This window comes from Globicephala melas, chromosome 4 (assembly GCF_963455315.2).
Source record: "Globicephala melas chromosome 4, mGloMel1.2, whole genome shotgun sequence".
Classification (NCBI taxonomy): Eukaryota; Metazoa; Chordata; class Mammalia; order Artiodactyla; family Delphinidae; genus Globicephala; species Globicephala melas.
In genome coordinates, this window is record NC_083317.1 from 119,671,024 (window position 1) to 119,815,202 (window position 144,179).

At 37.4% G+C, this 144,179-nt stretch overlaps 1 protein-coding gene across 2 annotated transcripts; it reads left to right on the forward strand.

The window, feature by feature from the left end:
* Positions 1 to 4,352: 4,352 nt before the first annotated feature.
* On the forward strand, positions 4,353 to 120,574 carry PLOD2 (procollagen-lysine,2-oxoglutarate 5-dioxygenase 2). Of its 2 annotated transcripts, XM_030873288.3 has the most exons (20): positions 4,353 to 4,781; positions 45,459 to 45,550; positions 48,431 to 48,567; positions 60,172 to 60,335; positions 63,659 to 63,771; positions 65,300 to 65,363; positions 66,598 to 66,695; positions 96,768 to 96,869; positions 100,726 to 100,851; positions 102,534 to 102,655; positions 105,947 to 106,051; positions 108,465 to 108,590; positions 110,782 to 110,923; positions 112,079 to 112,141; positions 113,143 to 113,256; positions 115,813 to 115,878; positions 116,962 to 117,066; positions 118,238 to 118,384; positions 118,494 to 118,619; positions 118,779 to 120,574. In XM_030873288.3, the coding sequence occupies exons 1-20, from the start codon at positions 4,667 to 4,669 to the stop codon at positions 118,932 to 118,934; spliced, it is 2,283 nt and encodes a 760-aa protein (XP_030729148.1). In that variant the 5' UTR covers positions 4,353 to 4,666; the 3' UTR covers positions 118,935 to 120,574. The 2 variants fall into 2 exon arrangements, with proteins under 2 accessions (XP_030729148.1, XP_030729149.1); XM_030873289.3 differs by lacking the exon at positions 112,079 to 112,141 and having other exon boundaries at positions 4,356 to 4,781; positions 118,779 to 120,573.
* Positions 120,575 to 144,179: the final 23,605 nt, after the last annotated feature.

Genomic DNA, 144,179 nt, shown 5'->3' on the forward strand with positions numbered 1-144,179 from the left:
ATCACGTCACTGCTCAGCTTGCAACCATCCAAATGGTGCTCTCTCTCTTTTCCAATTGCAGTAAGAACACTAAACATGAAATCTACCCTCTTAACAGATTTTTAAAGTGTACAATAGAGTAGTGTTATCTACAGAGACAATGCTGTGCAGCAGATCTTTGGAACTTATTCATTTTGAGAAACTGAAATTTCACCCCTGTTGGTTAGTAGTTCCGCTTCCCCCCTCCCCCTAGCCCCTGGCAACCACCATTCTATTCTTTGCTTCTAAGAAGTTGATTACTTTAGATATAAGTGGAATCATGCAGTATTTGTCCTTCTGTGAGTGGCTTCTTTCACTTAGCATAATGTCCTCAGGTCAAAGTTGATATCAGGCTCCACACAATCACACTGTGATTATCTGTTTACCTTTCCCATCCCTTGCTTGTTACCACCCAGGCTTCATAGCCTACTAAGCTTACGGTCACTGAACTCCTTTCCAACACTTCAGACTTGTTCTGGCCCCAGGGTCTTCGCACTTCCTGTTTTTCTTCCTGGACATAATTCCCCCATAGAGAATGACTACCTCTCTCCCTCACCACTTTCAGGTCTTTGCTCAAGGATCATCTTCTCAGTGACGGCTTCTCAGGACAGCCCATTTCAAAATTTCAGTATACCCTCTCCTTCTTAGTTAGCTTTCCTAATTTATTTTCTCTCTACAACTTATCACCATTGTGTGTTCATTATCTTTCTTTACGCAAGAGTAAAAGCTACATAAGGGAGGGACTTTGTTTTTTTCACTGATATATCTGTCTTACCAGCAACTAGAACAGTGCCTAGACGTAGTAGGCACACAGTGGGTGCATTTTGAATGAACAACTGAATGAATGAATACACGCTATTATGTGCCAGTACTGAGTATAATGATGAAGAAAAATTGGATCCTGCCCTTGATAAACAAACTGTCTAGTAAAAGACTGTCAAAAATGAAAGAGTTTTGTTTAAACTTAAAAGTTAGAAAGCATGGAGCAGGGATACTTAATCTATCTGGAGATAGGATGAGGTACTCAAGTTGGGCTTCCTGTAGGAGGTGGCACCTGAGCCTGACAGAAGTTGGCCCAATGAAAGGAAGAGGAGAGATTTGGAGAAGAGTTTTTTTTCCTTGAGAACATTTACCTTTAATTCTTTTTGTTAATTAATTTTTATTGGAGTATAGTTGCTTTACAATGTTGTGTTAGTTTGTGCTGCACAGCAAAGTGAATCAGTTATAGATATACAGATATCTACTCCTTTTTAGATTCTTTTCCCATATAGGTCATTACAGAGTATTGAGTAGAGTTTCCTGTGCTATACAGTAGGTCCTTATTAGATATCTATTTTAGAAGAGCTTTTAAAATAGAGAGATAACATGAACAAAGGCATGGTGGCTAAGAAGATGCTGTTACTGCTTTTCTCATTTCTCCTCAAATCTCCTTACCATTTCTGAGCATGCCAACCTCACTTCTCATGGCTAAGACGTGCATCATTCTTGGGGAGCTACTATGCCTGTGAGCATAGCAGGCTGGGAATGTCTGAGAATGAATGAGTGCCCCCAGCCCTTAATCCATGACTGATGAGTGTTGGCATATATATATATATATATATATATATATTCCTATTCTCCTGCCCCTTGGCTAGGATATTTCTGTGGGGCGTACTTTACATCAATTCTGTGGGATTGTGGTTACCTACTGTGGTAGATTTAATAATGTACCCATTATTGGCCAATTCCCTTTTCTGTGTCACTTCACCCTCAGCTACCTCTTTTCCTTGAAACTCCCAACAAACTGCTGGCGCTTGAAACTTGGCTCTGGGTTGGCCTCTGTAAGAACAAAGGGGAAGATGGTGATTACTTTCCAAACTTTAGAGAATAAAAATTACAGTCTTTGGTCTGCTTTGGGAGGTAATAAAGCAAACCAGATCGGCTATAGGGAGAGGTGAAGTGAAGGAACTTGAAATCTAGGTTAAGAGATCTGGTTTGCTTCCAAATTTTTTCTGAAATCTTTGAGTTTGGGGATAAAGTAACTGAAAGGTTATTTGAGTATGATGAATCTAGCTGTGGTACGTGGGGTCAGGGAGGGTGTACACAGAGGGTGATCAGTTAGGACACAGTTCAAACAGCACATTAGTGAGGTGGCAGTGAGAATGGAAAGGAATAGAGGAGAGGCAAAGTGAGGGGGAAAAAATGACAGGATTTGGAGTCTAGCTCTGTGTTGTGGGGAGGGAGGTAGTGGGAGGAGAGAAGTAGAAAATGCCTGAGGCTCTGTGAGCTAAAGAGCAGCAGTATCATTAACAGAGATGAGGAAGCCATGAGTGGGATCTGGATTTCATGAGTTAAAGACATTTGGAGTTTGTGCCAGTGGAATGTCCAAGTAGAAATGTCCAGCAGACAGCTGGAAATATAAGAAGGGAGGAAGGATTTGGTTTCAGAATTGGGGATCTTTCAGGCAGCGATAAATATGGCTGGCTATTTTGAAAAGCCCAAAGAAACACTTAACTTTTTTTTTTAATAGATCTTTATTGGAGTATAATTACTTCACAATACCGTGTTAGTTTCTGTTGCACAACAAATCCAATCACTTAACTTTATACAAGTCTTATAGTCCTGAACTTGTGACTCTCAGTAGAGAAGGAGGAATGTCATAGTAACCTGCAATTATTGGTGGACTTTGCAGCTGAAACACACACACCCTTGTGATGTGGAGAGGCTGTAAGTATGCATGTGGGCAAGTGGGGGATTGGAAGGGCAGAAAGCTAGGCTCTAACCATGCAAGTTCTTGAAGATACTGGACAACCAGGGAAGTGAGAAGTCAAGTTCAAGGACTTTGGCAGGATTCAGGCACAGCAGACAGATTTGGAATTCTGGAGACTGAGATTTGGCCAAAAAGACTAGCCAATCCCAGCAGAGACCTCAGATTTAGAAGACTGATGCTCTTTGTTTTCTGCCTAGTTTCATGGAGTGGCACTGGCCAGACACAGAAGGATGTTATTAAGGAATCCCTTCCTTAGCCTTTTCTTCTTCAGGCTAAACAACCCTTATTTCATTCTCACGTGTCATACTTTCCATTTCTTTATTTGTTGCTCTTCTCTGAACTTTCTCCAATATCCCTCTTAAAATACGGAGACCAAACCTTACACACACCATGACAACTGGCTTAGGGCTGGGCACAGGAAATTATTCTTTTTCTAAAGTGTCACACACAGGCAACATTTCTTTACAGGTTTTCCACCTGTTTTTAACGTGACCATTTAGTACTCATCTAGACATCATGCTAATTTCAGACAAAATGTGATCATAATGGAACGTCTTTTCCAATAATTTTCTGTTTTAACTTCAAAGGCTCAGAGTTGGAAAGGGTATTGGCTCAAATCAGCTCCACTCCCCTCCCCCGCCCCTGCATTTTAGGAAGATAGAGGTAGAACATTATCGAATATTGCCATACTAACAATATGATTTTTTTTCTCCCATAGGATAGCTCGTGTCATGAAATATACGAGGCAGATTGTCAGGCTTTGGCCTTAATTTGTGCTTTTGCCCCTGCTCATCCCAACAGATTAAACACTGGGCTAGCTAAAATGTGCTGAGAAGTAATACATTAAAAGGAATTTTCTCAGACATGAGTCAAAACTGGAAGCAGGGGAGGACGCGCCAGGGAGCTGAGAGATCGCTCGCTCTGACAGCATCTCTGGGAGTAATTTTCCATGTAGACTGAAGGAAGATCTTGTAAGGCAAAGCACCGGGTTACACATGCTGGACTCCGATTCCGCAGGATTTACAAGCCATTACTGGAGAGAGTCTAAGGCTCTCCTGGCACAGGCAGAGGAGGAAGAAATGTTCAATGGACAATAAAAACTTTCTGTTTATAGAGTAAACTAAAAACAGGGTCTTCCTTTTACAGGGTTTAGAAATTTGCCCCTGAGTTAACGGGGGTGCGGGATGTGTCTACATTTCCATCGTTCATTGTCGGGCGAGGTCCCATTCAACCAGGATTGCTGTGAATTTGACGTCGCTTCTGCTCTGGGGTAGCATCTAAATGTAGAGAAGAGCAGATTCGCACCCTTAGAGGCTACCGGGAAGCTCAGGGCGCTGGGGAAGCCGAGAGGAGGGAGCGGGGAGCGCCGCCCGTCAGCCAGACTCCCAGCGTCTCCTCCCCCTGTCTCGGGCCCACTCCCAAACTTAACTGCACGCTTCCGGGTTCCAGCCAGAAGCCCTGCGTGAGCCTCCACACGTAGCGGCAGACGGCTCCTTAAATAGGTCGGAGTTGAGCAAACAATCCCAGACGTGGGGCTGGGACAGGCGCGCAGGCAGGCGAGCGCAGGCAACCGCACGGTGCACTCAGCAGCGCGGCGGGTCAGCCGGCGGCCAATAGCCGGGGCGCGGCCCGCCCCGTCACCTCCCCCTCGGGGAGCCTATAAGTCGCCCGCGGCGCCGCAGGCGCCCGCCGCTCTGCGCCTTCCAGACCACCTGACTCCCGCCCCTCTCCACGCCGCTTGACCTGCCGGCTGCGGTTACCCTGCGCCCACTCTGCCCGGCCGCCTCCGCCCGCCTTCGTCGGCCCGGGGCGGATCAGGGGTCCCCACTCTCGCGAGAAGTGGGCCGCTGCAGGGTGTCAGGGGCGCCGGAGCCCGCGCGGGCCCTCGACGGGCCGAAGATGGGGCGGTGCGCGGTGCAGCCGCGGCTGCTGCTGCTGCTGCTGGCGCTCGTCCTCCAGCCCTGGGATCCCTGCCTGGGTGCAGACTCGGGGAAGTCCTCCAGCATCCCCACAGGTGAGCACTCCCGCGGGCCGCCCTGTCCCGCGAGGCTCGGCCGGATGGGCAGTTCATTCATCCACCGGTCCTTCGCGTGGGGTCGGCCGGGTGAGTTGGTGGAGGGAGGCGCCCGTCCCTCCGAGGTCCACAGAGGTGATTTGGTGGGAGCCTGTCCTTCCGCAGGACCACCGAGGTGAGTGGGGGTGGGCTGTCCATCCTCCTCAGAACCGCCCAGGTCTTCCCCAGAACTGCGCTCGGGCTGTGCTGATCCCCGGGGGAATGTGGGCGCATCCGCCCTCGTGGGCTCTCGGAGTTCTCCGTAACCCGAGAGCGCACGAAGTTTTCTTCAGCACGAGTTGGGGTTTCCTTTTGGTCTTGCAGGTCGGTGGGCACCAACACCTTTCCTGCAACTTTGCTTTCTCCTCCTTTGCTGGAGTTGGCATGATTTATCTGTTTTGGACGAAGCAGTACTCCCTCTGTGACCTAAACACTGGGCTAGTGTACTTTCTGATTGATGGTGACACATTCCTTCCAGCGCCCCAGGAAGTAGCTGGTAACACCTACCTCCTGCCAGAAACAACGCTCAAAACCGTGGTTGTTTTCAGTAAGGCTGCTTGGCTACCCAATACCTCCAGGAGGTAGCTTTCCTCTTTGGGGATTATGGAGGGGAAGCTGTCCACAGCTTTTCCGCTTAGCCACCCTGTTCGTAAGCCTGGTGCCCTTCCTTGTTTTCAGAAGCTGGAACTGCAGCAAATAGTCAAGTTCATGTAAAATAAAACTTTTTACATTTAGCAAGATTAAAGGGAGCCTCACCACATGTTTGTCGAAACATACTTTGCTGCCATTTGCTGCACATGCGATATCCTTCGAGTGTTCCACTTTTGTGCTCTAACTCTGTGTTCTCTGAGATTAGATCTTGCATTTAAATGTCCTTCTGCTGTACCACTTTTGTTTAAAAATTAAAATCATTCTGTCATTTTTTTTTGGGGGGGGGAGAAAATAGGGCACTTTTCTTTTTGAACTTTACTTAAGCACAAGGACAGAAACTTCTATTTTAAGTTTACATCCAGAAGTTGACATTTGCTGTAGAACCCAGTCAAATCCATGTAAGCAATACTTTTGTTTTCATCTGAAACAAACCTTTCCTAGGGTTTGTTTCCTAGGGTTTGTTTCAGAAAACTTCAGTGGACTAAGTTGCCCATCTTTCTACATTCCTGCCAAACAGTACTTGCTTTGTTAGTTTGAGAAACTTCAGCATTTGGATAGATTTTTGTCAGTTACAGTATACTTTTCTTTATCTCAGATATATGTGATGGCTTCAAATTGAGTTTCTCAACCCTTTGTGGTTTCTTTAAATTTGAACTGAATTTTTTTCATTATTTTAAAATTATCTTTTACTGTAACATCTAGAAAATAGACAAGAAAATGCCTTCAGCAAACCTGGAAAAGGAGACATTAAAAAAAAATTCCCAGAAAAATGACTTTCTTTGTTGAAACACCCAAGGAAACTTACTGGGAAATAAAATAACCTCTAAGGACTTTGCCACTTTTAGAGGGACCTCTTCAGCCTTTGTATATTTTATTTCACTTCATTATCAACACCCCTTATAGAAGACATCTCTTTGTGGCTGCGTTTAGGTTTACATTCAAAATTATCTTTCTTTCCTAATCTGACTTTTAAGTTTCATGGAGCTGGACAGTAAAGTTTTAATGGATTGTAACATCAGAGAAGGGAATTTCAGATATAAATGCTTTTCTCAGAAAATGACACGTAAAACCCACTGCTGACAACTGAGGACTGATTTTGGTGGTTGGGCATGGGGAATTCAGATATCATTTAAATGCAGAAAAATATTGATTTGTCATAGATGGAGCCAGCAGTAGTCAGTTTGATTATGAACTGTGTATAGGTAGATGTGATAAGCTATTAAATATAGATGGTACAGTGCTTGATAACATGGGGAGAATCATGGAATATGTTCCATTTTCTCTCTAAACTACTACAACTGAAAATTGCTAAATTGGAAACTTATCTATGTAAATATCAAGCAAACTTTAGAACTCTAAGTTGTTCCTTGCTTAATAGGAGGTCTTTAAGAAGAGTGCTTATCATCTCTAACCCGCTATTTTTGTCACCATGTCCCAGCTAAACATGAAGAAATAGATTAGACCAGGGTTTTGTGGCTGTATTTACATTTTGAGCTAGATAATTATTTATTGTGGGAGACTATCCAGTGCATTTTACGATGTTTAGCAGCATCCTTGGCCTCTACCCACTAGAAGCCAGGAGGACCCTCCTCCAGGAGTGAAAATGAAATATGTCTCAAAATTAAAAATGGCCATATGTCTCCTGAGGGACAAAATTACCCAGGGTTGGAAATCACTGGATTAGACAAATCTATGTGTATTTGAGGCAATGTGGCGTTATAGTGTACTGGAATGATAATGGCTACTCTTTTTTCGAAACAAATATTTATAGTGATTTTTCCATTTTTCCACTGTAGTAGGGAATGTGTTGTTTGAATCACATTACATTAATCAATTTTTGAAATATAGTTTTTCCTAGCTTTGATGCTGTGCATTAACCAGAGTTGAGAACACTGCTTTTTGTTTTCTTTGCTGAGAGTTCTACTGTGTACTGCATTCATTCCTTTTCGGTTGCCACTTTATTCTCAGCATGGAAAGACTCTAAATAAGAATTTGGTTAAAAACAATCATTTTCTCCTAGAATCATTTATAGGAATTTTGCCTTAAACTTTTATCTCCATGGGAGCTTTCGAGGCAAAACCCTCCTAACAAGCATCAACAAATCAAGTTCATACCCTGATTTATGTTTCCTCCACTTTTTCCCTTCTCAATGAGAGAAGGTGTATTCCTGCCAAGAATTTGTAACTAAGTCTCCAGACCTAGATCAACATTTGGTGTGTTTTCTAAGGTACCTTGCCTATTCCATGATCTAAATTGGGCAGAAACCAAGTTTTGCACAAAAATGGAGGAAATGGTTTCAGATGTTTCTGTCAAGACCAGTATTTTTCAACCATGTTCATTTATAAACTCTTTAATTTACCCTGGCACATTCAAGGAGGAAAGGAAAGGTCTATCCCTATCTGCTGATGCAAACTGACAATTTACGGGGTGGAGAGGAAAAAACCAAGGTCCTGGAAAAACCTCGAGAAGAAGAGAGGGAGGCTTGTGCTTTGTGTACTTTGTGTGTCCTGGGCTGCAGCCACACAGAATGACCAGTCTCTGCCTTTTGTTCGTGTAAAAATAGACATACAAAACAATTCTAGAGAATGTGAGGACCAGAAATGAAAATTAAATTGAGATACCCTTTTCTACCCATCACATTGACTAAAGCATTAAAAAAATAAACTCTGATCATACCAACTGTTGTGAGGGTGAGAAGTCTCAGGAAGCACACCACCTTTGGAGAACAATTTAGTAATGTCTAGTGGAATGGAGAATCCGCATACCCTGCCATCCTAGATACACATGTACAGGTCTCTCAAATTTCTACTTCTGTCTGTTCTCCTTGAAATTATATTCTTTGTTTATATCTAGCTCCTAAGAAATTCTTCTCCATCCTGCCTTTTGTTTGGCTCTCTTTCTAACTGCTTAATGCAGTTGGTTTATACGATCATGTCTGCTTTGTATGATAGATGTTCATGTTTAATAAATTATAAATTTTTTGGAGTAAAGGACTGAGTGTTATTCATTTTTGTGCCCCTCACAGTACCTTCCCTGTTCTTTTAACACAAAGAAGATTCTCAGTTTATGTTTGTTGAGTTTCTGGCTGCCTCGGAGAATTATGAAAAGTGGCATGCAGTCAATGAGATTTCTAGCTGCTCCTTTTCCTAGTGTTTTAACTAAGTTCACTGAGTTTCCTTTCTCTACCAGGGTACCCATGCACTACCATGATCAAGGAACTTACCCATGAAACATCAGGCAAGGCTTTGTTTCTGAACAAGTTGTTGGCAACTCTTTTTTTTTTTTTTTTCCCCTTGGCTATGTTGGGTCTTCGTTTCTGCGTGAGGACTTCCTCTTGTCGTGGTGAGCGGGGGTTACTGTTCGCTGCGTGCGCAGGCTTCTCATTGCAGTGGCTTCTCTTGTTGCAGAGCACGGGCTCCAGGTGCGTGGGCTTTAGTAGTTGCAGCGTGTGGGCTCAGTAGTTGTGGCTCGCGGGCTCTAGAGCGCAGGCTCAGTAGTTGTGCACGGCCTTAGTTGCTCCACGGCATGTGGGATCTTCCTGGTCTAGGGATCGAACCTGCGTCCCCTGCATTGGCAGGCATATTCTCAACCACTGCGCCACCAGGGAAGTCCAGTTGTTGGCAGTTCTTCTCCAGAAGTTATATTTTCTGCTCTACCTAGCTTTCTCAATATAAAATCATACCTTCAGAAATACTTTCACGTGGTTGGATACCATGATCCTTTTTTTATAGATGGTGAAATGGACATTTAGATGGTTTGTTACTTGAAGATCAGATAGCTGAAAGCAACACAAGAGGGACTTGTGCCCTTTCTTCAGGCCATGCTCTGTGTCTTCCCTGACCCCTTTATGCTTTTGGACTTTCAGTACCGATGGGAAAGAAATAGAGACTGGGCATCAGAGATCTAAAGAAGCAAAAGGGCTGCTTTGCTAAAGAGCACTAATTTTGTAGGTTTATATAAATGGAGGGGAAAGGGATAGGCAGGGGCTGAAGGAAAGCTTGGCCCCTGGTCAGGGATGACAAGCTACAGCCCATGGGCCAAATCCGGCAGACTATAAACAGCTACCTGTTTTTGTACAGCCAGTGAGCTAATGATGAGTTTTACATTTTTAAATGACTGAAAACTATAAATATATATATATATGTCTCGTGACATATGAAAGTTATATGAAATCCAGTATTCAGGGTCCGTAAAGTTTTATTGGCTCACAACCACAATCGTTCGTTAACATATCATCTGTGGCTGCTTTGGTGCTACAAGGCAGAGTCGATTAGTTGTCACAGAGGCTATATGTCCTGCAAAGTCTAAATTATTTGCTCTCTGGCCCTGTACAGAAACCCTTTGCCGACTTTGGCCTTAGGAGATGGTATTCCCTCTTAAGCCATGTCTCCTGCAGATCTGCTGCTCTCTTGGAAGGAGACACATTCTGGACAGTAGCAGCTGGCTCTGGGCACTTGAGAGAGCTGTTTTTCATTTTAGCCTTTGCCAGTGATTCCTGTGGCATTTTGAATTCAAACATAGAGCTTCTCTGTTACATCTTTTTAAACCTGGTGCTTGATGCTAACTAGACATGTACTTTGGTGTAAATAGTGTGCTTAGGATAAAAAATGGATTTATATATACTACCAAATGTAAAGTAGATCGCTAGTGGGAAGCAGCCGCATAGCACAGGGAGATCAGCTCGGTGCTTTGTGACCGCCTAGAGGGGTGGGATAGGGAGGGTGGGAGGGAGGGAGACGCAAGAGGGAAGAGATATGGGGACATATGTATATGTATAACTGATTCACTTTGTTATAAAGCAGAAACTAACACACCATTGTAAAGCAATTATACTCCAATAAAGATGTTAAAAAACAAAAAGAATAAAACACCCTGGTGGCCGATTGTAAACGAGATGCATATTTCTTTTTCAGAGCTTGTGTGTGTTCTAGAAATTTGGTCTAGAAACTCGACTGTGAATCTGTGGCTTGATTCCTGGGAGGAAATGATTAGCACATTTATCAATGACTATTTTTATTCTTCTTCAACCTTTGCTGTAAAACTTAAGCTGAACTGAGAAATTGGTGCTTTTAAAATGACAGATCTTTTTCTTTACATTTTACCCCTTTGCATTTGCTGCGATATGTTTGCCTCACTAAACTTAAATAACAACTCATTTTCAGAACTATTGAGGTTTTAATTAGCCAAGAAATAGTTATCCAGAGTAGTAGAATTATAAACAGTGCATTATGATTTGTTGTCCTTATGCTACCTACTACTATCTTTTTAAAATTGAAATACACTTGATTTGCTACTTACTGTCTTACGGCGTATTATGTTGCAACTTTGTTTGGTAATGGTGCTACTGAATTTATCACTACGCTATTAACTGTGTCACAAGAAAGCTCCGTCAAAAAATGTTGTTTATAATTAAAAAATACAGAAACTTTAAATACGTTTTAATGTTTCCCATTCAGGATAACTTTATTTAAAACAAAATTTAAAGAGTGAAGATATGTTATTTTTATACCCAGAGGAAAGATTTCCATTACATATTTTCTTTTGTGTGTTAAAAGAGGCACATCAACTTCTGTTAATGATTTTGATTTAGTTTTTAAATATAAATCTCTTTATTAAAAAAATAAACTAATTCAGGTTAGTGCATTTACGTACTTAGTTACTAGATTGATTCATAAGTATTTTTCAGGCCTTGGTTGTATTAGTAGCATACTGTAGCAGTTATGGGAAAATAACAATCATTTTTTATTCCAATTGAAATGTGGGTATATCTCCCCCCTTAAATTTATTTCTTAAAAAAAGATGTGATTATATGAGAAAATGCTTGATTTGCTAGTGTGGACATATACTTCGTTTACTGTTTATATTCTGCTGTAAAAATTTTGGTTTAAAGTTTAGTTTGTATAGGGTTGGACTTGCATTTTATGTAGTTAGGGAGAAAACTTTGAATAGTGAGTAGACTATCTTTGCTTTATAATGAAAATCTTCATTAGAAATGGAAAAAAAACTTTAATTTCATACAATTGGAGGAACATGCTTGTTGCTATTAATATATTCTGTGAAATTTTTAATACAAAAAGAGTTTTTGAGGACATACAGCTAAAATGAGGGGGCTAAATGGTCAGGGAAAGTGCTTCTAAAAAACATGGTTGAGTTTCCAAAATGGGCTAGGGTTATAATTAAATCTCATTTGTTATATTGATTTTAACATTGCTTTTATTACTTTGGATGTATAAGACATCCTGGTGTTATTACATTAACTGATCATCTGCTCATTTACTTTAGGGTTACATACTAAAATTTTTAAAAGGAATTCTATTTATTTTTCTAGTTACTGCTAATCTGTTTCAACATTTCTTCCAAAGAGAAAGAGAGAGGGGATTTTCCTCTGATTAAAATGCTGTGGTTCTGTTCTTCTAACGCTGTGGACATCACATGGTAAAGATTCTTATGGCAGGAAGGAACTTGCAAGCACATGTAATTTTTATCGCTCTCATCACCAGCCCTAGTCAGACCCAGACATTCAGAGGTACTGAGGAGACACTGAATATGCATCATGCCACCCAGCTTCACTGTCTGCAGGCACAGAAGCAAGTGGAAGAAGGACGTGAGGTCCAGGCAGTCTTGAGTTCCTCATTCTTGGACACTGTCCAGGAAAAGCCCCAGAAACTCTGCATCTCAGTTCCAGTGACCACAGAGCCCCAACACAGAGCCAGTGTCCCATCAGCAAGGCTCTTTCATTGACTAGTCTGTTTCACTGGTTTGAAGCTACAACTTTTATTGGGCCTTAGGGTGCTAATTACTTTTAGGTGCTACACACCTGGCTAGGAAGGGAGCCAGTTACTTTTGGATTTTTAAAATTCATTCTCAAAACTGGTTCTTTAAATATTTGATCCTTTTCTTCCTGGGTCTAGCAGTATACTAACACGAGCAGCTTTTAGCATGCCAAACAACAACAACAACAACAACAAAGCAAATGTAGAATTAAAATTTTTTTTTTTTTGGAGGAAACTGGCTAACAGTTTGTAGGCAGATTAAAATGACCTCCCTAATTCAATTGCCTAGGGAAGTCTTACAGAGCCATCATGCAGAGGGCAAACTGGCTCTCTGATGGGATTTTCCAGTCTTGCCCAAGCCAGCTCCGAGGCCCCTTGTCTTCCGAGGGCTCCTTGCTCTCCTGCGCTAACCTTGCAGACCTCTCCTGGCCTCCAGCTGGCATCACAACTGTGACCAGGGTGCCTTGGTCATCCAGAGCCTCTGAAATTCCTGTCGGCCACGTCTAGAGAGGGACAATTCTCCTTTTCTTCTTAGTTGAGTTTAAACAGGGGTGGAATTTTTTAAACAGTGACTTTACTGGGTAACCAAGGGCAAAACAAAACAAAACCCCAAACTGGAAAAGCACCAAAGCAAAGCAATGAACAGACTTACAAATTAGAGACTCAGAGTTCTTACTCTACTGTGACTTTACTTAAAGACCTGCCTACCTGCACATCCTCGGGGATTCATAGGTTCTGTGTCTGTGTGCAGCTTTTCTTTCTCCTCTCTTCCGTCCTACTTCTCTTCACCAGCTTCTTTTACACAGACAGCTCTTTCTTCTCCAGCATTGGAGTCCATGAAGTTCATAGATAGATAAGTGTTACTAGGTTGTGAAATAATAAAAAATATGTTTATTTTGATCTCAACAGCCGCCCCCCTCGCCCCATTCCTGCTAATATTTGGCCTTTGAGCCTTGCTCCTGACACAGAGCTCCTAAAACCCTTGTAATTTCCTGAGTGATAGGAGTGTCTGACACAGAGCTCCTCTATCCCTTGGAATTTCCTAGGTGATAGGAGCATCTTTTGTTCTAATGAGACAACTCTTGGTGGGCTCTTGGACGGAGTCTGGTCACTAGAAAGACCAAGCCGTGATTAGAAACTTGGAGCTTTCAGCCCTACCCCCGTATTCCACGGAGGGAGAGGGATTTGAAACTAAGTTAATAATCGACCACGCCTATGTGATGAAGCCTCTACAGAGATCCCTAAAGTTCAGGTTTTGGAGAGCTTCTGAGTCTTGGAATGCATCTACAAGCCAGGAAGGTAGTACACCCCAACTCCAGAGGGGACAGAAACTCCTGCCCTGGGGACCCTTCTAGACCTTGACCTATGTATCTCTTCATCTTGCTGTTCATTTGTATCCTTTAAAATATTTTTGTAATAAATTGGCAATAGTAAGTCAGCTGTTTTCCGTGGTTCTGTCGGCCACTCTAGAAAATTATTGAACCTGAGAAGGGGGGGTCTTGAGAACTTCTGATTTGTAGCCAAGTCACACAGAAGTTGTGGGTAACCTGGGGACCTACTACTTGCGACGGGCATCTGAAGTGGGGGCAGCCTTATGGGACTGAGCCCTTAACCTGTCGGGTCTGTGGTAATTCTGGTTAAATTGAACTGAATTGCAGAACACCCAGCTGATGTGGGAGAAAGGGTCTGTGTGGGGAAAAACCCACACATGGGTGTCAGAAGTATTGTGTGTGTATATAGTAGAGGAGAACACCATAGTGTTTTCTCTAGACATCGGTGGACGAGATATTTTTATAGTTTCGTAGGGACCTATCAGCCTAACCCTAGTCATTTATTTTCTTCAGTGGGTAAGTTTTGAATGCATTTTTGCTCACAGCTCTTCTGATAGTGCTTTTTTCTTGGTTTTGAGTAGTAATTTACATTGGCTTATATGAATCTACACTCTTCAATAAATCTACACTTATTTAAATAACTTTAAAAATTCTCCCAGAATACACTTTTTCTAGAGGTAATTAGCAGTTTTGTAACTTCTTAGATACAAATGCACGCTAAGAACAATTCCTACTGTGTAATATTCTGAAGTGTCACAATTAATATTTCAAAATTTAATTCTATGAGTATTTATTGAATGGCTAGTCTGTGTTCCAAGTTGCCTTATGTGGAGGAAAAAGAGAAAAAACATGACAAACCAAAAATGTGTTAGGCTCAGTTCCTGTTCCACATTGAAATTCTAAGATTCTTACATAGAAAATAGTGCATATATAAAACTGAACAAATCGAAAGAGCGCTTATGATGAAGCCTGGCCTGTGGGGAAGACGATAGACATCTGGGCGTCGGGAAACTTACATCTAAGTTTTAACCCTTCCACTCACTAACCTTGAGTCAATTACCTTGCCTCACCCGACTTCTTTGTAATTTATGATCTCTCTAGCTTTGTTATTTGATGTTCCTTGAATTCTAAATGTCAGGATGTGTAGTGGAGACAAAGTGCTGCAGGAATCAGAAATGAGGTCTCAAGGAAATTTACTACTGATGATTTTGTTAGGCCAAAGAAAGCATAGATACAAAGTTGTTTTGTATTTTAATATTCTAGTTATTCTATCAGAAGCTGGACTTAGGCTTTGATTTTTTTTTTTCCTAATTAACTTTTGATTTAGAGGTAAGAAAATAGGGCCAAGAATAATTAAATTTACATTTAAAAATATTTCAAGTGTTTTAATGTGAGAGGAGAAAACAATCTGGTGTTTATATGAAGCTATTTTCCATCTCCTGAGAGGAATCATATACTCTTCAGTACATTTAAATATTGTAAGGTTTTTTTTTGTAAGCTGTTTTTAAAAATAACTGTATATTCCTCTGTTTCCACCCTGTTTAAGGCCTGTTGGTTAACAAAAATTATGCTGATAACTCTTTCGAAGTTAAAGAATTTTTTTAATGAAATGTGCTGTTTAAAAATTGGAAGCCCTCCTCCAGCTTGTTCTGAAACACTTATCAAATCACCCAGATCTACTTTTTAGAGTCATTAAATATTTGTAAAATATGATTGCATTTAGTAAACTAGAAACATGGTAAAGAAAAAGAAAATCAGCTCATGGGAGAAAAGTGTTTGTGTGCATTGTGTGTGTGTATGCATAGTGTTTGCTACCCACAGAGATAACTGTTAAGCCTTGAGAGTGGAGTAGAAATTTGGGATGCCTTTCGATCTGGACTTTTCTTGGATATATTTTTCATTCATTGTCACAGTAACATTTATTCTGCATGTGTTTGCACCCCTGGAGTGAAACATATCTAGTAAATGGTATAGTCTTAGACCCAGGCCTTGGAAGAGGTGGTGGTGCTTTTCTCTTCGGACTATTTTTCCTACTGCTGCAGATGGATTTTATGTAAATTGAAGGAAGCAGTTCAAAGAAAACAATGGGATGGGAAAGAGGGTGGCTTAGTTTTGAAAACATACAGTTGTTAACTTTTTCCAGTATAAGATTATAAAGAAATCACAGAACCATTTAGTCTGGGTGTTGTTTTTGGAGATTAACTGTGATTTATTGAATAAGCAAGTAAACATTAGCAGATGTTTCTCCTGTAGCGTCGGTAAGGTTGAAGAAAAATCTGTTTCAATAAAATAATTACTTTTGTATTACTATAAAATAGTTGATACGTTTATGTCCCTCAAGTGTAAGCATGGGTTGTTTTCATAGGGTATATAATCCTAAATAGTCAAGCTCCTCTTCTCCATAGCAAGTCGCTGAATGGCTCTGTTACACGAGTGACAGCAGCATCACGGGTTGCAGTTACAGCGGGGTTACAGTTTATGGCAGAGTGGGATTTTTTTAGGTTGAGGTAAGAGATAAACTAAGAAGCTTATTTTAAATCGTACACGTAAACTTAAGAAATGTCCACACTTGACAGTTCTAGCTCCTTTTCTAAAACTGGATTTAAATTCTTCGTTGATGTAAGGTATGACTTTTTCTTAATAAGTGTCAGAATAGCCCACATTTGAATGAGTTTAAAGCATATCTGAATTGTAGAAGATTCTTTTGAAAAACGAGTCTTACTCAGTGTGAAGAGGTGATGGGAGGTAGAGGTGAAGTGGAGGAGAGGAGCAGAAATTGCTTGCAAGCCTGTTAGAAAATTATACAATATGTGATTCGAATGGGTTCAGGCAATTAATTCAGAAATACCTGAAAGTGCCACTGCCTCAAATGCTGGCAGAGAGCAAGTTTGCTTATGTAAAACTAGACACTCCCTAAGCAGAAATTTGGTTTGAATAGTTTCACATGAGGAATTTCTTTCCCTGGTTTGTGCTAACTGATAGTGTAGCATTTTGTTTTAACCATAATAAACTGTACGTCCCAGCCATTCTTGCCATGCAGTGACTCCCAGGCTGCAGGCCCGGGTGCATGGATCCTGGTGGGACATGCACGCTGAGACAGTATGCAGTACTGGATTTGCTTTTCGTTTGGTTATGGGGAATTAGCCGGTTGCTGTGGTAATCAGCAGAGGTTCAGAAACCTAGACACTGTGACTCTATGATGCCAACCATGGATGTGTTCCATGGTGGAAGAGGTCACGTCACATTTCTTGGTGTTTCTGATAAATTAAGGTGCAAGTCCGTTGTGCTTTGAATTATCTGGAAAGCTGTATTGTTCCTGCTTTCATCCTGAATACATTATTAAGAATTTGAGCAGGATGCTACTTTGCTCTTGACACATTAGGGCAACTGCAAAGGCAGTACAGAAGGGGATGCTTGCTTTCTAGATATAGCCAGAGAGGGTTCACCATACAGGAAGGGGGCTAGACCCCTCTAAGTGCGAATTAAAGGTATGTATTGTATGAGCTTGCCTGTCTTACTGTGATACATGATTTATTTTAAGGCCAGATGTTCATAAACTGCTTGTGTGCTAATTATGAAAGATGCCCCGTGGAAGACAGTATAGGATAATGCTAAGGAGATGGGATTATGGAATCAGACAGCCTGCATTTAAATCCCATCTCTGCCACTTATTTGCTGATTGTCCTGGGAACAAGTTAGTTAACCTCTTTGAATCATAGTTTCTTTATAACAGTAATTGCCTCCTGGGTTTGACTTGAGGATTAAATATGATAATGCCAGTAAAAGGCTTAGCACAGAGTCTGCAAACAGAAATTGCTCAATAAGTGCTACTAACTAAATTTGTCATTTAGTTAGAGTATAATTTTAAAGAGTAGAATTCCAGTTAGCATTATTCTAAAGTGGAGCATATAAGGTATGGAATTAATTCTTGTGTTCTGATTGATAATGGAGAGGAAAGTGTGGGCTGTCAATGAATTCTAGAAAATAAGTTTTGACAAGTTAAGATATAAAGACAACTTTTTCCAGGGGAACCCAAAGGAAATAATAAGTTTAGTAGTGCAGGCTCTTCGGTGATGCTCTTTGATTGCTTATTCGAATTCAAAATTTTGAAGTCACTTTTCCTCATTCCTCTTATTTACTCTTAATATTCAGATATGTTGAGTTTTCCCATTATTTTTTCTCTCTCCCTGTTTTTTGTTTCATCTATAGTGGAAAGCATATATATATATATATATATATATATATATATATATGATTACATACCACAAACAGATAAGGCCTGTCTTTTTTTAAACATAGTCTTAAGACTGTTATCACACTCAATAGTAATTCCTTCATATCATCTAATACTTATTCAAGTTCACTTTTGCCCCCTGTTCTCAAAACTGACTTTTAACAGTTAGTTTATTGGATCAAGATCCATCAGTTTCTCCTAAACACCCCTTCAAGCTGTCATCACCGTAGTCTACGCTACTGATCTCTGGCAGCTTGAGGGTCAAATTCAGCCTGCTTATTGTTTTTCAGAAAACTTGAACTAAGTCCTGTGTTGTTGTTTTTTTTTTTTTTTTGCAGTACGCGGGCCTCTCACCGCTGTGGCCTCTCCCGTTGTGGAGCACAGGCTCTGGACACGCAGGCTCAGCGGCCATGGCTCACAGGCCCGCCGCTCCGCGGCGTGTGTGATCTTCCCGGACCAGGGCACGAACCCGTGTCCCCTGCATCGGCAGGCGGGCTCTCAACCACTGCGCCACCAGGGAAAGCCCCTGTGTTTTTAAAATTAGGAAAATTTACTGAAGAGTCTGGCATTTATTTCTCTTGGGGTGGGGTGGGGTGGGGAGGAGGCCTGGAGACCCTGGATTTGCCCTCCCACGTGGCAGCCACAGCTGGCTGTTGCTGAGTGGTGTTCCCCCTGTAGGTGGTACTTGTGTACTCCTGTTCGCCATACTCTCCCCGCACCGCCCCACCTCTTCACTGTTTATTGTGTGTTACAACTCCTGGTCTGGGCACACATCACAGAATAAGACAGTTATACTTGCTTCTTAAATTGTTAAATTATCTTGCCTCATCTTTCCATACTAATGTTTCTCGAGTCTAGTGGCTTTTAACTGGGAGTGGTTTTTTGCCCTCCATGGCATGTTTGGTAACATCTGGAGACCTTTTTGATTGTCGTGAGTGGTGGGTGCTCCTGGCATTCTATGGGTAGAGACCAGGGATGCTGCTAAAACATCTGACAATGCACAGCACAAGAATTATTTGGTCCCAAACGTCAGTAGAGCTAAGATTGAGAAACTCTGCTCTTGTCTGATGGCACATTTCCAATTTCACTGCCCTGTTTAGAAACTTTCTGTGCCTTCCCTATTTTCAAATGTATTTATCACTGTTTCCCAATTTTCACTTGATAATGCATACTGGACTCCTTATCCAGCCAAGATACCACAATTTTATCTTTTTTTTAGTAATATCTGTTTTTCCAGTTTCTTCTCACTGTCAAAATCCTACTTAACATTTTTTTTAAAAAAAATTTAATTTTTTGGTCTCGCGGCGTGGCATGCAGGATCTTAGTTCCCCAACCAGGGATCGAGCCCGTGCTCCCTACAGTGGAAGCATGAAGTCTTAACCACTGGACCACCGGGGAGGTCCCCCCTACTTAACATTTTTAAGTCCTCTGTTTTGCCCGTTCATGAAACTTTTTTTTATGACACTTTTCCACATTATTCTCTAAAAATCATCTTAGTAGAACTGGAAACTTTCTTAAAGATGATCTTTAAACTTTCTTAAAGATGATCTTTCCCTCAATACTGTTTCTGCTTCTCCAAACCAAGAAACTGCATCTGGAGGTATTACATGGTATATGCAAGGTATCTCCTAGTTCTTTGTTTTTCCCCTCCATGCTGGACTCCTGCAACATTATTTGCTAGCTTATAATCTGTTACTTAATTAGGGATTTAGTATGTTATTTTCAGACTTTTCATGTGAATTAACTTCATATTCTCTGCTGGATTTTAAACCGCAATAGGACAGAGACAGTATCTCTTACTGTTGGTACCAAGTCTGTGATTTGCCGTGCCTCAGACCTTTCTTTGCCTGTAGGCCCTACAGAGGGGTAGTCAGATAACCCATGTCACCCCAGTCACAACTAACAAGGTGAGTGGGCACCTGTGTTTCTCCATTCCATTCAGGAAAGAGAGACCATTCTAGATATCTTGAGCAGAAGGGGATTATTTAACAAAAGTAATTATGGGTTTATGAAATTGTTGGAAAGGCTGGAAGAGGAGGCTTTAGGCTGAGCCTCCAGCATTGATTCCTAGAACAGCGGAGAGAGCTAACCAGGCTCGGAGGTTACGACCTCAGTCCCAACTGGGGGGAATCAGGAGGCCTCCATTAGAACTACAGCCACACGAGTATATGATGCTGTAAATGTAATTCCGGGATCAGGAAGCTTTCTCCATTGACTTCTTCTGCACCGGAAGCTGGTGACTGGACTCTAGAAAGCAGAATTCAACCACTGCCTCTGCTGCATATCTGTCTGTGTGTCTCCCTCCTGACCTCCATCCCTCCCTCCACAAAGTGGAAGACTGGAACACTGAGGTGCCTTCCTGACCGTATTTACCAATGGAATCGGCCAGCAGTGTGGGAAGACCACCTGTCTTCCAAATTTCATAGGAATGCATCTGAAAAGGAGGGGCATGATTTTCATCGAGAAGCTTAGCTCCAAAGGAGTTGGGGAAATGTAGCTTTAATATTTATTTTTCCCATGACTTTCTTCAGTAATTGTTCTCCTTGCAGCTTGATAAATCATTCAATAATTTTGGACATTTATAAGTCTTTTTGACAGTAGGAATGCAAGTATGGGCTCAGCATTACGTGAAACACGTGCTCTGAATGTTAACATGGACTGTGTTATAAAGTTTAAAGATTATTGAATACTTGCCCAAATTTCAACAATTACTGAAGACAGTCATGGAAAAATGAAATAAAACCATAAAATAGAGGAATTTACCTCGCCTTGCCCTCCAGTATGTAGTGCAGCTTATCTCTAATTACCATTTTGTAGTGTTTGTTTGACTTTCAGCTATTTTTTTTCTTTTTTTTTTCAGCTATTTTAAAATTTTATTTTCTAGTCCTTTCATCTTATACAACACCCTATTAATTTCAGTAAGTACTTAGCTGGCTAAAGCGACTTTTCTGAGATGAAATGACTGGGGCTTACCCAAGGCTTCTGGAATTTGAGAAGGTCAAGAGATAATGGAAAAATTCTGGCTCATTTAGGAAGGAAGGATTTTATTTGACTCCACTTCTTAAGTATTCATGGAAGCAAAAGTACAAAACAAAACAAAACTCAAAACCTTTGTGGATCACCATAACTACACTTCATAATTATACATTTATTTTTAGTGATTTTTATTTGAAAGCTTGGTTTTCAGGTAACACTTTTTTTACCTTTGTAGTTTCTCTGCTCATAGCAGAAACTATAAATAAGCTTGTGGCTGAAACTTCTGCTGAGCAAATCTACAGAAGATTATCTTGCATTAGACTTTGAATGTTGGTTTTCCTTAAAATTTCTTAGAGTTGGGACATGCAAATGTGTTTCATTTTATTTGACTTTTCTAGGTTCTTCCCAACTACACATTTATTTATTTTTAAATTACATTTGTTTTGCTTATTGTTTGTGATAATTCCAGGTGATAAATACATGCACCTCGATGTTAAAATGAATAAGCAGACAGAACTAGTTTGGAAATGGATGGATTTGGTTAATAATTACCTATATAGGTTTAATATGCTACCATGGGAATTTTAGCTTTTTGGTTTTGTGTGTGTGTGTGTTTAAATGAAACACCTCCAAAATTTTCACTTTTGTTTTGATGAAGATAAAAATAAACCTTTGGCGAATCTGGATTTATTTTGATGACATGTGCCCAATACTGTAACATGTGCCCAGTATGCAGTCAGTTTAACCTTCTCTCATAATGTTTTTATTATAAATCATTCTGAAAGCTTTAGTAAGAAATGACAGATCTTTTGTAAGAAATGGTGAAACACCAGTAGGAATCCCTAAGAACTAGGATATAACAAACTTCATGAAAATGGGATAACTTCACTTAAAAGTTTGCATTTTTGGTTACAATGAAAATAAGTGCTTATAACTGAAAATAAAGACACTTAAGGAGATTAAATTTGTTCTTGATCTCACTATCATTAGCAAACAATGTAAAATATTGTGATAGTATTTTTTTCCTGTTCATATGTCCTCATATATTTTCTTTATGAAATCAGGATACATACACATATTGACAAACATAAAGAGCTAATTTTTTATTCTATGTTATTCACAAAACACTATATTCTAAGTATTTTCCCATGGCTTTGAATAATCTTCAAGTCATGAATTTTAAGTAACATTTTGGTAACTGTCATGAGATTATACCATAATTTTTAGAGCCACTATCCTGTTATTAGGTACATAACAATATTCAATATGTAACAATATTGGATATATAGTTTGCAATTTTGTGCTAACAGAAGTAATATTGTAGGGATGTTCTCAAAAATGAGTTTTGGTTTCTGTTTTTACAGGATAGGTCCAAGAAACAAGACACTGAAATTAAAGGATATGAACTCTTATATCTCTCTTATATATCCTTGAGTCACTTTCCAGAAGGTTGTACGGATTGGCATCTCCCCTAACGGTACCAGATGGTCTGCAGTATGAAATTCTCAGCAGCATTACTTTTTAAAGAATCTCTTCTAATTTTTAGGGAAAAATAAGTTTTGCTTCTCTTTATCCTCCTTTTTAAATTTCTTAAATTTATGGTGACTTCTTTCTTTCCTTGCCAAACTAGAAGCTTTCATTCATTATTTTAGTCACTGCTGTTTCTTCTATGAGCCGCATATTCATATCAACGGAGTGTACATCTTAGTGGAACGAGAAGGGACAATAAATAGATGTATCTAGTGGATTCAAGTACTAAGAAGAAAAGTAAAATGAGATTAGGGGCAAGAATGCTGAGGTCAGAAATGCCATTTTAGGTGCTGCTTTCAGGGAAGACTTTTCATACTGGTTACATTTGAGCACGGACCTGATGGGAGGGGATTTTGCTAGGAGAAGAGCGAGACTTACAGGCAGCAGGGATCACAAGGGCAAATGCCTTGAGTGTAGAATGTGCTTGATGTGTTCCTGGAACAGCACATTTTCCCACGTGCCTGCAGTGCGACAGGAAGGGGCTGGTGCTCCAAGAGGAGATCAGAATGATAGGACCAGATTGCTTAGGGACTTGGGGACTATGGTGTGGAGTTTGGATTTTATGGAGAACAAGAAGGAAACTGTTGAACTATTTTGAGTCAAAAAGACACAAGATCTGTGTGAATTAGAATAAGTTACCACCTGTGAATGGAGTGGGGCTGGATTTCAGCCCCATCTCCCCTTTGACTTCTCTGTTGGGTGGCTGGGTGCAGTGCAACTGCACAGCTGTACACTGCGGCCCTCAAGGGACAGAATTGTAGATGTGTTGTCTTGGTTGGTGGCCATGTAGAGAAGATTGAAGTGGGCATGGGTGAATGAGGGGAGATCCCTTAGGAGGCCATTTCATTGTCCAGGGAGGAGATGATGGTGCCCAGTCCCAGAGGCTGGTCACAGAAAAGGTGGGTATGTGAGGCTGGATTCTCTCCCGCTGGTAGAACTTGCAGATTGATTGATTGGATGGGGAATGTGAGAGGAACAGAGGAGTTAACACTTTACATGTTAAAAGTTTAAATTTGGGAATTCCCTGGTAGTCCAGTGGTTAAGACTACTCACTTCCACTGCAGGGGGCATGGGTTCGATCCCTGGTCGGGGAGCTAAGATCCCTGCAAGCTGCGCGGCACGGCCAAAAAGAAAAAAAAAAAGTTTAAATTTGCTGAAGCCTGCATCAATTAGGAATAACTCTACCAGCCATGCTTTATATTCTCCCTCTTGGATTAAAACTTCCTTGTGAAGGATTTTGGTGACTATTTTAGAGTTATCTTAATAATCACTGTTATTAAATTTATAGTCTTTTTTGTGCCTCTGCTGTTGGTACCGAGGTGTTTATTCAGTAGAGTGTGAGTGCTGAGAAACAGGCCACCACAACAGAGACTTTGCAAGGGAAGAGTCCGAATGTTAAGCTCTAGGAAGAAGGCCAAAACAGCTGCTGTGATTCACTGAGCTGTGAGTTTGGAAACCAGCACTCTGCAAAACGGTCAAGTGCTGAAAAATTACAGAGCAGCTTGAAGCAGAATTTTAAGTTTACAGGAATTGTCATGTAACCAAAGCAAGTAAGATGGGAACAAATAGTGTGGGGGGAATGTAGCTTCATGACTATAGGCTTAATACTGCTGCAGTGCACCCCCGAGTCAGCTGTGGTTTGTACCAAGGCATCGGTGCATTTGATTTGGCAGGAGAGCAGAATGTGTTGACCATGGCCTTCTCTTATACTTTGATGCAGTCTATTAACCAAAAAGCTTTATTGTGAATTTAGTGTTTGTTGTTATTTTTTTATGCTTAAATTATGTTTAAAGACAAGCACTGGGAGATATATGTGACCGGAAAGTCCTCCCCTCTCCCTCTGCTGTCCTTTTAGTTCGGTGGGAAAATTAATCTTGTGAGATGAGAGGTTTGGGTTTTGTTGGCTTTTCACTGATTATACTTTGCATAAAAATGCAGCTACCCTGTACTTGGAAAAATGGTCCCTAGAGATTCTGATATGTGCCACTCTTAGTTTTCAGAAGCAGATGGAGGAAGAAACACAGGAAAAAGAGACTGAAAATGAATAGGCAAAGGGAGGATACTTAGGTTGCTTCCACGTCCTGGCTATTGTACATAGAGCTGCAGTGAACATCGTGGTACATGACTCTTTTTGAATTATGGTTTTCTCAGGGTATATGCCCAGTACTGGGATTGCTGGGTCGTATGGTAGTTCTATTTGTAGTTTTTTAAGGAACCTCCATACTGTTCTCCATAGTGGCTGTATCAATTTGCATTCCCACCAACAGTGCAAGAGTGTTCCCTTTTCTCCATACCCTCTCCAGCATTTATTGTTTCTAGATTTTTTGATGATGGCCATTCTGACCGGTGTGAGATGATAACTCATTGTAGTTTTGATTTGCATTTCTCTAATGATTAGTGATGTTGAGCATTCTTTCATGTGTTTGTTGGCAATCTGTATATCTTTGGAGAAATGTCTCTTTAGGTCTTCTGCCCATTTTTGGATTGGGTTGTTTGTTTTTTTGTTATTGAGCTGCATGAGCTGCTTGTAAATTTTGGAGATTAATCCTTTGTCAGTTGCTTCATTTGCAAATATTTTCTCCCATTCTGAGGGTTGTCTTTTGGTCTTGTTCATGGTTTCCTTTGCTATGCAAAAGCTTTTAAGTTTCATTAGGTCCCATTTGTTTATTTTTGTTTTTATTTACATTTCTCTAGGAGGTGGGTCAAATGAATGGGTAAAGAAGATGTGGTACGTATATACAATGGAGTATTACTCAGCCATGAAAAGAAACGAAATTGAGTTATTTATAGTGAGGTGGATGGACCTAGAGTCTGTCATACAGAGTGAAGTAAGTCAGAAAGAGAAAAACAAATACTGTATGCTAACACATATATATGGAATCTAAGAAAAAAAAAAAAAGGTCATGAAGAACCTAGGGATAAGCTGGGAATAAAGACACAGACCTACTAGAGAATGGACTTGAGGACATGGGGAGGGGGAAGGGTAAGCTGTGACAAAGTGAGAGAGTGGCATGGACATATATACACTACTAAACGTAAAATACATAGCTAGTGGGAAGCAGCCGCATAGCACAGGGAGATCAGCTTGGTGGTTTGTGACCATCTAGAGGGGTGGGGTAGGGAGGGTGGGAGGGAGGCTCAAGAGGGAGAGGATGTGGCGATATATGTATGCATAGAGCTGATTCACTTTGTTGTACAACAGAAACTAACACAGTATTGTGAAGCCATTGTACTCCATTAAAGATGTTAAAAAATAAAAAAAGGAAACAAAAAAGGGAGGAAAAAAATAGTAGAGGGAAGCATCAGGAGGGTGGTTTGGTACAGCTGCACAGTGAATTTGGCACTAAACCTTTTGGCTAATTGAATCAAACACGGAAACTTGTTGGATTATATAATTGTCTACTTAGTGGAAAAAGAAAACACTGTACACATATTGGTTTAGGTGACAAAAATCTGTTTAGAAAAAAATGGTTTCTTTTAATGAAGAACGTTAAATAACAGTAGATGGTAGCTTCAGTTGTGGTTAATTTACAGTTACTTTCAAAGGAATAAATATTTTCTTCCTCTTTTTGAAAAGTAGGGAAGGAATGGTGTTACATCGTAACTCGGTAATTGCTTTTCTGACAGGAACATTTGGTCAGTGACACAGTAAGGGACATTGTTACCAATCCTGTAACTCTCTAGGGGCAGTAGTAAGAGAACCCAGAATAGATGACAAAGAGGGGGCCTCTGAAATGTCGATATTGCTGGATAATATTGAATTCCACCCTCATATTCAAATAGCACATTTCTTCACCTGGAGTCATCTTTCCTTCAGGTCTCAGCTTTAATCTAGCTCCTCAGAGTTCTTCCCTAACCTTCCAATTTAAAACAACTTCCTCTGTTAAAATCTCTCACCTCATTCCTGTTTGAATTCATTTTTAACATTTACCACAATTTCCACTTGTACTTATTTATGCAGTTATTTACTTACTATCTGCCACCCCAGCCCTACCCCCCACTATATTGTAAGATCCACGAAGACGGTGATCGATTCTTCCAAAGCTATTTATTGAGTGCCTGCTACGCGTCAACTAGGAGTTGGGGATACATCTGCTCCTGAAGTTTAGATTATCCTCAATTCTAGTGTCTTTTTTTTTTTACGATCATATCTCTAACATTTAGTACAGTGAGTGGTTCACAGAGAATGGTTAGTAACTAGTTGTTGAAAGAATGAAGGTAGAAGTTGTTGAGGATTATTTGCAGAGCTCAGAGGTAGAGTGGAGTCAAGGCTTAGATCTGTAGTTCGGGAATATAAACTTCTTCTGAGGCTGGGGGCTCCTTTTTCCTACCACAGGCTGAAATTTCCAGCTCCCCCTGCCTCTGTGGTGCTCCTTGGATGTGCAAGAGTTTCTCTCTGACCACGGTGATCTCCCTCTCTGAAAGGGGAAATAAGAAGAACCCAGAGATTATGAATGATGAATTGGTCTGAGATGAGTTCTGGGCTCTTTAGGTGACTGTATTACACATGCAGGGTCCAAAATTACATCTTCTAAAGCATGAAGAGTATGGAGTTTTTGTCTAGAGGGTTCTCTTCTCATCAAATACTACTTGTTTTATTTTGGCAGATGAATTTGTAGGTAGGGTGTGTGCATGTTTGTGTGTGTATTTTCTTCCCCCGAAGGAGTTTTGAATTTTTTCCGTACCACTCGAATAAATAGCAAAGCAACACAAATTTTCAGCAAATACCATGGAAGCCTGAGATATTTTTCACTACTTCAGCTTGAGAATGTTTTAGGGCAGCCTGACTTTTCTTTCAATATAAAGTAGGAGCCCCTTAGTGTTAGAACTTATTCTGTAAACTGCATCTGGGGAGTATATATAGTTTAAGCAGGCTGCAAGATAAATCTTTGAAGACTTCGTGTGGTAGTGATCATTTTATTATTGGTGGACACTTATAAAATACAGCAATTTTAATTTTAATATAGTTTGTACTTTTCTTTTTCTGGCCATGATTAATCTAAACCTCCAGCTGTTTCTTTATATTACTTATAATTAAAGATGGGAAAGCCATCTTTAATTTATTTAATATACAGTATGAACAAATGAGTTTTCTACTTCTGTGTACATAATATAGTATAAAAATTATAAGGGGGAGGTAACTGGAGAAACGTGCTGTGTTACTGGTGGAAGCAGGCATTCTGACACTCAGACATCAAAATGGAGACCAAGAAATTAAAGATCTGAAACAGCATGTGAAAAATAATGTCTGAGCCCCCTCATTATGGGGATAAATGGCTGTGGAGAATGAGATGCATTTTGGGGAATTACTGTATCACTGGAAGGTGCAGTAAGAAATGAACATGAAGCATCAGGAAGAGGTTATATTTGTTTGGAATTCTTTGCTTAATTATAGTATTTTATACAATGATTTCTATTAAAAAGTATTTAGAGAAAGATTAGACTACTGGGCATATACCCTGAGAAAACCATAACTCAAAAAGAGTCATGTACCACAATGTTCATTGCAGCACTATTTACCATAGCCAGGACATGGAAGCAACCTAAGCGTCCATTGATAGATGAATGGATAAAAAAGATGTGGTACGTATATACAATGGAATATTACTCAGCCATAAAAAGAAACGAAATTGAGTTATTTGTAGTGAGGTGGATGGACCTACAGTCTGTCATACAGAGTGAAGTAAGTCAGAAAGAGAAAAACAAGTACCGTATGCTAACACATATATATATGGAATAAAAAAAAATTGATTCTGAAGAACCTAGGGTCAGGACAGGAATAAAGACAGACTCAGACCTAGAGAATGGACTTGAGGACACAGGGAGGGGGAAGGGTAAGCTGGGATGAAGTGAGAGAGTGGCATGGACATATATACACTACCAAATGTAAAATAGATAGCTAGTGGGAAGCAGCCGCATAGCACAGGGAGATCAGCTCAGTGCTTTGTGACCACCTAGAGGGGTGGGGTAGGGAGGGTGGGAGGGAGATGCAAGAGGGAGGGGATATGGGGATATATGTGTACGTATAGCTGACTCACTTTGTTATACAGCAGAAACTAACACACCATTGTAATTAAACTCTAATAAAGATGTTAAAAAAGAAAAAAAGATAGAGACTCCACAGCTTAAATAAGTGGAATTCTCAATGACTAAAAATGCTAACAGAGAGTAATTTGTGAATTTGAGAAGTCTTCTCTATTCTGGTTTTAAGCTATGTTGTTTATTTCTGAAAAAATACACAGTGTCATTTAATCCAGATTCTTTGAGGCATATGAATATTTAACAGTATACCAGTTAATGACATTATTGTGAGTTTTCTTCTACTTTGAGAAATTTTGGAATTAAGAGGGAGTGAGGAATGTTGGAGAGGTACCCCTATGCTAAGAAATACTGAATGCTTATCCCTGTTCATCAGAGCAGCTCTCTGATGAGTCGTGCTAGGACCCCTTCAGCAGTGGGAATGTCTTTGGTTCTGGTGTGTAGAGGTTTCTTGAGAGCTTGGACTTTTGAGGAGTCTTTGCAGCAACTGGCCCCATGTGACACTGGCCAAGCTTTCCAACTAGGGGATCTTCGTCCCTGATACACAGGGTCCCTGATTGAGCTGCTGACTCATTCAGATACACCCTGACCCAGTATACAGGAGCATCTCCCCCCAGCTGGATTTATACTGCTGAGATTAGATTGCATTCAAAAGGCAGCTATTTTATAAACATCTGCTTTAAATATGTATGTTGTTTATGACTACTTCATGACTTGCTGTGTTTTTGTTCTTCTTTTTGAGGAACCAGTGGGTGAGGTATTAATTGACTATGATTGTTCAGGAGATGGGGAAAGAGAGAGGGAGGGATCAACGTTTTCACAGTGACCTTCCTCTAACAGTGCTCTTTGCCAGCAGCTATCTCTTTCCCCAGTTGCTTTTCTACGTACATGTTCTAATCCCCTACGTACATGTTCTAATCGAATCTGACACTTCTTACTAATGACTTAAAGTGATGGCATTTATACAGGAATGTGCAAGCATGCCTTGCTTATTCTACAAAAATAGATTTTAAAAAAAGAGAAAACCTCTGCATTTTGATTTCTGCCTAAAACTAGTGAAAATCTAAATAACTATTATGAAGTACAGAAAAGCTTTACATTTTAGGGTGAGCTCAGCCATGATCCTATTTTATGTATTAAAATAAACTACTTATTTTATGTTTAGGTTTTCAATAGTTGGGGTCCATAACTGCTCCAGGAGCAAACAAGTAACAAAAGAGGAGTTATAAGGACTGTATCTCCTTCAGGACAGGGAGTGTGGCATTTAGCTTTTTTATCATCTTGAAGGTCACAGTAACCGCCTTTGATTTAAACATTTTCTTACCATTTTACCCATGCAGCAGACTAATCTTTTAAGGTTAGTCTTCTTAAATAAATCTGGAGTCCTTCACACCTTTCTTTCAAATCCCACATTTAATGTCAGTCAGTCTTGTTTAATCTATCAAAACATATCCAGACGGATCACTTTTTACCTTCTTTCCTGCTACTCCTTGGTGCATGTCCCCGTGGCCTAGATTATTTATTTGGTTGCGCCGGGTCCCAGTTGCAGCAAGTGGGCTCCTTATTTGCGGCATGTGGGCTTCTTAGTTGTGGCATGTGAACTCTCAGTTGCGGCAGGCATGCGGGATCCAGCTCCACGAGCAGGGATGGAACCTGGCCCCCTTGCATTGGATGTGCCAAGTCTCAACCGCTGTGCCACCAGGGAAATGCCATGGCCTAGACTATTGTTGTAAATTTCCTCCCAGTCAGGCTTCCTAATTTTACCCTTGACCTCTTTCAGGCATAGCAACCAGAATGAATAAACTTTATTCAGATTTTGTCAGATTTAAACTTTAGTCAGATTTTGGAATGCAGTACTGTATTGCAGTTATGGGCACAGACTCTGGAGCCAGGCTGTCTGGGTTCTTATCTAGGTCCTGACATTTATGGTGTGTTTAATCTTGAGCAACATATTTAAATATAAAATTGGAATAGCTGTAGTGTATGGATTAAAAGAGTTAATAGTAACTACATGGTAGACACTATTATTAGTATTAGTATCAGTAGCAGCAACAGTGGTAGTTGTAATAGTAATAGTATTAGTATTTGAACAACTAGTATGGCATCCTTTGACTCAAAATCCTCTAAGAGCTTCCCATTGCATTCGGAGAAGAAGCCAAAATCTTTGCAATGACCTCCTAGGCCCTGCACAATCTAGTCACTCTGATTTCTGGATGCATCTCATTTTCTCCCTTGCTTAGCCTCCTCTGTATTCTGGTGCCTGTAGTGTACTCCCCTCTCTCCACCAAGCACGTATGAGTCCTGAAACTGGCTCATTCAGATTCTTTGTATTTGTTCTTTCCACTTACGGGAAAGCATCCCCTCAGATACCTGCAGAGCTAACTCACTTCCTTCACTTCACATCACCCTGTACGTGAAACTTGATTATGCTATCCCAAATGCCAAACAATTCAAGACTCCCTATGCCTCTTCGTCCTTTCTCTTTAGCCATGTAAGTTAGATGAAGTTATTTTTTGTTTTGGTTTTTGTCCCCCTGCATTAGAATGTAAACCCCATGATGGCAAAGATTTATTTTTTGTCTCTTGTGTCCACTCTGGAATCCCCAAACTCTCGAACAGTGTCTGGCATATAGTAGGCCTACAATAAATATTTTTTGAAGGAGTGAATGAAATTATGGCACCTTAACAATGATAATTCTCTGCTCAAACCCTTCTGTGGCATTCCTGTCCCTTACAGAGCTCGGTGCCCTTGGCCTTGGCCTCCATGGTCTGCCACATCTCGGCTGCCAGCTGGTCTCTCTCACTCCTAAATTATGATTTGCGATTAACCATTTCCTGTCGTTCTGGATACTGAAAACACTATTATTTCCTCCTCATTTCTGACTAGCTAAGTCTTACCCCATCTTTGAGGCCCCCTAAATTTTTTTTCTTCTATGGCACTACCCGCCCCCCAACTACTTTTGATTTCTTTCTTCATTGTTTAACCTCTTCATTGGGCTGTTATCTAGAATTAGAGATACCGAAGTGTGTATGTTCACCGGCCTACCTAGGATGTAGTTCTTAGAATGTGATCCTTGTTCAGCCTTATCAGCATTCTGGTGTTGATGCCTGGTGCACAGAAATTATTTCTGAACCTCTCCTAAGACATAACAAATCAAAAATTCTGGGGGTGTGGTCCAGAAATGCATGTTTTAATAAGGCTTTGTGTATTTCTGATGCAAGCTGATGTTTGAGAGCTGCTGGACAAGGACATCAGCATGATGGACCAGACTGGGAGTGTCTGAATTAAGGAACCAGTTGAATCTTCAAAGTTCAGCAATCCCCAGAGATGGGAGGAAACTAAAATGGGTGTAGGAGGGCCAGAGGTAGAATGTTCCAAGAATGAAGTAAACAAAAACTTTTCTCTGAAAAAGAAACTAGGAAACATGTTTACAGGATAAAGGACAATCAGGGGAATGGAACTCTGTTAGTGAATGCTTATGTCCATGATTCAGATTTTCTTCTTGTGGAGTAAGTTTTGGACAGTAGAAGGTTAGCAGAGAACTTGGAGGTTGTGAGCATTAGCACTGGGCAAATCTTGAGAATGGTGAGCCATGCAGAGTCTGAGGCAGCACGTATGGCCTTTCCTGGTAAGCGTTTGGGGTGCTGGCTCTGAGACCGGAATATTTTGACAGGAGCTAAAATTGAGGAAGAAGGTACAAAACCAGATTCTAGTCGTCTATTGAAATAATATGTCATGATAGGTATCTGATCACTGATGGGAAAAGTGAAGGACAGACAACCCAGTTATTAAGGAAAGGAACCTGTCTCTGCAGAAGAGCTTGGCATGGAAGCACCTGAGGACTGAGAAGAGGTTGGTATGAACTCTGGGATGGAGGTTAAATGGCCTCGGGGGGTGGGTGTTTAGAGGCCTGGGGTGGGGGTGGGGCGGTTATCACAGAAACCATTAAAGTCAACAAGTAAGTGCCAACTATGTGTTACATATCAAATTAAATATTTTACTTGAACACAGGTAATGTACCAGTATACATCTTTCTATCTCTTTATTGCCTGAATGATAATGGATTGAAATCAAACACTTAAAATGACTGGCTCTTTATAAGGACTTATTTTAATCATATAATTGTGTTTGCTATATGATACCAATCTTTTTGAATTTTTTCCCCCAATTTCAAACTTGAATTAAACTGTACTTCAGGCACCGGGAGAATATAAACACATGTTCAGAAGGATCTTCGGCTTCCTGTTAAAACTGACCTATCATACACGTCATAATGGGCACTGAACTTAGAAAAGTGAACATGTTCAGGGCTTTGTATTGTCTTGCATGAGATAGGGTGAAAGGTCAATTGGGTAGATTTCTTCTGCTGCTGTCCTTCAAGAGTTCTGAGCCCCATGTTGAGGTGCATGCTTACCCACACACCACACCGTCCCCACCCTATGGAATCAACCTAGATCTGGAAGTGTGGTGCAGGGGTTCTGATGAACCATGACTGATGTGACTGAGGCCATTCTGGGAGGTTGGTTATCTCAAGGTCCTGAGGTTGACCAGCCACAGACTTGTTCAACAATGACTTGTCAGTGAGAATCACCCATGTATTCTTTCAACGTATGACCTGGTTCAGAATTCAAGAAAGTCACTATTCAAAACTGAAAGAAGAAATATAAGAAGGGAGGAGTATCAGGCACTTAGACAACAGGGAGCTGATTGGGTCAGAGATAATTCCATCTTAGGGGAGTTTTTGTCAGTGTGGCAGATGGGAGCAGGTAGAGAACCTTTTATGTGGGACTTTATATCCAATCAAAATAGTGTTATGAAGCCAGTTTTACTTACAGAAAAACAAATTACGGGACAGTATTATGTTCCTGTTACTTTTAGTGTTCTCAGCATTTGTATATTTTGAGACATTTTTTTTTTCTGTCTTTAAAAAATCATAGGTCACCTTGCAATCATAGTTGAAATACTTACTATTTCTCTTTAAAACATTGCAGGGAGCACGGGTTTGATCCCTGGTCAGGGAACTAAGATCCCTCGTGCTGAGCGGACTGAAATGAAATGAAATGAAATAAAATAAAATAAAATGAGAGGGCTATCTAGAAAAGAAATCTATCTATCTATCTATCTATCTATCTACTTACCTATCTATGTATCTATCTATAAAATTCAGAATGGAACCCAAGGACTTCCTTGTTTGGAATAATATGAGAGAAAGCCTCAACAGGTTCAGCATTTCATTTATTCCACTTCAGCCACATGATAAAAGAAAGAAATATGAAAAAACTATATAAAAAACTGGAAGAAAATATGGAAGAATTATTTTATAATTATAACGTGGAAAGACTTTCTAAAGTATAACACAAACCTAGGAATGTAAGAGTTAATGGCTGATAAAAACAATATTGTAGGAAAAGAAATTTTGCCTGGCAGAAATCATATGTCAAAACAAAGTCAAGGGCTTCCCTGGTGGCGCAGTGGTTGAGAGTCCGCCTGCCAATGCAGGGGACATGGGTTCGTGCCCCGGTCTGGGAAGATCCCACATGCCACAAAGCGGCTAGGCCCGAGAGCCATGGCCACTGAGCCTGCGTGTCCTGAGCCTGTGCTCCACAACGGGAGAGGCCACAACGGTGAGAGGCCCACGTACCGGAAAAAAAAAAAAAAAAAAAAAGTCAAATGATAATGGTGATAATGAATGGGAGGAAATTTTTGACTCAGAAATTCTATTTTGAATTTATCCTACAGATACAATCTTACATGTAAAAAATTACTTATGTACATCGTTATCAATTGCAGAATTTTTTTAGTACAGTATTAGATTGGAAATAATTTAATATCTGCCACTAGCATGGTGGTAATTAAATTATGGTTCATCCATGTAATGGAATACTGTGCTGCTGGATTCCATTTGAAAATATCTCAAAGATATGTAACTTTTTTTTAAAAGTTGCAAAAAAATATTTAACTACAAAAATAGCCAGAAAATTAACAAAATGGCAATAAGCACATGGCTATCAATAATTAACTTTAAATGGATTAAATTCTCCAATCCAAAGACATAAAGTGCCTGAATGAATTAAAAAAAAGGCCAAGACTCATCTATGTGCTGCCTACAAGAGGCTCATTTAGATGTAAGGAAACACACAGACTGAAAGTGAAGGGATAGAAAAAGATATTCCATGTAAATGGAAACCAGCAGAAAGCTGGAGTAGCTATACTTAAATCAGACAATGTAGACTTTAAAATAAAGACTCTAATAAGAGAAAAGGTTCCCTTGTGCAGTGTGTTGGTGGGAATGTAAATTTGGTTCAGCCACTATGGAAAACAGTATAGAAGTTCTTCAAAAAATTAAAAATAGAACTATCATATGATCCAGCAATTCCACTCCTGGTTATTTATATGAAGAAAATGAAAATACTCATTCGAAAAGCTATGTGCACAGTCATGTTCATCACAGCAGTATTTACCATAGCCAAGATATTGAAGCAGCCTAAGTTTCCATTGATAGATGGACAGATAAAGAAATTGTGGTACATATATACAATGAAATATTATTACTCAGCCATAGAAAAGAATGAAATCCTCCCATTTGTGACAACATGGATGGACCTTGAGGGCATTGTGCTAAATGAAATAAGTTAGAGAGGAACAAATACTGTTTGCTCTCACATGTGGAATCTTAAAACATATATATATTTATACACACATTATATATATACACATACATATATACATATATATACACACACATATGTATGTACACATATATATATATGTTCATGGACACAGAGAACAGAATCATGATTGCCAAAAGTTGGGGAGTTGAGGGGTTGAAGAAATTGGTGAACTGGTTTTTTTTTAAGTGTAAATAAATTGAAAAAAGGAAAAAGAAGCAAAATGGGGTATAGATTATAAAGTGTTTGACATTGTATGCATTGACATCTCTTGACGCATCCATAAGAACAATATCATTGGTATCTCCTGAGGGAAAGTCAGCTATATGTCTGGGAGAAAGGGCTGGGAAAGAATATCACTTCCCACTTTGTCACCCAGTCCAAAAATTAAATTACAAAAAGTGGCTGCAGAAGGAAAAAGCAGTCATGTGTATATACAAATATATTGTTTTAATCTCTAACTTGGCATAGTGAATACTAGAATATTTCTTTTATTTTCTGGGATATACTCCAAAAAATAAGACATTCCTCATATAAAGATGATAGTTTATGACATTTTATGACACAAAGTGAATAATGAAGCTTTCTTTTGGAGTCTTGTAGTAATTCCATAGGAGAAGGTATTTATAGTTGTAGATGTCACATCGTCTACATTTAATTTTATGTCCCTGAAATGTCTAATGTGCTGATTTGGTTTTATAGTAATCTTTTATATGGCAACTTCAACTTGTTGGACATTGTGGGGAACTAGCAAGTTGTGGGGGAGGATTCTGAACTGCCAGCAAAGATGCCATAAAACTCTCAAGCAGGTGAGGATGGGCTGCTGCTCAGATTAATTATACTCATTTTATGCTACCTGGGTACAATGGAAAATGCCCTCTTAAAATATATATAAGTATAATGTGTTCATGGCAATGTGGAGTGGGAGAAGCAAATGTTTCCCTGTACTTGAAGATGATGAGTTACAGTTACGACTTTTCATTTGTTTCCTTTCAGCCCCTGCACACTTTGTCAGGTCTGCTTTTAATTTTGCGTCCCACATTGATTTATTTTCATTCCTTTAGGTTAAGCAGACTTCTTTAAAAAGATTTTTTTGTTTCCCATTATCGAGAAATAAAGGTCATCTTGGCTCAGGCACCTCACCCTTGCAGCTTTGTCTCACATGGACCACAAGTGCATCTCAGGATGTTCTCTGCCCTAGGACAACTGTTTTTTTGTGTTTTTTTTTTTTTCCTTTCTTTTTCCATTTGTAGGTGAATTAGCAAGAGTATATGATCTCAGCCCCTGCTGTTTTGTTCTGGTAATTAACTTTATTATTGATGCCCTTTGCTGATGAGTCTGGGAAATACTTTCAGTGCCTATGCAAAATATGGAATAAAGAGCAGTAGATCAGATTGTAAATCGAACACAATAATTTGTTTGAACAAACCGTACAACCTTGGGACCAAATTTCTGGCAGGCGGGTCATACTCTCTGCTAAAGCATTTGGCCAGCAGATGGGTTATATCATCCCACTCAAAGGAGGTTCTCATTACTGGTACATCTTTCTATTTTGGAGGTTGCTGCAACCTTTTTTTAAAAAAATTAATTGATTTATTTTTGGCGGCATTGGGTCTTCACTGCATAGGGGCTTTCTTTAGTTGCCGCGAGCGGGGGTTACTCTTCGTTGCGGTGCACAGGCTTCTCATTGTGGTGGCTTCTCTTGTTGTGGAGCATGGGCTCTAGGTGCGCGGGCTTCAGTAGTTGTGACACGCAGGCTCAGCAGCTGTGGCTCGTGGGTTCTAGAGCGCAGGCTCAGTAGTTGTGGCGCACAGGCTTAGTTGTTCCGCGGCATGTGGGATCTTCCCGGACCAGGGCTCGAACCTGTGTCCCGTCCATTGACAGGTGGATTCTTAACCACTGCACCACCAGGGAAGTCCTGCTGCAACCTTTGAACCCTTGAAATTCAACAGATTGGAGTCAGCTCTGGCTGTGAAGAGGGCAGGTCCTTTTTCCTTTGACATTAAAATTACATTCAAGGTATGTGTCTCATAACTTTTGAAGGGATCAGTTGTGCTCTCCAAGTCATAAATTCTGGAAAATGGTCCTGTGCTATTTATTTTAATACTTGTAAAGATAGGAAATGCTGCTTTTCTAAGACAGAACATTCATTCTGAGTGCTTTTAACTGTACTTTGTATTTGCTACGACCTGAATGTTTGTGGCCGCCCCAAATTCATATATTGAAATCCTAACCCACAAAGGTGATGATATTAGAAGGTGGGGTCTTTGGCAGATCCTTAAGTCATGAGGGTAGAGTCATCATGAATTGGGTTAGTGCTCTTATAAAAGAGGTTCCGAAGATACCCCATCCCCTTTCACCATGATAAAATTATGAAGGTGCTTATACTATGAAATATTCGATCCCATTTGTGAGAAGGATATTCATTAGAAGGTCTACTTAAGCAAATATCCAGAGACCAAAGCTTATTCTTATTTGCCCACTATAACAGTTCCCATGGATGAAAGTGTTTCATAAAATAGCCATAGTTTTTAGTCAACAGGTTGGTAACTATAATGGTCTGAATGTTTGTGTCTCCCTAAAATTCATATGTTGAAATCCTAACATCTGAAGACGATGAAGTGGAGCCTATAGGAGACACTTAGGTCATGAGGGCAGAGCCTTCATGAATGGGATCAGTGTTCTTATAAAAGAGACCCCACGGAGTCCCGGGCCCCTTCCACCATGTGAGGACACAAGGGAGAAGGTGCTGGCTATGAGCCAAGAAAAAAGCCTTCACCAGAACGTGTTCGTTCAGGTGCTGTGATCTTGGACATCTGGCCTCCAGAACTGAGAGGAATAAATTTCTGCTGTTTATAAGCTACCACGTCTGTGGTGTTTTGTTATAGCAGCCTGAACAGAGTAAGACAGTATTGATAGAAAATTTGCCTCCTCTCCATTAATTCTTCCCCTAGCTAATTATCTCTTTGAAAATAAAACAGAGGAAGTCCTTTTTTTTTTTTCTCTTCAAATATGGTGAGGTAGAGAGGTGGTGAATCTTTTTTATCAGGTAGAAAAATTCTCACTTCCTCAATTATTCAATATGTGAAATGATTGCCAAACCTCTACCCATGCTGGTCAAACTCCATGTTTGTCAAAATTCTCCTTAATGTAGCATGCCAAACGTCCGATAATTTTTTGTACCTGAACTGCACAGGTTACAGTGGGATCGTCACCTCTTTCGTTAAGATTGTGTTTTTTTTTGTTTGTTTGTTTCGGTCAGCAGTTCACACATTGGCTCATTTTTGAGTTTGTATTTGAGTAATGTTATGTGAAAATGAAACGCTTCTCAGTCAGCGGAGGAGCAGGGTATGATTGTCTTATCTACCAGATATTTCCTTTATGTATGTCTCTAGCCTGGCCTCTGAGCCCAGAATGTAAAACTCAGCCATGTATCAGACATAATCAGTTAGGCCCATAGTGTCTCTTTCAGATGAAGAAATGCTGCCTGTAGCTAGAAGCATAATGGGTCAGCTATCCCCAAGACAATGTTCAGGTTCAGCAATTCAGTAGGAGGACTCAGATGATGCAGTGTATCGTCATGTTGATAGCTATGACTTTTTACATTGAAAGAATACCAAGCAAAGGCAGCAAAGGGAAAAGGCACATAGGCAAAGTCCAGGGGAACCAGACACAGCTTCCAAGAGTCTTTTTCCAGTGGAGTCACAGAGGATTAGCTTAATTCCTCCAGCAACTAGTTGTGACAACACATGTGAAATGTTATTTGTTGGGAAAGCTCATTAGAGACTCAGTGCCTAAGGTTTTTATTCGGGGCTAGTCATAGAGGCAACCCCTGTACCAGAATTCCGAACTCCTAGAAAGAAAGCTGGTGTTCAGCATAAATACCTTGTTTGTACAATTCAGATACAATGAGCTGTTCTTATCTGGGAATGGTGGGAATCCTCTCCAAATCCAGCTTTCCAGATGCCAGCCGAGGATCAATCCTGCAAACTAAGATCGAAGTCTTAGGCTTGCTATGTTATCTCTTTTCTGTACATTTAAACAGATTTTAATTTTAATTTTAAACAGATTCTAGCCTCTTGACCTCTTACCACCAAGTGAGGCCACATGAAACATTGGAAAGAAATGGACTTTGAGGAATACCCAAAGTCCCACTTCCAGCTTTGCTAGTAACTTGTTGGGTGACTTTGGCTAAGTCAACCTATTCAACCTTATTTTCTTCATCTATGAGTTGGATGTAATAAGGCAATCTACATAAGGATTTTGTTGGGAACAAATTATTTTATACACCCACACAGATAAAATATAACATCCCTTGTTCCTGAATCCACTCATTCAACAAATACTTATTAAGAATCTACTATATGCTAAACACTTTGATAGGTCCTGAGCAAAAAATATCCTGCCTTTCTGGAATTTACAGTATAGTCGGAGAAAGAGACTTGACTCTTGAATAGTAATCATGCAAATTAATATGTAATTACAATTTGTCATAAGTGCTCCAAAAGAGAGGTAGAGAATGCAGTGAAAATGTATAATGGGCACTGACATACTTGAGTAGGTCAGGGAAGTTTCCCCCAAGGAAATGGCATATGTGTAAGAATCTCAATGAATTGAACAGCCAGTGGTTGCATCAAGAGATGAGAGGTGACATTAGATAAAGGTTTTGCATAGGCTCTTCTCCTCAGGGTGGGAGGGAGAAGGCATTGTTGGAGAACTGAAAAAAAAAAAAGAAAAACTGCAGTTGGAGCAGAGAGCGCAAAGGGCAGAGAGATGGTGGGTGAGATTAGAGAGGATAGAGGTAGTCAAGGGCCACATTAAGGTAAAGTAGTTGGCCGCAGTGCTAATAGCAATGGAAAGTCATTTAAGGATGTTTAGCAATGGGGTGACATGATTAGATATCTAATTTTTTTGAAAAGATTAAGTCTGCTTTGTAGAGATATGATTGGAATGGGTATAGTGGGATTTAGGAGGGTATTGTGGAAACCTGGGCTAGTAGGAGGGTATTGTGGAAACCTGGGCTAGTGATGATCGTAATTTGAGTTAGCTTGCTTGGAGATGGAGAGAAATGAAAAGATTTGAGACAGTGTATCTGTAGTTACATGCTAAATTATTTTAGTGCACAGTTTAAATTGAACTTTTTACATAGATTTTTTTCCTGCATTACAGTTGCCTCCACCCCTTATCTGCGGCAGATAAATTCCAAGACCCCCAGTGGATGCCTGAAACTGTGGATAGTACCGAATCCTATATATACTCTGTTTTTTCCTATACATGCATATCTATGATAAAGTTTAATTGATAGATCAGGCACAGTAAGAAATTAACAACAATAACTAATAATAAAATAGACAGTTATAACAATATACTGTAATGAAAGTTATGTGAATGTGGTCTCTCTCAAAATATCTTATTGTATCAAGTTAATGCCTTTTTATCTTAATTAAGCACTTACCATGCACTGTGGCCATGACTTTTACAGTTTGAGGCAAGACAGCAAATCTAGCATGAACTTCTTTTTCTTTCTTCACAGTTTCACAGATAGATTTGTTCCTAGCGTAGATCTTAGCAACCTCAGCATATGCTTTCCTTTTCCTTATTAAATCAAGAACATTCACCTTTTCATTTAAAGGAAGCGCTTTACAGCTTTCTTTGGCTTATTTGAATTACCAGCATCACTACTCTTGTGCTTTGGGGCCATTATTAAGTAAAATAAGGGTGACTCGGACACAAGCAGTGTGATACTGTGACAGTGGATCTGATTACTGAGATGGCTACTAAATGACTAATGGACAGGATACACTGGACAGAGGGATGATTCACATCCCAGGCAGTACAGAACGGGATGGTAATTGATTTTACCATGCTACTCAGAATGGCGTGCCATTTAAACAACTTATAAGTTATTTATTTTTGGAATTTTCCATTTAATATTTTCAGACCATGATTGACCCTGTGGGTAACAGAAACCTTGGGTAAGGGGACAGTACCGTACTGGCATCATAAAATCTTGAGGGTTGGAAGAGATATTTGGTTCTTGAATGAATAACTCTGGTAGAGAAAAAGATTGAGTTGCATAACTTGCTGAGATTTGCACATCAACTCCCTTACACATTTATCTGTTGAGTGGAAATAATAAGATACTGTCATTAGACCTATGTATGGACTTAAGTGTATCATCCACTTTACATATATTAACTCATTAATTCTCACAACAAGGCTATCAGGTGCTATTATTACACACATAGATGAGAAACAGATGAGACACAGAGTTTAAGTAACTGACCAATTTCAAACAAGTAATAAATGGTAGGTCTGAGATTGGAACCCAAGAAGTTTGTTGTCAGATCCCTATGGCCAACCACAGTGGCAAACTATGACCCTTAGGCCAAATCTGGCCCATGGCTGTTTTTGTACAGCCAGCCAGAAAACTAAGGATTATTATTATTTTTTTTATTTTAAAAAAGTTTTAAAGAAGAAAGAAAAAAGGAGAATCGTGACAGAGATTGTATGTAGACCACAAAGCCTAAAATATTTACTATGTGGCCTTTTACAGGGAAAGTTTGCTGGCCCCTATACTAACCATTCCTAGGAAAATGCGTTCCTTGAATAGAAAGTTGAGCACCACTGATCCTTTCAGATGAAGGACATGTCTTTCATTAAATGAGTTACTGCAGAGTAAAGTATATACTCAGAGCTCCTTCTGTGGTAGAATTATTTTTCTTGATTTTTGCAAATTTAAAATTAAGACTGGGTGTAGGGAAAGTTTCTTGGGAAGTAGGGAGAATTATCCCTCTGAGTGAGATCAAAGGCAGCTGGGCTGGCGCTGAGTTACTGAATGTGATGCCTGTTATTAAGACAATGAATTTCAGCTGGATTTATGGGCTGATTTTTTTTTTTTTTTTTTTTTTTTTTTTTAGCAGTTTGGAGATAGGATATATTAGCCCAAAAACTTCCTGTTTTAAAGCCATGATTTGTTTTTGGAAAGAAAAATTATATCAGCTCTAAAAATTGATGAATTCTGGTATTGTATCAACAACTATTTGGAGAAAAAAAAGACTAACAATGCCATTTTTCCTCCCCAAAGCTGTAATTTCATTAGTAAGAAAGAACATAACAGGGTGTTTTTTGCCTTTCTAAATAAAAAAGATTTCGATTATTGGAGAAATTCTGTTATTCATGTAAATTTTCGTAGGGGGCTAAATATTAAGCTACTTAACAAATATTTATTAAACCTTACTATGGTGCTAGGTATTTTGAGGGACTTTGTAAATATGATTACAGAAGGTTTTTTTTTTTTGCTATGATGTGATTTTCATTTGATAAATGGTTGTTGTAATAGACCACACTCTATAGATGATTTACATGTTTCTTGCTCATGCAAACTGTATTAACTGTTTTCTAACAGAGTCAGGCAGTGGCTCTAGAGTTTATGTTTGGTCACAGTTGGGCTTCCATTTGTCTTTTCTTTGACACCATCTTAGACTGGTTTTGGTAGTGGTTGATGGGTACCCATTATTCAAGCCCATTTCTTCAATCATCTCACTTGATCCTTTTGGTTGTTGTGGGTGGATTGGGTAAGGTACTAATTATAGTTGTTTAAATTATAATATTGTCTGGTTAGAAAATTTCTGCTGTCTATTCTGTTTTTCCTTTTACTTAGATGATTCAGATTGTTGAAAAGAGTTTTATATTGAATATTTTTCTGATTGGAAGATTAGGGATTGTGCATAAAGTTGAACTCCCTTTTTTTAGTTTAGGGATTTCCAAACATATATAAATGGAACCCACTTTTAATAGTATCATACGTGGGCAGTCTTATTTACTCTTTATCTTCCTCCTCCATTGTATCCCATCTACCCCTAATATTTTAAAACAAATCACAAACACTACTTCCTTTCATTGAGTAAATACTTTATTATTTGTCTCTAAATTATAAGAAGTCTTTAAAAAATACCAATGCCATTAGCATGCTAAAAAATTAACAATAATTCCGTAATATTGACAAATACAAGTTAGTGTTCAGATTTTCCTCATTTTCTCATAAATACCCTTTAATAATTGACTTTGCAGATCAGGACCCAAATAAAGTGATGTATGTTTGGTTGAATTGTCTCTTAATTCTGGCGATATACTATAATAGTTTCCCTTTCCTTTTTTCTCTTTTGCCATCGATTCTGTAGATCAGTTGTCTTCTGTCCTTATATTTCTGATAAATTTGTGGTATAAATTTTAGTGGAATCTAAAGTATGTGTCAAATGTAGGTTAAATTTTTTGACACGCATACTTCGTAGATGGTGAACAAGTTGGACTGTTGAACTGGTTGGCAAGAACTTGTGAGTGGTGCATGTCAGCACTTTCTTCTTTTACTTCCCCCAGTTGAGTAAGATTTATTTCTCATCATAGTCACGATAGTGAATAGCAGGTAAGAAGAAACAGAAGTTTCTACGTAATGTTATTGAACAGGCCTGCCTTTGACAGAACTACTTATTTATTACTTGGTTTTGCTTTTTTGTAATTAGCAACAGTACTGAAGCAACAGGAGTCCTTATTTGGCATAGGCTTGCCAGACACAGTCAGACTACATATTTTTAGTTTTGCCTTCTGAGTCATTAGATTCCATAACATTTCTGTCTGCCCAAGGGTCTGGCCAACATTACTTTTTTTTTTTTTTTAATATCTTTATTGGAGTATAATTGCTTTACAATGCTGTGTTAGTTTGTGCTGTATAACAAAGTGAATCAGCTATATGTATACATATATTCCCATTACTTTTCCTATTAAGGATGATGAAATCCTTGCTGTTAATTTTGTACTGGAAATTATAAGTATAAAAATCCACCCAGGTAAAATCTATAAACTTTTTTTGTGTAGAAAAAGTTAAGAAGGAAAGCTATCTTGTCATTTTATTATGCAGAAAAGAGACTTAAAGAGTATTCCTTTTACTCTTATGAAATAAAATCTTGTATTGCCTATTTCAAAATTTATTGTAAATGATAAATAGGTCAAGTTTTCTTAATTGTTAAGCCCTGTTTGAAACTTCACAAATGAAATTTTGTTTTTTAAAGAATAGTTAATTGAAAAAGTACTCTTAAAATATATTTGCTTCAGCCCTGACAGCTTTAATGAAAATGACTTTTAGTTTTCCTTAAATATCTATTTCTCATAATGGTGAAAGTTATGTGAGAAATACATATTTCTAGAAAAATATCTAAGAATGTTGATATTTATTTTCATGAAAATGTTTTCCTTTTTTTGGTTGACTTGTTTGAATTTCTTTCTTTATGTGTCTTACACTTATGTATATTTTGTTTAAAGTATTTTCAAAATTTGATGATTACCTTGGGTCATATGAAATTGTTTTTAATTGATTCCTAGAATACATTAATGCTATATATTTCATTTTCAATGATTGTCTACTGTTTAAGGGATATTTAACACTGTCTTTTTTCTTATTGATAACAATCAAGTGAGAGTCAAATGATATAACTCAGTGCCTAGAAAGTTAAAAAGATGTTAATTTTGTTTTCTTAGTCCTTTGGTCCTTCTATATCCTAAGGTTAAAAAAAAATGCCCTGGCTGCTAACCTTTGGCATTTTCTGACGCACTTGTTTCTTTTATGCATTTTTCCAACATGTCTTTTCCTGATAAGCATTTTCCTTAATAGCTTCTATAGGTATTTTGAAATGACTCCTTAAATCTCTCTACTTCTGCTAAGAAGAGGTGTTTTGTTAGATTGAAAATAATAATTCATTATAAAATGGTGACTCAAAGCTGTATTTACCAGGGAAGTGCTGATTTTAGTTTCTTTTATTCTTTAAAGAAAAAACAAAGCACTGAAGGTGGTGTAAATGTGGATTTTATAGACTTCCCATATACAAACATTCATTGATAGGAGGAAAAATTAAGATTCTCTTTCTAAATATTTGTTCCCAATTCATCATAATTTATTTTAAAAAATTAGGATCAGTCTCACGATTGGATCTCTTTTTGTACATGTGCTTTGAGGAATATAATGTGCTTCTGGACTCACTGATGTGTGTAATAAATCAGTGATGGTTTATAGGTGACAGTGAACCTTGTTGGTTAGATAACATTTAGGAGGGTTTGTCTTTACAGATAAAAACTTTGTGCGTTTTATGCAAGTGTTTCTCTTAGTGTTGAAATCCTCTGTTGAGGGCATGCTTTACCTTAAAAATAAATGCACTTTTTTACCATTAAAATAATTCATTATTTGGCAGTCTGTCGTTTGGCAGTAATATAACCAATTTTAATTGCCTAGTTTTTCAACAGCTCTTTGTTTAGCCTCATGTAGATGAACAAACCAGAACATTCCCATAGGTTTAATGAGGTCTCTAATCACTGCAGTGATCTGTAAAGTGTGAGGAGTTAGCCTCTTGGTAAACTGTCTTATGTTATTCCCTCTGTCTTTGCAGATAAATTATTAGTCATAACTGTAGCAACAAAAGAAAGTGATGGATTCCATCGATTTATGCAGTCAGCCAAATACTTCAATTATACTGTGAAGGTATGATATATCTTTTAATTCATGGAGATCTTAGAATATGTGCCTGAAGTACATTTTTCATAACAACAACAATAACAACCACAACATGATCTGCAATCCCCAGAAGGATGATGAAATTGGGTTACATAATGGTGTCAGTTTACCTGTACTTGATTGTTTTAAAGATACGTTTTGGCCTTATTAATACTCTGCCACTCAGACAATAATTTCTTAATATTTGCTAATGCTTTGTGTAAACATGTTCTATAAAACAACAGAAAAATATATTTATACTTATATTTCTTTTGGGGGGTCATGTACAGGTACAACATAACTAAGATTTGACGGTAATTTTTTTCACTTACTTTGAAGAATTGTAATGGGTTTGTCCACCCTGAGAATTGGAAACATTACTGTGAAGGAGATACCTTTTCTGTTCCAGTATTGAGAGGTGCTTTTCCTGTTTTTTTATTTGTTTGTTTCAGAGGAATTTAATAACATTATAAAAGTATAAAAGGGTTTTAGAAGACTTATCTCCAGGGAAATAGCTCACTGATAAATGATCAGAGGAAACCTGGCATATTTGGTAGGACTAGTAAACTGAGCTGTGAAAGGCCTGCCTTTAAAAAAAAAAAAACAAAAAAACTTATTTATTTTCTAACAGAAATTAGGCTATGTCATCCAGGTCTTTCCCACATGCAGAGGAGAATAGGGAAATATCCCAGGTAGGAAAACAAATAAACTTAGTTCATTTACAAAACAAAACAAAACAGCAGAGCTTCCCTGGTGGCGCAGTGGTTGAGAGTCCGCCTGCCGATGCACGGGACATGGGTGCGTGCCCCGGTCCGGGAAGATCCCACATGCCACGGAGCAGCTGGGCCCGTGAGCCATGGCCGCTGAGCCTGCGCGTCCGGAGCCTGTGCTCCGCAACGGGAGAGGCCACAACAGTGAGAGGCCCGTGTACCTCAAAAAAAAAAAAAAAAGGGAGAGAAAAATTGCTTTTTTGCCTAGGGAAAAACTGAGCTATTTCAGAACACTGAGCTATTTCAGAACATAATGCACAAAAAAGATAATATTTGCTACCTAGCCACTGGAAGACTAGGTACAGATGTTAATACAGAATAACTATTAAAGAGGCTAACTTTGCTAGAAAAGAGATGTAGACGTTTAATGTAGGATAAATGAGAAATATGTTAGAGAAGTTTGTTAGAAGGGAAATATTGTAATATGCATTGATGGGGGCAATATGAAAGAAAAATCAGGGTAAAATAATGCTGAAATCCAATGAGGGGCATCTCAAGGGGAGAGTGTGGAATATTTTTTACATGTGAGGCACTGTGTTAGGACCTTCATATATGGTATGCTGTTGATTCTTTGTATAAACCATGTAAGGTAGGAATTACTTTACTTATTAGTGAGGAAAACTTGCTCCAGGGTACGCACCTGTAAGGCGTCAAATGTTGGACCCCAGCCCCGTTTGACTGACTCTGGAGTTTTGGATCCTCCTGCTGTCTTTCCATTGTGAAATGCAGTGGTTCTCAAAATGTGGACCCAGACCACCAGCATCAGCATCATCTGGGAAACAGGAATGAGGATTCTTAGGCGCAACCTCACTTACTGAATCGCATACTCTGGGAGAAGGGACCAGCAGTCTGTGTTTTAACGAACCCTCCACGTGATTCGGATGCATACCAAAGTTTGACACACAGATGCTGTGGAAAGAAAACAGAGACTAGAGCTTAATCAACACAGTGCTGCACAGAGTAGGCGCTCAGATGCACTTAGGCCCGGTATGACTGCAATATTGGAGAAGTCCAGAAGGGTTGTAGAACAGAAGTGTAACAAATCTTAGGGCCAGAGGAGGTCACTTAGGGCAAAAACAAATAACTCTATTAGAGTAGCCCCTGTATGAATCCAGATGCCCGCCACAGTTTGAGTTAACATTTATCCCTTCGGCATAAGTAGTGATGAAGTGCTCACTAGAGATTTGAGGCTGGGAACGCCACGAACTCTTGTATTTGGCTCGATGTTAAGTAAATTTGGAACTAATAATATTTTCTAAATTAATTTGATCTTTTTCTTTTGTATTTATTCTTAATTTCATTCCCCCTGAGTTTCACAAATCTTTTAGTAGATCCTTATTTTGGGAACTTCAGCCTTTGTTTTGGTGAAACTAAGATACAAGGTGTGTGTGTGTGGTGGCAGGGGGCGTAGACCTGCTTCCTGCTCCCTCCCAGCCAGGTGAGTCAGCAGGCATGTGAGTCAGCAGGCATATGATTCAGGAGGCAGCTGCTGAGGCTAAGCAGAGCTGAGAATGGCTGCAGGCTTAGCTCTGAGTAATTGTGCTTAGGCGATTTCTTGTATTGATAAATTATTAAACTTTTGAGGATAACCTAAACTTAAGATTTTTAAGGTAAAGAAGGTGACGTTTGACTTGATGCCCTCTGTGTTTCCCTGGACAACCCATCTGGTTTCAGCAGGAAAATCGCTTAAGGGCCCCAGCCAGGAATCACTCCCAACGTTCATCAGACAGATTTCCAGCCGGATTGAAAAGTGTTACGGAAAGTTTCTTCATTTTCTTTTTCATTTCAGTCTGAATAAAGAGAAATAGGATGTGAGAAATACTTTCTAGGGTTTCCCCCACCAACCCCCAGCTTCCTTGGATTAGACTCCACTTTTGAAATGGTAAAATTAGGAATGGCATTCCACAGGGTAAATAATATTGAAGAATTATGACCTAACCTAGGCATCAAACTTTTTTCTGTTTAGCATCATGATTTAGTGTAACATTAAAAGAGTGATACTGTGTTATACTGTACAAGTTGCTGGTGACTTCCAGTTTTTATAATACTATCATAATCTGAGTCTTGCCCAGGGATGAAATGTTGATTTCATTTATAGGTCCTTGGTCAAGGAAAGGAGTGGAGAGGTGGTGATGGAATTAATACTATTGGAGGGGGCCAGAAAGTGAGATTGATGAAAGAAGTCATGGAACATTATGCCAGTCAAGAGGATCTGGTTGTCTTGTTTACTGAATGGTAAGAGAAAGAACCTGTGGCTTTCTGAGTCTGTATTAAATTATTTTAAAAGAGTTGAAATTCTTATTTGTAGATTATATATTAAATTATTTTATTCACATGGGATCATTGTTTTAAAAAGTAGATGTTACTCACAATTATAAAACCATGGTCTGACGTAGTTAGGTAATATGATCAAATTTGATGAGTTACCATAAACACCAATGGGAAAACAGGGCATGAGCTAAAATTTTTGTGAAATTCATGTTTTAATCCTCACTTGAGATGGAATAAAGATCATATTGAATTTTTCTATTGAGAGAGCAACTCAGTGGATTCTGGTTGTCTGGGAGAAAATACATCATGTAAGTTATAAGTGAGAAATAAAAAAGCCTATGTTTAATAATAAAGAAAAACCTTTCTCATCTGTAAATATCTTTTTGTCTACTAAATTTGGAGTGTTCGCTGTGTCTCCATCTTCTCACATGGTTTTAATAATGTCAAGTTGTCATGAACCATTATTGGTTGCCGCCTTCTTTCTTCCATTTTCTCTACATTCTTTTTTTTTTAAAACATTTTTTTTTGGCCATGCGGAGTGTGGGGTCTTATTTCCCTGACCAGGGATTGAACCCACATCCCCTGCCTTGGAAGCGTGGAGTCTTAACCACTGGACCACCAGGGAAGTCCCCCTTCATTCCTTTTTATTTTTATTTTTTGGTCATTGGTCATCATTTTAAATCCCTTTGCATTTTCCTCTTTAACTTAGGAAAGTTATTTTATATCTCTCCCTCAATTTGAAAATCCAAAACCACAGATTATTACAGGTGAAAGTAAGAACAATGCTTTTATGCAAATGTTAAATAAAGGCAGAAATTTTGAAATGAAATGGACATACTGAAGTCCTGGTGCCACCAACACTTACAGGTTTTGAAAGGGTCCATGTACTTGCATCTTCAGAATTTCTCTACTGTCTCCTGGGAAAAAATAAAGTTCTGCTTATAGTTATTTATTCTTGCAACATGAGATGTGGTATAGATGGTGTTAGCTTGTGTACTGAGAATTTTTCTACAGAATCTATTATTATATATATTTTTTACCCTTAGAAAAAAGAGGAGGAAGTTGATAATAAACGGTTTAGATTAAATATTGAGTATGTTTGGGTTAAAATTACCATGGATTTTAAACAACTATTTTGGTCAGCTTGAACTTGCCACACCTATGTTTTGACTCTGACTTTGAGGCAAATTCTCCTTGTAGAAGTTACCACATATGAGCCAGTAATAGTTTTGGATTCCCAAACGTCTTTCTGCATTTTAGGAAGAACTCGTTTTTCTCTCCCTTTACTCTCCTATCAGACTGCCCCTCCCCGCTATCTCCCATCTAAGATTTAGGCTTGGAAGAAACTGGTTTAATAAGGGGCCAGTTTGTTTCTAATAAGAAAAGGGACACTGTGAGATATCTGAAGACTGCCTGAGGTTGCATTTGTTTATTTAGATGATACTTTAAGATCCAATGTGACAGAAAAGACAACAATAAAATTTTAATGGAAGGTCCAGTGTGTGCCAGGGCACTGTTAGTATTTGGGATTTATCAGTGAACCAAAGATTAAGTTTCTTGACAACTCCCTCGGTGAGAACAGCCAGCTAACTGAAAACATGCAGGCCCAACTCAGCCAAGCCCTTGTCTAGGAAGAAGCGTTAACATTTTCTCTGTCATCCCCACCTGCCATATCTGTCCTCCTGGAGAAACCTAGGGATAATGAATAAGTAACCAAGATAAAGAAGGATGGACAACTGGTGCCACTTTAGAGCTCTTTTCTCTTCTTTTTTTTTTTTTTTTAAACAACACCCTTTTAAAAAAGTACTGTGTACAAGTAATCAATACAGTAGAAATTGTGGGTAATCCAAGGTCTAGGAGAAATGAATTAGACTGTAAATTATTTGAAATAGGAAAACCATTTTGCAACAATATTGCTAATCTCCTAATTAAGCTTACCTCTGGTTAAGGCTACAGTTCAGAATTTATTGTAATTTTAATAAATCAAACAAATTCCTACTTCTTATATGATTTTTTTAAAGGACAGTTTAACTGTACTAAGTAGTTTTATGGAAGCATAGGTTGCTACTATATGAAAAAATACCAAGATTTATGTACTTAATAGTTTAAATAGTATTTTTTTAAAAAAACAGCTTTGTTGAGGTAGAATTTATATACTGTGACACACTTATTTTAAGTGAAAAATTCAACAATTTTTATTAAATTTACAGAGTCATGCAGTTATCTTCATTATTCAATTTTAGAACATTTCCAATAACCCACAGTGATTCCTTGTGCTCATTTAGATAGGCTTTTGTGAATTAACTTGGAAGCAATCTTACAACATCGTTTCCATGGGAATATATATTGTAAACTGACTTTTGGATGAACTTTTAAAATTAGAGACTGGGTGTTTATAAATATACTCTGTAAGTTAAGATTTATCATGTTTATTTCAGATAAAAATATTTTGCAAGGGTTTGGGTTCTACTTAAAACAAAATGAAAACTGAAGCTCTCCATATGAGAAAGTACCACAGAATTTTTTTCAAGTTATTTCATACTGCAATGTGTGTGTGCGCATGTGCGTGTGCATATGTGTTTTATTGCAATTAAAAAAGTTTGTAAAGTTGACAATCTCCCTTTAATTAGAACAACCACCAGTAAATATAATGGATTTAATGACTTTCATGGACAAAGCGTGATGTGTTCTTTTGAAATAGGCTCATAAAGATTTTGGGGACAAATATTGTAACATGATAGCTGAAGATTCCCTATGGATTAAAATTATAATGATTTTATAATTCACCTGGGTCAAGGTAGCTGAACATTTTGAATTTATAATAAGGTACTTTGCATTACTTTTAGAATTACCTAGTAAAACATGTATTTCTTTTAGTCTAGTCACATTGAAGACATATGGTCAGACCTAATTATTATTACATAGTGGGCAGTTGTTTTTGTTTTTTTTTTTTTAAGGATAATACATAGGCCAATATATAACAAAAGGTGTTTAAGTTATTGTGAGTAAATTCGATACATACTGAATATTCCCACAAACTTGTTCTGTGCTGGGTACAGTAAAACATAAACCAGCAGAGTCCAGACCTTGAAGTAAGTATGTTGTAGAATACTTTTGAGTATCAGATAAATAATAAAAACGTTGGTCATTTGTTTTATTCGTTTTCTTTTAGGCTAAAGAAAATTCTTTAGAATAAAAGTAGTTAGAAATACAGTTGGTGTGATTATTTGAGTTTGAATTTGGACGGAGCAGAAATTTATATTTTTTTGGCGGCACTGAATGTAACACCATTAAATAGAATACAGATGTGCTTTGTTTTGAAAGATTCCCAATATATGAAATAATTGAAAGACGTATTTGGTGGTGGTTCTTGGCCTCACCAAAAGGAGTATTTCCTCTCTGAAAATACCTACCCAAGAATTTTGCTATATAGCAACTCCCCAGTTCATTAAAGTATAGCAACTCCCCAGTTCATTAAAGTATCTGTTTAAAGATGACTAGCTCTATGACTTTGAGGTAAGATAAGGGAATTGACTTTGTAATTTATAGGCTCTTGCTAACTAATGATAGCAGTAAGGTAGACTGAATTTTTTAAAAACTAGAATGGTAGTCAATGTCACAATATAAAAATAAAGTTGATATTGAATTAAAATGAATGTAAAGTAGGGCTTCCCTGGTGGCGCAGTGGTTGAGAGTTCACCTGCCGATGCAGGGGACATGGGTTCGTGCCCCGGTCCGGGAAGATCCCACACGCCGCGGAGCGGCTGGCCCCGTGAGCCATGGCCGCTGAGCCTGCGCATCCGGAGCCTGTGCTCCACAACGGGAGAGGCCACAACAGTGAGAGGCCCGCATACCGCAAAAAAAAAAAATAAAAAATAAAAAATAAATAAATATAAAGTAAAGCTGATATTATAGTAGTTTTCTGGGTGGCTGTGTTCTGGGAGATTGATCCAGCAAATACTGGTTGAAAATTGAGGGATAGTCTTAGTTACAGAAATCTTTGCTGTTAGTGTATATGCCTCATCTCACTTTGATTGTATATTGCTAGCTTTTGTTCACTTTTCATGTTGAATTGTAATTGTTTTTATGCTTCAGACAGTGAAGCTTAGAGCTGTACCTGATTTACATATCGTCAGGGTAAATAGCAAGGAATCAATAAATACTAGGTAACAGTATATTGCATTAAAAGACGGAGAAACATCTTGAAAGAGGCAGAAATATGGTGGGTGTTTTGAGACTATTTTTAAAGATTTTTTTCTTCATTCATTTGGAGAAATAAAGTGACTTAAAGGCAGGAAAGCATCCACATTCTCTAAATCTCAAAGATAGAAATTATGTTAAAAATTGATTTTTGCTTAGAAACAATGAAAATGCTGCTGCTGCTTCTTTTGGTCTTTCCCATGTCAACCAATGTTTTTTTCTTTTAACTTCTAATTAAATATTAGAAGTGACATCAGTGAGCATATTTTTCACTTTGCATTCAGAATACATGTCTTGAGCAGAAGCTTTGACCCAGGTATTGAACTTAACGCTATAGAAAAAGAGATCGACACAGATCCCACCCTCAAGGAATTCTCGTATTATACTAATTCTGCAAACAAAACTGAACCAATCAAATTTAGAAGAAAAATGTGTGTCTTCAAAAAAAACTTGAATGTTGGCATAATCTCTTTAGAATCATTTACTTTAGAAAACTGTGAAAGATTATGTTTTATTTGATCATTTTGCTAATTGTGAAAATATTTTTATGATTTTGTTGTTATTAAGCAGTATAATTTATATATATTAATTCTACAGGGGACCAGATCCCATCTTATTTTATTCTATGAAATAAACATTTTATACCTCTCATAATTTAGGTTACATTCCCAATATGCCTACATTTTGTATTGTCTTACATAGTTTATACAGAAGGCAGAGTGAAAATTTTCTAAAAGCAAAGCTTTTTAAGAATGATGGCTGGGCTTCCCTGGTGGCGCAGTGGTTGAGAGTCCGCTTGCCGATTCAGGGGACGTGGGTTCGTGCCCCGGTCCGGGAAGATCCCACATGCCGCGGAGCGGCTGGGCCCGTGAGCCATGGCCGCTGAGCCTGCGCGTCCGGAGCCTGTGCTCCGCAACGGGAGAGGCCACAGCAGTGAGAGGCCTGCGTACCGCAAAAAAAAAAAAAAAAAAAAGAATGATGGCTAAAATTTTAACTAACTATGGCAGATTTATTTGATGGACTTCTTTTTGGCAGTGAGGACAGCTTAAGTGTGCAGACACAAAGAACCTAGTCATTAGTGATGGACAACATTTCATTATATTAGTATGAAAGAAAGCCAGAACACATCAGAGTTTTCAGTTTCTACACTGCTTTTTAATTTCTTCCCTTTTTTTTGAAGGAAAGGTTGAAATCCTTAGCTGACACTTAGACATATGCAGTGCCTTAAGGCTCCTCCATGGTAGTGTGAAGTATGATTAGGAATTATGTAGGAAATGAGTGACATTTTTTCAAATTGTTCAAATGTTCTTATCAGTGTTTACTGAGTATATTGGTGGGTATGTTGAAATAAGGAAGAAGCAGATTGTATACAAAAGAAGCATTGGTGGTTTATATATATCTAGATAAATGGTAGTAATTTGTCTACTTTTTGTGTCTGTATGTGTGTGTGTGTATATATATATATATAAATTTTCCCCCAAACCAGATTATCCTCTCCTTGAATCTTGTTTTTTTTGAGTAAACATATATTAAGCATCTGTTATTGTGTAAAATATGGTGCTAGCTGCTGTGGCTGGATCAGGGAGGTGACTGGGACAGAATTTTTGCCCCCTGGATACATTTTTCTATCCATAGGTTTGTATATGTTGTATCTGGCATGCTGTAGCTACGTCATAATAAATGCTGGGGATTAAAAAAATGCTTCTTGATTTCTTCATTGATTCAATGAATGTTTATTGTGCACCAAATAGTTATCCGATTTGAAAGTTCTAGTGTTGCAGAGATAAGTTTAACTATCATTTAAAATTAGAGGGAGATTTTCATTTCACCATTTATTTTACAATAAAGAGACTGATCCAGAAACACCAAGTGATAAGGACAGTTAGCTAGCAGCTTGGGCAGTTTGAGGTCTTTGCCACATTCTCTCCTTGGCTGCCCTCTCTGCTAGTGTTACTCCAGCACAAGGCTACTCTCAGGAAACTGTCTGGAGAAAATGACCCTCCACCTAGCCAGTGTCCTTATTTGGCTCCTACCTCTATCCAGCCTCAGTAAAAATTCTATATTCAGAAAATGAAATTATATACCATTTGGAGGAAAACTCCCCCAAGTAATAGTTTTTAAAACCCACTTTATCTGAACTAATTTCTTCCCCGTCCTTCAAAATTTCTGCAATAAATTTAATCATTTCCATTGTGATTTCATTGTAATCTATTCTGCAAGTTCAGTTGGGTGGACATTTCCAACTGTTTTTTCCTTTAGGTATGTGTGGGGGGAGAGTGGTTGCATAATATTGGTTTATGGCATTAATTAGCTATGAAAATATAGATACGTGTTTAAGGTGAAGACATGAAGGACCTAGAGTCTGTCATACAGAGGGAAGTAAGTCAGAAAGAGAAAAACAAATACCGTATGCTAACACATATATATGGAATCTAAAAAAAAAAAAAAAAGGGTTCTGAAGAACCTAGGGGCAGGACAGGAATAAAGATGCAGATGTAGAGAATGGACTTGAGGACATGGGGAGGGGAAGGGTAAGCTGGGACAAAGCGAGAGAGTGGCATGGACATACATACACTACCAAACGTAAAATAGATAGCTAGTAGGAAGCAGCCACGTAGCACAGGGAGATCAACTTGGTGCTTTGTGACCACCTAGAGGGGTGGGATAGGGAGGGTGGGAGGGAGGGAGATGCAAGAGGGAGGGGATATGGGGATATAAGTATATGTATAGCTGATTCACTTTGTTATAAAGCAGAAACTAACACACCATTGAAAAGCAATTATACTCCAATAAAGATGTATAAAAAAAATAAAGACAGAATTATCAGGTGTGTTGCTGCTTGCTTGCTTCAGTTTCATTAGCTTTTAAGCTTTTAAACACTAGCTGCTAATAGTTTGGGTGATTATAACTTTTGGCTTAAGTTTATATCAGTGGCGAGGAGCAAATAAATACGCTTAAGGAACACTTCTGTTGCTTTCTTCTCTGGCTCCCCAGTAGGGGGAATATACAGATGAATAAAGTCGTGGATCTGAAGGAAGACCATGCAGTCTAGTATAAACAGGCAATCCCAGCATGAAGAGTAGAAGAGAAAACATTCTGTGAAAAAGGAGAGGAAAAGAGCTGTGGAGGTTAAGAGGAAGGAAACGGTCTTTTACATTTATGCTGCTCAAGTAGAGGTTTGTAGAGGAGGTGACCTTTGAAATGGGCCTTGAGGGTGAGTGGTTTGGACATGATTGGGAAAAGACGTGTTAAGCAGACAAAACATCATGATTAAAGATGTGAGGACAGATCAAATAATTCAGTGTGACATCAGAACAGGTTATTTAACGGAACGTTATTAATGTGAGACTGATTCATTTAGATTTTATTTTACAGGCCAGGCTTTGGTAAACTATGGACTGGCCCAGGCTCTTTTTTGTAAATAGCTCTATTGGAGCACAGCTGTGCTCAATTATTTGCATATTGTCTATGGCTGTTTTGTACCACAATGGCAGAGTTGAGTCATTCAGCAGAGACCATGTTGCCCTCAAAGCCTAAGGTATTTTCTGTGAAAGGCTAGATAGTAAATATTTGCTGAGTCCTGCTTTAGACCATAGCAGAGAACCACCGATTCAGTCAGGGGACTGGCACGGAATAGTTTTCAGGAGAGTTTGTCAGACAGTCCTTGTTAGAAGTGGGGAGGAAGGTGGGTGATGTGGAGGCTTGTAGGGTGTTTGAATTAATCTAGTCCAGTGACTTCTAGTGGGAGTAGAGAGGCTTTAAATTCTACATAGATTAAGTAGATGGAATCAATGGGATCTGGAAAAAGATTTGATGAGAGAAGCCTTTGAAAGGGAGGAGGGAAGGCTGAGTGAAAGATTTTCAGCTTGGGTGACTGTATGGTTGCTGGTGCCACAGAAACAGGGAGCACAGAAGGACAAACACTTGTAAAAGTTTCAATGACCTGTTAGAGGTAGAACACTGACGTGTCTGCTAGAGGACTCAATATGGCCACATGAGGTTTCTACCTTATGGTTTTTGCAGGACCCAGGAATATTTACCACAGTTAGCTGTGGAAAGTTTTATTTTATTCTTCATATTTAAATGGACCGATTTACTATGAGAATTATTTTTAAGACTGTTGTGCATTTTTTAGAAAGTTTGAGCTTTTGGGTTGTTGTGGCTAAAATAATTTTAAGTAGAAAACCTTTCTTGCTCTTTGAAAAGTTAAATTGGTTCAAAGAACTTTCCTGAAGTACTTAAACACAGAAACAACAGTGCTACTAGAAGAAAAGGGGAACATTTCAGCAACCTTCAATTTTTATTCAAAGTCACATCCTCATTTGAATTACATGAAGATAATTTTTGCCTTTTACATTTTGCTTTACAGGAATTGCTTTCTGTTTATAAAGGTAATGCCTGCTTATAGAATATTAAATTATAAGAGCACAAGTTGCTAACACTCCTTCTCAAGCTACTGACGTCTGCTAATAGTTTGAGCTATACTGTGGAGATACTATGTCCTTCGCTGGGATTACAAAGACAAAACAATCACTTTGCCGACTGTGCATTTATAGCTTTGAATACATGATGCTACCTACAAAATATCTGAATCAATTTGGTCCAAGTCTCCAATCATATGATTCTCTGACATAATGAACTCTCTTCATCCATCTCTCCAGACAATGTGTTGGTGTTCCTCTGCAACTTGCCATGCGGTCTCTGCCTCAGAGGGTTTGCTTTGCTTGCCTCACCGCTCATGGCTCACTTACGCGTAAAACTGGTCTTATTTCCTAATCTTCAATATTAAAAACAAATTATATCCGTGACTAGTAGTCTTGAGGAAAATATCCCTGTTAGAAGAGATAGGATTATCCTAGGAGACAAAAATCTAAAGTGATCATACTGATGAAATCAGTTGTACTTATAAGAAAAAAAGAAACTTGTGGTATTTATGTAAATATCATTTTGTGAAGTCAGATTAATTCAGTTTTGTAAATAAACAGGGAGGGAAGAGTTGGCTTGAGGTTTTAGTCAGAACAAATTTATTCTGATTTAAAATTTATCTTAAAATGTATGTGTATTTGGCTAAAAATAAAGTTGTTTAAAACTACAGACTGGTGTAAACTTAAAAGTGAGTTTTTCTCCTACCTCTTGTTTCATCAGTCCCTTTCCTATAGTAACAATAATGTTAATTTTGTTAACTGTTTTGAGAGATTATAATGTGTCAAGTATTGTTCTTACTTTTTTATTTTTAACAATAACTTGATGAGATAGGTACTACTTCCCCCCTCATTTTATACTTAAAGAAACTAAAACATAAAGAGTTTAAATTACTAACTTGTCTGTGGTTACTCAGATAGCAAGTGACAGAGCTGGAATTAGAAACCCAACTGGCAGACTTCAAATTGTACGCACTGAGTCACTTTATGATTATGTTATTAATAGTATTAAAATTTTCCTGCCCATTGATCCTAGAAGAAAGAAAAAACTATATGCCAAAAAGTGTATCTATGTATACATATATCAATATATGTTTTAATTTTGAAGTTATTTTTTTGTAACTGAAATAAAAAGCAATGATAAAATTTAAATTCTCGAGAACAATTGAAAATGAAAAAAATAGTCTATCTCTCTGACTCCAACTTTACGTTTACTATTTTTTAAAAAATTGGCTAGGCATAATTACTAAATTTAGTTGCACATTAGCAACATTTTAATCCTCTTTTTTTTAGGAAAAAAAAGATTGAGAAATGGACTATCTGGTGAGGGCGTGTATACTTGTGAAGTCTGGTTCTTTAAAGGGAAAAAAGAGACAGGAATCAGAGGGTAGGCAGCTTCCTTTTTAAAGCACAAGACCTGGAGACTGCAGGAACACACCAGTCCCACTCACACTCCGTTGGACAGACTTGGTCATGTGGCCACATGGCTTCAGAGTAATCTTTAGCCATGTGCCTGGTTATCATGAGGGATTCCATTATTAAAATAAAGGCATAGGAATGTCTTTGGGGGCATATGGGGGTCAGTTAGCATCTCTGCCATAAGTGTAAACTTACGCTTTTCTCGCTAAGCTAATTTTTTAAAGTTTCGTTGGATTTTTACTTTTATAGAGATGAGAAATAGTCTTTTATTTTGATAAAATAATTCATATATAGAAAGTTATTAAATGTTGCCTGATGCATTATGACTGTCCTAGCATATTAACAAACTCCTTGAGAGCAAGTCTGGCAAAGGCATGTGGAACAGCCTCCTTACTCCCCAATTCAGATATCACAGCAGTGCATTTGGACTATTGGCTATTAGAAAGACCTGGTGCTGAATTAAAGAGCATTAGTGGGACTTCCCTGGTGGTGCAGTGGATAAGACACCACACTCCCAATGCAGGGGGCCCGGGTTCGATCCCTGTTCAGGGAACTAGATCCCACATGCATGCCGCAACTAAGGAGCCTGCATGCTGCAACTAAGGAGCTGGCGAGCTGCAACTATGGAGCCTGCCTGCCGCAACTAAGACCTGGCGCAACCAAATAAATAGTAAAAATTAAAAAAATAAATAAAATTAAAAAAAAAAAAGAGCATTAGTTTACTTTTCTTGTTTGCCACCTGGGATGTCAAGTCATTAAATTATTATCTTTGGAAACCTTTGATTTTGAGGTACTCTGATGTTAAAAAAAGTTGCAAAAGAAATTGTAGTTGTAGCAAGAATTATAAGAATTATTCTAAGAATTATAATAATTTCATATTATAAGTCATTGTGATTCTGTGGATGAACTATGAGGAATAAAGTCCCCAGAAAAATCAGTGAAACTATAAATTTCATTTTTTACATATTTTTTCAAGTGTATTGAGCTTTAAAAAATGCACTTGTCCATATACTTTTATTTTCAGATTTCAGGCTAAATCGTGATTCAAATATAAATTTATATTGATGACATTTAGTAGGTAAACACATTTTGTCAAAGATAAAGAAATCTTCAGAAATTGTAATGGATGGGTACAAATTAGATAGAAACATTAGACAGTTACAATGGCAGCTTCTGTCAATGATTGTGTTTATATTATGTTATACAGCAAGTTACTGATTTTTAACATTTCAACACTGTTTTAGAATTTTGATTTTGGAGAGTAAGTGATTATTGAAAAAGATTAATGCTAAATAAAAAGCTGTCTTTTATTTGGATTTCATTTGCCAATGTAATGTAAACACTAGTAATTTAATACAATCCATATAGTTTAAGCTGAGGGAAGCTTGTTTGGTTTACTCTGTAAATAGTTGGTATTAATCCTGTGTTGGATTCTAAATTCTGACTTTTGTTAGAGACTGTTTCTTGGTTTATATGTCTAAATTCTGGCAACTATATTTTAAAACTTCTTTTTTCCCTCATCAAACAGCTTTAATGTTATATTTGCTGGTGGTCCAGAAGAAGTTCTAAAAAAGTTCCAAAAGTCAAACCACAAAGTGGTCTTTGCAGCAGATGGAATTCTGTGGCCGGATAAAAGACTAGCAGACAAGTATCCCATTGTGCACATTGGGAAACGCTACCTGAATTCGGGAGGTGGGTAAGGTGCTGGAAGAAAAGAGTAATGCAAGTCATAGTAAATTATAAATATTGATGAAACAACTTTTTTAAAAATATGTAACTGTAGACATGAGGTTTGAAATAACCATTATCTTCTTTTCCGAAGGGAAAATTATATCAGTTTAAAATCCAGGGCTTCCCTGGTGGCGCAGTGGTTGGGAGTCCGCCTGCCGATGCGGGGGACGCGGGTTTGTGACCCGGTCCGGGAGGATCCCGCATGCCGCGGGGCGGTTGGGCCCGTGGGCCATGGCCGCGGGGCCTGCGCGTCCGGAGCCTGTGCTCCGTGACGGGAGAGGCCGCAGCAGTGAGAGGCCCGCGTGTCGCAAAAAAAAAAAAAAAAAAAAATCCACAGTGCATTTTATAGTTGACAAAGCATTTTTTCATCTATTATATCATATGATACTCCTAACAACACTAGGCGGTGTAAATGTTATTATTTCTGCATTTTAAGTGAGAAAACCCATGTCTCCCCGATTTAAGTGACTTTTCTTAGAGACATTTAGTTATTAAAGGAAAAACAACAGGGATCCATGTCTTCTGACTGTAATTTCATTAAGAATTTTCTGGCTCTAGAATAATGGGTTTAGTAAATTCCCTTACTTAGGAAAAAGTGCAAGTTATACTCATGTAGCTTTAAAAAATAGACATTACTTAATTTTATCTATATTTTAAATATATTGGAGTAAATTATTTATCTTGAAATCCCTAGTCAAAAAAAAATTCAACGTTGAGTGTCTAGGTGTACTTTAAGTACTGCATTAGCTATGCCACCATAGATTAAAGGAACAAACTATCACATTTCCCTCTTTCCTTCAAAAAATAAAATAAAATTTGACTTTGGACCTTATTATAACTCCAAAATGTTTTCCTTAGATTGTGAATAATATAAACACATGGCCAGAAGACATGGCTGTAGGATGGGGGACATGTCAAAGAAACAAGTTGGGTGGAAATTGCAAGCCACACTGGGAAAACAGATTTTGGGGTAATTTATATATAATAACTGACTGTATTCAGGTCAGTTCAAATAAGTGCTGCTTGAGATATCATCATGTCTGGAATCTAGACTTTGATCAGTTACTTTTGTCAACGAAACTTTCAGCAAGTAATTCCCTTTCTCTGAGATGCCACAATTACAGCCGTACTCACCTGCCTTTTACTTCAGCAACCCATTTCCATATGGTACCTTGGAACTTTGTCAACCCAGATAAATATCACATTTTTGAAACCTCAAATCCCAGTGTGTACTACCTAGTTTCAGCTCACTTTTTCTCTTCATCTCCATATGTTTTTAAAAAGTTCATAGTTTTGGGGATCTCCTGACCATTCTATTTTTCTCCTAATTTATCTACCACCTTTGGATTTTACTTCAATATTCAAGACAGAACCCAGGGTTTCTCATATTGGTCCCTTTGTCCTCAGTATTTTAGCATTCCTTCCTCTTAGATTTACAGTAGAGATGGCTGCCCACTCTTGACTTCTCTGAGCAATTGAATTGGGAGTGAGTACACCTTCCATCTCCAGCTGTCAGACCCTCAGTGACACATGGCTAACCTTTTAACTTATCCTAAGCCCTAGGTAGTTTAAGAGCCGCTTAGCTATGGAACTCTGAGATAAGTTTTACTTTGTATTTATTAGTTTTTCTAAACATGTAGAGCGAAATACATCATATGTAAATGTATCTAGATAACGATATATCTACGCCAGAATGTGAATCTCAAACAGATGCACAATACTGTGGAAACAGCAAAAAACTAGCGAGTGCCTTTGTGAGCAAGTTTAATTAAGGAGGTGTTTATATGTGGGAAAGTGATCGTACAAGGACATCAAAACGTCATCCTTATGCCCTCTGTAGTCAAAATAATTAAAGAAATGCTAGAAAATCTAAGTATGTTCAATAAAAGTTTGTGTAAGTTTGTGAATGATATATTGAGAGTTATTTAAGAGACATGAGTTTTGTTTGTGGGTACCTCATTTGGTTAAAAAAAATCTTTATCGTGGAGAGTAAACATGTTTCCTTATGAGGAAAATTGCATAATATTAGAAACTTAATTCTTTTGAAATGATATGACAGTTTCATAGAAAAATGTAAATCATACAATATATATCACATACTATGAAAATAGATGTAATTCCTTTTCACTTTTTAGGACACTTGGGATTTATGAAACAGATAAGGATACATAGTTTTTGAAAAACAGTCATATAAACCATTGGAAAATATCATGTGTTCCTTCTTGAATATGTTTTTTATCACAAAAGATTGGTTATAAGAATTAAGAAATACATCTTTTTCAGTGTTCTGGAATTTTTTTATTTGGCAAAAATGACACAAAAAAATGAGCCACCAGTGATTGATTTAGTCATGTTTTCATTTTGTCTTGTTTTCTCTAGTTAGCAATCATATTCCTTGACCTATTTCTTTTAATTCTTTTATTCCTATGAGGACATTTTAATTTTGAGGGTAACAAACTAGGTTTCCTTTCGATTCACAGGAATAAAATTGGTCCTTTTTAAAAAGCACTGCACGTCAATGAAGCATAGCAGTTTGGCTGCATTTCTGAAATTCAGGGGAAGACTCAAACACAGGAAAAATGAGCCTGTTTTCCGTGTCTTTTACAGACAGCTGTTGTTGGCATATTTAACGCTTATGCCCTAAGGCCAAGGTGAACAATCCAATTTTAGACTTCCTTTCTCCAGACCATGACACACAAAACCCAGCCAGAAAATGGTTTAGCAAACACACTACTGACTAGCTCAGTGAAGGAAAAATTCCCCAAATATCCTAGATATAAAATTTCTTTGGGATGTTTGCAGTCCGTGACATATCCAACATTCCTTTGATTGCGTACTAACATTAAAATCACTGTAGTAGAGTTGTTTTTTTTTCCCCAGAAACAGTGAATCCTTTACAAAGGATCTAGGAACAGCATTTTAGAAGGTCAGAAAGAAAATTCTTCTGTCTAATTCTAATTTTTTCCTAGTAACTCTTTTTTTCCCTTACAAGCATTCTAAAACATTAGTTCTCCCTCTTGTGTCAATTAATTTGGGGAATACGTTTATTCAAAGAGTCTTTGATTTTGCAATTGGTAGTAAAAACTTCCTCTCTTGTAGTTTATATATGGAAACAAAGGATACCCAATAACTCATATTTCTGTCATGGTGAGCTATGAAATTCAAAATTAAGGATTAGGACTAATAGCTTTACAAATCTGTGCGACTGGTCTATAAAATTAACATAGACATGAGTTTCGGTCTTTGAATTCTGAATCTTCTATTCTTTCTCTTTTGTATTGCAGGATTTATTGGTTATGCTCCATATATCAACCGTATAGTTCAACAGTGGAATCTCCAGGATAATGATGATGATCAGTTATTTTATACTAAAATTTACATTGATCCATTGAAGAGGGTAGGTAATAGCTCTCACTTTCAGTGTAACTTCCTTGTTGAAATGGCTACTGGTGCTCCAGCCATTGCATCCATATTCTGGGCAGTTAACAGGCAGAATAGTAAATAAAGGGCCATTTCAGTTGTGTCAATGCTCTCTAAGTAGCTTATCTAGAAGTCTTACAAAATACTTTCTCATACTTTTCTTTGACCAGAGCATATTTATTTGACCACATAAAATATGCAAAGGAGTTTTGTTCTTTATTTCAAGTACATGTGTCCTACTAAAAATCTGAATTCTCTTATTAACGGGAGAAATGTTGGGGACAATAGCAGCCTGCCGTAAACCCTAAGGACAATATTTCTGACTGGTTTAAATGAAACTTTGGAGAAAAGTAAAAACAAAGTTCTCTAATTTGATAATATTTTTAGTATATTCAACTAGTTTAAGTTAATGTTTCATAAGTTTACTATGTATAACCAGTACAGTTCTAAAATTTACTGAATTGTGTATTTCTAGGTGCTGTCATTAGGAAACATAAGTGTTTTTTTATGTATATTTTACAGTGAGTTTGCAACTGTAGCTGCTGCTTTTTCTTAGATAAATACTCCAGTTATCTATATATTTTCATTAGATACTTCTTAAGAAACTGTATTCTTTAAATGTTTGTTTTTCTTCTCTCCAGTTTTTTACTGTCTCTACGTGCCTGGCACTGCCAGCCTGAGGACTTGGTTTCTAATCCAAGAGCAGAAACCTACTCTTGGCATGAGTGCTAGCCCATGCAGCTTGATGCTTGTCTTTCTGAGTGTAATTCAACAGTGAAAGTGCTCTGAGTCTTATTTAATTGTTTTTGCTTTAGGATGCTTCCTCTGAAATATCACTGCTGGGTCTGTAATATTTTTTGTTGTGTAAATCCTATTTAAGTTTTTCTCTAAGCGTAAGATTTTATCTGGTTAGCATGTGTCTTAGTCTGCTTGGTTTACCATAACAAAATATCATAGACTGGGTGGCTAAAATAACAGAACTTTATTTTCTCACCATTCTGGAGGCTAGAAGTCTGAGATCACGGTGCCTGAATGGTTGGTTTCTGGTGAGAGCTCTCTTCCTGGCTTATAGACGGCAGCCACCTTCTTGCTGAGAGACAAGAGAGACAGAGACAGAGGGAGGGTTAGGGCTTGAACATAGGAATTTTGAGGGAACACAAAAATTCAATCCATAACAGCGTGCAAAGACAATTTTAGGAGTATTATTATGACAGAGCAATGTAGCTGAAAAACTACATTGAGAATAGGATTTGTAAAGCAGATTAATCTTTATGATTAGGTTGATTAATTATAAACCTACTGTAGCAGTCAGAGAGGTTATGCTGCATAATAATAATCCCCAACCTCAACAGCTTAACATAACAGGGGTCTTTCTGAAGAAGGTTGCTATAATAATTTATGTATAGGATCTTTAAATTCCCTAAAAAAACAAACTATATTAACATGATAGTGTTGTTTGCTGTTTTTATTGTCATTTTTAATATTTTTTCTATTCTCATTTTTAGGAAGCTCTTAACATCACACTGGATCACAAATGCAAAATTTTCCAGACCTTAAATGGAGCTGTAGGTATGCTTCCTAAATACTGGGTTGCTCATGTGTGCAAATGAACACCTGTGTTTTCAACTGTCTGTCTTTTGTTACATTCATTTGGGGCTATGACTAAGATTGACGTGTAGGTATTGCAGCTTTTAAAAAACATTGTACTCAAGCTGAGCTTGATATAAATACGTTCAGTTAAAATCATTTCCTAAGAATAGTACAAAGAGATGCTTCTGCCCTTAGGTAACTTAGACTTTAGTATCTCACCATCTGGGGACTGTAGATATAGTTTTGAATTAATTACACTTTGTTATTACACGGTTTTCAGTATCAGATCTTTACATTGTGAGTTACTCAGGAGTATTAGAGTATTTTAACCTAGGTTAAAGGTAACTGGTAACGAGACATGTACACTGTGGAGTGAGTGTGTGTGTGTGTGTGTGTGTGTGCATGCCTATATGTGTTTTCCTGATAGACATGTATCTTGATAAAAATACATTAACACATTAAATTTAATTAATTGATACATTAAAAATAAACATACATTAATGCATTAATATTTCAGAAATTAAAAATACATTGCAGTTCAGTACAGTTCTTCAAGGCAGTTCATAAGTAAAAACATTCTTAGAATGGAAGGCATTTAGTTTGGAGTGCTCTGGAAATGTGAGGAAAGGAACTTGAAAACAAAACAAAAAATGTTTCTGCTCCCATGTGACTTTTATATTCCTGGAATTTATATTAGGCCTGATTTTCAAGAACTGGAAATACTATCAGTGATGGCCAGTTGTAGAAACCTAGCTTATGCCTGGCAGTTTTCTATTTGCCATACATATATTGTTATTATCTTTATAATAACCTAGAAAAGCAGGCAAGAATCCCATTTTATAGATGAATAAATTGAGACAGTAATTTAACTCATCTGGGATTATGTCACTCTCAAAAGGCAGAGGCAGTATTGCAAAGATGCTTTCCTTCCACCAAGACCCCTTGGTGTCTTAGCACCTCAGTTTGCCAGCACCAGGTTGGAGAAAGTCAGGTGCTCAGAATCCATGTGTGTGTCAGTGTTGTCCTTCATTTTGGATATCTGCTGACTTGGAGCAGGCCAAGTCTCCAAAAGTGTAGCACATGGAATAGCATGCATGAGAAATTTTATAACAAAAACAAGATGTATAGATAGATAGATAGATATACATGTATATGTATATATGAATACATACACACACATTTTAAATTACTAAAATCTGTCTTTTTAACCCAGATGAAGTTGTTCTGAAATTTGAAAATGGCAAAGCCAGAGCTAAGAATGTGTTTTATGAAACATTACCAGTGGCAATTAATGGAAATGGACCCACCAAGGTGAGTCACAGTGACCATTCTCTGTTTCCTTATTTCTTGGAGATAGATTATGGAGCAATATATAGAATGACTTCTTCTCCTCCCCCTTTCTCTCCTTCCCCTCCTTCTTTAATATCTTTAAGAGGCTTGGTAAACAACAAGATCCTACTGTATAGCACAGGAACCTGTATTCAATATCCTGTGATAAACCATAATGGAAAAGAATATTTTAAAAAAAGAATGTTTCTATGTGTATAACTGAGTCACTTTGCTGTACAGCAGAGATTGGTACAACATTGTAAATCAAGTACACTTCAATAAAAAGAAATTTTAAAATATCTTTAAGAGGTTTTATTTTGGTGCCGACAATTTACTAGTTTCATCTTTTACACAGTGTATTATCTAGTTTCATTTAGATTAATCAAACTGATGATTTTTCCTCAGCAGATGGATAACTTTCTATTCTATTTGTAGCACATTTCAGTTTAGTGTTTAATGTAACAGCTTCCTTGAGAGTGAGCCACATTTCCCTCATACAGAGTAGCCTCTCTGAATAAGAAATGTTGAGGTTTGTAAGGGATCATTTGTTTCACCTGAGTCACCGTTGTCAAAGTTAATAGCTCTCTTAACGTTGGGGTGTAACGGTAGGTCCAGAATGCTTCCTCTTGCACTTATTCTATAACAAGGTTGATGGATTATAGTTGACAAAGATATAATTTGTCTAATGAAATTTTATGTGCTTTTGGAACATGTATAATTGAGCTTGCTGACAGTGTTACTGACTGCAAAATTTGTAATAAGATTGTATCGCCGGAACCTAATTAAAATAGAAAATGAATTGTTATATATACATATAAGTATATATACACGTATATACACACACATATATCACACAAACATACACATATATGTTTAGTAATACAGTGCTTAAAACAATGTTCTGAGATAATAAGATGATGCCTGGCTTACTCATAAATACCTAGAAAAGAGATTACCAGATAAATTTGCATTGTGGGAAGAGAGGATGGGGAGATGGGGTCTGCTGTTTCAGTGGAGTGAGTAGCCTGAATTCCAATAAAAGCTATCTGCATGGGAAGACATTCAAGGAAAAGCCCACACTGGCAGCTTTTCCACCATAAAAATGGAGGAAGTAGATTCCCCTTCTCTAGTTAATCTTTCCACCTTGCTTTTCATCCCATTCCAGCCCTCCTACAGAGCCTTCCCAGTGGGCTCCTTTTTCTGTCTGGTAGCAGTTTTCCCAGCTCTAAGTCTCATCAGCATTTTAAAGACCCTCAAGCCTTTCTTATCCTAGAAACCCAGCCAACACAAACTACAACATCCTTTTCAATCTACCTTGCCTCCCAGCCTGCCTGTCTTTTTCCCTCCCCTTCACAGCCACACTCTTTAAAGTAGAGACGACTCACTGCTACCACTATTCCTCTTCCCATCACCCCCAGGAATGGCTCCTGTCAAGGTCTGTTGTGACATCCTTGTTGAGTAGCAGACACTCATCAGCCCTCATTTCTCTTTCATCCAAAGATAACATTTGATGATGTTCATCCCATTTGGTCCAATTTGAAATACTTCCCTTTGCTTCCATGATGCTCTGCTGGTTTCTCTAATAATTTTCTGGCCTTTTCAGTCTCTCTCTTTCTCTTTCTTTTTTTAATATACATGTTTAAAATTTAACACTCTGTGTGTGTAGGGGGTTTCAGGGGTTGGGTGATCCTCTTCCTGCATTGTTGTTGTTTTTTTTAAACATCTTTATTTGACGTATAATTGCTTTACAATGGTGTGTTAGTTTCTGCTTTATAACAAAGTGAGTCAGTTATACATATACATATGTTCCCATATCTCTTCCGTCTTGCATCTCCCTCCCTCCCACCCTCCCTATCCCACCCCTCCACGCGGTCACAAAGCACCGAGCTGATCTCCCTGTGCTATGCGGCTGCTTCCCACTAGCTATCTACCTTATGTTTGGTAGTGTATATATGTCCATGCCACTCTCTCGCTTTGTCACAGCTCACCCTTCCCCCTCCGCATATCCTCAAGTCCATTCTCTAGTAGGTCTCCTGCATTGTTTTAGTTAAGTGTTCTGCAGGTGTCTGTCTGAGACATCTTTCTTTTTCCCAGCTACATGCATTCTTAGGTAATCTGCTTCATTCCCAAGTCAGCAGCGCTGATTATTTTCAAATCCTTGCTGTAGCATCTATCTTTCCTGAGCTGTGGGTGTGAATACCCAGTTGTTGGATTTATCTGTGTGTCATACAAGACCTGGAGGTCAGAACCTTCAGCTCTGCCTCTCCTTCCACCCACTTGATTAACCAGAACCTGGGTTTTGTTTTGACCGTATTTACCTCCCATTCCCAATCCAAAAGACATCCTTTCTAACTCCCATGCATGGTGGTTTGTCTAATTTGCTTAGAGTCAAGAGCAACCTCCTTAGTTCAGGCCACCTGCAACCTCCCACCAGTAGCAATCACCCACTAGCAGTCTGGAACTTGACTATTCTGCTGAAGCAGAAACCCAGTTACATTACTCACCTGTGTTATGCCCTCTATAGACTTAGGTATGAAGTTCCACATTCTCAACTTGGTTATTTTTTTGTTTTTAATTTTGCTTCTGGTTTAGGGGTCCCAAGTCTACCATCCTATCTACTCCCCCACTCCTGATACTGTAATATCTATACAGAATATCTCATTCTCAATTCTCTCCCTCAGCTCCTGCCATACTGAGTTAATTTGAACTTTGTAAATGTTTCATGTGTCCTCTGTCTGCAAGTCTTCTGTACATGCATTTCACTCATTCTGGAGTTCTCTGACCTAATTCCCACTTGCTGTACCCATCTATCAGTGCTGTTCATCTTTTACGTGTCAACTTTGCTTTAACTCCTTAAGTCTCCTGAATGCCTTTATAATATCTGGAACTTTGTCCATCACAGAACATAATACCACACGTTGAACAGGGATGGAACTGAACTTTTTTTTTTTCGTCTCTCACTGGATCTTTAGCCTAGGAATTACAGAAATCATATCTATCCTGTTCACTTTTTGTTTTGCCAGGGTCCAGCACATATATTAGCCTTTCAATAAATTGTGATTGAATGTCAGAGTCTATAAATAATCTAATGACCTAGCATTATTCTTGGGAATGGTGAGGTAGATTTTCTTCTGGCAGGGCAAAATAGTCATAAAATTTCTGTGGGTTCCTGTAACTGTACCTAGGCAGATAAATGGACTTTTACAACTGGACATCTATAACTAAATAGTGTGCTATTTCTCCTTGGTAATGTAATATTTTAATGAAATTTAAATGTCTTTAAAGAGGGTGCTTGGTCACAATTTAGTTATTGTGAGTGAGGCCTGATATTCAGTGATTCCATTGTTTTCACCAATTTTTTCCAAATTTCCAGGATAATGCTGATAGGAGTTTTACAAAGCGATTGAAAGACTTCTCATAAGAAAAGAAGCTCTAGTCCTCAGTCATTTAGAAAGACCTGTGTGTACTAAGAAATTTTAAGTCTTCCAAGAAACATTTTCAGTTTGGGCTATCACTGTTTCTGGCATTTCAAGCAGTATGATGATCCTATTATATTTTCTGTGACATGATTTTATCATTCTATTTGGCAGTAAAAATGCAGTAATTTTTTATTGTAAAAATTATGTTTGGTATAATATAAAATTTGAGAAAGGATTATATAAATAAGCATTCAACTAATGCTAATACTTTAGGAATATGTTAAAGTTAAATAATATCATATTTTCCTCTGTGTTCAGGATAATGAGGAAAGAAAGCAGATTACTCATTTTAGGTATACCCTTTTTATTTAACCATCATAAAAGATGAAAGGATTTTTATATGATATTTTGTAATTTAACTTATTATTTTATTTACTAAGAGATGATTATAATGTCAGTAAGTCATAACCTTCATGCGAATGTTAATATTTAAGCCATTTTTTTCATTTAAAAGTATACGTAGTCTGAAAAAAATATACATAATCTATAAATGATAAATTGTTTATAATGTGTTTATAGACAAAAGTATGTAAAGGTGAGTTTATTTCTTAGTTACTTTCTCTAAATCTCATGCTATTAGGAATAACAACTTTTAAATTATAAACAGTTTTAAAAATCAAGTATAATCCCACTACCTTCTCATATTGTTTTCATTCATAGTTGCTTTCAGTATTTATGTCCTTGTGGTATATAGATATGAGTATTAATATTTTTCATTTGTTTTCATAATGGTGTATAAACAATTTTGTGCTTTTTAATTACCATTTTATTTGAAATACGTTTTTAATTCTACATAATTATTTTCATACTTGTCTAGATAGAATGTAATATAAATCAGCTTTTAGATAGAAACCATGACTTCTGGTTTGAAATTTTACTTTTTATTCTTGAAACTTATTTACTGTTAGTAACACATCATACGATTTGAATATTTGAACACCTAACTTTTTCTTTTAAATATCAGTCATTATGAGATTGGTAGTATTTTTTTAACATCTTTATTGGAGTATAATTACTTTACAAGGGTGTGTTAGTTTTTGCTTTATGACAAAGTGAATCAGTTATACATATACATATGTTCCCATATCTCTTCCCTCTTGCATCTCCCTCCCTCCCACGCTTCCTATCCCACCCCTCTAGGTGGTAACAAACCACCAAACTGATCTCCCTATGCTATGCAGCTGCTTCCCACTGGCTATCTATTTGACGTTTGGTAGTGTATATATGTCCATGCCACTCTCTCACTTTATCACAGCTTACCCTTCCCCCTCCCCATATCCTCAAGTCCATTCTCTAGTAAGTCTGTGTCTTTATTCCCGTCTTACCCTTAGGTTCTTCATGACCTTTTTTTTTTTCTTCTTCTTAGATTCCATATATATATGTTAGCATACGGTATTTGTTTTTCTCTGACTTACTTCACTCTGTATGACAGACTTTATGTCCATCCACCTCACTACAAATAACTCAATTTCATTTCCTTTTATGCCTGAGTAATATTCCATTGTATATATGTGCCACATCTTCTTTATCCATTCATCCGATGATGGACACTTAGGTTGCTTCCATCTCCTGCTATTGTAAATAGAGCTGCAATGAAAATTTTGGTACATGACTCTATTTGAATTACGGTTTTCTCAGGGTATATGCCAGGTAGTGGAATTGCTGGGTCGTATGGTAGTTCTATTTGTAGTTTTTAAATATAATTTAATATAGATTTGTAGTTTTTAAATATAATTTAATATAGATCCATTGATCTATATTTCTGTTTTTGTGCCAGTACGAAACTGTCTTGATTACTGTAGCTTTGTAGTATAGTCTGAAGTCAGGGAACCTGATTCCTCCAGCTCCATTTTTCGTTCTCAAGATTGCTTTGGCTATTCAGGGTCTTTTGTGTTTCCATACAAATTGTGAAATTTTTTGTTCTAGTTCTGTGAAAAATACCAGTGGTAGTGTGATAGGGATTGCATTGAAGCTGTAGATTGCTTTGGGTAGTAGAGCCATTTTCACAATGTTGATTCTTCCAATCCAAGAACATGGTATATCTCTCCTTCTATTTGTATCATCTTTAATTTCTTTCATCACTGTCTTATAATTTTCCGCATACAGGTCTTTTGTCTCCTTAGGTAGGTTTATTCCTAGATATTTTATTCTTTTTGTTGCAGTGGTAAATTGGAGTGTTTTCTTGATTTCACTTTCAGATTTTCCATCATTAGTGTATAGGAATGCCAGAGATTTCTGTGCATTAATTTTGTATCCTGCTACTTTACCAAATTCATTGATTAGCTCTAGTAGTTTTCTGGTAGCATCTTTGGGATTCTCTATGTATAGCATCATGTCATCTGCAAACAGTGACAGCTTTACTTCTTCTTTTCTGATTTGGATTCCTTTTATTTCTTTTTCTTCTTGATTGCTGTGGCTAAAACTTTCACAACTATGTTGAATAAGAGTGGTGAGGGGGAGAACCTTGTCTTGTTCCTGATCTTAGTGGAAATGCTTTCAGTTTTTCACCATTGAGGACGATGTTGGCTGTGGGTTTGTCCTATATGGCCTTTATTATGTTGAGGAAAGTTCCCTCTATGCCTACTTTCTGCAGGGTTTTTATCATAAATCGGTGTTGAATTTTGTCGAAAGCTTTCTCTGCATCTATTGAGATGACCATATGGTTTTTATCCTTCAATTTGTTAATATGGTGTATCACATTGATTGATATGCATATATTGAAGAATCCTTGCATTCCTGGAATAAACCCCACTTGATCATGGTGTATAATCCTTTTAATGTGCTGTTGGATTCTGTTTCCTAGCATTTTGTTGAGGATTTTTGGATCTATGTTCATCAGTGATATTGGCCTGTAGTTTTCTTTCTTTATGACATCCTTGTCTGGTTTTGGTATCAGGGTGATGGTGGCCTCGTAGAATGAGTTTGGGAGTGTTCCTCCCTCTGCTATATTTCGGAAGAGTTTGAGAAGGATAGGTGTTAGCTCTTCTCTAAATGTTTGATAGAATTCGCCTGTGAAGCCATCTGGTCCTGGGCTTTTGTTAGTTGGAAGATTTTTAATCACAGTCTCAATTTCAGTGCTTGTGATTGGTCTGTTCATATTTTATATTTCTTCCTGGTTCAGTCTTGGCAGGTTGTGCATTTCTAAGAATTTGTCCATTTCTTCCAGGTTGTCCATTTTATTGGCATAGAGTTGCTTGTAGTAGTCTCTCATAATGTTTTGTATTTCTGCAGTGTCAGTTGTTACTTCTCCTTTTTCATTTCTAATTCTGTTGATTTGAGTCCTCTCCCTTTTTTTCTTGATGAGTCTGGCTAATGGTTTATCAATTTTGTTTATCTTCTCAAAGAACCACCTTTTAGTTTTATTGATCTTTCCAATCGTTTCCTTCATTTCTTTTTCATTTATTTCTGATCTGATCTTTATGATTTCTTTCCTTCTGCTAACTTTTGGGTTTTTTTGTTCTTCTTTCTCTAATTGCTTTAGGTGCAAGGTTAGGTTGTTCATTTGAGATGTTTCCTGTTTCTTAAGGTAGGATTGTATTGCTATACACTTTCCTCATAGAACTGCTTTTGCTGCATCCTATAGGTTTTGGGTCGTCGTGTCTCCATTGTCATTTGTTTCTCAGTATTTTTTGATTTCCTCTTTGATTTCTTCAGTGATCACTTCATTATTAAGTAGTGTATTGTTTAGCCTCCATATGTTTGTATTCTTTGCAGATCTTTTCCTGTATTGATACCTAATCTCATAGCGTTGTGGTCGGAAAAGATAGTTGAAACAATTTCAGTTTTCTTAAATTTACCAAGGCTTGACTTGTGACCCAAGATATGATCTATCCTGGAGAATGTTCCATGAGCACTTGAGAAAAATGTGTATTCTATTGTTTTTGGATGGAATGTCCTATAAATATCAATTAAGTCCATCTTGTTTAATGTGTCATTTAAAGCTTGTGTTTTCTTATTTATTTTCATTTTGGATGATCTGTCCATTGGTGAAAGTGGGGTGTTAAAGTCCCCTACTATGTATATGTTACTGTCAATTTCCCCTTTTATGACTGTTAGTATTTGCCTTAGGTATTGAGGTGCTCCTATGTTGGGTGTGTAAATATTTGCAATTGTTATATCTTCTTCTTGGATTGATCCCTTGATCATTATGTAGTGTCCTTCTTTGTCTCTTGTAATAGTCTTTATTTTAAAGTCTATTTTGTCTGATATGAGAATTGCTACTCCAGCTTTCTTTTGATTTGCATTTGCATGGAATATCTTTTTCCGTCCCCTCACTTTCAGTCAGTATGTGTCCCGAGGTTTTAAGTGGGTCTCTTGTAGACAGCATATATATGGGTCTTGTTTGTGTATCCATTCAGCCAGTCTGTGTCTTTTGGTGGGAGCATTTAATCCATTTACATTTAAGGTAATTATCGATATGTATGTTCCTATTCCCATTTTCTTAATTGTTTTGGGTTTGTTATCCTAAGTCTTCTCCTTCTCTTGTGTTTCCTGCCTAGAGTAGATCCTTTAGTATTTGTTGTAAAGCTGGTTTGGTGGTGCTGAACTCTCTCAGCTTTTGCTTGTCTGTAAAGGTTTTAATTTCTCCATCAAATCTGAATGAGATCCTTGCTGGGTAGAGTAATCTTGGTTGTAGGTTTTTCTCCTTTATCACTTTAAATATGTCCTGCCACTCCCTTCTGGCTTGCAGAGTTTCTGCTGAAAGATCAGCTGTTAACCTTATGGGGATTCCCTTGTGTGTTATTTGTTGTTTTTCCCTTGCTGCTTTTAATATGTTTTCTTTGTATTTAATTTTTGATAGTTTGATTAATATGTGTCTTGGCATGTTTCTCCTTGGATTTATCCTTATGGGACTCTTTGTGCTTCCTGGACTTGATTAACTATTTCCTTTCCCTTATTAGGGAAGTTTTCAAGTATAATCTCTTCAAATATTTTCTCAGTCCCTTTCTTTTTCTCTTCTTCTTCTGGGGCCCCTATAATTCGAATGTTGATGCATTTAATGTTGTTCCAGAGGTCTCTGAGAGTGTCCTCAGTTCTTTTTATTCTTTTTTCTTTATTCTGCTCTGCAGTAGTTATTTCCACTATTTTATCTTCCTGGTCACTTATCCATTCTTCTGCCTCAGTTATTCCGCTATTGATCCCTTCTAGAGTATTTTTTATTTCATTTATTGTGTTGTTCATCATTGCTTGTTTCCTCTTTAGTTCTTCTAGGTCCTTGATAAATGTTTCTTGCATTTTCTCTATTCTATTTCCAAGATTTTGGATCATCTTTTTTATCATTATTCTGAATTCTTTTTCAGGTAGACTGCCTATTTCCTTTTCATTTGTTAGATCTGGTGGGTTTTTGCCTTGCTCCTTCATCTGCTGTGTGCTTCTCTGTCTTTTCATTTTGCTTATCTTACTATGTTTGGGTTTTCCTTTTTGCAGGCTGCTGGTTCGTATTCCTGTTGTTTTTGGTGTCTGTCCCCAGTGCCTAATGTTGGTGCAGTGGGTTGTGTAGGCTTCCTGGTGGAGGGGACTAGTGCCTGTGTTTTGGTGGATGAGGCTTGATTTTGTCTTTCTGGTGGGCAGGTTCACGTCTGGTGGTGTGTTTTTTGGGTTGTCTGTGGCCTTATTATGATTTTAGGCAGCCTCTCTGCTAATGGGTTGTGTTGTGTTCCTGTCTTGCTAGTTGTTTGGCATAGGGTGTCCAGCAGTGTAGCTTGCTGGTCATTGACTGAAGCCAGGTGTTGGTGTTGAGATGGAGATCTCTGGGACATTTTCGCTGTTTGATATTACATGGAGCTGGGAGGTCTGTTGTGGACCAGTGTCCTGAAGTTGGCTCTCCCACCTCAGAGGCACAGCACTGACTCCTGGCTTCAGCACCAAGAGCCTTTCATCCACACGGCTCAGAATAAAAGGGAGAAAAAGTAGAAAGAAAGAAAGAAAGAAAGAGGATAAAATAAAATAAAGTAAGATAAAATAAAATAAAGGTATTAAAATAAAAAATAATTATTAAGAAATAAATTTTTTTTAAAGTTAAAAAGAAAAAAGGAACCGACGGACAGAACCCTAGGACAAATGGTGAAAGCAAAGCTACACAGACAAAATCTCACACCGAAGCATACACATACACACTCAAAAAAGAGGACAAGGGGAAAAAATAATATATGTTGCTCTCAAAGTCCACCTCCTCAATTTGGGATGATTTGTTGTCTATTCAGGTATTCCACATATGCAGGGTACATCTAGTTGATTGTGGAGCTTTAATCCGCTGCTTCTGAGGCTGTTGGGAGAGATTTCCCTTTCTCTTCTTTGTTCTCACAGCTCCCAGTGGCTCAGCTTTGGATTTGGCCCCGCCTCTGCGTGTAGGTCGCAGGAGGGCTTCTGTTCTTCGCTCAGACAGGACAGGGTTAAAGGAATAGCTGATTTGGGGGCTCTGGCTCACTTAGGCCCTGGGGAGGGAAGGGTACGGATGCGGGGCGAGCCTACGGCTGCAGAGGCCGGCGTGATGTTGCACCAGCCTGAGGCGCACTGTGCGTTCTCCTGAGGGAGTTGTCCCTGGATCCCGGGACCCTGGCAGTGGCGGGCTGCACAGGCTCCTGGGAGGGGAGGTGTGTGGAGAGTGACCTGTTCTCGCACACAGGCTTCTTGGTGGCGGCAGCAGCAGCCTTAGCGTCTCATGCCCGTCTCTGGGGTCCGCGCTCTTAGCCGCGGCTCGCGCCTGTCTCTGGAGTTCCTTTAAGCAGCGCTCTTAATCCCCTCTTCTCGGGCACCAGGAAACAAAGAGGGAAGAAAAAGTCTCTTACCTCTTTGGCAGGTCCAGACTTTTTCCCTGGACTCCCTCCTTGCTAGCCGTGGCGCACTAACCCCTTCAGGCTGTGTTCTCGCTGCCAGTCCTCTATTGGTAGTATTTTTATACAAACACGTTAAATGTAAGAAGAGCACATCACCTAATTTGCACATGAAAACAAGTCATTTCTGAAACGAATTTGATTTACAATCTAAATAGGGATCATAATTTTGTGCATATAAACCTCAGTGCTTGGGTCACTATGACCTTGAATAATTGGATGAGTTGAAAAAAATAAAGAAAAAAGTAAGAAAGAAAAGATTCAGTTGGAAAAGTTTCTCTGCCAATGACATGACATCACCCTTGGAACCATTTTGATATTGTGAAAAAAGGATCAGGAAAGTACTACCACCTCGTAGCTGGGGACTGCCCATAACAGCCTAACTACATAAACAGTTTTCTGTACTTTCCAAAGCTGCCAGCATAAATGTCTGAGATTTTTAATGAAGAAAACAGACGTAAATGGAGGGTGGTGGTGATGGTAACCTCTGCCTGTGTGATGAGAGATCTAAAAGAGGGAGGTTTCCAGTCTTAATTATCTATGAAAATCAAATTTAGGTGAAAAGTAGAAAAGTTATAATATAGTTTTAATTCTGAGAAAACTAAATGTAATGCCTTCTATGCTGTAACCTTTTAAAAAAGAGATTGATCATTTTCATATTCACACAGGGATCCTAAGAGACAGATCAATAATTCATGAAATAAATATTTATTTCTTATGAGATTTCTGAGATGAGGAAAGTGCCAATGTTTATATATAGATGGGAATTCTAGATATGTCCAACTCTGTGGGGGATTTTTTTTCTTTCTTTTAAAAAAATTCTTTCCCAGGATATATAAAACACTAGCCTTTAAAAAATTTCTCACTAGCCTTTTAAAAAATTCCTGTTAGAAATAATGCTTAAAGAATCCATTTTCGCATGGACCTTTTTATTTTCTTCAAAACCATAATATTATATAGAACATGAATGATTAAATTAATGTTTGCACTTTAGTTTGACAACAGTAAAATTTTTGTTTTTGTTATAGAGGCATATTCAGATGACCACATTGACTCTTGAAATGTCATTAATGAATGTCATAACTACATATTTCCTGCCTTGTATTGAATAATTTGTTTCCTGAATTATGTAGTTCAATAAGGATGTGAATGAGTTATCTTTTCCACGTCTTATGATTGTGCTGTACAGAATAATGGAACTGTCTACAATATCTGTAAAACACAAAGGTTTTCTCATTGTAATTAATACGGTACTTGTTTCAATAGCATTTGCTTCAGTTTTTTTTTTTTTTTTTTTTTTTTGATTTTAATTTTTTTATTTGTTTAGATTACTAAAAGTGGAATCCATAGGCCAATGATTTTACAGATTTTAAGGATCTCAATAGTACATATTACAGAATTACATTCCACAAACATCATAGGAACTTTGACTTTTAGCACAAGTGTATAAGAGCACTCATAGGCAAAACATAGCATTTTATTATAATTAAATTTCTTTATTCACTCTTGATATGATATAAAATTTATAGGACAATCTGTTTTTCACACACACACATATATGTGTGTATGCATGCTTTAAATCATTGTATGGTTTATTAGCATGTTGTCCTTGAAAAAATCCACACTCAATATTGCCACAATTTTCTCTACCTAGTTGGGTGAAGCTGACCCTTTATTACAGGACTTAATGGAATTTAAACAGTATAGAACAAGAAAATTCTAGGTACATTACAGATCCAGAAAGTAACATTCAATATTTCAAGAAAATTCTCTGAACTTTTATGAGTTGCAACTTTAAAAGAATGTTTCTTAAAGATGTTTTCATTTAATCCTTACCATAAACTCTAGAATATTAATTCATATTCTATAAAATGTAAACAGGATCCGAAAATGATGCAGACTTAATTGGAAGACAGATTTTTTTCCCCCAGCTTAATCATCCACGTTTGTGGACAGCACTGGTATAAGACACTCCATGATAGTAATGTTTAAGGATGTCTCCCTCTCCAGTGACATTCCAGTGTTGTAAAGTTACAGCTTTCTATGTAACCTCCTTGGAGAAAATTTGCTTAAGTTCCAGAATAAAAATAAGGTCACTCTCCAGAGTGGAGAATAGGTCACTAAAATTAAGGTTTCCTAATTTCATAGTTTTTCTCCTATAATGCAGCATACTGCATGTGCACTCAAGTCACCTTTTGGGATTTGGGGGCTCAGGGAACATTCTTTTTTTTTTTTTTTAACATCTTTATTGGGGTATAATTGCTTTACAATGGTGTGTTAGTTTCTGCTTTATAACAAAGTGAATCAGTCATACATAAACCTATGTTCCCATATGTCTTCCCTGTTGCGTCTCCCTCCCTCCCACCCTCCCCATCCCACCCCTCCAGGCTGTCACAAAGCACCGAGCCAATATCCCTGTGCCATGCGGCTGCTTCCCACTAGCTATCTACCTTACTGCGTTTGTTAGTGTGTATATGCCCATGACTCTCTCTCGCCCTGTCACAGCTCACCCTTCCCCCTCCCCATAACCTCAAGTCCGTTCTCTAAGAGGTCTGCGTCTTTATTCCTGCTTTACCCCTAGGTTCTTCATGACATTTTTTTCTTAAATTCCATATATATGTGTTAGCATACGGTATTTGTCTTTTTCCTTCTGACTTACTTCACTCTGTATGACAGACTCTAGGTCCATCCACCTCATTACAAATAGCTCAATTTCGTTTCTTTTTATGGCTGAGTAATATTCCATTGTATATATGTGCCACATCTTCTTTATCCATTCATCCGATGACGGGCACTTAGGTTGTTTCCATCTCCGGGCTATTGTAAATAGAGCTGCAATGAACATTTTGGTACATGACTCTTTTTGAATTTTGGTTTTCTCAGGGTATATGCCCAGTAGTGGGATTGCTGGGTCATATGGTAGTTCTATTTGTAGTTTTTTAAGGAACCTCCATACTGTTCTCCATAGTGGCTGAACCAATTCACATTCCCACCAGCAGTGCAAGAGTGTTCCCTTTTCTCCACACCCTCTCCAGCATTTATTGTTTCTAGATTTTTTGATGATGGCCATTCTGACTGGTGTGAGATGATATCTCATTGTAGTTTTGATTTGCATTTCTCTAATGATTAATGATGTTGAGCATTCTTTCATGTGTTTGTTGGCAGTTTGTATATCTTCTTTGGAGAAATGTCTATTTAGGTCTTCTGCCCATTTTTGGATTGGGTTGTTTGTTTTCTTGTTATTGAGCTGCATGAGCTGCTTGTAAATTTTGGAGATTAATCCTTTGTCGGTTGCTTCATTTGCAAATATTTTCTCCCATTCTGAGGGTTGTCTTTTGGTCTTGTTTACGGTTTCCTTTGCTGTGCAAAAGCTTTGAAGTTTCATTAGGTCCCATTTGTTTATTTTTGTTTTTATTTCCATTACTCTAGGAGGTGGGTCAGAAAGGATCTTGCTTTGATTTATGTCATAGAGTGTTCTGCCTATGTTTTCCTCTAAGAGTTTGATAGTTTCTGGCCTTACATTTAGGTCTTTAATCCATTTTGAGCTTATTTTTGTGTATGGTGTTAGGGAGTGATCTAATCTCATACTTTTACATGTACCTGTCCAGTTTTCCCAGCACCACTTATTGAAGAGGCTGTCCTTTCTCCATTGTACATTACTGCCACCTTTATCAAAGATAAGGTGTCCATATGTGCATGGGTTTATCTCTGGGCTTTCTATCCTGTTCCATTGATCTATATTTCTGTTTTTGTGCCAGTACCATACCGTCTTGATGACTGTAGCTTTGTAGTATAGTCTGAAGTCAGGGAGCCTGATTCCTCCAGTTCCTTCTTTCGTTCTCAAGATTGCTTTGGCTATTCGGGGTCTTTTGTGTTTCCATACAAATTGTGAAAGTTTTTGTTCTAGTTCTGTGAAAAATGCCAGTGGTAGTTTGATAGGGATTGCATTGAATCTGTAGATTGCTTTGGGTAGTAGAGTCATTTTCACAATGTTGATTCTTCCAATCCAAGAACATGGTATATCTCTCCATCTATTTATATCATCTTTAATTTCTTTCATCAGTGTCTTATAATTTTCTGCATACAGGTCTTTTGTCTCCTTAGGTAGGTTTATTCCTAGATATTTTATTCTTTTTGTTGCAATGGTAAATGGGAGTGTTTTCTTGATTTCACTTTCAGATTTTTCATCATTAGTATATAGGAATGCCAGAGATTTCTGTGCATTAATTTTGTATCCTGCCACTTTACCAAATTCATTGATTAGCTCTAGTAGTTTTCTGGTAGCATCTTTAGGGTTCTCTATGTATAGGATCATGTCATCTGCAAACAGTGACAGCTTTACTTCTTCTTTTCCAATTTGGATTCCTTTTATTTCCTTTTCTTCTCTGATTGCTGTGGCTAAAACTTCCAAAACAATGTTGAATAATAGTGGTGAGAGTGGGCAACCTTGTCTTGTTCCTGATCTTAGTGGAAATGCTTTCAGTTTTTCACCATTGAGGATGATGTTTGCTGTGGGCTTGTCATATATGGCCTTTATTATGTTGAGGAAAGTTCCCTCTATGCCTACTTTCTGCAGGGTTTTTATCATAAATGGGTGTTGAATTTTGTCAAAAGCTTTCTCTGCATCTATTGAGATGATCATATGGTTTTTCTCCTTCAATTTGTTAATATGGTTTATCACATTGATAGATTTGCGTATATTGAAGAATCCTTGCATTCCTGGAATAAACCCCACTTGATCATGGTGTATGATCCTTTTAATGTGCTGTTGGATTCTGTTTGCTAGTATTTTGTTGAGGATTTTTGCATCTATGTTCATCAGTGATATTGGCCTGTAGTTTTCTTTCTTTGTGACATCCTTGTCTGGTTTTGGTATCAAGGTGATGGTGGCCTCGTAGAAGGAGTTAGGGAGTGGTCCTCCCTCTGCTATATTTTGGAAGAGTTTGAGAAGGATAGGTGTTAGCTCTTCTCTAAATGTTTGATAGAATTCGCCTGTGAAGCCATCTGGTCCTGGGCTTTTTTTTGTTGGAAGATTTTTAATCACAGTTTCAATTTCAGTGCTTGTGATTGGTCTGTTCATATTTTCTATTTCTTCCTGATTCAGTCTTGGCAGGTTGTGCATTTCTAAGAATTTGTCCATTTCTTCCAGATTGTCCATTTTATTGGCATAGAGTTGCTTGTAGTAATCTCTCATGATCTCTTTTATCTCTGCAGTGTCAGTTGTTACCTCTCCTTTTTCATTTCTAATTCTATTGATTTGAGTCTTCTCCCTTTTTTTCTTGATGAGTCTGGCTAGTGGTTTATCTATTTTGTTTATCTTCTCAAAGAACCAGCTTTTAGTTTTATTGATCTTTGCTATTGTTTCCTTCATTTCTTTTTCATTTATTTCTGATCTGATTTTTATGATTTCTTTCCTTCTGCTAGCTTTGGGGTTTTTTTGTTCTTCTTTCTCTAATTGCTTGAGGTGCAAGGTTAGGTTGTTTATTCGAGATGTTTCCTGCTTCTTAAGGTGGGCTTGTATTGCTATAAACTTCCCCCTTAGAACTGCTTTTGCTGCATCCCACAGGTTTTGGGTCGTTGTGTCTCCATTGTCATTTGTTTCTAGGTATTTTTTGATTTCCTCTTTGATTTCTTCAGTGATCTCTTCATTATTAAGTAGTGTATTGTTTAGCCTCCATGTGTTTGTATTTTTTACAGATCTTTTCCTGTAATTGATATCTAGTCTCATGGCGTTGTGGTCAGAAAAGATACTTGATACAATTTCAATTTTCTTAAATTTACCAAGGCTTGATTTGTGACCTAAGATATGATCTATCCTGGAGAATGTTCCATGAGCACTTGAGAAAAATGTGTATTCTGTTGTTTTTGGATGGAGTGTCCTATAAATATCAATTAAGTCCATCTTGTTTAATGTATCATTTAAAGCTTGTGTTTCCTTATTTATTTTCATTTTGGATGATCTGTCCATGGGTGAAAGTGGGGTGTTTAAGTCCCCTACTATGAATGTGTTACTGTCGATTTCCCCTTTTATGGCTGTTAGTATTTGCCTTATGTACTGAGGTGCTCCTATGTTGGGTGCATAAATATTTACAATTGTTATATCTTCTTCTTGGATCGATCCTTTGATCATTATGTAGTGTCCTTCTTTGTCTCTTTTAATAGTCCTTATTTTAAAGTCTATTTTGTCTGATATGAGAATTGCTACTCCAGCTTTCTTTTGGCTTCCATTTGCATGGAATATCTTTTTCCATCCCCTTACTTTCAGTCTGTATGTGTCTCTAGGTCTGAAGTGGGTCTCTTGTAGACAGCATATATAAGGGTCTTGTTTTTGTATCCATTCAGCTAATCTGTGTCTTTTGGTGGGAGCATTTAGTCCATTTACATTTAAGGTAATTATTGATATGTATGTTCCTATTCCCATTTTCTAAATTGTTTTGGGTTCGTTATTATAGGTCTTTTCCTTCTCTTGTGTTTCTTGCCTAGAGAAGATCCTTTAGCATTTGTTGTAAAGCTGGTTTGGTGGTGCTGAACTCTCTCAGCTTTTGCTTGTCTGTAAAGGTTTTAATTTCTCCATCAAATCTGAATGAGATCCTTGCTGGGTAGAGTAGTCTTGGCTGCAGGTTTTTCTCCTTCATCACTTTCAGTATGTCCTGCCACTCCCTTCTGGCTTGTAGGGTTTCTGCTGAGAGATCAGCTGTTAACCTTATGGGGATTCCCTTATGTGTTATTTGTTGTTTTTCCCTTGCTGCTTTTAATATGCTTTCTTTGTATTTAATTTTTGACAGTTTGATTAATATGTGTCTTGGCGTATTTCTCCTTGTATTTATCTTGTATGGGACTCTCTGTGCTTCCTGGACTTGATTAACTATTTCCTTTCCCATATTAGGGAAGTTTTCAACTATAATCTCTTCAAATATTTTCTCAGTCCCTTTCTTTTTCTCTTCTTCTTCTGGAACCCCTATAATTCGAATGTTGGTGCGTTTAATGTTGTCCCAGAGGTCTCTGAGACTGTCCTCAGTTCTTTTCATTCTTTTTTCTTTATTCTGCTCTGCAGTAGTTATTTCCACTATTTTATCTTCCAGGTCACTTATCCGTTCTTCTGCCTCAGTTATTCTGCTATTGATCCCATCTAGAGTACTTTTAATTTCATTTATTGTGTTGTTCATCGTTGCTTGTTTCATCTTTAGTTCTTCTAGGTCCTTGTTAACTGATTCTTGCATTTTGTCCAATCTATTGTCCATTCTATCTCCAAGATTTCGGATCAACCTTACTATCATTATTCTGAATTCTCTTTCAGGTAGACTCCCTATTTCCTCTTCATTTGTTAGGTCTGGTGCATTTTTATCTTGCTCCTTTATCTGCTGTGTGTTTTTCTGTCTTCTCATTTTGCTTATCTTACTGTGTTTGGGGTCTCCTTTTTGCAGGCTGCAGGTTTGTGGTTCCTCCTGTTTTTGATGTCTGTCTCTAGTGGCTAAGGTTGGTTCAGTGGGTTGTGTAGGCTTCCTGGTGGAGGGGGCTAGTGCCTGTGTTGTGGTGGATGAGGCTGGATCTTGTCTCTCTAGTGGTCAGGTTCACGTCTGGTGGTGTGTTTGGGGGTGTCTGTGGCCTTATTATGATTTTAGGCAGCCTCTCTGCTAATGGGTGGGGTTGTGTTCCTGTTTTGCTAGTTGTTTGGCATAGGTTTTCCAGCACTGTGGCTTGCTGGTCGTTGAGTGAAGCTGGGTGCTGGTGTTAAGATGGAGGTCTCTGGGAGATTTTCGCTGTTTGATATTATGTGGAGCTGGGAGGTCTCTTGTTGATCAGTGTCCTGAAGTTGGCTCTCCTACCTCAGAGGCAGAGCCCTGCCTCCTGGCTGGAGCACCAAAAGCTTTTCATCCACAGGCTCAGGATAAAAGGGAGAAAAAGTAGAGGGAATTAGTAGAAGTATGAGGAAAGAAAGAAGGAAAGGAGGGTAGGAAGGAAGGAAGAAAGAAAGAAAGAAGCAAAGAAGGAAAGAAGGCAAGAAGGAAAGAAGGGAGGGAGGGAGGGAGGAGGGAAGGAAGGAGGGAAAGAAGGAAAAAAGACAGAAAGAAAGAAGATACAGTAAAAATAAAATACAGTATAATAAAGTTATTGAATTAAAAACTTCTTATTTAGAAAAAAAAAAAAGGGACGGAAAGAACCTAGGACAAATGTTGGCAGCAAAGCTATACAGACAAAATCTTACACAGAAGCATACACATACACCCTCACTAAAAGAGGTAAATGGGGAAAAATCCTAAATCTTGCTGTCAGAGACCACCTCCTCAATTTGGGATGATTCGTTGTCTAAAGGAGGGAAGGAAGGACGGAAAGAAAGAAAGAAAGAACGAAGGTAAAGTATAATAAGGTTATTAAAATTAATTATTAAGAAAAAAATTTAAAAAAAAACATGGACGGATAGAACCCTAGGACAAATGGTGGAAGCAAGACTATACAGACAAGATCTCACACAGAAGCATACACATACACGTTCGCAAAAAGAGGAAAGGGGAAAAAATCATAGATCTTGCTCCTAAAGTCCACTTCCTTAATTTGGGATGATTGGTTGTCTATTCAGGTATTCCACAGATGCAGGGTACATCAAGTTGATTGTGGAGCTTTAATCCGCTGCTTCTGAGGCTGCTGGGAGGGATTTCCCTTTCTCTTCTTTGTTCTCACAGCTCCCAGGGCTAAGCTTTGGATTTGGCCCTGCCACTGCGTGTAGATCGCTGGAGGGCGTCTGTTTTTTGCTCAGACAGGATGGGGTTAAAAGAGCCGCTGATTGGGGGCTCTGGCGCACTCAGGCCGGCGGGGACGGAGGGGCACAGAGTGCGGGGCGGGCCTGCGGTGGCAAAGGCCGGCGTGACTTTGCACCAGCCTGAGGCGCGCTGTGCGCTCTCCCGGGGAAGTTGTCCCTGGATCCCGGGAACCCGGCAGTGGCGGGCTGCACAGCCTCCGCGGAAGAGGGGTGTGGAGAGTGACCTGTGCTCGCACACAGGCCCCTCGGTGGCGGCAGCAGCAGCCTTAACGTCTCCCGCCCGCCTCTGGGGTCCGCGCTTTTAGCCGCGGCTTGCGCCCGTCTCTGGATTCCGCGCTTTCAGCCGCGGCTCGCGCCCGTCTCTGGATTCCGCGCTTTCAGCCGCGGCTCGCGCCCGTCTCTGGATTCCGCGCTTTCAGCCGCGGCTCGCGCCCGTCTCTGGATTCCGCGCTTTCAGCCGCGGCTCGCGCCCGTCTCTGGATTCCGAGCTTTCAGCCGCGGCTCGCGCCCGTCTCTGGGGTTCGCGCTTTTAGCCGCGGCTCGCGCCCGTCTCTGGAGTTCCTTTAAGCAGCGTTCTTAAACCCCTCTCCTCACGCCCCAGGAAACAAAGAGGGAAGAAAAAGTCTCCTGCCTCTTCTGCAGGTGCAGGCTTTTCCCCGGACTCCCTCCCGGCTAGCTGTGGTGCACTAACCCCTTCAGGCTATGTTCAAGCCGCCAACCCCAGTCCTCTCCCTGCGCTCCGGCCTCAGCTCTCAGCCCCGCCCGCCCCGGCGGGTGAGCAGACAAGCCTCTCGGGCTGGTGAGTGCCGGTCGGCACCGATCCTCTGTGCGGGAATCTCCCCGCTTTGCCCTCCGCACCCGTTGCTGTGCACTCCGCAGCTTCGAAGCTCCCCCCTCCGCCTCCCGCAGTCTCCGCCCTCGAAGGGGCTTCCTAGAGTGTGGAAACTTTTCCTCCTTCACAGCTCCCTCCCACTGGTGCAGGTGCCGTCCCTATTCTTTTGTCTCTGTTTTTTCTTTTGCCCTACCCAGGTACGTGGGGAGTTTCTTGCCTTTTGGGAGGTCTGAGGTCTTCTGCCAGTCTTCAGTAGGTGTTCTGTAGGAGTTGTTCCACGTGTAGATGTATTTCTGGTGTATCTGTGGGGAGGAAGGTGATCTCCGCGTCTTACTCTTCCGCCATCTTCCGCCTCGGTCCTGCTTCAGTTTTAGTACAATAGAAATATTTGGATAGAATACCAGATATTTGAGAGGAATCGGATAAAATGGTACTGGACTAATTTCCTCATCTATTCTATACCATAACATCTCTTTTAGGGTCTTAGGAAGCTAGAAAAAGGCAGTTGGCACTTCTGTACATTTTTGACCATCATATTTAATGTATAAACATTTTTTTGTTTTGAGTTCGTTTCGCATTTTCAGTGAAAAGTTAATGATTGTATAAACAGAGTGAGGATTTTAGGTGCTTCCTTTTAACAGTAATATAAAATTACAGCCAAAGCTAGTTTGCTTCAGCTTCATTGTGTTGAGGTGAGATAATTATAGTTTATGACAAGAAATAATAAAAAAATTAAAACTATAACTGTTCCTACCACTACAGATATTAAAATTGCAGTAGAATGTGTAGTAATTTTTTAAAGAAGATTGGCAGAATTTTCCCTAAAATATTTACGCTCTAGATATATTCAAGATTTTTTTTTTTGAGGGTTCAGAGCATCTCTCAGTGTGTTTACCTCTCTCTGTCATCCATCTTCCCTCATCTTCTCCTAAACCCAAAACATACACAAGGACTCAGATTTTACATGTAAAATGAATGCCAAAAGATGCTTAAGGAGAAGGGGAGATAAGTCACGAAGGAGATGCTCTGAGAGATCTGAAAGGAGTAAGTGGGGAAGCAATATTGTACTTTATTTTTTTTTCTTCCAGTCTTACAATTGATATACAGCACTGTATAAGTTTAAGGTGTATAGCATAATGATTTGACTTACATATATCATGAAATGATTACCACAATAAATTTAGTAAACATCCATTATTTCATATAGATACAAAATAAAAGAAAAAACAATTTTTCCTTGTAACGAGAACTCTTAGAATTTATTCTCTTAACAACTTTCATGTATAACCTACAGCAGTGTTAATTATATTTATCATGTACATTACATCCCTAGTACTTATTTATCTTATAGCTGAAGTTTTTACCTTTTGATCACCTTCATCTAGTTTCTCCTCCCCTGCCTCCTGCCTCTGGGAACTGCAAATCTGATCTCTTTTTCTGTGAGATTGTTTGTTCGCTTGTTTGTTTTTGAAGTATTGCCTAAAACACCATGTTAGTTCCTGGTGCACAACATAGCGATTCGATATTTCTATACATTACAAAATGATCACCACAATAAATCTAAGTATCATTTGTCACCATAAAAGGTATTACATTATTATGGACTATATTCTCCACGCTGTTCATTTCATGCCCATAGCTCATTTATTTTGTAACTGCAAGTTTGTACCTCTTAATCTCCCTCATCTAATTCTCTCACCTCACCACTCCCATCCCCTCTGGGAACCACCTGTTCATTCTCTGTTATGACTGTTATTTGTTATGTTTGATCATTTGTTTTGTTTTTTAGATTACACATGTAAGTGAAATTATATGGCATTTTTCTTTCACTGTCTGACTTATTTCACTTTGAATAAAACCCTCTAGATTCATCCATGTTGTTGCAAATGGCAAGATTTCTTTCTTTTTATGGCTTAGTAATATTCCATTTTATATATGTATCACCATTTCTGTATATTAATACATTCATATATTGGTGGACATTTAGGTTGCTTCCATATCCTGGCTATTGTAAATAATGCTGTGAACATAGGAGTGCATGTATCTTTATGAGTTAGTGTTTTTGTTTACTTGGAAAAAATACCCAGAAGTGGAATTACTGGATTATTTTGAGGGACCTCCATACTATTTTCCGTAGTGGATGCACCAATTTACATTCCCGTCAACATTGCATGAGGGTTCCCCTTTTTCCACATCCTTGCCAACACTTATTTTTTTTGATAATAGCCACTTTAATAGATGTGAGATGATATCTCATGTGTGGTTTTGATTTGCATTTCCCTGAGTGATTAATTATGTTGAGCATCTTTTCATGTGTTCGTTGGCCATTTGTGTGTCTTCTTTGGTGAAATATCTATTCAGGTCCTCTGCCCATATTTCATTGGGTTGTTTGGTTTTTTGATGTTGAGTTGTATGAGTTCTTTGTATGTTTTGGATATTAACCCCTTATTGGACATATCATTTGCAAATATCTTCTCCCATTCAGTGGGTGACCTTTTTGTTTTGTTGATAGTAGTTTCCTTCACTGTGCAAAAACTTTATAGTTTGATTTAGTCCCATTTGTTTATTTTGATTTTGTTTCCCTTGCCTGAGGAGACATATCCAAAAAATATTGCTAAGATCAGTGTTAAAGAGTATACTACCTATGTTTTCTTCTAGAAGTTTTGTGGTTTCAAGTCTTATATTTAGGTCTCTAATCTTTTGTGAGTTTATTGTTGTATATGGTATGAGAAAGCAGTTTGATTCTTTTACATGTAGCTATCCAGTTTTCCCAATACCATTTATTAAAGAGGCTGTCTTTTCTCATTGTATATTCTTGCCTTCTTTGTCATAGATTATTAACCATATAAGCATAGTTTTATTTCTGGGCTCTCTCTTTTGTTCCATTCATCTATGTATCTGTTTTTGTGCCAATACTATACTGTTTTGATTACTGTACCTTTGTAGTACAGTTTGAAATCAGGGAGCATGATACTTCCAGTTTTGTTCTTCTTTTTTCAAGATTGCTTTGGCTATTTGGCACCTTCTGTGGTTCCATATAAATTTTAGGATTATTTGTCCTAGTTCTGTGAAAAATGTCATGGATATTTTGATAGGAATTGTGTTGAATGGAGATTGCTTTGGGTAGTATGGACATTTTCACAATATTAATTCTTCCAATCTGTGAGCATAGTTTATCTTTTCATTTATTTGTATCTTCTTCAGTTTCTTTCACCAATGTCTTATAATTTCCAGAGTACAAATCTTTTACCTCCTTGGTTAAATCTATTCCTAGGTATTTTATTCTTCTCGATGCAATTGTAAATGAAATTGTTTTTTAAATTTCTCTTTCTGATAGATCATTATTACTATATAGGAATGCAACAGATTTCTGTATATTGTTTATATCTTGCAACTTTTCTGAATTCATTTAGTAGATCTAATAGTTTTTTTGTGGAGTATTTAGGGTTTTCTATATATAGTATGATGCCATCTTCAAACAGTGGCCCTTTTACTTCTTCCTTTCCAACTTGGATGACTTTTATTTCTTTCTCTTGCCTAATTTCTCTGGCAGTGATTTCCAAACTGTTGAATAAAAATGGGGAGAGTGGGCATCCTTGTCTTCTCCTGATCTTAGAGGAAATGCTTTCAGCTTTTCACCATTGAGTATGACAGTAGCTGTGGGTTTGTCATATGTGGCCTTTATGTTGAGGTATGTTTCCTCTATAACACTTTGTTGAGAGTTTTTGTTGTAAATGGGTGTTGAATTTTGTCAGAATTCTTTCTGCATCTATTGAGATGATTATATGATTTTTATCCTTCTTTTTGTTAATGAGGTGTATCACATTGAGTGATTTGCATATATTGAACCATTCTTGCATCCCTAGAGTAAATCTTACTTGATCATGAGGTATGATCCTTTTAATGTATTATTGCATTTGGTTTGCTGGTATTTTGTTGAAGATTTTTGCATCTATGTTCATCAGTAATAATCACCTATAATTTTCTTTTTGGTAGTGTCTTTGTTTGGTTTTGGTATTAGGGTAATGCTGGCCACATAGAATGACTTTGAAAGCATTCCTTCCTCTTCAGTTTTTTGAAATAGTTTGAGAAGAATAGGTATTAAGTCTTCTCTAAATGTTTGACAGAATTCACCTGTGAAGATGTCTGGTCATGGACTTTTATGTGTTGGGATTTTTTAGATGTTTGATTCAATTTCTAGTAATGAGTCTGTTTAGAGTTTTTATAACTTTCTGATCATTCTTGGAAGATTGTATAGGCATACTTCATTTTATTGCACTTTGTTTTATTGCACTTCACACATACGTTTTTTATAAATTGAAGGTTTGTAGCAACCATGTGTTGAGTAGTCTATCAGCACCATTTTTCCAACAGCATTTGCTCACTTCGTGTGTCTGTGTCACATTTTGGTAATTCTCATAATATTTCTAACTTTTTCATTATTGTTTTGTTTGTTACGGTGATCTGTGACCAGTTAGCGGTTATGGTGATAAGTGATCTTTGATATTACTATGTAATTGTTTTGGGGTGTCGTGAACCTCACCCATATAAAATGGCAAACTTAATCGAATATTGAAATGATGACAAATCATTTAGAATATTACATAAATGTAGTTTTAAAGCAGCGGCATGGTTTGAGAGGTTTACTCCAGATTTGAAAAGAGTTCTGCTGTGGGTAAAGTGCTATTAAACAGCACTGCATGCTACAGAGAAATAATTTGTGAAAGGAAGAGTCAGTTGATGTGGCCAACTTCATTGTTGTCTTATTTTAAGACATTGCCACAGTCAGCCCACCCTCCAGCAGCCACCACTCTGATCAGTCAGCAGCATCAGCATTGAGGCAAGACCCACAACCAGCAAAAAGATTATGACTTACTGAAGGCTCAGATGATGGTTAGCAATTTTTAGCAATAAAGTATTTTTTCAGTAAGGTATGTACATTGTTTTTTTTAGACACAATGCTATTGCACACTTAATAGACTACACTATTGTGTAAACAAACCTGATATATGCACTGGAAAACCAAAAAATTTCTGTGACTTGCTTTATTGCGACATACGTTTTACTATGGTAGTTTGGAACTAAACCCGTAATATCTCTGAGGTATGCCTGTATGTTTCTAGGAATTTATCCATTTCTTCTAGGTTGGCCAGTTTGTTGGCATATAATTGTTTGTAGTAATTTCTTATGGTCCTTTGTATTTCTGTGGTGTCCTTTTTAACTTCTCCTTCATTTCTGGTTTTATTGATTTGGGCTCTCTTTTTTTTCCTGAGTTAATCTGGCTAAAGGTTTGTTGATTTTGTATCATTTCAAAGAACCAGCTCTTAGTTTCATTGATTTTTTTTTCTTTTTTTTATTATCTATTTCATTTATTTCCACTTTCATTATTATTATTTCCTTCCTTCTACTAACTTTGGGTTTTGTTTTTTCTTTTTCTAGTTCCTGTAAGTGTAAGGTTAGATTGTTTATTGTTTTCTGGTTTCCTCAGATAGGCCGGCCTGTATCACTGTATATTTTCCTCTGAGAACTACTTTTGCTGCATCCCACAGATTTTGGATCCTTGTTTTTCCATTTTCATTTGGAGATATTTTTTATTTCCTCATTGGTTTTTTCAGTCACCTATTGGTTGGTTACTAGTATGTTGTTTAGCCTTCACATGTTTGTATTTTTTGCATTGTTTTCCCCTTGTGTTGGTTTCTAATCTCACGCCCTTGTGGTTGGAAAATATGCTTGATATGATTTCAGTCTTAAATTTATTGAGACTTGTTCTGTGGCCTAGTGCATCATCTGTCCTGGGAAGTGTTTCATGTGCACTTGAAAAGAAAGTATATTTTGCTGCTTTGGGATGGAATATTCTATACAGATCTATTAAGTCCATGTTCATTGCAGCACTATTTACAATAGCCAGGACATGGAAGCAACCTAAGTGTCCATTGACAGATGAATGGATAAAGAAGATGTGGCACATATATACAATGGAATATTACTCAGCCATAAAAGGAAGTGAAATTGAGTTGTTTGTAGTGAGGTGGATGGACCTAGAGTCTGTCATACAGAGTGAAGTAAGTCAGAAAGAGAAAAACAAATACCATATGCTAACACATATATATGGAATCTAAAAAAAAATTGATTCTGAAGAACCTAGGGGCAGGACAGGAATAAAGACGCAGATGTAGAGAATGGACTTGAGGACATGGGTGGGGGAAGGGTAAGCTGGGACGAAGTGAGAGAGTAGCACTGATATATATACACTACCAAATGTAAAATAGATAGCTAGTGGGAAGCAGCTGCATCGCACAGGGAGATCACCTCAGTGCATTGTGACCACTTAGAGGGGTGGGATAGGGAGAGTGGGAGGGAGACGCAAGAGGGAGGGGATTTGGGGATATATGTATACATACATTTCACTTTGTTATACAGCAGAAACTAACACAACATTGTAAAGCAATTATACTCCAATAAAAATGTTTAAAAAAAATTGAAAACATAAAAAAAAAGAAAGGTCCATATGGTCTAATGTGTCATTTAAGGCCAGTGTTTCGTTATTGGTTTTCTATCTGGATGATCTGTCCACTGATGTAAGTGAGGCATTAAGGTCTTCTACTATTATTGTGTTACTGTCAGTTCCTCCCTTTATGTTTGTTAGTATTTGCTTTATGTGTTTAGATACTCCTATGGGTGTGTGTATGTACATGTGTGTGTTGTTCTATCTTCTTGCTGGATTGATCCCTTTCTCATTATGTAATATCTTTGTCTCTTTTTACAGTCTTTGTTTTAAAGTCTATTTTGTCTGATATAAGGATTGCTATCACCAATCTCTTTTCATGTCTGTTTGTATGGTATGGAATACCCTTTTCCATCCCCTCACTTTTAGTCCATGTGTGACATTAGATGTGAAGTGAGTCTCTGGTAGGCAGCATGTATATGGATCTTGTTGTTTTTATCCATTCAGCCACTCTATTTTCTGGATTGCAACATTTAGTCCATTCACATTTAAAGTAATTATTGATAAGTATGTACTTACTGCAGTTTTGTTAGTTGTATTCTGGTTATTTTTGTTGTTCTTCTGTGTTCCTTTCTTCTCTTGTGATTTGGTTACTTTCTTTACAGTTAATGTTTGTATTACTTCCTCTTTATTTTTGTGTATCTAATATCAATTGGTTTATGGTTACCATGAGGTTCTTATGTAACAACCTATGTATATAGCAGTCTATTTTAAGTTGATCATTGCTTAAGTTTGAGTGTATTCTAAAAACACTACAGTTTTATTCCCCTCTGCCATGTTTTATGTTTTTGAGGTCATATTTTACATCTAAAAAATTTTGTGTATCCTTAAATAATTATTGTAGATATATTTGATTTTACTAGTTTTTTATTTTAATCTTCATACTAGCTATATAGTTGGTTGATCCATTACCTTTACTTTGTATTTGCCTTTACTGGTGGCATTTTTCTCTTGCATAATTTTCATATTTCTGGTTATGTTCTTGTCTCTTCTGCTTAAAGAAGTCCTTTTAACGTTTCTTAAAAGGTTGGTTTAGTGGTGATGAACTCATTTACTTTTTGCTTGTCTGGTAAACTGTTTATCTCTCCTTCAATTCTGAACATTAACTTTGCCAGCTAGAGGTTCTTGGTTGTGTTTTTCCTTTAAATTCTTTGAATATGTCATGCCACTACCTTTTGGCCTGCAAGTTTTCTGCTGAAAAATCAGCTGATAACCTCACTGGTTTTACCTTGTATGTGTCAAGTTGTTTTTCTCTTGCTGCCCTTAATACTCTCTTTATCTTTAACTTCTGACATTTTAATGATAGTGTATATGTGAAGATCCCCTTGGGTTCACCTTTTAGGAATTCTCTGGGATTCATGGACTCAAATGTATTTCCTTCACCAGTTTAGGGGAATTTTCATCCATTGTTTCCTCAAACAGGTTTTCTCTCCCTTTCTTTCTCCTCTTTCTGGGACCCCTATAATGCAAATGTTAGAATGCTTATTGTTATTCCCGAGGGTCCTTAAACTATCCTCATTTTTGAAAATTCTTTTTTCTTTTTTGCTATTTTGATTGGGTGATTTCCATTACCCTGTCCTCCAGATTGCTGATCCTTTCCTCTGCATCATCTAATCTGCTGGTGGTTCCCTCTAGTTTCTGGTTTTTCTCTATTTCGTTTAGTTTTTTCTGAGGTTTTTGTCTTGTTCTTTCATTTGGAACATATTCCTTTGTTTCCTCACTTTACCTAATTCTCTGTGTTTGTTTCTGTGTATTAGGTAGATCAGCTATATCTCCTGGTCTTCAAAGAATGGCTTTGTATAGAAGGTGTTCTGTGGGGCCCAGTGGTGTGGTCCTTCCTGGTCACCAGAGCCAGGTGCTCCAGGAACATCCTCTGTGTGGGCTGTCTGCATCCTCCTGTTGTGGCTGGGCTGCAGTTGCTGTGGGTGCACTAGTGTATGGGGCTGGTCCCCAGTACAACTGGCTATAAGGCCTGGCCACAACAGTTGTGGGCACTCTGGTGTACTGGGTTGGCCAATGGGATGGGACCCTCTTTGGGGAGACACTGGTGCTGACCAAGGGCACCTGCTGGGACTGGCAGGGTGAAGGGCTGCTTTAGTGGGGCTCTGGTGCTGGATGAGGGTGCTTGTTGGGACTGGCAAGGTAGGGGGCCACTTTGGAGGAATGCTGGCTATGTCAGGTCCATTGGCAAACCGGAGTGGGGCAAATGGTACATTAAGTTTGATGGAGAGAGTCAGAAATGTCACCTGCTAGTGCCAGGTTGCTAGGTAGAAGGTGAGCCAAATAAAAACAAAACAAATAAAAACACTGGCACCTGCCAGCCCCTTTATACCCAGAGAAAGTTGCAACAGATCCCTGCCCCTCAAGCACATGCCCTAAAATTAGTAAATGAATTTCTTTCTTATATCACCCAGGCACTTTTCTAACTGCTGCCTCTGCACTGGGACTTGGGAAGAGTGAATCTGTGCATGTGCCCTTTAAGAGCAGAGTCTCAGTTTCCTACAGCCCTTCTGCTCTCCTGCACATAAACCCCAATGGTTTTAAAGCCAGATGTTATGGGGGCTCATCTTTCTGGTGCAGGTCTCCCAGGAAGGGGGGCCCAAGGTGGGGCTTGGACCCGTCGCTCCTTGGGGAAGACCTCTGGGGCTCTGATATCCCTCCCACTTGTGGGTTCCTTCACTGGGTACATGGGTTCTGATTAGACTGCTTCTCTGCCCTTCCTACCTGTCTCATTGTAGGTTTTTCTTTTTATCTTCAGTTGTGGAAAGTATTTTCTTCTAGTCTTCAGGTCATTCTCAGAGACGGTTCTCTATCTGTAGTTGTAATTTTGGTGTATCTCTGGGAGGAGGTGAGCCCAGGGTCTTCCTTCTCTGCTATCTTGTTCTACCCCCACTTTAGTTTATTATTGATATGATCTGTGACGTGGCTCTAATTAGGACTTGTTCTAGATCTGTTTTAATCTGCAGGCTTTCTTTTCTTCACGTTGGTGCCCTTGAATCACTGCCCAGAAGTCTGGGTTATAGTGGGTAACATAGTTTCCGAGAAGAGTTTAGTGCCTTTTGGTGATAAAGTGTATACAATATTTGTTTTGTGTGGTGATGGCTGGTAGGGGGTCACACTGGCACTGCCCCATTCACTGTACACACTGGCACTGCCCCATTCACTGTACACTGTATTAGTAGAATATTAAGGGGATACCTAATGCAGAAAACATGCTTTGAAGTTAGAGGTTTATAGAATGAAAGCACATTGATGGGAGAGGCTTACTTTTTTTCTTCTTTTTGAGAGGGGTCTTTTAATTAATTAATTATTTAATGGCTGCATTGGGTCCTTGTTGCTGCACGCAGGCTTCCTCTGGTTGCGGTGAGCGGGGGCTAGTCTTCGTTGCGCTGCACGGGCTTCTCATTGCGGTGACTTCTCTTGCTGTGGTTGTGGAACACGGGCTCTAGGTGTGCGGGCTCAGTAGTTGTGGCACGTGGGCTCAGTAGTTGTGGCTCTCAGGCTTAGTTGCTCTGCAGCATGTGGGATCTTCCCGGACCAGGGATCGAACCCCTGTCCCCTGCATTGGCGGGCGGATCCTTAACCACTGCACCACCAGGGAAGTCCAAGGTTTACTTTTGTTAATACAGTTTTCCTTCTTTTGCTAGATTCTCCTGAATTATTTTGGAAACTATGTACCTAATGCATGGACACAAGACAATGGCTGCACTCTTTGTGAAGTGGATACAATTGACTTGTCTGCAGTAGATGTAAGTGGAATTGACTCTGTGTGAAACGTAGTAATAAAAAATAGTGAGGTGGATGGACCTACAGTCTGTCATACAGAGTGAAGTAAGTGAAAAAGAGAAAAATAAATACCATATGCTAACACATATATATGGAATCTAAAAAAAAAAATGGCACTGATGAATCTAGTGGCAGGGCAGGAATATAGACATAGAGAATGGACTTGAGGACACAGTGGGGGTAGGGGGAAGCTGGGGCGAAGTGAGAGTAGCATCGACATATATACACTACTGAATGTAAAATAGTTAGCTGGTGGGAAGCAGCAACATAGCACAGGGCGATCAGCTTGGTTCTTTGAGATGACCTAGAGGGGTGGGATAGGGAGGGTGGGAGGGAGGCTCAAGAGGGAGGGGATATGGGGATATATATATATGCTTATGGCTTATTCACTTTGTTGTGCAACAGAAACTAACACAGTATTGCGAAGCAATTATACTCTAATAAAGATCTATTACAAAAAAAGTACATTGTCATGAAATACAATAATTTGTAAAAGAAAAAAAGCACATTATTTTATAGTATTGATAATATGGTAGATAATGGATTTAAAAAGCTAAAACATGATGACTCCGAAAGTTGCTGGATTTGTGTATTTCCAGCAAAACCAGTTAATAATTGACCCTAGCGAAAAGGGCTTGATTGTTAATATATACTAGCTTGCTATGGTTGGGTGCTCTTGTTTTATTTTAGTCTGGTAACTTGGTCAAAGTGTTGAGGTACAATGCTTTGTTATTTATATGGACTAATTTTATCTGTGCTTGATTTTCAAATTTGATGATTTTAAAATAATACTATATGACTAAGGACTGTTTTAATATTTTATAGATAGTAACTTATATTAATTTCACAAATCCCTTAAGTAGGTAGTGCTGTTGACTGAGTTTTACAGATGAGAAAACTAAGGTATATATACGTTCAGTAACTTACTTAAGGCATGTGATTTTTTTTTTAAGTGTTGGGGGTGGGATTTAAATTTAGGCAGTCTGGCTCCAGATCCTATAATCTTGATCACTGTGCAATTTCGCCTGGATGTAATGTACATATTATATGCCAGACACAGTGCTACTTATACATGTGTTTCATAGAGAATTATAGCTATAGTTTAATGTTTATACGTTGAGAGTAAATGAGCAACTGAAAGTAATTATTATGTGTCTATTAAACATTTTATGTATCCTTCTCTCATCAACCAGAGCAGTTTTAGGATATCTTATAGTAACATTTTTCTTCCAAAAAATTTCTCTTGTAACTTGTGTATGAACAATTGAATTCTAGGGATGATTTTGTCATTAAGGCTGATTCTTTCCTTCATTCACCATAGGTTTATTGAGTATCTACAGCATGCCAGATAAGTATAGACAGAAATAAAATTCACCTTAATATAGTTCTGGTGACTCCTGTACCCATGCAAATACAAAAATACTCTCACCGTAAAGCACTCAAACTCCTGAATTAAATAGTTTCTGTTCTATTCTGAAAAGGAGGATAAAGAGTAACTTGTCCACATTTAGGACCTTCTGAATAGAACCCTATTTTACTTGAAAATAAGACTTTTTGGCCAGTCTCTCAAATAACAGACTGCATGTTTCCTATCTGGAAAGAAAGCCAGGAACTTTCTGACTGAAGCTGCATCATGAAGATGTTTAAAAATTCATCCTGATCGTTTTTGCAAAGTCTTCTGGAGAGAGAGTTAAAGCTTTTTATCTGTTTAGTATCCTTTTACATAAACTTTCTGGTGCAAAGATTGAAAAATATTTATATTATAGTTTTTTATCTTTATTTTTTGCATATAGGTGAAATTCACCTAATTCTTAAGCTAAGTTTTTTGTCTTATAGACTGTTAGAAAGGAAAACCATTTTATTATGCAAAATAAATTTCTTATGTGTCTTATATGTGTAGTAATTATACAACAGGGATATAAAAATTAAAATGATGTGGGTAGTTAAGATCTAGGGCTACCATATACTTAGGTGTGGGCCGTAGGCAAGTTTCTCTATACATAAAAATGATAATGGCTATCTCAGAGGATTGGTAGGAGGGTTAAATGAAATTATATAGATGTGTATATATAATGATATTTTATATGTATAAATTATATATATGAGGTGCTAAGCCTTGATAATAGCTAACTGTTGTACTCTTAGTATCATTAGTATATAAAAATGAGCTTAGATTGACAATGGAGATGTAGCATGTTGAAGCCCAGTTCTTTACCTACTAATTTATGTGTTCTGAGTTGCTTAACTCTTCTAAGTCCCATTTTCCTCATGTGTAAATTTGGGGTAATAAATAACTTCTAAGGTTATTACAAAATTTAAATGAAATGCATCACATCATTTGATAAGGGAGAGTTGTCATCTAGTTTTTACTCATTTTCCCTGTTAAATTGAGAACTCCTAGAAGGTAGATATTTTGTCTTTAGTTGTTTGTATTTGTTTATTGATTTAGCAATAAATATTTGGGTGACTGAATGAATTGATAAGAAGGACAACAGTGTATGACTTGTACTTCAGTGCAAACAAATAATGTTATTATCCAGATAACAGAGGAATATGTGAGGTATCATGTGTGAAAAGATGGGGGAGAGGTACCTAATTCAGCACTTAACATATATGGTACTTTAAAATATCTTGGGCTTCCCTGGTGGCGCAGTGGCTGAGAGTCCGCCTGCCGATGCAGGGGACACGGGTTTGTGCCCCAGTCTGGGAAGAGCCCACATGCCGCGGAGCGGCTGGGCCCGTGAGCCATGGCCGCTGAGCCTGCGCGTCCGGAGCCTGTTCTCCGCAACGGGAGAGGCCACATCCATGAGGGGCCCGCGTACCAAAAAAAAAAAAAAAAAAAGCTGTAATCTTTATTAAAAAATTTTTTCTTGCTCAGTAATGCACTGTATTTATTTATTTATTTTTTTACCTTTTGACCTCCTTCACCCATCTGTATGTAGTTTGTAATTTAAAAATCTATAATCTTTAAAGTCAGGCTTTAAGACACTGATTAAAAAAGGCATTATAAAGAAATCTTTCATATGGTTCTGGTAATAACACTATTACATGGCATTTACTTATGTTTCTTTCTTCCTCAATCATTTGTAAGTTTTCCAAGCAAGGAATTTTCACTCCTTTTTAAAAACGTTTCTTATCACAAGGACGGACTAATAGTGGATATTTCAGAATTGTTCATGCAATGAATGAAAGAAACTATTCTCTGAAACATACCCAAACAGAAATTAAGAACATGTTAAAAATCGATACAAGATAAAATATATTAGTGAAAGAAAGTAGCTTTCCTTATATATAATATAATGATGAAGCAAAATAAAGTACTATCAGTAAAATGAGATTAAAGGTTCAGGGATAGAAATAAAGTCTCAAGTCCTCTGTGATTGTTTTCTTTGAGCTACAAATTAACCACTAAACTTCCAAACCATGGAAAAAAACATGGAAGCACAATTAGCATTCTGGCTTCATAGATGAAGCTGTCAAATAGATTTAGATCTGAAGGAAGTTTCTTTTAGGACCATCTTAAAGGAAGCATTAAATAGTAAAGCAGGTAGTAACCTTAATTACAGTATCCCTATGTTATACAATAGTGAGTTTCCTCTTCATCCTAAATCATAATGTTAAGATGTGATTCAGTAAAATCACTTTGGTGGGGTCCACAAAAATGTATTAGAGAATTGTCATGGGGCAGTCAAATTTAGAAGGTTAAGTTGTACTGATATTCTAGTTTATGTTTTATGTTGTGTTGATTAAAACTTGAATAGAATTTAAAGTAAAACCATGCTAATTCTAATTTGCTTTTATGTTTGCCACAAAACAAAGGTTCACCCCAATGTAACAATAGGTGTTTTTATTGAGCAACCAACCCCTTTCCTACCTCGATTTCTGGACATATTGTTGACACTGGATTACCCAAAAGAAGCAGTTAAACTCTTCATTCATAACAAAGTAAGTATTTGAGAAATGAATATTTTATGGGAAAACTGTTTTGATCTTATTTGGAACTATTTGTTATTATTTAGTCATGTCTAAAAAAATTTTTTAAATTTGAGTTAAATTCAGTGGGGGATTTTTGAAGTCATTACTACTCTGCGTATTTAGGACCTAAGGATTATAGAGTTTAGAAACTAGTATCATACTATTGGGATGAGACACGGGAAACTGTCAATTTTTTGTAGATCAAAAATGGTTGAATATCAGCCATTTTTATATGTTCAACCTTATAATGAAGAGATGTCAAAGGGCCTATAGTTCTGGTACTTTCTTTTATAGAACCGATCATTAAATTGTTTGCAGCTAATGATAATACCCAACATCAGAACTTGAAATATCTTCCATATACAGTATTGTTTTGATTAATTACACAATGGCATGCTCTTCCCCGAAAGATTTTGATGCTGTCATTTCCCTCAAAAATATTCAGAACCTCCCAAATACCTCCTACGTATAGTCTAAATTTAAAGACATTTTTCCTCAATATTTTTCAATTTTGCTTGTCTCTTCCCTGTTAAAACAGTTGGCATTTATTATCACCTAGAAAAGCTCAATAGCTGTGAAGTATGCTCTTCTCTCTCTTTTGTCCTAATACTTTTTGTTTAAGATTGTTCTTTCTTCCTGATGTACATATCGGCTAATCATTTGCCTTTTCCAGAGACTATTTTATATTTGCAGAAAACCACCTCAGATAAGTTTAAAGGGGTGAATGTATTGAGCATTGGCTTTGTAAAATGCATTGTAATACATGTACTTACATTAAAGTATTTTGTTTTTATGTATTGTGTCTTTTATTTATATTTTTCCTCCTTTCGTAGGACCTAAAACCTCTTGATAGCAGGAGTTATCTTCTTTTATTTAAAATTAACTCTATGCAGCTTTTGTATGATAAGTAGTTTTAACAAGCTGTGAAAAGCTTTCAAAAATACTTAGTGAGACTTGATACATAAAGAGCTCTGAAATGCTCTAATGATGGCGATAGGTAACCTTATCTAAATTTTAGCAGAGTTAGATCACCTTATTTAAATTTTAGCACAGTTGAATCACATTAATTTGATGACTTTTCATGTTGATTATTTTCTCATCATATTTTCTTATCAATAAAATTTTAACTTTCCCTTCTTTTTGTAAAAAACACAACTTTTTATGTGACCATTAATTTTCTCTCTGCTTAAAATAATATTGTAATATTTATTTTATAAAAAAGATTATAACAGATTAATCTGTTAGGTTTAATAGATATTTTTTATGGATATTTTACAAAACATGTCTAAGATTCTCAGGGCACAAGCCATTTTCCCCCTCAAGTCAGAAATATTTTATAGCACTCAGGATTTAAATATTAATGCAAGGACTAGGAGTAGATGTTAAAAGAATTTTGAAGTATATTTTTTTAAAAAAATTGATATGTATCTATTTTAGATTCTACATGTGATATTTAGATGATATTTCAATATAATATGCTTAATATAGTTATCACTTTGCCTGTAGTGAGTGAATATGTGAATGGTGGAATTCACAAATTTTGAATGTGAAGTCATCCCTACATATGAATACTTCAGTCATCTTATTGTCTTTTTTCTCACTACTTTTCTTCTTTTTTTAAACTAATTTTCAATTTTTAAAATATGTTACAGGAAGTTTATCATGAAAAGGACATCAAGGTGTTTTTTGATAAAGCTAAACATGAAATCACTACTATGAAAATTGTAGGACCGGAAGAAAATCTAAGTCAAGCTGAAGCCAGAAACATGGGAATGTATGTTTTAGCAAATTTAAATTCAACCAGTATCTACTAAAGAAACTTAAAAAAGAAAGACAACTTTTCTTCAAAATTAGTGTCCTAAACTTGGATGTCTCAACTGTGTGTGTGCATGTGTGTCTGTGTGTGTTTGTGCCCACACATGAGCATACCTCTGCTGTTCGAACTATATCTATGTTTGTGTGTATTTATGTCTAAAGGGCCATGAAAGTTATTTATGTTTTTCTTTTAATGGCTAAGAGTCAATATATTTATTCAAAATATTAGCTGAACTTCAGATCAAGATTTAAATCCCCAGACAGATGAGTAGTGTGACTGATGGAGCAGTGATTTAAATATACATTATCTGAAGCTTTTGTGTGGCAGAAATGTGTGTTTCAGATATTCTAGTTATCTATTGATCTAAATAGTACTATAACCACAGAAGAAATATTTTAGGTCCTTTGTTTAGCCCCTTTAATACTTCAGACAGATTACTAATAAAATTCTGGTAATAGCGAAAACGATCACTTATCCAGTGAATGTGAATTGAATATGCCCATCAGTGGGTTAAAAGTTGGTAATGAAAACGTAAGACTCAGTGATTTCTCAGCAGGAGACGTTCTTGTCTTGTGCTGTGGAAGCTTCAGGCCCAAAGAGATGGAAAGTGCCTATTATGGGGGTAAAGGGACAGGCAGGAAAACGGGCCTTAGAAAAACCAAACAGATGTTATTACTAATGGTTCCATAACTTCATCATTGGAGAGTACCTTGGGTCCACATTTAGAACTTATTTTCTCTATTTAAAAAATTTTTGTATGTGCTCTGTTGTATCTGGCTTTGCCTTAGCACAGTGTTTTTTAATTCACTCATGTCATTACAATTATCAGCAGCTCATTCCTTTTCATTGCTGACTAGTATTTTATCATATGAATATACTGCAAGTGGTTTACATACGCCGCTGGTAATAGACATTGGGCTGTGTCCAGTTTGGGGCCAGTATGAATAAGGCTGCTAATGAAGATTCTTTATTAGAAGTGTGAATATGTGTGTTGTGTGTGTGTGTGTGTGTGCGTGTGCGTACATATGCTTTAGTATATTTTGGGAAAATACCAAGGAGTGGACTAACTAGGTCATAGGGTTAGGATAGATGTATGTTTATAAGAAACAGCTAAATAGTCCAAAATGGTTGTACATTTTTAAAAATTTTATTTATTTTTATTTTTGGGTGTGTTGGGTCTTCGTTTCTGTGCGAGGGCTTTCTCCAGTTGCGGCAAGCGGGGGCCACTCTTCATCGCGGTGTACAGGCCTCACACTATCGCGGCCTCTCTTGTTGCGGAGCACAGGCTCCAGACGCGCAGGCTCAGTAGTTGTGGCTCACGGGCCCAGTTGCTCCATGGCATGTGGGATCTTCCCAGACCAGGGCTCGAACCCATGTCCCCTGCATTAGCAGGCAGATTCTCAACCACTGCGCCACCAGGGAAGCCCTGGTTGTACATTTTACACTTGTAACAGCAAGGTAATAGACCTCCATCTGCTCCACATGTTTGTCAACATTTGATATTGCCCATCTTTTTTATTTTAGCCACCTACTGGGTATGAAAAGGTATCTTACTGTGGTTAGGTATCTAAAGGTATCTAAGTCTTTTGTGCATTTTTGTTTACATTAGGTTATCTTGTTAGTTATGTATTTGTAGGAATTCTTTATATATTTTGTATACAAAATCTGTCTATCTAAACTCTATGTCTGTCTCTATAATGTTTTGTGAATATTTGTTCCATTCTATGGCTTGATTTTTTACTTTTTAAATACTGCCTTCTAATAAGAAGAAATTTTAATTTAATAAAATTCTATTTCATCTTTTTCTTTTATGCTTTGTGCTTTGGGGTTTATTTTCTGTTTAAGAAATCTTTCTTATTCCAGTGTCATGAAGACGTTCTTTGGAATTTTTCTTTCATAAGCTTTATCATTCTAGCATTTATGTTTTAAGATGTTTCAATCTGCAATTCATCTTGAATACATTTTTGTGTTTGGAGTGAAGTAGGGGTCAACTTTTATTCTTTGCAAATGAAATTCCAGTTGTTTCAATACTCCTTTTTAATTTAAGGCTTTTCTTTTCCTACTTAATTGACTTGGCCTTGGTCAAAAATCAGATAACTGAGTATTTATGAGTGATTGTGAGCTCTCACTTCTGTTTTGTTGCTCTAAGATCAGTGCTACACTTTATTACTAGGGATTTATATTAACCTTGAAATCATGTGGTATAAATTTTTAAATTTTTTTCCAAGATAATTTGAGCTGTTTTTAAAAAATTATTTAATTTTCATTTTTATTGAGGTATAATTGACATATAATGTTAGTTTGAGGTGTACAACACAGCTTCAATATTTGTATACATTGTGAAATAATCACCACAATAAGTCTAGTTACCATCTGTCACCGTGCATAGTTACAGTATTTAAAAAAAATTTCCTCTAATTTTTTTGCACAATTTTAACAAACTTTCCTGTCTGCTGTCCTGCTTGACAGTTGCTTAGAAACAAATGTGTCATGGAGTTAAACACTGACAGTAGGAGAAAGTGATAACTCGGATCAGCAGTGAGGGAGGAGGGCTCAGAAAGAGAGAGCTCCAAATGCAGAAACCGTAATACTTGGAAGCCTATCATGTATCACAAGTAGTTCATTCCTTCGTGTTCCTGATGATAACGCTCCAGGCTCTACCAAGAAAGCATACATCACAATCCGTGTCCTTGGATAAGAAGCAGGGCAGTGACCATCTTAGAAAGAATTCCACGCAAATCAAGTTTTGAAAGTATTAACACCTAAAGAGTTATATATACACCTGTATTTCCAAGATTCAATTAAAACTGAGTTGTTGGATATACAGGATCTTACACTGTGAATGTGTGTGTGTGTGTGTGTGTGCAGAAAACATTTTGACTTGTGAAAAAAAGTTGTTGATAAGTACATTGGTATAAATTATGTTCCCTTTTTAGAGAGAATTAAATGCTGAATTATAAATTGCCCTTCTGACTGAATGTTTTATGCCTTGAAGTATTTAATGACTTGAAAATATATTTCACTTGCCCTAAAATTTTTAGTTTCACTCTACCCATGAACATCTGTGTTGATCAACTGACCATTTTGAAATTTAAGATAATATTTATCCTTTTGGGTATAGTCTTACTATTTTGATTAGAAAAGTATTTTAGAGAAACCTTATTTTGCTTATGAGCTTTATGTTAACATTTTTCAACCAGCAAATATTTATTTTATTTAATGCATATTTTATTTCTTTTTCAATGACAGGGATTTTTGCCGTCAGGATGAAAACTGTGATTATTACTTTAGTGTGGATGCAGATGTTGTTTTGACAAATCCAAGGACTTTAAAAATTTTGATTGAACAAAACAGGTACTATATATTATGCAGTGTCAATTTATTTTTAAAATTATAATTATTTTCTGTATCTACGTGGACATGCTATAATTACTTGTCTGTGTTTAGCAAATTGAGGGAACTCACAAGAAATTATTTTCTACACCTTATAAACTTTCAATTCTAAGTAATTAGTTTTCTTTTAAAGAAGTCAAATAGAAAACAACCTGATGAAAATTTCAAAATATTCAATATTAGTTACAATCACAAATGTGATGTTTATCAATTATGTTTGACCTATTTTTCTATTTAAAGCTAGATGAAATTGTGATCTATCTAAAAATAGAATTGTCTTATTTTCCACAGATATTTTCAAAGTAGAATTTCATAAAACTTCTGACCTAGAAAGTTATTACAGAGTTGGAAGTTCTTAGAATATGAAAGAAATTTCAGAGGTACATATTATTCCACAGCCTGATCTGTGATTTTGTTTAGTACTGAACTAATTATCTCTAGGCAATACCTGTTTTCATTTAACTGAATTGAAATGGGTAAGAGGCACCGTCTATACCGGCTTATAATGATATTAATCTTCATTTATAACTACTACTGCTACTACTATTAATACTCTCACTAATACCCCACCTTTAGTGAGTGCTTATTAAGTGCCAGGTATTACTCTGTATATGTTCACATATATTAACACAATTATTTCTCTTAACAAATAGAATGGTTAGCAATGAAATGTTAGAATTACTGTTTTCATTTTGCTGAATAAAATATGTAAGAAGTCTATTATACTCCACTAATCCATCGTTTGTGTAATTTGTCAATTTGAGAATTCAGTTATTATTTCAAAAGCTAAAACCTCTCAGTATTAATCTTCTAATTCCGTACTGAAAACATTGAGGCACACAGAAGATGGATTTTGATTTTCAGTGTCTCTTTCCCTAGCTCTGTCAGGCAGCTAAGATTATAAATTACAAGATTTTTTTCTATTAAATATTTGATCTTGTTAGTTATCGACATTGAATTATCATTCATTCCTTAGATTAGCATAATATGTAGATTCTAATTTATGTTTTTATTTCCAGTATTGTAGGTATTCTAAACAAAACAAAATGTAAATGTATCTGGTTAACGTTTTATTCTAATAGGAAGCAGGAAAAATAAACTACAATCATTATTTTGCATGAAGTGTATTTACAGACTGTGTGTCATTTTTCCATGGGTAAGAGAAAGGGCACACCTGGTCTTCACAAGATTGGAGGGTTGTGAAATAGGTTTTTTTGTGGAAATAGTTGGTCTATAACCTTCCTCTTGGAGGAGTTGTGTGAGATTTTCTTCAAAATTGTGTGACACCATTACAATTTACTTCATTTTAAAAATAATTCTAACAGAACTTCAGATTTTGTTACCTCATTTGGAAAATGTTGACACATTATAAATTAGATTTCCTTAAAAGAAATCTGGCATGTTTTGAATTTGTAACATATACTTGTCTTAAAGGGGCAGCTTTCCTGGTAGGTAGTGAGACAGCATGGTATAGCAGTCACCTTTTATTTTGTTTTCTAAAATAGTCAAAAGACCAGAAAAATGTTTAGTGTTGCCAGGGCTAGCACCCATTTTAAAATTTTTAACCCATTTTAACCCATTTAACCCATTTTAACCCATTTTAAAAGTTTAAAAAAAAAAACGGAAACATACTTTAAAGTAATTCAAGGCTTAACTTTAGGAAAACTGGCCTACTTACAAATATCTCAGCCCATCTTCATACATTTTTTTATTCAGCAAATATTTATTGGATACCTTAATGCACCAGGGACTGTTACGTCTGCCTAAGAACAATGAAAATATTTGATTTCATTTAGTATAATTTTCGAAATACTAAAATAACTAAATAATTAAGGTAGCTATACTTTTTGGATATAAGTATGATACTTTTAAAAGTTGTTTTTATACTTTCATTTGCATTTTCAATTACTTTTCCTTTCTCATTAGTCTTTTTTTTTTTTTTTTTTTTTTTGCGGAACGCGGGCCTCTCACTGTTGTGGCCTCTCCCGTTGCGGAGCCCAGGCTCCGGACGCGCAGGCTCAGTGGCCATGGCTCACGGGCCCAGCCGCTCCGCGGCATGCGGGATCCTCCTGGACCGGGGCACGATCCCGTGTCCCCTGCATCAGCAGGTGGACTCTCAACCACTGCGCCACCAGGGAAGCCCTCATTAGTCATTTTAAAAAACATCATTGAAAGTCATCAATGTACTTACTTTTAAAGAAAATGAGGGGAGGAAATTCCTGTCTTTTATTTTACATTTAGTGTTTTGGACTAACTACATGTGTGCTAAATGAACTTTATTGTTTTCTGTGTCATGTTAAGCCCAAAACACATAATTCTGTGGCAATTAAAAAGTAAATAATTATCTGGATTTGTTTTTCTCTCTTCTCTTTAGAAAGATCATTGCTCCTCTTGTAACTCGTCATGGAAAGCTGTGGTCCAACTTCTGGGGGGCCTTGAGTCCTGATGGATACTATGCTCGATCTGAAGATTATGTGGATATTGTTCAAGGGAATAGAGTGTAAGTTACTTGATTTGATCTTTTAATGTAAAATACTTTTATCTAAAGATATGGTCTTGTTAATATTATATTGAATTTTCAAACTTTTTTTATCTCTTTATGTTAAATGGAAATTTGAAGACCTGGAAACCACTTGGGATCCTGCAATACTAGTGTAAAACTAATATTTAAAAAATTGTTCTTAAAGCTGTAAATCTTCAAAGGCACAAACTCTCAGTTGTGGGAAGTACTAAAAGGCAATGTATGATTACCATGGGTAGTCATCTTATGGTTGTTAGAAGAGGAATATTCTTTAAAGTTTGGAAAGGGAATTTAGTTTAGCTAATTTCTTTAGTGGCTAGGGTGAAGGTTGTTTGATAGCTTATAAAATTTTATAAATGAGCAAACAAAAACACCAACAATCAAACCTTCCAACATTTCCTTTTGCAAGAATTTTCTGTGTAATATAGCTAATATTCTGCTTTAAAGAGAAATTGCTTTGCCAGTATGATTTCCATTTCTAGAGTTTGAAAAGAATACACTTATTACAAAGTATGTGCATCACTGATATTTATTTCAGAGACAACAATTGATATTTTTTAAACTAAAAATTAATCACACCTGAAGTAGTTTTTTTGCTAAGGTAATATTAAGGAAGAATGTATCCTGTTTTTCATACAGATGGTGGACCAGAGTGACTGAGACATTAAGTGCTTTGCCTAATTTCTCAGATACATCAGCTCAATTAAAAAGGGTTAAAATGTAGGGGGAAAAAAAACCCCACACTTCTTGTTGAACAGTTGAGTGGTAAAGAGACGTTTTGCTTGTGAAAATAATAATAGGTGTAAAAGCAGTAATAGTCAATTTGAACGATGTAAACGATAAAGGCTTTTGTTAGCTGCAGTTAAGAAGCATGATAACTGAGAAAATACTATTAAGATCATATTCTTTTGTTTCAAAGTACGTTAATTTATTCTGGAATGATCAGGATAGACCACATGCCCGATATTGTCTGTGGGTATAGCGGGAATAAGGCTTCACAGAAGTAGAAATAGAGAACTCACATTTCATTTGTTTTAAGCACTGATGTTTTTCTGTCCAACCTCCTGTAATTGTTGTCTAAAGTGTAAGGAAAAGAATAAAATAGAGGTTTTTGATTTAGTTAATAGAAGAACATACCTTATGTATAAAAGCTACGTGAAAGAATGACATCTTGTGACGTGTGTGTGTGTGTGTGTATGTGTGTGTGTGTTTTCCTTTAAAATTGAAACAGTGCACACTCTACCATACCAGTGATTAATTTCTGAATTCAGTGGACACATTGTATATTTTTGATTGGCCATTTCCTTTGAGGCTCATCTAGTAAGACAAAATGATGTTACGTATATTGCTTTCAATTAACTACATTTCCTTGGTCAGGATCTTCCCTTTCTGTGCTCTAAAAGCAAAGGTATATCCCTTCAGGTGAACCTCTATTATATTGTTTTTATGAAATGAGTCATGTTCAGAGTAAGGAGACAAGTGTGGGAAAGAATAAAGGACAAAATAAAGTGTCTCCCAACACTCAGGTACTTCTATCTCTGTTTCTTTATATCTTCCTTTTTCTACAGACAATTGAGATAGCTTAATGAATTTCAAAAGGCTATATTTTAGGAGAATTTTAGGCTGTATTCAGTGATATGCTGGTAAATGTCTAACAACTAGTTCTTTGGGTTGGAGGATGCCCTGATTTGTAGTGTTAGCCCAGTTCTGTGTTCTGAATAGTTCTACCACGGCTGATTTCAGGCTTCCAATGTGAAGTCAGAAGGGAAGCCAAATGCTCTGGGGAGCCAGTGTGAGCTGGCTGCAGTATGCCACTGGCTGGATGTGCTATTTTTTGCTATCAGGCTGCTTAATCTTAAATGTACAACAGAATATTATACTCTAGCTGTATCAACAGAATGAGGGATGACAGCCAAAATGCCAAACATATCAATCTTAAAATGAAGTTTATGTAGGGAGATAGTGATTTATCTCATAGTATGTAGTGTTTACCAAGTAATCTCATGTATATATATGTGTACATATGTGTCAGATATCATTAAATGTGTTTGCATTTGTAACTTGATTCAATAGTTTATATCTGCAAAATTTAAAAACATAGAAGGCATTTATTTTAAAAAATAAAGCTTTGTATTTGTGGTACTTTGGAACATCTTATCTTTACTTTCAGAGGGATATGGAATGTCCCATACATGGCTAACGTGTACTTAATTAAAGGAAAGACACTCCGATCAGAGATGAATGAAAGGAACTATTTTGTTCGTGATAAATTGGATCCTGATATGGCTCTTTGCCGAAATGCTAGAGAAATGGTAGGGTATACAATAATGGCTTGCTTGAATGTCTCTATAAGATGGCTTGCTTTCCCAGTTGATGTGTCATGTGTTTTAGTGCCCTTTTTCTTTCTAATTTGTAGTACTAGCCAATTTTTTTGGTTCTGTATTGAAATACTGGAAGCAATTATGGAGAATAATTTACCTGTGGAACATTTACCTATAGAAACAACTTGAAAAAAGTTAGGCTTGGTGCTTAGGTTAACTCATAAGCAACAGTAAGATTTTCAATAATAAACATAGATTTATTACGAATCAGCTTTGCATTTTTAAGAATTTGCCTTTACTTTCATTTGAAATTCAATAGTTAAAACCTGACCTAATTAAAGTTAACTATATGAAGCCTGGGTGAAATGATCAGTTACACATTTAAGAAAAACACACTTTTGTCCTGAAATCAATGTCCATAATTTTTCTATCATTATTAACCCCATACTCTCAAAAAGTAGGTTCCTTACCACTAATCTGGGAGAAGGATCGAAACATGTAGTCTATTTAATCTATGTGAAAAATTAATGATACATTGCTATTCTACAAATGTACTTTCTTGATAAAACTTAAGTGATTGCAGAAAATAGTTTGTTTTTCAAAATGTGTTAATACATCTTAAAACATTTATAGTTTTCTGTTTTAAAATGGTTGGGTTATTTTATTCAAATTTATATAAGCAAATGTGATTTTGGAAAAAATCAGGAAAGTTGGCAAGTACTTTTTTTCTGGTTTAATAAGGCATGTATTGTTTGAATATATTTGTTTTTCCTATAAACTTATGTCCATTGTTATATTGAATATACTCAGTACTTGTGATTGTAATTTGTGCTCATGTTTGGCTAATTTGACTCAACAGCGCATCCTGGAATGGCCATTCTTACACCTTTTTCCTTTCTCTTAATTTTGTATCTAATGAAAATTCTACTAAGGAATGAGCTTGGATTTATGTTTGACCAACAGAAAAAAAAAGGGCTGGAGTTGTTTCTTTGTGTGCGCTGTAAGCTTTGCTTGTTCTGCATGTTGTCTGTGAAGGACATTTCAGAATGTCAGCTTTTGATCAAAGGCTGCTATTTTTATTTACCTAAGAATACCTGAGAGAGTGGGTGTGCAGGTCAACTTACCCAATCCTTCTCTTCATTTTAGACTTTACAAAGGGAAAAAGACTCCCCTACTCCGGAAACATTCCAAATGCTCAGGCCCCCAAAGGTGTTATTTTTATTTATTTTTACTTGTTTTGGTTTATTTAATTTTATTTATTTAATTAAAATACTAGATATTGTCTAGAAGTAAAGTTTAAGAGTCTTCTTTCCTTTTAGCTTGGTGTACACGGTCGGTATTCATTGGTTCTGAATCTGTATATGTATGTGTGTGCTTTGCATGTTGGGGTACACATTGTGTGATATTCACTTCTTAGTTCTTTGGGCTGATTTAGATTTTATGGTTGACAAATGAGAAAGTTAAATCCAAATCACTTTAACTAGTTTTTCCAGTTTTTGTTTTTTTAAGGGAGAGAAGAAGTAGGAGTAAGTATAAAGTACATCCTGATTAAAATGAGATTTGGGTACTCTTCACCATTTTTTTTTTTATTACTAACTAACTCTTTTACTATTAAAACAGGTACAAAAAGAAACAACCTTACCTTAATGGTGTTTGCCACGTTTATTTGGTTTGGGGCAAGGACAGGAGACTGATTTTCTTTAGCTGCCTCATAATGCAGGAGTAATTTCTGTGTTCAGTCTCTAAATATCAGGACAATAAAAGTATGAAATAGACTGACAAAATAAAATTGATCTTTGAATTCTTGTTTAAAAATGTGATATCTTCTTTGAAAGGGAAAGAAGCCGAAAGAGGTACAATTAATTGCACTTTGGTGTCTCAAAAATATTTCTGCTTTCAAACAGGAATTCTTTTTCCTTGATGTCTACATTTAGGACCAATGAGAAAGGGACAAAAACAGTTATTCTTCTTTTTTTCAGTTGAGTGTCAGTGCTATCAATTAGTTTTGTGTGGTGTCTGAATTCATAATTAATGAAAATTTTATTTTTTATTTTAAATCATGCATGTTTTATATGAAAAATAAAAATGCATGTTCCTGAATGAGATATAAAAGTTGAAATTAATATCTTCTGTATATCTTTCCTATGGTTAAATTTATGTTCTTGTACTTTCCTCCAAGATGATTAATACTATTATTTTTTGGCATATAGGGTGTGTTTATGTACATTTCTAATAGACATGAATTTGGAAGACTATTATCAACTGCCAATTATAATATTTCCCATTATAACAATGACCTCTGGCAGATTTTTGAAAATCCTGTGGTATGTATTTCATGCTCAGCTTCATTTATTACTTATTTTCCTATAACTCTAAATGGATGTAAATCAGTTAGGTTAATAATATGAAAATATGGTAAGAGGCTTTAAAAAGGTATCTTTAATTATATTTTTTAAGGCATAATTATATTTCTTGACTAAGAACTTTCTTTTTAAAGACATGAGGTTTGGGGAAGGGAATTATCAGTTTCTTTGATTTCTCCCAATATCTCTGTTTATATATTCAAAAACTCCAACAAATTTTTAATCACAATTTCAGAGGAAAATGTTTACAAGTAGCTCATGTATGACAATATTACATTTTGACTTTCAGGAAAAGAATTCAAAAAGTTAGTTTGTGAAAATGGATTTTATTTTATCATTTTGTTTGTTTTTTATAACAATTTTGTGAATGTACACCAAAGATAGCTAGAGAAAATTGCAGAGTAAGTGGATTCAGCATATAAAGTCTTAAGTTGAGGAAATGATTTCCTTTTGAAGTCCAAAATTATTTCTTTTCTGAAAGATTTGAATCATGTAGACATTAATTCCTTTTTTGTCTTACTGGGTTGGTTTTCTTTAGTCAAGTTGGCACAATTATTCAAGGGAAAATACTCTCTCTAATCTCTGTAATACTACTATTTATGGTTTTCTCCTTCCCAATAGTGAAAGTTTTAAATTACAAAGACTCAATCCACCTGATGAGAATTGTCTTTTATTTTGTAGTAGTTGACTTTTGGGAATAGTAAATTTAATGGTCTCTGGAACTCTGTTGAAGGAAAAAGAATATCTTTTGACTTTTTTGGGGTATTTTAAAAATACTTTTGTTTCATTTTAGCTGCGTATCTCCATCTTTCACAGGAGTAGAATTGAAAAGAGGCATTTTTTAAATGGTGAGGGTAGAATTACATATTTTACTTTGGCACTGAATCTCTTGGTATTTTGAGAGACAGAATTATTTGATTTCTTGGGTAATAATTAGTTTCCTGAAAAAAATTTCCCAAGTTATATCCTGTAGATATTTGTGTGAGAAATCAAATCTTTAGAGATTTGAATATGCAATGAATATATCAGAAATAATAGGAACTGCTTTTCTTTCCATGCTTTGTTTTTGGTAAATTAGCCTGACTGACATGCCTCATGAGGGGTATCCCATAGCAAAATATTTAATGATTATCCCATTATCAGAACTTCTAAGAAATTAGTAAAGTCATTTTGTTCCATGACATTTGAAAAGCAGTCTAAAATGAAAAGTTAATATTAATGCTTTAATGTAAAATCTTAGGAGCTTGTTTCTTTAACTTCAAAAAATCTATAATGATGCCAGGAAAGGATACTTAAAAATATTTAAAGGTTCTGAAATGTTATGTATGATTATTTACTGCTAATTTTCCCCCATGTTTTGGAATCAGAGAACCAATTAATATTAAAGGGAATAATGAGATAATACAGTAATTTCATCCTTATAATTATATACTATGTATAAATTAAATTTGTTAAAGAATTTGAAGATAACTTTTATTCTTCCATATCAAAAATTTCTGAGTTACACGTAAGCAGAGATATGCAAAACCAAGAATGGCAAATAAATTATCAGAGCCCTTCTGAATTGTGGCCTGAAAAGATATATTTCAGACAAATATTTTTGAAACGTATTTTGATTGGAATTGTTTTGAGCCCATATCTCAGTTCTTTCCTGTTTGCTCACTTAATTTGTACTTTGCAAGGAGAAAATTAAGAATTTTGTTAAATGGTCTAAATATATGTAAGAAAAGATCGTTTTGGATATTGACTCATATTTTAATATATACCCTTTAAATATTGGGCTTTTAAATAAAACACTTGACCCAGGAAAAGGATTCCTTAGCTGATATTGACAAAAATTGATGTATCTTAGTGTGTGGCTTACGTGTCAGTGATGGACTAAGAGAAGATTCAGGTTCATGAATTAGTATGAAGAGGAGCTATTTTTCAATATATGGTCTTATACCTTAATTTCAGTAACTAAAAGATATGAAATAGTAACCCCATGATCATTCTTTGATACACATCTAAAACTGAAGGCAGAAATTTTAAATACATTTAAAAAAATCAAAATTATTTTAGAGTAATTCACTACAAAATTATAAGTAAGGCCAAGTTGATTAATATTTTTACGAATTTTAGTAATTTTTACTGATTGAGTTTTACGAACATTTGTTGGTAGGATTATGTTCCTTATCTTTCACTTTTAAAACACACATATTTACCTACACCTATTTATATGCATAGAATATAGTATACAAATATAGTGACTATAAGATTACTCAAATTTTAAAATCCTGAGTTATAAAAGTCCGTAAATAAAAATTTTGCCATTCATAAAATGATGTGAACATACATAGAATCAGGCAAAGTTTAAAAAACATAAACTGTGGTTTCTGAAAATTCCCACTTTGTCTACTACATGTAGTCATTTATAAATTGCTTGAGCAATTTCTAAAGTGCATGTACTTTATATTTTCTATTAAAGTATTTATGAAAAGGTTTTTGCTGTAATCTGTGCAATTGATATTTTTGTAGGACTGGAAGGAAAAGTATATAAACCGAGATTATTCGAAGATTTTCACTGAAAATATAGTTGAACAGGTTTGTTTTAATAATTACTATGATATGTAGAGCATTTTTGCTATATTTTCCAGCAGGGAATATTATTAATGCAATACTGCTTTAGCAGCAGATGTTGTGAAAGTGGAGAAACTTTATCCTTTAGGTAAAATTCATGACTTAATTACCAGTTTTACAGCCTTAAGGGTCATACAGTTGTAAACATGTAGAAAAATGAGAATTAACAATAATTTTAAGATCATGCCATTTTTTTAGCATACTCCCAAATGTTATAGCTATCTCAAAAATAAGGAATTCTTGGCAGATCTCTGGTGTAGGCCTCTTTCAATGAAAGTTTATCTTTGAAAGAAATTGAGCTCCAAACGTCTCTTCTCAGAGAGGTCTTTTAAAAAATGAACTCTGTTTGAGGTTAGTGTTCCAAGCTATTGCTAATACCTTATTTCAGAGAATGTAACGTGTCTAAAATGTCTTTAATTCTGAGATGCTGTTATTTTGTGTACCATGAGAAAGGAAAAAACTACTGCCAATTAAACTATGATGCAATGTTTTCTAGTCACTTAGAATTTTTAATTTTATGCATATTGAAAGAGCTATTTTAGACTTATTAAGGCATATATGTTATAGAGCACTGTATACATAATAGCATTTCATTTCAATGAGTGGTAGTATAAATCATTTAAAAAGATGTTTCAAAAGGCAAGTCAACAGTGCCAACTAAATGTGTGCATGTGCACACACACGGATACACACAAAGTGAGGACAGAATGAATGCCTGACCAAGTGTACATGCCCTGTGGCATTAACAACATCACTATGGCTGCCCGGCCAACTGTGTCTCTAAGACACGTCTTCATTGCACAGATGTTAAAATGCAAACAAAATAAGTAAATAAATGAAAATTAAAGTCTTAGAAATTGTTTAAAAAAAACCAAAACCCAAACTAGTATTGTTTGTAACAGTACTGTCAGTAATGTTGGGCAAACTTCTTAAAAAGACATCTAAGTGAGATAAATATTGAATATTCTGTACTTTTGAAATGCCATTTCTTAGTAAAAAGACACAAAATGTTATTCTCTTAATGGTGATACCATGTTTTATATATAGCCTTGTCCAGATGTTTTTTGGTTTCCTATATTTTCTGAAAAAGCCTGTGATGAATTGGTGGAAGAAATGGAGCATTATGGCCAGTGGTCTGGGGGAAAACATCATGTAAGTTGTCATTTCACACAAAGAACTAAAATGTGTATGTGGGGCAAGGAGGAGTGTAGATATTTAGAGAAGGTAGAGGAGGCTTGTCCTTTTTGTCTTACATCTCTGCGTCTTAGACCTAAATGAAGGGGCTACCCAAGGCTGTCAAGAGAACTCTTGTTTTTAGCCTAATTCTGGTACTAATTGTTTAATTTAACATTTAATCTATCCGGGCCTCAGTTTCATCTCCAATTATACTGGATAGGCCTTAAGGGTCAGTGTCTCCTGGCAGGGGATGGTAAGGTAATGCCTGTTGTGTGACACTGCTCTTCTCCAAGGTCACTTTTTATTCTCTGCATTTTTGCAGTGAGCTGTAGTGAAAATACCAAGACAAAGTTTCTGTGGTTGACTGCCAAAGCTATTTTTTTGTGTGTAGACATAGGAAGGAGGAATCTGTTTGAATGCCTTTGGTGTAATTCAGTTTTGCATTTACATTCAGAGTCAAAGACTTGGCTGAAAGCATTACTGTAGGTGGTTCAAGGTATTTCTTTTCCTCTGAGAACCCACAGATGCCAGTTCCTTCACAGTACTGAGGAATTTTCGTGGAATGTTCTGGAATATCACTGCCTCTGCTCAATTATATATTCCCCAGCTAGTTAGCTGATCAGGAAGATAGAAGTTCAAAGTATGAGGAAGAGCTTGAAGTCAGCATGTTGTAGGATAATGAAAAGCAATCATGGAAGGACTTTGGGTGCCACAAAATAAAAGTGAGGAACTTGGCAGGGAAAGTTTATTTTCAGTGACAGGTAATCCAAGTGGCAGACAGACAGAATCTATGCCCGTCACCAGCTAAGACTGCCTGAAGGTTCACTGTAAAAACACTCATTTTTTAGGGGACACGGGAAGGCTTTGGCAATCAATCTTATTTACTTTCTCATCATACCTCACATATCTATTAAATAAGTAGGAAAGCAGTCTTACTCTGTAATACTTTGCTTCATCATTGATACATGTGCAAAGCCATGTTATCTAAGTTATTTTGATAGTTTCGCAATTAAAGCAGATGGTACACCATAATTGAACTGTTATTTTTATTGTCTGTTACGATCTTGTGGTTGAAAAAATTCCAAGATAATGTAAGTGTGATTTGCACACAGACCACAGTTTATGATGTCATGAATACTCTTTTTAGGATAGCCGTATATCTGGTGGTTATGAAAATGTCCCAACTGATGATATCCACATGAAGCAAATTGGTCTGGAGAATGTATGGCTTCATTTTATCCGGGAATTTATTGCGCCTGTTACGCTGAAGGTCTTTGCAGGCTATTATACTAAGGTAATTATCCTCCCGTTCCTGCTGCCTACCTCCTACCAGTTTTTACACAAATGTGCTATTTTATATTGTTATTGATAAGCAAATCCATTGATTTACTTTGCTCTTTTAGGGATTTGCACTATTGAATTTCGTAGTAAAATACTCCCCTGAAAGACAACGCTCTCTTCGCCCTCATCATGACGCTTCTACATTTACCATCAACATTGCGCTCAATAATGTGGGAGAAGATTTTCAGGTAATTATGGCTTTTTTTTTACATTTTTCAAAAGAAATATGTCATTATGAAAGGGCTTTGCCTTATTTTTTTTAGATTCTGCTTAGATATCATCATTTGAATTTTATCACTCATTAAAAATGAAACAAGTTGATACATTTATTGGTCTATCTTTTTTAGGGAGGTGGATGCAAATTTCTAAGGTACAATTGCTCTATTGAGTCACCAAGAAAAGGCTGGAGTTTCATGCATCCAGGGAGACTCACGCATTTGCATGAAGGACTTCCTGTTAAAAATGGAACAAGATACATCGCTGTGTCATTTATAGATCCCTAAGTTATTTACTTTTCATTGAATTCAGTTTTCTTTTGGAATGGATGCCTGGCATGAACATGTCTTTGAAGTTGTGCTTGAGACGATGAGAAGAATATTTAAATAACTTCCACAGAACAACTTCACTTTGGGCCAAACATTTGAAAAACTTTTTATAAAAAATTGATATTTCTTAATATCTGCTCTGAGCCTTAAAACACAGATTGAAGAAGAAGAAAAAGGAAAAAAAATGTAAAAGCAAATATTTATTTGTATGCCTTATTGTCTCTGAGAATAATAACAACTTTCTGAATTTGTTTTTCAGTTGATAAAGTATTCAGGTACAGATGAACAAGTGACAAATGAGACTAATAATATTTTCTTATTAAAAGGCTGGGAAGAGTTTTATTTATCAACATGTAGACAAAATGGATATACATGAAAATTTCAAAAATTTTAATTTTTGAAATGCTGAAAAACTGGAGTTCTAACTGAATTTGTACACAACTAATTGTGTAAGTGCTTTTTTGACTGCCTGTATAGGTACCTTTTACAGTAGTTACTGAAGGAATACAAAGAACAATATTACACAGTGTTTTTCCTCAAGAAACTTAGTACAAAGTATAACTGAGGTACATATCCAGTGGAAAACATTTCTGTTTAGATTGTTAGACAGATTTTTTTACATTTGCAGTAGAAATCAAGCCTTATGTTCCTTCAGATGAATTTTCCAAGGTAGATTATATTAAGTAGATGTTAGATTTAGGACAGCTTTTGAGCCTTTCGATTTCTTAAAGTACATCAAGTATCAACTTAAGATCAGCAAGTGTCCTTAACTCAAAACAGGGTTGTTTTTTTTTTTATTCTAGAAAATAATGAGGAAAAAGAAAATTTCATTGAGATTAGTAGTAACACTTTATGACTTCTTTTAAAAAAACTCTTTTTACGTTTTTAAGTACTTGAATTTTATATCAGGAAGATAAAGTTGGTGAGCCTTTGTTCTTCGCTTTTGCCTTTTGTCTTCCTCCTAATTCTTTTCTTCAGGAGGGTGATTCACATTTTTGTCTTCCCAGCATAGTCTCCATTTTGTCATTCTTACTCTTTTTTTTTTTTTTTTGCGGTACGCGGGCCTCTCACTGTTGTGGCCTCTCCCGTTAAGGAGCACAGGCTCTGGACGCGCAGGCTCCGGACGCGCAGGCTCAGCGGCCATGGCTCACGGGACCAGCCGCTCCGCGGCATGTGGGATCCTACCGGACCAGGGCACGAACCCGTGTCCCCTGCGTCAGCAGGCAGACTCTCAACCACTGCGCCACCAGGGAAGCCCCTATTCTTCTTACTCTTTTTATTACCTTCCTTTTATCCCACTTTAAGAAATTCCCCAACACCAAAAAATTTGTGACTTGAGTTTTTACCATTACTCTGAGTGAGGTTTAAATATTCTTATTGTAGCTACTGTTTTTAATTTAAAGGTTAAACTTGAAAAAAAGTTTTAAGTCATGGTGCCAAATTTCATTTTTCTAACACCATGTGTTAGAAAATTATGAAAAATAAAATAATTTAAAATAAGTTTCTGTTGTTCTCTTTATTATTGGTGATTTAGCTTTAGAAGAGAATATATGGTGGAGTATACTGAAAGAATATCTGGATGCAATAGGCCGTGATTTTTAAATTTTGCTTGGTACATTTACTGATATCAGAACTTAATAAACATTCTAGTTATTGAATTCCAAATTGAATTGTAGTATCTTCCATTTCAGACTGACTAGAGATTTCATCTAACTTATTTTACAAGTGAGAAAACAGAGACAAAAATATTTATTTGATATATATTGATTTACTCAATGGTGTTTTTCAAGTCCTTACTGTGGGCCAGGCACTGGTCCAAGCACTGAAGGTATGGTGATGAATAAGATGTTATATTACTGGGAGATGGATTTAGGAAATAAGGAGTTGGGTTCTATCGCCTTTTTGTTCTTTATTGGCACTTAATATCCAAAGTAAACTCCTACTATCCATCAACTTGATTGAAGAGATATTTTAATAATTATTTGTGAATTATATTACTATACTTCAGGATGGTATTCTAAATATAAATACTGGTATGTCATGGATACCAACCATTCAGAACAGACTTTGGTTATGAAAAACAGTTCTACCAGTGCAAGCCAGCTTAATGTCCCTTGTGGTACACTTCAGAGGAAGGACATAACCAGATACTAGTTCTTTCCAGTAGTAGGTGGTGACTTATAGTAGCTATTTTAATCTCATGCTATGTTGCCAGAAATTGGATCAAGGCAATCAGCTGAGCACATTTTCTACCTTTCCTCTTTTTCCAGACGTCATGAAATGATATGAAATGTACTTTTAAATAGAACAATTTATCCTGAACATTAAATCTAGTCCTACTGTTATCCTATCAACTATCATCATTATCTTATTACTCATCAAGTATTACTAAGTGCTGATCATAACATGGGCTGGGCACCGTATTAGAATAATTGGGGCCATTTATTGAGTCCCTACTGTAGGCCAGCTACTTTATGTAGGTTATCTATAATTGTCACAACAATCTCACAGTGCAAGTTTTATTCTCTTCATTTTATGGAAGAAAACGAAATCTCAAGAAGATAAAATGACTTTCCTAAGGCCACACAATAGGCAAATTGCAGAAGCAGAGGTTGTCTGTAAACACAGATCTGTCTGGCTCCCAAAGGTCTGTCTTTTTCCACTAACTCCCAGTCTTTTTTTTGTTTTTTTTTTTGCGGTACGCGGGCCTCTCACTGCTGTGGCCTCTCCCGTTGCAGAGCCCAGGCTCCAGACTCGCAGGCTCAGCGGCCATGGCTCACGGGCCCAGCCGCTCCGCGGCATGTGGGATCTTCCCGGACCGGGGCACGAACCCGTGTCCCCTGCATCGGCAGGCGGACTCTCAACCACTGCGCCACCAGGGAAGCCCAACTCGCAGTGTTTTGAAAACAAAACTGAATTGTAAGAATGGTCCTTGACTCTAATAGGATTATATCTGTGTAGGAGAAAGAGTTAAATTAATAAACAAAGACTATCAGATAAGGAAATACTATATAAAACGTGAACAATGAAAATGTGTGCATTTTGCAAGCAATGATTGCTATAAATGAACAGGAAGGAGGAGGGAGGACATCGGTGTTGATTGAAGTTCCCGGGGAGGTTTCATCAAACAAACAAAAAAAAGAACAATTCATAATTAATGAGCGAAAGTGCGACAAATTCCCTAAGTAGGTCAAAAATTTGAAAGCTGGAAATCAGGCAGGATTAGGTGGATAGGGAAAGCTATAGCTTGAAACATGTTCAGCTCTGGCAATCACTAATCTATTCTCTGTTTCTGTGAGTTCAGTTTTTTAAAATTCCACATATACGTGAGATGATACAGTATTTGTCTTTCTCTGTCCTATTTCACTTAGCACAATGCCCTTAAGCCTCATCCATGTTGTCACAAATGGCAATATTTCCTTCTACTTCATGGTTGAATAATACTCTAGTGTGTGTGCATGTGTGTGTGTGTGTGTGTGTATTTATATATTTCATTTTTTCTTTACGCATTCATCCGTTGATAGACCCTTAGGTTGTTTCCACGTCTTGGCTGTTGTAAATAATGGTCCAGTGAACATGGGAATGTGAACAGCTTTTGGGGATAATGATTTAGTTTCCTTCAGATATATTCTCAGAAGTGGAATTGCTAGATCATATCATCACAATTTTTAAGTTTTTGAGGAACCAAAATCTTTTACTATGGAAATACATCTGTATATTAATTGTAAAGAAAAAAAAAGTAGAAAGAAAAGAGAATGTAATTTAATTACAATAAATTGATGTGTATTGATGTCAATAGTAACTATTGGTGTCTGCGGGTACATGTATGTGAGTGTGTGTGTATACATATATTACCAAAGGGCTTTAAATGCTAATGGTGGCATTTTTTCTCATTCTTAATGTGCATAGGAATCAATGTGAATATCTTCCCTTAATATGGATACTTTAGTAGTAGTCCAGTATATTAATTTTTTTCACTCTGCTTTATTTTTGAAAAACACTAGTAATTTACCTGTATTGGTAACTTACCTAAGAAATCAAGTACCCTTCGACAGAATAAACATATGGAAAACAGTTAACATACAATCTGAGTGGTCCATCCTAATGACAGAATCTCTTTATATTTTCCTTCACTCCTACTTTCCTGTCTGTCATATGCACTTTTTAATCTCCCTGCTTGCTAAGCCCTAAAGCCCATCTTGTATGACATTTTTGGGGCATGTCATTCATTTGGAATATGGAGTGGTCTATACAACAGATCTCTTCAAGTTGCAGGAAAGCCAAACAAAATTTTCTGTCACAGTTGAGAGTCAGTCTCAGTAAATACCTCACTTTGACTAGATGTTGACTATTTCAGAAAATTAAAGTCTTTAAACTTGATGAAAGCAGCTTTTGTCAAACTGCACTGTTTATCTGTGTCTTTCAGAATAGCAAGCTACAGACTTCTTTTAGTGTAACTCTTTATTAAGAAAAAGCCATTGGGGAGAAACCGGGGAAATGTATAAAGCTCTTCAATGAAAGCAATGAATTTTGGATTAAATTTGAAGAGAAATACACTAAGAAATAACTAATGAAAAGAGAAGAAAACTGTACACACAGACATGCTTTTAAAATGCAGAGTACTATATTGCTAAATTATTCTAATAAAAAGAATTAGAAAATTGGAAAGATGGATATATATGCAAGGGATGTGTGGACTTTATAAATTTCAAATCTTCCAGACAGTTTCTTTTTAATTTTAAAGATAAACTTTAAATTATATTTTTGTTTTATTCTTAATATATTGAAATAAATTAGAAAATATTAATTTGGAAAAGTAGGTTCTTTGCTGATTCTTGAGGTACTGTAATTTTTTTTTGTGATAAATCAAGTAACAATGATTATTTTAGCATGCTATTCTATCTTTACTGAAAAATGGTTGACTTAAAAAAATCTGATTAAACTCTTGAAAATTAGAAAAGAATTTCTGCCTATTTAACAAGATAAAATAAGTAATCAACTTAAAGAATGGTTTTAACAAAAGAAATGGAAAACATCATGCATGCTATCAACAATTTAAGGAAAATCTTGTTCCTTTCAAATTATCTTCATCCCAAAGTAACTATTAGATTTCAAAAAGAGAATTCAGGGATGTAGAAGGAGAAAAACAAAATTCATGTAGATTTGTAATAAGTAATGAACTTCTCTGTGCTTAATTATAAAATAATTTAAAAAATAATTTTAAAAGACATTTTTCTTAACACTGATTTAAGTTCAGTTACTTTTCCTTTAGGAATGTAATCTGAAATGGCAGAAAAAATCCTTAAGGAAAGCACATAATGATATAAAATCCTGCACCTACTCAGGAGACTTTTAAAATTTGACAGAGCTTAACTTCCAGGTGAGAAATGGACAAATTAGAGCATAACTTTCTTCTGCTGATCATAAATGATTAGATAATTGATTAATTGAAAACGTGCATATTTAAAAAATGAGATTATTCTATTAAATTTTTTATTATTTTCATTTGTGATTACATAAATATACATTTTACAAATCTTGCCAAATTGTGACATCAGAGCCCCACCTTGTGGCCAGTGTAGATAACTAATAGAGTCTAAATTTTAAGCAAAAAGCAAGAGCCTTAAATTTTTTTTAAGGTTCATGCTTTCAAAATGTTTCTTAAAGGCTAACATAAATAAAAATGATATAAATTTGGGTGATTTTTTTCAGGAATTCCTTTTTTTATTTTTGTAGATACAACACAGTGTTTTAAAAGGAGGAATTGGGATACCTTATTCTGAAATAAGGGGTAGCTAGCATATTCCCAGTTAGTACTGATGAAGTTGTTTTCTATCCTTTATGTACTTTGGAAACTGCTAATCTGTTTTCACTAGGTAATACGGGCCAATGATAAAATCAGTTTAGAAATGGTCAGACTCAATTACAACTGATACAGTAATTGGTTTTGAGTAAACAAAATAACTTACATGACTTTAGAAAACTTCCATAGGGTTTGATTATAAAGAACAAATGTATTTTTAAAAATTCCTTTGTGGCAGGGAAAGGTAAATCACAATTTTTTTTTTCTCATAATCAGCACAGGGCTAGTAAAGTGCAGCAATGAAGACAGGTTCTCTTTTGGTTTTTTGAGGATTAAGGGAATTTGTTCCTGCTGAAGTTATTGAAGGGAGGTGTGCTAGAGTAGTTCTAAATTACTGTAGCTCTCACGTACTCAGATGTTGCCCCACATCCTTCTTGATCATCGTTCCCTCCTTTGAGTTGCCTTGCACCCTGGCTGCTTCACTGAATTCAGGTGCTGCTCATCTAAGTCTAGAGCAATTTCGTTGATTTTCATATTGTCCTAAGGTGGCTTTCCTTTTGATCTTCTGTGAGTCAAGAGGAGAGGAAATTTTAAAATATACCTATGATCAAAACCTCAATGGTTTGGTGTCTGTGACAGCAAGTCTCCAAAGATGGTCCTCAATGACCCATGCCTCCCAGGATTCGTATCTCTGCACACTTCGCTCTCACCTTGAACCTGGGTGGGCCTTCTGTAACCAGTGGAGTGCAGTAGAAGTTACTCTGCATAACTTCCAAGTTGAGTCAGAAGAGACCCAGTGGCTTTGATCACCTAGAACATTCACTCGTAGGCACTTCTGGAATCCAGGTGCCATTCTGTGAAAAGCCCATGCCACATAAAAGCACTCCAGCCATAATCCGGCACCATGTGAGTGAATTATTTGGACATCAAGCTCTGTCGAACCTTCAGATGACTATTGTCCCCATGGTTGACTTCTGCCTGCAATCACATGTGAGTCCCCAAGCGAGAACCACCCAGCTGAGCCCAGTCAACCCACAGAGCCGTGAGAGAGGAAGATTACATTGTTTTGAGTCACTAAGTCCTGCATAGTTTATTACGCAGCAATAGAAACCAAAACAGGGATAATTGCCCATACTTCCTCTCTAATTGGGCCTGCTTTCCTGAGCACTTAACGTACTGGATTGTTTATTTACCTTTCATTTTCCTCAATAAAGCCATGTTTCTCGAAGGAAGGGACTGGTCCTTATTCAGTCTTTTCAGTTTTAGAGAGAGCCTGGCATACAGTAGGCACTCATATGTGTGAATGAGTAATTGGGAGTTGATTTTATGTCTGAGATTTTGTTGTATTTGAATCAAAATGATCCCTGAGGGAAATAGGAGTTTTGAATTTAACAGACCAAAAATAAAAATAAATCTATGTGTTCTTTGGCTGTGCTGTGTGAGGTAAAGACTTGAGAAAGACTGTACAATCTGTTCCTGAATAAAAGAATATGTAGGCAGCCCCAAGTTGGATAGAGTGATGTACTAAGATGTTATAAAAAGAAACCCATATCACTGTTATCCTCAATATCCTGTGAGAAAGGACCGAGACAGGGAATGGTCAGTTTATGAGTAAACTGCTTGGCAGGTTTAGTCTTTTATATTGAAAGACAAAAATACCCAATTTCTCCCGAGGGTATACTGTGTCCAGAGACTTGACCCATGGTAAGATGGCCAAGTAAGATTTGGTGCAATCACGCAAAGAAGAGAGAGCTCGTGATTGTAGACGGCCTTGGGTCCAGCCAATAGCCTGAGTTCCCTCAGTCTTTTGTTTCTTCAGCTCCCAAAGCACAGACACAATTTGAGAAATTTCATGGAGCTGCAAGATGTTCTCTCAGGTTATTTGTACAATGGGAAAGAAAGGTCACAGAGTCCAGCTTCCTTCCTGTGTCCGTGACAGATCACTAGTCACAGATCACTAGATCACTAGACTTTAAATAAATATTTTGAATTGAATGAATTTGGTTTTACACATCTTAAAACAGTTTTTAGTAAAATGCAAAAGTATTATATCCATATACTGACTAAAAAATCTATATTTTATCATCCCACTTTAAACTAAGAAATAGTTCTAAAGTAGAAAAATGTGAAAACGGTGGATTTCTAAATGCCAAAGAGAGTGTGTCCTTGAGGTGTATTCTCACAGGAACTACTGTTGTTACCATAGTTACAGATTACACTGCTCACTGGGTGTGGCTTGTTGATTTTAACCAAACAGCATTTTAACATCTGTTCAGTATGGTGCTAGAAATGTGATCAATAATGGAATTAAAACTTTATAATTTCAAAAGTATGGACCTGAATGAATTTGTTCAAAAAATGAATTGTTTAGGAGAGCTGTAATGTGGATGATGTCAGAAAGAAAAAACAGAATTTAGAAACTTCTTGACTGCATGTCAGTAATAGTTTGAATAAAACAGACTAGGGAAAAAGTATTTTTATACAAATACAGAGGAGATATCTTTAACAGTTTAAAATTGGTAAAGGATTTGGCAGATCTGAGACGTTAAAAGGGTAACAAACAGTGAATTCGAGTGTGTAAAGTGACAGATATGGGAGAGAGCAATGAAATCAAGGAGTTATAATCAATCTAATTATAGTCCAAAGTGAGGATGTGAAAACTGGACATAAACCCCACCTAACTTGCCAATGATTAGAAAGGTTTCATCTCCTAATTTGGGGTGTTTGTTTTGGCCTTAAGATTTCAGATTCTATTTTGGGGAGGAAGCATGTTGTGTGCACTGTTTTTCAAACAGTTTCATCCTTCAGCAGACTTTCTTGTAAATATTTATTCCAATGTTTCCTTATTTTTTAAAGTCTAAAATGAAGACAGAAGGAGATGTGCAGAATGTGTACTTGTCCATGTCGCATGATTAATTGGAGTGCTCAGATGTTTGTAGCCCAGAATGTAAAGCTTCAATGATGGTTTACACTTGTAACAGTTACATGTAATTTTCCCTGAACATCCCTGTGCTTCCCAGATTTTCCACCCACTCATAGTTAAGTGGGGCCGTGTGACTGTTTTTTGGCCCCTGGCCTGTGACCAGAAATAATGTGGATCACTCCCAAGGCCAAACGTTTAAAAGCCCATTATAGCGACCCTTGAAGCATATATATACTGAGATGTCTGGATCCTGAGTCACTCTTTGGAAGGGAGTTTCCATGAAGGGGTATCAGACCCACAACAGCTATGTGTGAGAAAGAAGTTTTACATGTTAAGCCACTGAGGTTTCCAGGCTTGCAAGATGGCTTATTTTTACCTAATATACCAATCACATGTTTGAGAAAAAGATACATATTTTAATTGAAGTGATTTAGGTGTCTATTGGTTTTAAAATAATGAAAACCTAGAGTTAATTTAGGTTTTAGTGATTTAATTTGTATCATCTAACAACAGAATCTCAAGATTGGAGTGGTCTTAAAAGCTAGGTAGTCCAATCTCTGTCCTGCTTTCACCCTAAACAAACCCCTTTCAGGTTTCCCTGGTCGATGATCATCCAGACTGTACTTGAAAACTTTATTTAGTGAATGTTTATTAGGCGTCTCTTAACATGCCTATCGTTGTACCTGACATTAAAGATTTGATTTAGATTAATAGATAGGATTTATCATCTTTGCATTACAATCCAGTGATGATCAAGTCATTGAATCCTGACGTAGACACAGCAGAGCATTTTCTTAACTGTGCTAGAATCTGTCTTTTGTAACTTCGACTTAAAGTTTATACATGTACATTTGAAAATGATATGAAAAAGTTAATGCCTTTTAACATGGGTGTCTCTTTCATATATTTAACTGCAGTAATCACAACTGTTTCCTCTCTCCCCCCAACCCCCTATGCCTCCTCCTTTCATCTTTTCCACACTTAAAATATCAGACTCTACCCTAGTCTTTTATATTGAAAGACAAAAATAACCAATTTCTCCCAAGGGTATACTATGTCCAGAGACTTGACCCATGGTAAGATGGCCAAGTAAGATTTGGTGCAATCGCGCAAAGAAGAGAGAGCTCGTGATTGTAGACAGCCTTGGTTCCAGCCAATGGCCTGAGTTCCCTCAGTCTTCTGTTTCTTCAGCTCCAAAAGCACAGACACAATTTGAGAAATTTCATGGAGCTGCAAGATGTTCTCTCAGGTTATTTGTACAATGGGAAAGAAAGGTCACAGAGTCCAGCTTCCTTCCCATATCCGTGACAGATCACTAGACCTCTGCTTGAGGGTTTGCAGATTGCTCATCTGTGGTTGAAAAGCTCCTGTTAGCAGAATGCTTTTCCTTATATTGAGCTGATAGCAGCTGCCCTTGCAACTTCTTCCTGTCGCCTCTTGTTCTGCTTTCTAAAGGAGCACAGACTAAGTTGAACGCCCTTTCTATGTGTTAGCAATGCAGATGGATTGTGGTTTTCCTAAATCTGCTCTCCAAGACAAACATTTCAGGATTCACAGCCATCTCATCATCCTGTCCTCTGTGGCTCTCTGCTTCTCTCTCCATTGTCAACATCGCACTTGACAGTGTGTCACCTAGAAACCTGGCTCCTGCAGTGATTCTGATTGCCTCCTTTGGTCTGGTCACTCTATTTCTAGATGTAAAGCCTAAGATTTTACCATCTTGTATAGGGGGTTATACCACAATGATTTAAAAGAAAACACCAGATTAGTGGTTTTCAAACCAGGCTGCACATTAAAATCACCTGGGGGAGCAGTTAAAAAATGCTGATGCTCACGTCCTAGTCCTGACCAAAGAAACCAGGATCTCCAGGAGTAAGGCCCAAATACAGCTATTTTTTAAAGTGCTTCAGTGATTTTAATGTGCAGTAATGCGTTTTGCTCTTAAATGAGGTTTCTCTCAACCTGTATGCAAATGCAATTTTTTATTTGAATGTAAAATATCGGACTTTTGCTCTGTTCCAGTTTAATTATCTCTGATAATAGGAGTCCCATAATTTCCAAATGCAATTTTGTGAGGTCAGTCTTCAACAATCTTCAACAAAGCTAGAACACTGAAACTACTAAAATGTCCATAAGATGTTTAGAAAAGTTTGGAAAGGAATTTTAAGAAGTATAAGGATGAACTCATTTCAATTTAATATTTCTTATATTGTTGGGTTTATGCATAATTTGTACTGTGTGTAAGAGCATCCTACATCATACTATGAATAAACTTGGATGATCATTGTTAGCAGATGACAGAGACCAGTATTTATGGGATACAAGAATGTTTTTCCAAATTCTAGGTCCTTCCAAACAAAACAAGCATTAATCCTCTGTGAGTTCTTTTCTATTGAAACACTAGGTTTCAAGGCATATCCAAATAATTTTTTTTTTTACAATGGTGTGTTAGTTTCTGCTTTATAACAAAGTGTATCAGTTATACATATACATATGTTCCCATATCTCTTCCCTCTTATGTCTCCCTCCCTCCCACCCTCCCTATCCCACCCCTCTAGGTGGTCACAAACCACGGAGCTGATCTCCCTGTGCTATGCGGCTGCTTCCCGCTAGCTATCTATTTTACGTTTGGTATAAACTACCTTTTATTCCTTTAACTTTCGATATCTTTCAGCTGTTAAAAGGAATGTCATTTTAGAAAGTTTGGCAGCAGAAAACGAGTCCGGCACATCTGAAATTAATCAGTGTTGAGTAAGAATTAAGAGGAACAACTGCAGTTATTTAAATTTGCATCTCTGGGTCAAGATTGCCCAAGCATTGCAGTAAAATAGATTAGAATTTCTTAAAAATCCATGTTATTGGCCCTTTATTTAAAAGGCCAGGAGCAGCCCTCACGTTGCATCCCCCATTGTTCTTGGTATATTGAATACATTGTTGATAATGATCATGATGTACAGTTTTGAAAGCACCTAGTTCTTAGGCTAAGGCATCATGTATTGATGTTCATAGTATTTTTCACATCCACTTAAAATGAGTTAGGGATAGTCCAGAGGAATAATGTTAATACCATCAAAATGAAGATACAAGAGGTCAGAAAACATTTAGAGGAAGTGGTGAGATATTTATTGTAATTGCACACACAACTTATTATTTCTCTCTGTAGAGCCAAGACAAAAGAAGAAACACAATAGGTTACTCTACAGAGGTCTCTTGATGTTGCCCAAAGACATTTTTCACTGCCCAGTTACTCACCTTTTTTTTTTTTTTCTATATCTGTATATATTAGACCTTCATCTAGAGATTCAGTCTTGCTTGCCCTCACCTCAGTTCTAATCCTGTCTGTGCTCAAGGGCCCCAAGTAGGTCAAGTAACGAGTTAACACTGATGCCTGTTTGGCTTTGACTTTTTCCTGTCAGATTTGTTAACCAAGTTTTATTTTGAGCCTGTGGAGAAATCATACTCTTCATTTATTAGAACTGGATTTGTCTTGTTCTTTTTTTTTTTTTTTTTTTTTTTTTTTTTTGCGGTACGCGGGCCTCTCACTGCTGTGGCCTCTCCCGTTGTGGAGCACAGGCTCCGGACACGCAGGCTCAGTGGCCATGGCTCACGGGCCCAGCCGCTTGCGGCATGTGGGATCTTCCTGGACCGGGGCACGAACCTGCGTCCCTGCATCGGCAGGCGGACTCTCAACCACTGCGCCACCAGGGAAGCCACTGTCTTGTTCGTTTTGTCTGAACACCTTCCTGGATACCGTGATTCTCATTGCTGTTACCCTGAGACTGGGATCCTGTCAAGGACTAGAGGTCAGTTTGTGCTTTACAAACATGCCAGTTAGCTTTTGCCAAACAAAAGATTACATAACAAACCACTCCCACAGCACAGTGCCTTACAATTACAATAATTTAATTTCATGGATCTATGAGTTGCCTGGGCTCAGCTTAATGGGGTTTTCCCTGCTGTAAATCTCTCATTTCCCTTCCAGGCCCAATGGTCTCACCCCAGCGTATTTCCCCCATGGCAATGACAGAGGGAAAGGCAAGTGGAAACATAGAAGGACTCTTGGAACTGGCACATCACCACTTCCATATTATTCTTTTGCTAAAGCAAGTCATATTGCTGAACCTAATCTGAAGGATAAAGAAATATACTTGGAACCCTTAGGGAGAGAAACATGGCTGAGAATGTGGAAGCAGGAAGGACTGTTGAAAGGTATGAAATGTTATTTAAAACATTAAAAATTATTATCCCAATTAAAAAAAATGTACAGTTGACCCCTTGAACAACACAGGAATTAGGGGCACCAACCCTCATGCAGTTGAAAATCCGAGTAAGACTTTATAGTCAGCCCTCTGTATCCCCTGTTCTGCATCCACGGATTGTACCAACCACAGATCACGTACTGCGCTAGTACATATCGAAAAAAAAAATTCAGGAATAAGTGGACCCACGCAGTTCACACCCGTGTTGTTCAAGGGTCCACTGTATTACGAAATAACTATTACGCCATATGCTAGTAGGATGCTGTTTCATTTATCAATTCATTTCTTTCAATAAATATTTGAAGGCCCAGGGCAAAAGCGTCTAACCTGCCTTCTCTTCTGATTCATCACATAATGTCACATAATCCCCGGCAACTCACTTAAGGTTTTTTTTTTTTAACATTTTTTTTTTTGCGGTACGCAGGCCTCTCACTGTTGTGGTCTCTCCCGTTGCGGAGCACAGGCTCCGGACGGGCAGGTTCAGCGGCCATGGCTCACGGGCCCAGCCGCTCCGCGGCATGCGGGATCCTCCCGGACCGGGGCACGAACCCGTGTCCCCTGCATCGGCAGGCGGACTCTCAACCACAGCGCCGCCAGGGAAGCCCAAGGTTTTTTTTTAAACTTTTCTTTTTCTTGATGTACAGTTCTATAAGATTGAACATGGGTGTAAATTCTTGTACCAACCACCATAATCAGGATATAGAACAGAACATCACAGCAAAGCAATGGTTTTTTTTTTTTTTTGCTCCTTTGTAGTTAAAACCTCCCCCTGCTCCTAATCGCTGACATCAGCTAATCTGTTCTTCCAAATAGTTTTGCCTTTTTTAGGTTGTCATATTATTGGACTCATACAGCATGTTACCTTTGGCCACTGGCTTCTTTCACTCAGCATAATGTCTTTGGGATTCATCAATACTATTGCATGTTCCTTTTCATTGTGTACAATAGTACAGTAATAGTAATAGTAATTGCAATAGTAATCCATGATATGGAAGAATTATAGCTTTTTAATCCATTGACTTATCAAAGGACATTTGAGTTATTTCTAGTTTAGGTGATTATGAATAAAATGTCCATAGACACTCATGTACATGTTTTGTATAACCATAAGTTTATACCTCATTAGAGTAAATAGCTAAGAGTGGGATTGCTTTGCCATATGGTAAGTGTATGATGTTTGTGTTCAGAGTACATGACTGTGTGGTTACCATTCTTTTAAACTTGTTAAGGTTTGTACTATGACTCATGATGTAGTCTATGAAGGTGAATGTTCTACGTCCACATGAGAAGAATCAGTATTCTGCTATTGTTGAATGACATGTTCCACAAATGTCAATTGGTCCAATTGTTTGATGGTGGTGTTCAGTTCTTCTGTATCTTTATGATTCCTGAGAAAGGAGTGTTGAAATCCCCAAGTACAGTGATTGATATGTTTCTCTTGCCATGTCTATTCACTTTTGCTTTAATATTTTGAAGCTCTGTTGTTAGTTACATATATTTAGCATTGTTATATCTTATTAATGTATTGACTCTTTTATCATTATGCAATGTCCCTCTTTATTTCTGGTAATTTTCTTGGCTCTGAGGTTTATTCTGTCTGATAATATATTCCAGTTTTTCTCTGACTAGTGTTTATATATTACCGTTGTTTTCCTTTTTAATCTACCTAAATTATTATATTTAAAGTGGAATTCTTATAGACCATATATATTTGTTACCCTCTTCCTAATCTGAAAACTGTGTCTTTTAATTGCCATGTTTAAATCATTTATCTTTAAATTAATTATTTACATGTTTAGAGTTAGGTCTACCATTTTATTTTTTGTTTTCTGTTTGTCCCTTCTATTTTTCATTCCACTGCTTCTGCCTTCTTTTGGGTTATTTGAATATTTTAAGTATTACTTTTAAATTTATCAATTATATTTTTAATATGTCTTTTCGTATCTTTTCCAGTGGTATTACAATATGCATACTTAAGTTTTCACAGTCTACTTAGAGTTAATATTTTACCATTTCTAGTCAAATGTAGAAACCTTACCACCATATCTTCCTTTATATTTTATTTGTGATATTTATTAACTCTGTGTTCATTGAACAATCCACCAATGTTATAATTTTTACTTTCAACCATTTAAAAAATTTAAAGAACCATTTAAAATAGCTTCAATGAAAAATAGTCTGTTTATTTATGCAATGTTTACCATTTGTGTTGCTCTTCCTTTATTCCCAAAGTTCCATGTTTCTCTTGTATATTTTCCCTTTCACCTGAAACACTTCCTTTTGCACTTCTTGTATATTAGGTTTTCTGGTGATAAGTTATCTTAGTTTTTATTCATTTGAGAATGTCTTTATTTCATCTTAATTTGTGAATGAAAGTTATTTTTACTGGATAGGGAATTATAGGTTGACAGTCTTTTCTTACAGTGCAATATTGGTTTTGCTTCACTGCCGCCTTTTTTTTTTTTTTGCGGTGCGCGGGCCTCTCACTGTTGTGGCCTCTCCCGTTAAGGAGCGCAGGCTCAGCGGCCATGGCTCACGGGCCCAGCCGCTCTGCGGCATGTGGGATCTTCCTGGACCAGGGCACAAACCCGTGTCCCCTGCATCGGCAGGCGGACTCTCAACCCCTGCGCCACCAGGGAAGCCCCACTGCCTTCTTTTTGATGACAAACTTACAATCACTTGAATAGTTATTCTCCTACGTGTAATGCTTTATTTTTCTCTAATGGCTTTCAAGATTTTTTCTCTGTGATTTTCAACAATTTGATCATGATATGTATTGGCACGGAATTCTTTGAGTTTATCCTGTTAGGGGTTTGCTGAACTTCTTGAATCTGTAAGCTTATGTCTTTACCCAAAGTTGGAAAGTTTTCAGGCATTATTTCTTCAAGTACATTTTTTCCTGTACAATAATCTTTCTCTTTTCTTTCTGAAACTTCAAAAACACAAACGTTAGACCTTCTGATATTTTCTTCAGTTTCTCAAAACTGTTCATATTTTCTTTCAAATTTTTTTCTCTCTAATGTTCAAATTGGATAATTTCTACTAATCTACCTCCAAGTACATTAACTCTTCTCTTGTCTTCATTGAGCCCATCTAGTAAAGTTTTTTTCATTTTGGTGATTGTATTTTACAGTTCTAAAATTTCCATTTGTTTCTCCTTTATAGCCTCTATTTATCTGATGAAATTTTTATCTTTCCATTTGTTTTAAGAATTTTTTTGTTACTTCTTTAAACATTTCATAATAGCTTCTTTAAAGTCTTTGTCTGATAATTCAACATCTGATTCATAATTAGGTTGATGTCTGTTGATTTCCTTTCCTTCGACAATTTGTGAGACCTTTCTGATTCTTTCATATATTGAATAATTTGGGACTGGATATTTTGAATATTAAGTTACAGTGCTCTTGGTCTAGATTAGATCCTACGGAGAATGCTTTCTTGTTGTTATTGTTTTGTTTTAGTAAGCAATTGACTCAGGTGCTGGCTGCAATTTCTGATATGACTTATGTGGACTGTGGTTCAAATGTCAGTATACTTTTCAAAGTCTTCCCAATGTTATTCAGCTCTCTCCTGCATGTGTGCTTCATGGGGGCCAGTCTGAGGCCTGAGTGCAGTCTACCTCATGCATCAGTTCTCAAAGCTTATTGGTATAATGTTTAGGGTCATATCTACCGCTCAGTTCAGGGGTGAGCCAAAGGGTTCATATAAAATGTTTTGAAATCCTTTTCTTGAGCACCTTTTTCTCTATAGTGTCTCCCCAAACAATCTTGCTCCCCAGGTTCCTTCTTCCTGGTCCTCTGCTAGTCTTTTTAACCTGCATGCATGTCCTGAGCTTGCTTCTGCTTCTAGATGCAAGTGGCAGGAGGATAGAGAGAAAAAAATGGAGATATTCCTTTATGCTCTTTGGATCACATCGTTTCTCCGGTTGGAGAGCAGGATTATCCTCTTTTCAGGTACTCACCTAACTGCCACTGCCACCACCACCACAGGGTTGCAGCTTCAGGAGTGGGGCTTGCTGGCAGCAAAGCTGAGAAAGAAAGAAGAAAACGTTAGGAATTTACCCCTACTCTCTCTGTCTTCTAGAGGCTGCACTTCCCAATCCTAAGAACAAAAGAAGATGCATTTCTCTTGGAACTCTTTTTGTCCATGCCTGGTACACTATTCTGGGATTTATGCTGACTCAAAGACAAGGAGATATGTATGAAAAAGGAATAAAACAAGGAAACTTCCCACTGATTGCTTGTACTTTGAGTTCTGCTTTTCTTCCCAAGCCACCTTCTACCATTTACTTGGAGTTCCGATGTGGCCCACTCCATGCATTTTGCCAAGGGCTTTGGTTGTATGTGGTTGGAGAGACAGAGAGGAGCTTCTTACTTCATCTTCACAGGAACTTGAACCCTCACTTAAGTTTTGTAAACTTCAGTTACTTCATCTTCAAAGGGAGTGTTATTAATACTTGCCCTTTCTAATTCCTAAGATATATATAGGAATAAAATGAAATGGCATATATGAAAGTGTTTTGTAAACTGTAAAGTACCTTATGATTGTGATCATGGTAAGATATTGACCTTTGAATACTTCTACATAATTTGAAAATAATTTTTCCCATTTCAACTTTATTATTCTTGGCAATTTCCTCAATATACAGTGCCACATTAATAAATATTACAGTGTTTGGAAAGGTGAGACCCCCCCATGTTAAACAAAGCCAGATAGATTTCCCCACTGTGGGACTTCTTGAAGCCTCAGATAGGTTAATGTACATTTTGAACTCTCAAGAGATAAAGGAATAGATTTATGTACTTGTCTGTGAGCTGTTTTCTTTGCTATGGATCTTTTAAATATAGTTAAATGCAGAACTATATTTTGTAAGCACATGCTAGAAAATGCTTCTCTATGGCATCTTTAAAATGAATGAGTCTTTTAAGCTTTGGCAAAACCTCGATTCCCCCTCTTAATCACCTGTCAAGCTGAGAGCCTTGCTCACAGATAGACATGTGGCTGTAGGAAGAAAGGTATTTTGAGGGAATTTGAGGCTTTAAAGAAACACACAGATGCAAAACAAAACAATGTGTATTTGGTATCTTTCTGAAGTTCCATTCAAGTAAAAGTGTTCTGTGGCTTCAGTTCTCAAGCTATGGTCTATTAGTGTGAGAGCAGTTAGAAGATGCTCTTAGAATCTGGTATTACCATGAAAATCCAGGCTGTGTACTTGTACTATTGCTTATACTAGAGACAAAACCCAGTTCTTTAGAAAAGTGTTATTGATTGTGATGTATTTACACCTCCTGCTTCTTTCAGTTAAAAATAATTATTATTAAAATATTGTTTTAAATTTATATTAAATCATTATTATTTAAATTACTTTTAAAAATTAAAAATAATTTTTAGAACTTAGGAACACAACACAGTAAGAAGTTATATATATGTAACCTCATTGTCCTTGCTGGACTCCTAATTGTTTCCTATCTGTAATGGTCAAAATTGGACATAATTCAAAATTATTTTTCTCTTCCACTTTACATTTTTGTGTGAATAAGTTTATATAAACAAAAAGTACAAGCAGAATCTATATTCATTAAAAGAGAAAATGAAGACAATATAACTTTAGACAATGAGGAATTTGACATCTTGAAGGTAATGTATGGATGTTAACTTATAAATCAGTTTAGAATCTCAAATTCACTACTAAGAAAAATAATTCTAGAATAGGTCATTGATTTGTTAATCTTTTTATCTGTACATGAACTTTAAAAGATCATAAGTAGAGGGATTTGCATTCACAAATGTCCTGAACTTTGATCAAGAATTTACTTTTTGAAAGATAATCATTACGCATTTTATCACATTATAATCCAATTCTAATTATGGCCCTAGTTCATCACTACTTCTCACTGGAGAAATGTATCAGCCCCATATGCTTGTAGTCTGTGCCACGCAGACAGCCCTGGGGTCTCCCATTCATGCAATCTGAGAGCACAGACTACCATTACGTGCAAGCTTAAAGCCTAAGTTAAATAAAGCATAGAGAGCAGTAATTCGAGCTTACCCACAGAAAGAGCAAAGTCACATTTGGGGTCAAGTCTGGATATATCTAGCATCTGACCAATATCTGGCTAACTTAAAGCACTCTGTAAATACTCTAGCTTATTTTTATTTAAACAATTTACATAGTTCATCTTTTTTTTTTTAAGCAGGGGTTAAAACTTTTGTGAAAAGCTGCAGTACAAAAGGCTAATACACTCCATATTTGTGCAGAAGAATTTCATCTGCAGAGAGTAAGTTTGGGTGCCTTATTTGTTTCATCATCAAGTCATCCAGAATGTCAGTTTATGGGCAGACGTGAACTTAGGCTGCCTAAAAGCCATTCAAATTTCTTATCTCCTTCCACTATCAAAGCCAGAAAGTGGAAATATTCAATTTCTCAACTTTCCCTGGCTGGAACACCACATCATCCCTAGACTACTGGCCCCTGGATTTAAAAAAAAAAAAAAAATCTATGTTTTAGAAAAAAGGAATTTTTGAAGATTGTGCAGGGCTTCCCTAGTGGTTGAGAGTCCACCTGCCGATGCAGGGGACATGGGTTCGTGCCCCGATCAGGGAAGATCCCACATGCCGCGGAGCGGCTGGGCCCGTGAGCCATGGCCACTGAGCCTGCGCGTCCGGAGCCTGTGCTCCGCAACGGGAGAGGCCACAAGAGTGAGAGGGCCGCGTATCGCAAAAAAAAAAAAAAAAGATTGTGGAGTTGCCTTGCATTCCAATAAAATTGTACCTCCATGCATTATAGAACAAAATACATGGGGTTTTAGACTCTCAGGATTAACGGAATCAAGAAGAGATTGTATTTTCTTTGGATAGTCAAGATAGCAATTCTTTTATTACAAAACCTCTTTACATCTGTTTTTAGAAGTCTCATTTAGTTTTAATTTGAAACTGTTTTTCAAAAGCTAATCATCTGTGATAAGAGATACAAGCTGTTTTAAAAAGTGCCTGCATCAGAAAGCAAGCTAAATCTGCTGGCATCCTTATCCTGGACTTCCCAGCCTTCACAACTGTGAGAAGTAAATTGTTTGTTGCTTATAAGCCACCCAGTCAATAGTGTTTTGTTATAGCAGCCAAATGGACTAAGACACAGGGGAATTTACTTTGTGTGTGTGTGTGTGTGTGTGTGTGTGTGTGTGTGTGTGTGTGTTTTACATAGAGGGTCAGTGAGTGTTCCTAATTATCTTCTGTCAACTTCTGAAGGAAGGAAAGGTAGCGTGAGGTGGGGTGAAGATTAGAAATACTAATGGAAGCATAACTTCTGATGTTTAGCAATAGCATGTGCTATCATTTGCCTCTTGGGGCCTCTGTTGCTGAAGGAAGAACTGTACTGGGGCCTCTGTGAAGCCATGTATAGTTGCAGTAACCCCTGGACCTGTCAGAGTACAGCTAAGATGTACACAGTATAAACTCATTAAAACAACATAATAGTTTAATCAAAATTCACCAAGGTTTATTTGTTGAAATAAATTGGTAACTGAGACAGTGATAATAAGTGAAAAAAGCTACTGCACTTTTTTCTTGAAACATTTGTCCATGGGCTTGTATCCAAGAGGTATATGGTAGGGACAGTCACATTGACCATGTAGGTTTTGGACTTTACCTTAAGAGCACAGGGAACTATTGAACTGTTTTAGCAAATGCGCATGGTCAGCATTACATTTTTTAAAGGTCAATCTGCTTACAGAAATTAATTATTGGTTTAAAAATTAGTGGTTTAAAAAACTGGAGTAGAGATTCCCAGGTAAGAAGATATAGCAATGATCCAGGAAACATATCATGGTGTGCTTCAATGTGAGTATGAAGAAAATTTGGCAAGTTACAGGCACATGGAATGTTGAATAAAACATAATGCATAGGGGAGTTCCGGGAAGATGGCGGAAGAGTAAGACGCGGAGATCACCTTCCTCGCCACAGATACACCGGAAGTACATCTACATGTGGAACAGCTCCTACAGAACACCTACTGAACGCTGGCAGAAGACCTCAGACCTCCCAAAAGGCAAGAAACCACCCCCCACGTACCTGGGTAGGGCTAAAGAAAAAAGAATAAACACAGACAAAAGAATGGGGACGGGACCTGCACCTGTGGGAGGGAGCTGTGAAGGAGGAAAGCTTTCCACACACTAGGAAGCCCCTTCGCAGGCAGAGACTGCGGGTGGCGGAGGGGGGAAGCTTCGGAGACGCGGAGGAGAGCACAGCAACAGGGGTGCGGAAGGCAAAGCAGAGAGATTCCCACACAGAGGACCGGTGCCGACCGGCACTCACTAGGCCGAGAGGCTTGTCTGCTCACCCGCCGGGGCGGGCGGGGCTGGGAGTTGAGGCTCGGGTTTCGGTCGGAGCGCTGGGCGAGGACTGGGGTTGGCGGCGTGAACACAGCCTGCAGGGGGTTAGTGCGCCACGGCTAGCCGGGAGGGAGTCCGGGGAAAAGTCTGGACCTGCCGAAGAGGCAAGAGACTTTTCCTTCCCTTTTTGTTTCCTGGTGCGCCAAGAGAGGGGATTAAAAGCGCTGCTTAAAGGAGCTCCAGAGACAGGCGTGAGCCGCGGCTAAAAGCGTGGACCCCAGAGACGGGCATGAGACGCTAAGGCTGCTGCTGCCGCCACCAAGAAGCCTGTGTGCGAGCACAGGTAACTAGCCACACCCCGCTTCCGCGGAGCCTGTGCAGCCCGCCACTGCCGGGGTCCCGGGATCCAGGGACAACTCCCCCGGGGGAACGCACGGCGCGCCTCAGGCTGGTGCAACGTCACGCCGGCCTCTGCCGCCGCAGGCCCGCCCCGCACGCAGTGCCCCTCCCTCCCCCCGGCGTCAGTGAGCCAGAGCCCTGAATCAGCGGCTCCTTTAACCCCGTCCTGTCTGAGCGAAAAACACACGCCCTCCAGCGACCTACACGCAGAGGCGGGGCCAAATCCAAAGCTGATCCCCTGGGAGCTGTGCGAACAAAGAAGAGAAAGGGAAATCTCTCCCAGCAGCCTCAGAAGCAGCGGATTAAAGCTCCACAATCAACTTGATATACCCTGCATCTGCGGAATACATGAAGAGACAACTAATCATCCCAAATTGAGGAGGTGGACTTTGAGAGCAAGATTTATGATTTTTTCCTCTTTTCCTCTTTTTGTGAGTGTGTATGTGTATGCTTCTGTGTGAGATTTTGTCTGTATAGCTTTGCTTCCACCATTTGTCCTAGGGTTCTATCTGTCCGTTTTTTTGTTTTTTTTTTTTATTTTTTTTCTTAATAATTTTTTTTTTATTTTAATAACTTTATTTTATAAATATATATATATTTATATATATACATTTTTTTGCGGTACACGGGCCTCTCACTGCTGTGGCCTCTCCCGTTGCAGAGCACAGGCTCCGGATGCGCAGGCTCAGCGGCCATGGCTTATGGGCCCAGCCAGCCCACGACGTGCCTCCCGGACTGGGGCACGAACCCACGTCCCCTGCATCAGCAGGCGGACTCCCAACCACTGCGCCACCAGGGAAGCCCAACTTTATTATTTTATCTTACTTTATCTTCTTTCTTTCTTTCTTTCTTTCCTTCCTTCCTTCTTCCCTCCCTCCCTCTTTTCTTTCTTTTTTCCTTCCTTCCTTCCTTTCTTTCTTTCTTTCTATTACTACTAATTCTTTCTTTCTACTTTCTCTCCCTTTTATTCTGAGCCGTGTGTCTGAAAGGCTCTTGGTGCTGCAGCCAGGAGTCAGTGATGTGCCTCTGAGGTGGGAGAGCCAACTTCAGGACACTGGCTCCACATAATATCAAATGACGAAAATCTTCCAGAGATCTCCATCTCAACCAGCACCCAACGTCACTCAATGACCAGCAAGCTACAGTGCTGGACATCCTATGCCAAACAACTAGCAAGATAGGAACACAACCCCACCCATTAGCAGAGAGGCTGCCTAAAATCATAATAAGGCCACAAACACCCCAAAACACACCACCAGACGTGGACCTGCCCACCAGAAAGACAAGATCCAGCCTCATCCACCAGAACACAGGCACTAGTCCCCTCCACCAGGAAGCCTACACAACCCACTGAACCAACCTTAGCCACTGGGGACAGACACCAAACACAACAGGAACTACGAACCTGCAGCCTGCAAAATGGAGACCCCAAACACAGTAAGATAAGCAAAATGAGAAGACAGAAAAACACACAGCAGATGAAGGAGCAAGATAAAAACCCACCAGACCTAACGAATGAAGAGGAAATAGGCAGTCTACCTGAAAAAGAATTCATAATAATGATAGTAAAGATGATCCAAAATCTTGGAAACAGAATGGACAAAATTCAAGAAACATTTAACAAGGACCTAGAAGAACTAAAGATGAAACAAATAGTGATGAACAGCACAATAAATGAAATTAAAAATACTCTAGATTGGATCAATAGCAGAATACTGAGGCAGAAGAACGGATAAGTGACCTGGAAGATAAAATAGTGGAAATAACTACTGCAGAGCAGAATAAAGAAAAAGAATGAAAACTGAGGACAGTCTCACAACCTCTGGGACAACATTAAACGCACCAACATTCGAATTATAGGGGTTCCTGAAGAAGAAGAGAAAAAGAAAGGGACTGAGAAAATATTTGAAGAGATTATAGTTGAAAACTTCCCTAATATAGGAAAGGAAATAGTTAATCAAGTCCAGGAAGCACAAAGAGTCCCATACAGGATAAATCCAAGGAGAAATACGCCAAGACACATATTAATCAAACTGTCACAAATTAAATACAAAGAAAACATATTAAAAGCAGCAAGGGAAAAACAACAAATAACACACAGGGGAATCTCCATAAGGTTAACAGCTGATCTTTCAGCAGAAACTCTGCAAGCCAGAAGGGAGTGGCAGGACATATTTAAAGTGATGAAAGGGAAAAAGCTAAAACCAAGATTACTCTACCCAGCAAGGATCTCATTCAGATTTGATGGAGAAATTAAAACCTTTACAGACAAGCAAAAGCTGAGAGAGTTCAGCACCACCAAACCAGCTTTACAACAACTGCTAAAGGAACTTCTCTAGGCAAGAAGCACAAGAGAAGGAAAAGACCTACAATAACGAACCCAAAACAATTAAGAAAATGGGAATAGGAACATACATATCAATAATTACCTTAAATGTAAATGGACTAAATGCTCCCACCAAAAGACACAGATTGGCTGAATGGATACAAAAACAAGACCCATATATTTGCTGTCTACAAGAGACCCACTTCAGACCTAGAGACACATACAGACTGAAAGTAAGGGGATGGAAAAAGATATTTCATGCAAATGGAAACCAAAAGAAAGCTGGAGTAGTAATTCTCATATCAGACAAAATAGACTTTAAAATAAAGACTATTAGAAGAGACAAAGAAGGACACTACATAATGATCAAGAGATCGATCCAAGAAGAAGATTTAACAATTGTAAATATTTATGCACCCAACATAGGAGCACCTCAATACATAAGGCAAATACTAATAGCCATAAAAGGGGAAATTGACAGTAACACATTCATAGTAAGGGACTTTAACACCCCACTTTCACCCATGGACAGATCATCCAAAATGAAAATAAATAAGGAAACACAAACTTTAAATGATACATTAAACAAGATGGACTTAATTGATATTTATAGGACATTCCATCCAAAAACAACAGAATACACATTTTTCTCAAGTGCTCATGGAACATTCTCCAGGATAGATCATATCTTGGGTCACAAGTCAAGCCTTGGTAAGTTTAAGAAAATTGAAATTGTTTCAAGTATCTTTTCTGACCATAATGCTATGAGACTAGGTATCAATTACAGGAAAAGATTTGTAAAAAATACACATGGAGGCTAAACAATACACTACTTAATAACGAAATGATCACTGAAGAAATCAAAGAGGAGATCAAAAAATACCTAGAAACAAATGACATTGGAGACCCGACGACCCAAAATCTATGGGATGCAGCAAAAGCAGTTCTAAGAGGGAAGTTTATAGCGATACAATCCTACCTTAAGAAACAGGAAACATCTCGAATAAACAACCTAACCTTGCACCTAAAGCAATTAGAGAAAAAGAACAAAAAAACCCCAAAGTTAGCAGAAGGAAAGAAATCATAAAAATCAGATCAGAAATAAATGAAAAAGAAATGAAGGAAATGATAGCAAAGATCAATAAAACTAATAGCTGGTTCTTTGA

Coding starts and splice junctions, on each gene's coding strand:
- PLOD2 (XM_030873288.3), top strand. CDS start 4,667: ATGGGGCGGTGCGCGGTGCAGCCGCGGCTGCTGCTGCTGCTGCTGGCG. Junction 102,656..105,946: donor GAAGCCAGAAACATGGGAAT/GTATGTTTTAGC, acceptor TTTCAATGACAG/GGATTTTTGCCGTCAGGATG. Junction 113,257..115,812: donor AGATTTTTGAAAATCCTGTG/GTATGTATTTCA, acceptor ATATTTTTGTAG/GACTGGAAGGAAAAGTATAT.